Source organism: Varanus komodoensis, unplaced genomic scaffold (assembly GCF_004798865.1).
Source record: "Varanus komodoensis strain SLA01 unplaced genomic scaffold, ASM479886v1 scaffold1, whole genome shotgun sequence".
Taxonomy (NCBI): domain Eukaryota; kingdom Metazoa; phylum Chordata; class Lepidosauria; order Squamata; family Varanidae; genus Varanus; species Varanus komodoensis.
Window position 1 is genome coordinate 108,288,233 of NW_025335268.1, and position 120,353 is coordinate 108,408,585.

Consider the following 120,353-nt stretch of genomic DNA (forward strand, 5'->3'; position numbering starts at 1 on the left):
CCCTTTACGTGCCGTTATCCAATGCTTGGCTGCTGGGGCGATGCTGGGGCGACTTGGCTTGCGTGCCAACCGAGAGGGCTCTGTGTGCCCGCTGTGGCACACGTGCCATAGGTTCGCCACCACTGCTCTGTACAGTTTCTAAGCTAGGCATGAAGTTAATTTACATGATATTGCCGAAACATACAGTGCTTGATCACCTTGAAACATAGAGGTCCTATTGAAGCCTGTGTCCTGGCTAACAATCTTTGATAGTCTGACCCTCAATGAATCTGTTGAATGCTTTTAGGAAATGCCTATCTTGTAGCAGTAAATTCCATAAAGAGGGTCCAAATGTATATGCATCTGAATGGCTCGGCTATGTAGAAGCACATTCCCTGCATTATACATTGATATATTTATTTCTCTGCAAAGCCAAGCTTCTTGGAAGTTAAATCTCTTTTCAGGAGGCCTACTGTGCAGTATCGACTGGACTGTCAAGTACCTACAACATGACAAACCCACTCCTATAGCCCATCTCAAGAGGCTGCTAGATTTCCCTTTTTTAAAACTGGTCATATAATTTTTTAAAAGGGTGGATGGCGCTCCTGAAACTAGGTGGCAGGGGAAGCAGACAATTCAATTATCATTACTGTATACATGACCAGTGTGCCTGACAGTAGTAATGTCAGAAATCCCCAATGAATTCAAAGGTGATGGGATTTCTAAGAACCTGACCTGCAGATCCCTTGGCTGTCCAATTCTTCTGAGCAATGAAAACTTGCAGAGTAGGGGTTGTTTGTTTGTATGTTTGTTTTGGAGGGGGGAGACCTGCACAAGTTTAAGTGCAAATTACTGCTAATTAGCATTAACACAATTGCAACTTGAAAACTCTCAAATACCCTAAAAACTGATTTTTCTCAATGAGAGGATTTCCCAAAAGATTCCTGACATTCCAGGAAACATAGCTTTGAAGTAGCTTCTGCGGCCTTGAAACTTCAGGTTTAACAAACTCCATGAATCCCTGTGTAACAGTCATGAAGGGGAGACAGCACAATGAGTCTTGTTTGAAAGCATGTCTGTACACATCCCTAAATAAATTATGTATTGCATGCTTCTCTGTCTATCCTGACAAAGAAACAAGAGGAAGAAACCAGGGGTATATGAGATGAGAATCTGGCAAGAGATGCAAGAGTATATAGTTAGTCAAGAGCAATAAATATAAGGTGAGGATGTAACATAGGGCAAGGAAGGTTATAAGCATTACCAAAACTGCCCATTCCTAGCCTTACCTGCCTTTGGATGAAATTCATCAGTAGGGAAAGAATTCCCATAATTCAAATTGTAAACTAGTTTTGATCCCCAACACTAGAATCTTCCATACTACTTTTCTACATCCTGGTATACACGCTCTCCTGCTATAAAGATTTTGTCGTGCAGAGCATTTAATTTTGATGGGAAACCAAGTCATGCTAGAAGTTGAACCCTCAAAGCTTACATTTTACTTTAAATGTAACTAAATTCCATAAGAAAGATAAGGTGGCAGATTCCATCTCCTGCCCCATGATTATTTTGTTGTGTGTGTTTGTGGTCACCATGAGACCACTGTGATGCAGAGCTGACCCATCTCTGCAGCCATGCTGGTGCCTTGGCAGGAGGGGCAGGAAAGGAAGGAGGACGGTGAGGAAGGGAGGAAGCAGCTGGGCAGGGCTGGGACCTCTGACATCGACCGCCAAGGGCCTTCTCACAGAGGATGCCACCAGGGTTGGCAGCCTTGAGCAGAAGCTGAAGGGCAGATGCCAAGGGGCATCGCCCATTCAGTACCTGTTTGGGCCAGGACGACTGGCTGGGGATTGGGGTGGGGATTGTTTTTCGGAATAACTGCACAGAGTCAGGAATAGTAGTCTTAATAATGTGTCTGGAAATAGATAGGAGGATGGGGATACAACTATCAGGGTGGTGATGGGTAGGGGGAGATACAGCAATGGGGTAATAACAGGCCTGCATAGGAGACGAGAGATTCCTCTCTTCTGGTTTCCTTCCCAGCCAAATGGTTCCTGGCACCCATACCAGCCAGCCCCCAGACCTGCTGATGCTGTTACTAAATGCCAGGCCTGAGAACTGGGTAAAAGAGGCAGGTGGGGTTTTTCTTTCCCGGCCATGGTCACATGGGTAGTCAGTGTACACCAACATCGCCCAGAGGGCTGGAGAATCGGGGGTAGCCGTAATTGATAAAGATTCACCTTCCCTCTTCAGGCTTTCTATCTGCCTGGAGGTGGATCTTGAGTGTCTGTACCTTGTGTTGGGCTCCAAAGACAGTTTAGGGATTTTGCTGGTATACCACCCACCCAGCTGCCCAGCAGCCTCCCTGCCTGAGCTGACAGAAGTAGTCTTGAACCTGGAGCTGAGGTCCTCCAAAATGTTGGCTGGGAGGGACCTGAACTTCCATGCCAAGGCTGCCTTACCCAGGGTGGCTCAGGACTTCATGGCCACCATGACAGCCATGGAGCTGTCTCAACATGTCATTGGCCCAACACATGCAAATGGACACTCCTGGCCTGGTTTTCTCGAAGGGGCAGGAGGATAGTGATCTTGATGTAGAAGGATTAATATTAACCCTGTTTTCATGGTCAAGTCACTTTGGGGTGAGCTTCAGACAACTGTTCCCCTTTCCCCTCTGCAAGGGTGGGATATCTATTACCATGATCTGCCCTCAGAGACTGATGGATCTGGATGGTTTCTTAAGGGCTCTGGGAGAGAATCTGGCTGATGTGGTTCATGCTCCCGTAGAAGCCCAAGTCGCCCTGTGGAATATGGCGATGTCTTGGGCAGTTCACACAACCATGCCTAAGCTTCCTCTCTGCCCTAGCTGGGCCCAACCAGATCCGTGGTATACAACTGAGCTTAAGGCAATGAAGCAATAGGGGAGATGACTAGAGTGCTGGAGGAGGAGATCCTGCAACAAGTCTAACTGAGCACAGCCTAGAGCCCATTATCAAGCCTAGTCCATAGCAATGAAGCTGGCAAAAGGTTGGTATCTCGCCACATGCATTGTGTCTTCACAGTGATGTCCAGCTGAGCTTTGCCAAGTGGTTTAGGGTCTGTTACAATTTGGATCATCAAATGAGATGACAAAACTCTCAGTGGCCTTCTGTGATAATTTGCTCTTCACTTGAAGATAAAATCAGATCCACCAGGAGATGGACTCCACAGTTGGTTTAGTTCCATTAAGGGATGTGCCCAGAACACCATCTGTTCCAGTTTTGATGAATGAGTTTCAGTTATTGAGGCCTAATGATGTGGAGAGGTTGCTTGGTTCTGCTTATCACACCACGTGTTTGCTGAACCCTTGCCCATCATGGCTTATTATAGATCTAAGAAGCGGGTTTGCACCTGGATCCAGGAGGCTGTCAATGCCTCATTAAGAGAAGGAGGGGTTCCAGCTTCCTTAAAGGAGGCTGTGATAAAACCATTCCTTAAAAAGTTGAATCTGGACCCAGGGGATGTGACCAACTATAGACTGTTAGTGAACATCCCCTTTTTGGGCAAGGTGTTTGGGTGAGTGGTGGCTAAGCATCTCCAGGCACTCCTAGATGAAACAAATTATCCAGATCTATTTCAATCAGGTTTCAGGCCTGGGTTTGGGATGATGACTGACTTGGTCACCATGTGAGATGACTTTTGCCAGAAGAGAGATGAGGGAGTGCAACCCTGTTGATTCTTCTGGACCTCTCAATGGCTGTCAATACCATCAACCATGATGTCCTTATGAACAGGCTGGCCTGGTTGGGAATTGGAGGCACTACCTTGTGGTGGTTCCACTCCTACCTGGCTGGCCATGCCCATAAGATAGTGCTAGGGCATAGTTGCTCTGTGCCATGGCATTTAAGCAATGGGATTCCACGGGGCTCAATATCATGCCCCATGCTTTTCAACATCTTCATAAAACCACTAAAAGAAGTCATTTGGAGGCTTGGGCTGAGATGATAGCAATATGAGATGTCTCTCTCTCCTCCACATCAAATCCAGCTGAAGTGCTGTCTGTTTTGAACGAGTGTCTGAGCTTGGTAATGGACTGGATAAGGGCCAATAAACTGAAACTTAATCCAGACAAGACAGAGGTACTGTTGGTGGGTGCACTATCTGACAGTTTGGAGGACTCAAAACTCAATCAGTCTTGCATCTCAGCTGGACTTGGTGGTCAGGAGCGCCTTCTTTCAGCTGCAGTTGATATACCCTCTATGGCCCAACCTGGACAGACAGAGCCTGGCCACAGTTACCCACACTCTAGTAACATCCTGATTCAACTGTTGCAATGTACTCAGCATGGGGCTACCTTTGAAGACAATCTGGGTACTTAAACTGGTTCAAAATAGAGCTGTGTGGATATTGACAAAAGTTAGTCTGTGTGCCCATATCATGCCAATTTTATACTATCAGCACTGACTACCAGTTGAGGCCTGGACCTAGTTTAAAGTGCTTGTTCTGACATGTAAAGCCCTAAAAAGCTTGGGATCAGGAAACCCAAGGACCACCTTCTTGCATATGTACCTGCCCATCCATTAAGATCTGGGTTAGAAGTCCTTCTTAAAGAACCATCCCTCCAAGAAGTAAGGGGGATGGGCAAATGGAAGGAGGGTCTTTTCATTGTTTGTGCCCCAACTCTGGAATAGGCTCCCCAAAGAAGTTCACCTGGTACCTTCATTACTAGCATTTCTGTGCCAGATGAAGACTGTTCTATTTTCCAGGTATTTTAATAACTGATTGCTAGCAATTTTAAATATATATTAAAAATTAATTCACTATTTTACGATAGTATATCTGTATGATCTTTAACTGAACCTATGCAGATGACTTTATTTTATGGAATTTATCTTTTATTGTTGGTTTCATAGTGGAACTGTACACTGCCCAGAGAGCTTATGCATGGCTATAGGTACAGTCTATAGTTTTCAATCAATCAATCAGGACAGCATAATCCACAAAGGACTCACTAAGGATCAGCTGAAAGATCTGGGGAAAATGCAGGGAATGGAGACCTCAATGGTGCACAGAGATTTGTTTATCTTACAACAGTTCCTCGGGGTAACCAGGGAACTCAGATTATGTGGGTTTGGTTATCCTTTGAACTAAATCAATTGCCTCTGAAAAAGAGTCATGAGACATGAAACATGTTAGAGTCATAAGACTTAAAACACATCATCCCCATGAGCTCTTCTTTTCATTTCTGCATTTGGTGCATCATTCTGTCCATTAGTCCAAGACTGAACCACTATTGGCTTTGATGCCATCACACTTGTCAGGAAAATTTCAGATGGCATAATTGCTCATGGATACGTTCCTCCATGCACGTGGGCTTTTGTACATGAGGCATTTATTCTGCTTCTTTACTAACAGTCATTTGCACGTGCTTTGTGCAATGTCATCACTATTATTATTATTATTATTATTATTATTATTATTATTATTACATTTCTATGCCGCCCCTTGCCGAAGCCTCGGGGCAGCTTACAACACAATAAAATACATTGAAATACAATAGCACATAATAAATTACCATTAAATACAAAAATACAAAAAATACATTGAGTTACAAACATAATAATATAAAATTAAAATTATCAGTATAAAATAAGTAAATAAATAATATAGGAGGAGAAAAGAGAAGGAAGAAGAAGTTGCCCTGGCCAGATCATATGTTTTAACAATTAAAATGATGTTTAAATAAAAAGGTCTTTACCTGGCGCTGAAAAACCAGTAACGACGGTGCCAGGCGGACCTCTTTGGGGAGTGAATTCCATAGGTTGGGCACCACTGCAGAGAAAGCCCTCCTCTGAGTACTTACTCTCCTAATTTCTTTCATGGAGGGTTCCCGGAGAAGGGACTCTCCCGCAGAGCTCAAGGGGCGGTCGGGCATATACGGACGTAAGCGCTCGTTCAGGTAGCCAGGACCCAAGCCGTTTAGGGCTTTGTAGGTCATAATCAACACCTTGAATTGGGCCCGGGCTTCAATGGGCAGCCAGTGAAGCTGACGGAGGACTGGAGTCATGTGAGCATAATGCCCCATCCCCGTCAGCAACCTGGCAGCTCTATTTTGCACCAATTGAAGTGTTCGGACCGTCTTCAGGGGAAGCCCCACGTAAAGCGCGTTACAGAAGTCTAGGCGGGAAGTCACCAGCGCGTGTGTCACCGTCGCCAGGCAGTCGAACTCCAGGTAGGGGCGCAGCTGATTTGCAAACAGTTTATCATTTTTTTCCTAATGAGGAAAGTCTTGTATATCCCTGCATGCCAGCATGAAATGCTTGTCTATTTGTGCAATTCTGCTGTATGCACATCCAGGGGTAGTAAGATAGAATATCTGGTAAGGAGAAAAAAAGACCTTGTGGAAAAACCAGTTGATCTTAATCCTGTAAAGAATCTGGAAGCAGAAGTCTTGATAAAGTTGGCGGTTAAAAATTTCCTACAGGAAAGCCATACGTGAAGCTTTTTACCTTCTACTTTAACAAGGATTCTTTGTGGAGTTAAGATCACATCATTTACACTTTCCTCCACCAGGTTTTTTCTTTCTCTGCCTGTTAGTTCCATCATACAGCCATTAGGTGGTGCAAATAACACCAAGATTTCATGGCATCATTCATATAAATACTAGACTTCTCTGCTTCTCACCTAGCATGGGTGCAAAGAAAAAAGAACAAGGGCATTTTGTAAAGCGCCTTCAAAATACTAGTGAGGAATCATGAGTGCACAATAAATTCCTTGTATAGAAAGGTTCAAAATCAAGTGGGGGAAAGAGGATAGCCAAAATCCCAGTTAGACTTCAGGTTCACAGAAACCATGCTGACAATCTGACAGCAGGATGCATCTGAAAAATAAATTTCTTGAAGGTCCTTGAACAGAACCAGAAAGGCAGCTAGTCATTCCAATATGCTTAGCAAGTTTACGAAGCTAATCATGCAGTGCTCACTTATCCCCACTACTGCCCATTTCATTTGCTGGGAGGAAGAAGCAACAGAAAATTGTAATATTTGTGTGTTACAGCTGCTACTGCTAGACAAGAGGGAGTACTCCCAAACCAGATTTTAAGAGCTGCTGATTCTCTATCCACACTTGAATTCCCTTTCCCACCTCATTTAAAACAGGAAATACCAGTGCAGTTCATGGGAGAAAGCAGATTTGCTCTATTTCTTTTCCTAAAACAATTCTGAAAATTGAGCCCTTGTGCAAAATGTCACTTTATAACCCTTGGTTGCTGTACAGCATCTAACTTAAGGAGAATCTAACAGGGGTTACTTCTGCTGCCAGTCAGACATGAAGACAAATGACAACTGATTTAGTCTTTATGTATGCAGAAAAGCCTTTGTAAAAGTACAAAAGTTATGTGATGTAGTTGTGAAGTATCATGAATATATCTGGATATATTTGCTGAGGAAATCCTTCTTAATGCTGCTCTTTGGCATGGAGGGATCTGGGGAAACAGAACATGGGCACAGGAACTCTTGGCTGGCTCCACCACAGCCCTGTCATGCCTGCATGTAGTAAGAAGAAAGCAGAATACCAAAGCTGTTACCTTTCATACATACCCTCTTGTGGCAATCCAATGTTGTGGCAACAGACTCGTGCACCTCTGCCTTGCAAATTTTACTGTCACAGATTTTAGAAATACTGCCAGGAAGAATAATCTACAGATCCAATTGCCCTTGCAGAAGAACAGAATGTTTAAATATGTAAAAGTTAAATTGTGCAATAAAGCCCACACATTGAAGAAGATAGGGTAAATAATGTGAAAATGTAAGCCAGAATTACACAGCACATGGTAGAACTTGTAAATAAAGTGTGCCAGTCAATCTGCTTTTCTCATGTTTAACAGCAGCACAGTCATTTGGCATCAGACTAATGAGTATAAAAAAGCAAACATACAACAAAATTGTGACAAAAAAACTTTTTTATCCATAAGAAACTCTACCCTAAAAGAGAAGGTACTGGAGGGAAGGATCTCACAGACCCTAGACATATCCAAGGGGCCACAGGGCAGTTAAGATTCAGAAGTTGGAGACATCCCTGACCTTGGAACTGGAAACTGAAGTTCTGCCCCCTCCCCATGGCCCCTCACAGCAGGTGTGGAAAGAACTGGCTACTATCCAACATTAGGAACTTGACCTCAGAGAGGTTTTCAAGGTGGTGTTTGGGGGAAAGTGACTGGAGGGACCAGGATACAAGCTATCCTGAAGCAACTCCAGGTTCTTCCCCTCCACATCTGAGATACCCCAGCAAAACAGGAAAAATTCCACCTAGCAAAAATGGAAAGCAAGAGGATGGAGAAGTGTACTGGATGCTCATGTTCAGGGGCTTATAGGAATCCTGAAATGATTGTACCTGAATTGGATGATGTTCAGAACCAGATTTTTATTTCATTATTTCTTACATTTCACTATTAATGATACTCTCAAATAAAGAAAATAAGTTGAAAAAAATGCTTCCCTCCAAGCCTAGAAATATTTGCTAACATAGCCAAACTCAGAACATTAATATAAGCCGGAACCATTCCAGTGGCATCACCAAAATCTAAAGATTGTGCAAAGAGCTATACCATAACAAAATCAGACACCACATGAAAGCATCAATATAAAAGGACCTAAAAGGAATTTTTCTATAATTGTCTAAAAGTTTTTCTTCTGTCATGTAAGTATTTTACTCCTTACAAGAGCTGCATATCCCATCTGTTCCTTAGTTCTTTCAAAATCTTCATTTTCTAGATTTCATCCATCTTGACAGTTCCAGCACCATTACTATTCCAAAGCTTGTCAAACTGAATATTACCTCTCCATTGTAATCTCTTTTATTGTGTATGCCAAAAGTGGGGCAAGAATAAGGAATTTGTCCATAATGTGTTTTACTCTTTTTTTAATAAGTTTTATTCTTAATATACCTAACTAAAAGAAACTAAAAAGCATCAATCATCGAAAACATCAGACCTACTGGGTCAGCCCCCCACATTTTTTCTTTTTATGTTAAACTATAAACATATTTAAGTCCATGCATGGTTCCATTTCTCTAGCCAATGATAAAAAGAGTCCCAGGTTTGATAGAAGTCTATATATTCTTTCTCCTTCTGAGACAAAGGCAATCTGTCCATTTCCGCACAGTCCAAGATCTTTTTTTAGAATCAGTTCATCGGTAGGTGGCTCTTCACTCTTCCAATGTTGGGCAAATGCAATCCTCGCCGCAGTAGTTACGTGTAGAGTCAAATACATTGCTTGTTTACTAAGATCATCAGGTACCATGCCTAATAAGAAAACTTCAGGTTTAAATGTTAGAGATTTTTGTAACATTTCCTCAAGCCATTTGTGTATTTTAATCCAATACTTTTTTGCCTTATCACAGGTCCACGACATATGATAAAAAGTACCCGATTTGTGTTTACATTTCCAACATCCATTTGACATATTTGGAAACATCTTAGCTAACCTATTTGGCAACGATTACCATCTATAAAACATTTTATACAGGTTTTCTTTGTATGAGGTTGCTAATGTTACTTTAATATTTCTTTCCCACAGCTTTTGCCATTTCTTTAACTCAATATTATATCCAAAGTTTTGTGCCCACGTTATCATAGTTACCTTAACCAGTTCATCTTCCATTCTCCTATTTAATAGGAAATGATACAATCTTTTAATCATTTTCTCATCTGGTTTAAGAATCACATGATCAAATGCTGTTGACTCATTATAAAAGCCCCACATTCTATAGTCTTTAGCGTATCTTGATTGCATTTGAACCCTGTGCCACCAAGAAATATTAATTCCTTCATAATGTGTTTTACTCTTGAGCAGATGTTCATCTGCCATGCCAACATACTTTCAAACGGCAGTGGCTGCAGTTTAAAGCTGTTCCCTTATTTTTAAAAACAGAATTGATGTTTACATTGCTACAAATTCTCCAGGAAGGGAGAAGCCCTTGTGATGCCAAATATTCCTGTATGGTGTTGCTGCTGCTGCTGCAACAAAACTGCAGAACCAGTTTAGGTATTTTCTTGGGCTCCAAGATAACCACAGATGGTGACTGCAACCAAAGTAATTGAAAGACGCTTGCTCCTTGGGAGGAAAGCTATGGTAAATCTAGACAGCATACTAAAAAGCAGAGACTTCACCCTGCCAACAAAATTGCATATAGTCAAGGCTATGGTTTTCCCAGTTGCAATGTACTGCTGTGAAAACTGGACCGTAAGGAAGGCTGAGCACCAAAGAACTGAGGCCTTTGAACTGTGGTGCTAGAGAAGACTCTGCAAGTCCCTTGGACTGCAAGATGATCAAACCAGTCAGTCCTAGAGGAGATCAACCCTGACTGCTCTTTAGAAGGTCAGATCCTGAAGATGAAACTCAAATACTTTGGCCACCTAATGAGAAGGAAGGACTCCCTGGAGAAGACCCTAATGCTGGGAACAATTGATGGCAAAAGAAGAAGGGGACAGCAGAGAATGAGGTGGCTAGATGGAGTCATTGAAGCAGTTGGTGTGAGCTTAAGTGGACTCCAGGGGATGGTGGAGGCCTGGAAGGCCTGGAGGAATGTTGTCCGTGGGGTTGCGATGGGTCAGATGTGAATTCACAACTAGCAACAACAATGACATGAGTGTACTTCCAACCTGCAACAACACCTCATTCTATGTATGTCTGTATGCATGCTGGTTTGCCAATAATTCATCAATTCCCTGCTACAACCACTAATTGAAGACAAATGCCAAATCTTTTGTGAAAAACCTTGGTTCCACAAGAAACTCACAACAAATAGTTATACCCTATAGGGCTGAAGTAAGAAGGGGCTAACAGTTTTTCCATCCAAACTTTGTCATTTTATTTTCTAATTACAGAGAAGCTTGTCACATGAGTTGCAAAATCCAAACCAAGCTCAGGGAGAAATTTTTGTTTAGAAGTAAGCCCTGTGTGAGTCTATCACCTGGTGGTTTGATTGGCAAAAAAGTGTCATGTTGCAGCATAGGAAAGTAATTTTAGCATAAAACCAGGTGAAAATGAATCTTGTCTGTAACATAAAAGAGGAAATTTGGCAACCAAGATGAAATTCCATTGAATGAACAGTGAAGACTTAAATCTTGTTCATACTTGCTATTGAGTTGAAATGCACACACTGGGTGTGGCATTATAGCTGTGTATTTCATTCCACTGGGTAAACTGATGCATGAGACCACACTTAGAAAACTGCAAGTACAGAAAAAAAGAACTTACATAGAACTTACATAGTTCTTTTTAAATAGAACATGCTAGTTGCAAAGTGACCTTGGATGAAAAAGCCTACTGTAGCATGTAAAGGAAGAATTCATTTCTCCAGAAACAAAACTAGTATTGTACTTAAAAGTCAATGATAATAAAGCTCATTTCAAAATAAAAATGGAGAGAAAAGGTGAGAAAACTGAAAAATAATAGTTTCCCAGCCCAAATACATTTAAAACCAAGCAACAAACAAAAGCCATTTTGAGAACAGCTTTTAGAGAGAAAAATCATGTGTTTTATTTTTAAAAAGCATGTTAAAAAATAAGCTTTTGTAATTATTTGGATTAGTTCCTGGGAAAAGGTAGGTATGGTTTAAAAACAGTGACTCAGATGAACATTCCATGCTTTTAAAGCTTTCCTTTCCTCAACTGAGGTTTCTCTATTTTTGCCAGATAGGTAAAAAAATAATAACCAGCTCCTGTTCTGCTTTTTCATCAAGAACACAAAATTCTTCACCACAAAGAATGAAACATTAAAACCTTCTTAGTCAAAACTTGAAAAAATATTTATTTGTGGAGAGTCTGGATCAGGCACTAAAACAGTTTCAGACAGATGTCTTTTCCTTATACCATCTCCATTTTCAAAAGTAGCACAATTTGTATGCTACATTTTACCCGAATGATGCACAAGAAAAGGGATTTAAAATATCAAAAGATAAAATGTCCTAGTCTCTTGTTTGCAGATGACTCATAAGGCTTGGTGCTGCCATCCGGCAAAAACAAATAAGCCATTCAAGCAACTAACATTAAGCATCACCTAGCAGGCGTCTATACTTCCAAGGTTTAAATACAACTGGGTTAACCTCAAAGACTATTCCTGAGAACTCATTTGCTTTTCATTATACTCTCAGTGAGATTTATTGTAAGTTGCCACTTGGATCATGTGTTGTAAATTCTAGAAGCTCTTTTTGCTACAGTTTGAGCATTTGCTGAATTTTCTTCCTGTTCTTCTGTTTGCTTCAGTTTAAGAAACACATCTGACTTCAAGAAGCGGCTGTAGCTGTCATACTTCATGAGATTGAAAATCTGAGTGGAAAGAAGAAAAAAACCCAGCACAACCTCTATGAAATGAAGCCTAAAAACATTCACAGTAACAGCAGGAAAGGTTAAAAAAGAAAGGAGATCTTCCATTGTAATGGAAATATTCCATGGGACCCCAAATTGTTAGACTATAATATATTGCATTAACCAAAATAATAAATCAGTATAAAGTATGCCCTGCATAAAGGAAAATATTTTGTTACTATGGACTATGCTTCTCAATAATCATCCTGAATAAAATATGGTCACTTTAAGACACTGCCAGAATGACCACATATCTTAAAAATGAAATACTTTCAAATAAGGCAAAATAACTACTAGAGAATCCAGAAGAAAAATGCAATGGCAGTTTTCTGGTACATTAAACACAAACACAGAGAGAGGGAGAGAGAGAGGGAGGGAGGGAGGGAGGGAGGGAGAGACTTCGCATTACATACACCTACTAAAGGCACAGTTCTATGGGGTGGTCCCAGCTCCCACCTTGGAAACATGTCCTGAGATTCCAACTGAGGTGCACCCTTTCTCTGCCCTCACAACTGGTATGACTCTTTCCACCCTGTCTGTGGCTCAGAAGCCACAAGTGGGTGGGGAGTGGTGCAGGGCAAGGCAGAAAGCAGGAGGTCCTGTTGGGATACAAGGAATCCTGACAGTGGCTCAGTTCCTGCTCCTTGTAAGCAGGGGCAATAGACTATACAGACGAAATTGTTTGGATGCCTGTAATCATCTGACTGAGTTCCCATAATCCTCAGACTACTGGATTTTTCAGGTGTGCCTTCTGTAGACATTGCTATGAGGTCAAAAGGGGGCCTCTGGCATTTGATCTCTCCTCTTGCCCCACACCCTTCCCTCTGCAGGTCACAAAGGTAGTCTTGGAGAGGTCTGCAAGCAAGAATTCCAGTGCGCAGGGATGGCCAGGATATGCGGAATCCTTAGTAAGAATAAGATAATTAAGACTGTGAGCCCTAATTTATGGAATAGCAAATAATATTAATGATCAGTTCATTTCTACACAAAAGGGTGTAAATACATACTGATGTTTGAACAAGGAACCTTCTTATTAGAAGCTGGTCAAGCCTGTGTGGATGTTCACTGAATAACCAAGTCAAAATTAATTGAGAACTTGGTACTTTGATGAACTCTTTTTAAGTTATTCAAAGTCTCCAAACAAGAAAGGAAATTTTGTTTCCTGTTAAGCTGTTGAGATCTAAGGATCTTTGGCAATGCTTTGTTCAACAACAAGAACTGTTTTCATTTCATATTTTAATGTGATGAAAAATAGATCAGATTTTTTCCTTACTTATTTTTCGTATAGAATCCAAATTGAATACAATATTTGATGCATGCTATGTTGGAAGCTTATTGATCAACAATACATAGCTGTCAGCCAGAGCCTTTCTAAATGCTAATACTATAGTTTGAAAACACTCAACAAAGGCCAGTAACACTTGACACCTAGTAATGTGCTGCCAATGAGCAACTGACAAAATTCTTGCAATCCACTTTTAAGTCTACATGTATAAACTGAAGTACTACTTCAGGTTTAACAAATACAAGTATGAAAAGTAGTTCATCTCTACTGGAATTTACAATTAGCACTGTGTCAATCTAAATTTTATTATTGCTTATCTAAAAATGTAAGATGTATTTCAGACCCCAAGCTATATACATCTTTATTTATGATGATTTTATCATCAGAGAAAAATTGGTCTAAATGTGGAAGACATAATCCATAGCTTTAACCAGAAGGATAATGTCTCAGGGATTGGACCCTGCACTCAAGAAAAATGTTTAGAAATTAGGACACATTGTCTCCAAGCTCATTTATTCACTACATCCTTAGGCTTACCTCTCCTCCCACCTCCACAAGCTAGCTAAATACCTCCTCAAATCATTTCATACTTTTCAGTTATTTCATTATATTTTCCCCATGTCTTTTCTCACAGTTCCAGACAGAGGTTAATCCAAAGTATGTGTATCATGGTGTTTCTGACTTGAATTATCCATTATAGTTATGGGTATTGGCTGAATATAACATCTCAGCATTAACTAGAAGCATTTGATACTGCCCTACATCAAATCTAACTTTAGGGCAGCTTACAAAGTAATTAAAAATAAAAATATATAAAACCACAGAGACAAGATGAACCAGCAGATGAAAGAAAATGACTTTTTGCTATTCCTGTTCATATTTACAGACTTTGTTTCCTCACCACATTCTTTTAAGACTATGTCTCTAAATGCACTTATGTGGGAGTAAACAGTTGGCTTAGTAAAGGTATTACATTCATATGGATTACAGGATTTTCCTTATTACTAGCTTTGTTTTTTGTGTTGCTTATCAAAGATCCATCTGCCAGTGCAGCTTTTGTATTTCTAATGACAGCCTAAATGAACTTTCAAAACCACCCCACCTCGCATTTCAAAACCTGCAGTGCAAGCCTATACATGCCTACTCAGAAGTAAGTCCCGTTGACATATATGAGTGAATAGAGTTTCTTTCCTAAACTGAAGTCATGTGAATAGGATTGTTTTCTAAACTGAAGGATTTGTGCACAATCCAATTGATTACCCACAGCTACACTTTCCATCTCCGTAGTGATCCAGATCTGCATTTTAGCTTCCAGTGGTTTCCTCCCCTTTGCATTCCACCCAAATGCCCCCTTTACCCACTCTAACTGAGGTCTCCTTCCTGAGCACACAGAAGCAGTTGGTGTACTTCCTTCTTCACCAACTGTGAGGGGAGGTGGGACCGTCAGAGCATGGGTCCTTAGTTCCAAGTTCGGAGCTCTGTTTTTAACCTTGGAGCTGGGAATTTAAATCATCCTATGGCCTACAGTTGATGTATAGGAGCCATAGTATGAGTTGCTTGCCCTGCATCAAGAAGTGATTCAAACAAGGGGAGAAATATATACATTATATATAAGCCTTGTATTATGCTTTTCTTTTATTTGTAATTACATGTGCCCTCCAGATGTTGGCTTACAACCAATATTAGTAATTTAACTCCCATTCGGTTCAATACTCTACTACTCCACTACTCTAAATAGTGCTAATATTAGATATACTATTACATTTCTTACAATTTCTGCACATTTGTCAAACCTACTGGGCATATGGAAGTTGTAGTCCCAAATATATGGAGGATACTGGGTTGCCTATTCTGTCAAGTTAGCATCTTGAAACTGACAACACCTGGGCAAGCCTGACCTGCAATTTGATTGCCCTGCCTGCCTTCTAGTCTTCCCTCCCCCCACATTCCTCTTTTTAGTCTGGATTAAAAGTTCTGCTATCTTCTATTAGAAAAGATGTTAACTGATTTCACTGACAGGCCATTTGAGGTGGCCTGTCAGCTTCCTCTATTTCTGCCCTTTTAGAACTGGGGTGATAAGCACAAACAGACTTTAAACCCTGCCTGATTTTCATGTTATTGTTCATTCACTTGAGTCAGAGAAGAGGGAAATGACATTCACCAAAGTAAGAAGGGTGCCCTTGGTGAGCATTTTCATGGATTGTTAGAAAATTAGTTCTCTAAACAGAGATAATTGAGGCTAAAATTTCATTTCTTATTTGACTAAACTCATAAAGCAATCTGACCATTTTGACAGTCTTTTAGTTAGTGTAGCAAAACAAGAAAAAGAGATGGCTACTGAAAGCAATTTCTTTGCTGGTAATCAGCTGTTCATGAGAAATATGCTAACAGTGCACTCCTGTATAATAGCCATAAACTATTCTTAATCTTCAAAGAATACCTGCATCCCAAATGCACTTGCCTTCTCCAATTGCATTCTCAAATAGGTGATTATTTATTACATTTGATAACTTCCTAGCATTTGCCACCAAAAGAAAAAGAAAGAAAGTGGGGTGGGGGAGAGTCATGGGTTTAATTAAAGGGAAGTATGATGGAAGCTACATGATTTAGGGAAAACTGAATAATGCAATCAGAGGAAGATCCATCAAAAGAAGAGTTTGGAGAAACATATTGGATGTGAGTTAACCTATGTTTTGGACTTCCTATTACAAGACATGTGGGAAGTTAGGTTTTTGGTTGCTTCTCACTGAATTGTTGCTGTGATTGTTATTTTCAGAAACTAAGCAGTCATCTTTCACAAGTTAATTAACATTTCAGAACATTACCTGATCTTGAAGCTTCTGAAACATTAGAGGATGAGGTTCTTCCAATATTGACTCATCCAGACGGGACTGCCCTTCAACGTTGACTTGATAAGAAGCTTTACTTGATAAGAAAGTTGTGTAAATTTCATTTGCTTTTGTGTGCATCTGTGATGAAAAGGATATGTTTACTCAGCAAGCATGTCATTTTCCAGCATTACAACAGCAGTATAGATGTGGATTCATTCCATGCCCTTTGAAAAGTCAAAATCATTTCCGCTTGAGCAAGAGGTGACTAATTTTCAGATACACGCCATTCCAGAGGAAAAGATCTGAGAGGAAGAGCTGCATAGGGTAGCAGTTCTATAACAGTAATAGTGGAAAGTCTAAAACATAATCTCTCAAATGCCTCTATTCTCTAAGGCATGCTATTGTAACTGCAGTTTTTAGTGGGGACCTCACTGATTTTCAGTTGCAGATGTTGTTAAAACATACTTAATAGTGTACCAGCTACAATACATACCACCTCAGGCTGCCAAAGTTACCATTGCTTCAGATGTCAAGTGGCAGAATTGAAGGATCAAATCTTGTTTGAGGCATGGTTCATGAGAACCTTTCTGGCAGAGGCTTATCCATTGCCATACCATCCAAAAGGGTCAATTGCACAAATCTTCCACAAAACTTTGTTCATTCCCAAAATGTTTTCACAATAGACATTTAGTCTAATAATATTCAGCTTAAATCTCCTACTTCTTGAACCTGATAGCTCTTGCTTTTCTGCATCTTCTCTTGAGCAGTGTTAAAAAACTGCTCTTTTGTTATTTCTGGCAGTCATGGTTGAAACTCTTGTCCTGTATGTGTCATCCTACCTTAATCTTTTGTTTACCCACTGCCTTAAACTTTTCAGACTACTTATCATGCAACTGAAACACTGTATCACGAAAATGAAAAAGTTTAGTTCATGACTAGTATCATATTTAATAACAGCTGATAACTAAACTTCACTGAAGTCAATAGGATAATCTGAAAAGACAAATTCAAATAGGCAAATATATATGTAACTTTATGCAAACAAAACATATTGATTCTTTACTTTCTTCAAAAACTGAGAATTATTCAGAAAAATACCAACACATCTTGTTATAGCAACTATAGCCACCACATCAGATTGAAGAGCTAAAATGTATAGAAGGTCCTTGATGTATTGGAAAAGATAAAATATCATTTGAAACACCTATTTCATATTCACTGAACCCAATTAAAGTACTTCAGAATAAGAATAGAAATCTCAGCTACTTCAGGAACTCCATGCTGCTGTTCCTGGTATGAATATTGTTTACTCCAGCCCATTTTCACGTCTCAAGCAATCACATATGAAAATGTCATCAGTGTGATTCAGTACCTGCTTTTGCCTTAACAGGTCATCTCACTATAAGCAAAAAAAAAAAAAGTAGGCCTGGTTCACACATAGCAACTAGCCATTAGCTAGTCAAAGCCACAAAACCACAAGGGAGAGAGCATGTTGCCTCTTCCCCGCTTCCCATGTTTACTTTGCCTCAGCTTTTTTAAGCAGCCCAGGAACACCCCCATCTCAGGGCTGCTTGATGCAACATGTGAACCTGAAACTGTTTCTGAGTGACAAACAAACCAGGTTTGAAACCATGGTTGCTGGATCAAATCTCTGGGGTGTGGTCTTTCGACAACCCAGAATTCCAGGTTTACATGTCACATCAAATGAGCCAGTTGCTTGGGCTGCTTATGAGAGCAGTTGAAGAGCAGAAGCAGCAAGTGGGCAAAGGCAGCAGGCAACGTGCTTGCTTGCTTTGGCACAGGATGGCTCTGCCAATTGAGCAATGATTGAATGAATGTGTGACTGGTTTACGTATGGTCCGGGTCATCCTATATGAAGTGGCTATCCATATCTTTAGTATCCTGTTGCGATATGTGTGGGTGATAACTCTCCCTTTGAAGAATTAATGCAGATTTACAAGTAAGAAATGAAAACCTCAATGGGAACCAAAACAGGCATTACTTTAAAGATGCAGCAAGCAGCTACATCTTTCTTTCATGTTTATGCTATGCAGGCCAAACCATAACACTGTGATTTGTGATTACACACACTACCCTATTTTATTCTCTGTATGTCATTTTCATGCTGCCCAAAGGAAAAGCTCTTGGGTGGTCACAAGGATTAAAACCGAGGATACATTGTATTATAAAAATTATAATAATAAAAGGATATTATAAAAAATATATCTTGCCATGCAACATTTTAACAGAATTCAAAACAGTTAAAAACAATTAACAGTTAAATACCTGGACCTAATAAAACAACAGGAATTAAAAGCCATATCATATACTAGTCCTCACTTAGCTCATTCCTGGTTCTTCTCTCTCTGATATCACTGGTCTGACTGTATGCTTCCATTCTCAGGAACAGAATCCTTAGGGAACCCTGCAATCTCTCAGTTCCTTATATAACAAATAAAACATATCTTACACTGGATAATAGGATATAAGAGCGATTTCTTGTGACCACGTTGCCAGAAGTCTGTTTCTAGACAATGAGCTAGTTAACATATCAGATGCAATTTCTGACTTATTAAATCAAGAAATTGCTGAAGATGAGTGAAGTGAAAGCATACTGTTTCCCATGTACTGTCATTTTAACTTTCAATTAACCTAGGAACATCCCATTCTAGGGTTGTTATATGATGTGTGAATTTAGAAAGTCTGGATTGTTGATGGGTTAAATATCACAGAGTGAACTGAACAACAGACCGTGAGAAATCATTAGGTTAATTCATAAACTACCTAGAGCTTCCAGGAGTTTCCAATTCCTTGCTTATTTTATGCCAGAAACTGCAGTGCAATGTGCAATTGTACTCATTTGTGGGGGAGGGAACAGATGTCTTTTCTTGAGTAAATGTTTGCAGGATAAAGATATGGCATTACAGACATTACCTTACTAACATTTACATTTCTAATCATTTTTATTGTTTTCTGTTAACCTAACACAAATAAAGGTAATAATAATTAGGTGGGCTGAGCTTGCCTGGGACCACCCCTGAATTCCACTCACTATATAGAAAGAAACAGATTAGGCTGTATCAGCTGGGATGGTAGCAGTTGAAGGGCACCAGGTTGGGGAAGACTGAGTTGCAGTCATATGTGCAATGGGAAACTACTATTTTAGCCTAAACTTCACTCTAGTACCAAGTTATTCTCAAAGAAAGAGTCCAAAAAATAATGTCCTTCCGTCATTCTTGTTTAAGAGCCTCCATCCTGGCTTTAAGGCAGGGTGGGCAACTTGTTTTGGCCTAGCCAGTGATAAGGTATACTGAGAGTTGTTGGCCAACACATCTGGACAGCAACAAATCGCCCATGGCTGATCTACAACATCAATAACTCTTCTCAAATCTCTTTTCTCCTAACCAGCAACCTAGCTGCTCTGAAACAGTGCTTCATGTTTTCCTTCTAGGAAGCGTTTGGCAGAAGTGAATGCCCAGAGCTGGATGAGGGAAGCTGGCATTCCTATCATCCGAATATCAGTATGTTATTGTTGGTGTTGGAGGGGAAGCATTTTTTCTACAGCTATCATGTCAATTGCAAATGTGATTGGAATATGATTGCATCAGTGTCAGACAGCACTGAATAAACAGCATTAAAATAATAAATCTATTTTAATATGCAATAAAAAGGAATTTTTTTATTTTTAGATGTAAGTAGGAGAATTCAAGGATCGTGGTCTTACTTAAAATCCATCAACCACAGGCATTATCATATATATAATTTCAGGAACTACTGTAATGTTGTATTCTTGATGCCTCAGCCCAAATTACGTGTTATGCTAACAGCATAGAGTATAGCTGAAACTTCTCTTATTTTTACACTGACATAAACTTTGATGGAACCCATTTGGGTTGGTGCCATGACATTCTGAATGGGAGGATCTAATTTTCTCCCTCTACCAAATTTTTCCCTGTGCACCCTCATGTGGGAGATTTGGGGGGAAAACATGGGGAAGGTTTAATCTTGCATGCCAGACCACCACGGTCCCAATTTGATTCAAGGCTGCTAACGTTTACACAAGCATAAAAAGTAAAAGAGGCCTCTGCTACATGCCACACAACTCGTGTAACATGTGGTTTGACCCAATTTGTATTCACATACCTGATGAATATTTCATTAAGCAGATTTGTCTGAAAACTCTATTAGAATCTTTTCAGTCTTTGGTTTTGGATACAGTACCTGTTTCTTATCTTGTATCTTCTTAAACTCTTCACATGCTATCCAGAACAAAACATTTTCTTCACTAAATTCTCTCTTTAAAAACTCCTGAAAGAGAGAGAGAGAGACGTTATAACCTAGCTCCAAAATTCTAGCTTTTTAACTACAGAGAAGGAAAACCCATTTGTTTCAAATTGAAACTTATAAGGCCCCACATGAGGCAGCCATGTTGCTGAAGCTAAGCAAGCCTCAGTCTGGTCAGTGCTTGGAGAGACGACCGCCTAGAAAATGTGTACAGCCATTGGGAGTTCCACAATGGGATAAATACAAATTACAACAAATAAGTAAGATCAGCCTTGGGGAACACCTGAAAGCTTGGTCGATCCATACAGTCATGTCAAAGGTTTTTTATATAGGAAATATATGAGAAGCAAAAGTATTTCTCTAAATAGGATTGTACTTTAAAACAAATTAAATTGAGCCAAAAGGAATGGTTGAACACAATATATTAATATTTAACTGTATATCACCTGTGGGCAACATTTTGCCTGTGGATTATGTGTGGTCCCTGGTTTGTTTTGTGACCACCAACACCCCAAAAGGGCAGCTATGTTACCAATTTCAGTGGCACAGCAGCTGCATGGTGACAAAAAGAATATAGATCTAAGTCAATTGAAAATGTGTGTTCTTCTATGTCTTCTGGGAGTGTAGTTTGCCCTTACAACAAAGCATGTGCTCACCTTCTTGTAAAGCTGAAATGTGGTTTTTTTGCTGCTTTATCACAAAGAAGTAGGGCCCAGGGGGTGAAAATTGCTCCCTGGGCCTTCTGAAGTTGCTCATTCTTGGTATATATAAAGACAAGTTTATATATATACAAGTGAAACTTGAATTTTAGTTTTGCAATGAACTTTATGTAATGTACTTTATGCAAGAGAGAGGTAGCACCATAGTTGTTTTCCACACTCCTAATATCCAGTCTGAACCCTGTGCTTGTGCAGAAAGGAACCCCAGTTGCCTCTTAACACTTACCATATGCTTACAATTGAAAAGGTTTTTCAGTGGCTGTCACTAATACCTTGAATAGGGACTGCAAGGTAAGGCCTTAGACAAAAGCAAAACAAACAGGATTGTCTGACAACCCTACAAGCTTATACTGGTATTGCAGTACCTATCAGTATGGCAAAAAGCAACAGACTGAAGGTCTAAAATGGGATGAGGCTGCTTCATATGCTAAAGCATCCATCTACTCCATAAACATTAAAGTGCTCAGTTCAAGGGCCATAACACTTGTTAGCCTCTTATTATATCTCCATGTCAGTATGTACCACCAACATGCCAAACTGGAAGTCACAGGTGGCTTTTACCAGTCTTCGTGTTCAGTCTGAGAACAGCTAACTAACCATTTACCAGTCTTCGTGCTTCAGTTCTGAATGAGTTAAGTTTCAAGCTCCTTTTCAAATATTTTCATACTTTCTTCAAATACAAACCAATCAAGGAAGACCTATCAACTCAAGTATTTTGGCTGTGATCCTCACATACCCTTTATTCCAAGGAAGTCCCAGTGAATTTGCTCAGGCCAACCTCAGAATAAATTATATGTACAACCTTGATCCTCATAATGTGGTAATACAACACCATTCAATATAGCAGATACAAAACATTATTGGAAAATATAATTAAACATAAGTAGTAAATAGCAGTTAAGATAGCAACCCTAAATCTCTTGACGCCTTCTGGATCTTCCAGTAAATTTTCTAGTGATGTAGCCCATCTTATAGTGCCATTTTGACTTTGCTGGCTGCTGCCTGGCTTGTTGTCATTGTCAGTTATTTCTGCAAAATAAAATTAAAATTATTTTTGTATTATGTTTAATTGATTGATTGATAATTAAAAATTTTGTCCATCCTACCTATAAGCACTGTGGTTTCTTCCTACTCTTAGCAAAACAGTGTAACTGCTCAGCCAAACTGCATTCATGAAAACATTACCTTTCAGTGAGGGCACAAAACTTCAGTGATTGTACTTAACAACTGATTATCTACATGTATAGAACAACCAACTGTGGCAAGCATTCTGAGGAAGGAATGGTCTAAGGGAAGTAGTATTTTATTATTTCAAAGTTTTGACTGATAAGCAAGGTCTAAATTTTCAGAAAGTGAAAGTTATTATTAAAAACGTAGGTTTCCTTTTATGCTAAAGTTTCCATATGGGACCTATTCTCATAACAAACTGCAAAGTGCACATTAAATATAAATATTAAATGTTAACACAAATATGTAAAAGAACACTTTCAGATGGAAGATTACTAGTGCTACCAATCAAGGAATATTGTTTCTTTTCTTCCTTAAAGATTATTTGTGGAAAGACAAACCAATAGGAAAACACAAGAGAATTACAAGTAGAAAACAGTGTTGTCTGGACCTTCTATTAAATTCAGTCTAATTGCCCCCAAAAATCTAGTCTGGATGCATCCAAAGTTTTTGTGCCATCCATACATTTTGGAATTTTAGCATCAAAAAGAAAGAATTCCTAGATGTTGAAAGATAAAATGGCTTTACTGATATTAGTGGGTTCTAATTCCTGGACAGATTCTGGACTGACCTCACCTGGATGGGCTGAGACTAGTAGCCAGACTGATTCAGAGAGACAGATGTCACTGGGATAAAATCCACTGAACACTGTGTTCATTTGTACTTTATGAGAAGTGCAATAAGCCATTTAACAGCTTGACCAATATGACTAGCAAGTAACAAGTACTCTCTCTTTTTGCTCTCAAAGCATTTCTTTTTCCAAGCAGAAAGGGTACTGCGGAGTTACTCTCTGTCCTTTTCCATTCTTTAAAGTGAAAATCTCATCACAAGACTCCATTATGTTGCTCATTTCATGCAAATAATTTAGAGCATAAATGTCCAAGATATTAACGAATGGAATCTCTCATTGTTTCCCTTCTAAATTTAAAGGAGGGGGAATTTGTATCAGATCCACCCCTAGAGAAAGTGGCAGTTAACCCTTTCTCTGTACTGTTTTTCTTGTTTAACAGCACAGTTTAGAATATCAGAGAGCCAACAGCAGGAGGAAATCCACAGTGGGAGCTGGGACAGCTCGAATTCAGCCAAGTGACTGTTTTATCTGAGCATTATTGCTCTACACCTTCTAAAACCACGGCAGGATCTTACAGCCTTCCCCTACTATCAAGAGCAGCAACAGAGTTCCTCCAGATGGGTGACAAGACTGACACTGTAAGGGTTATGCTGCTTATATAAAATAGCAAGGGGCTATATAAAACACTGCTGACTGGAAATACCACTCAGATGATAAACTTTTGATTCTGCAATTTCATCAAATATTACCCACTCACTTTAAAATCTCTACAACACATGAGGTATAAACTTGATTTGTAACAATTCTGGTAGGTCTGCAATTTATACACATGCGCGAGCGCGCGCGCGCACACGCACACACAACTTGCCCTGCTGCTTTGCTTTAAGAGCAATCTGATATTCTGATATTCAAAAACCTCTTAGATATTTCCATGCCAGGAAACATTTCCCATGATAAACTTCTGCATGCTATGCTATTTGGAGAGGCACACGGCCACAGTAATTTAAAAGGGGGCAATTCTATGCGTGCTCTGAGTTTCCAGGATGTTGGCAAATAAAGTACAGGAATTGTAGCAGTAGGGATCTGGGGAAGACTTGCAAGATACATAATGACCTGCATGGATACTTGACAGCTGGTTATGACTCCACATTTATTACAGAATATAAAGACTTTCTTATGTTTGGAGCAGTTAATCCTGACTATTTGGAACTAGCAGCAATAAAAAATTTCTGTCTCCAGATTTGTCTAGAACAGCTTTGATGGGAAGAGGGAAGCTGCCTTCTTTCCCAGCATACACAAATTTATTCCTTTAAACTAACCTCTGTTTTTGGCAGGACATCCCTAATGTGAGCAAACATTTGTTTTGACCTAGCACTGGACACTGCACAAATGGCATTACAGAAAAAACCATGCGCCATGCTGCACCGATGCTTGTCATTCACTAAGGATTGATTCACTCATTACATTTCATCTAGCCATGAACTGAGCAGCAAAATGCAAACACTAGAGAACGGGAACCTGGATTTTCTCAGCTCTTTAAGATGTCTTTTCAAACACCTAGATATTTGCAAACTTTTCTCTAGCGTTTGCATTTTCCTATGAGGAAAATTCTCTACTCTTTGTAGCATTTGATGCGGGTTACTGAATTCAGTTTATTCCCTGCAAGCACAACTGATTTATATGGATTCCACATTGCATTTTTATTTATTCATTTTCTCTCCCTGAAGGAGCTCAAGGCAACATCAATTGATCTTCCCCTTTCATTTTATCCTAAGAATACAGTATGAGGTATGTTTGGCAGAAAGATAATGCCTCACCTAAAGTCTCCTAGGCTGTTTCATGACTGAGGGGGGATTTGTTCGTGGTCCACTTAATCATAGTCAGCTCCTCTAACCACTACTTCATGCTGACTGCAGAATATCACCAGAATGTCACTATCTTTTATGAGCGTCTGTGTATGAGGAGCCTACAATTTTAGGATGTGTGTTCTTTCAGGTCCAGTGGGTTGATTTAAGTCAGGTTTGAGGAAGATGTGGCCTTCCATATATTAGATTGTAAAGCTCAGCATCTTTCACCATTGGCTATGCTGGTTAGGTGTGGTGGGATTCTGACACATTCCATTCCTGTTTTAAGTTCCTGAATTTTAAATATCTATAGAATGCTGCTGCAGACTATGAGTAAATGAATCTGATGCTGTAATCCAATGTATGAAAGACCAGTGAGAGAAAATAAAGAGAGAGTGAAAAGATGTCTGTGGAAAGCATTGTATTTTTGCTTGTTGCATTTTAAAAAAATATGTTTTCTTTTATTGGGGACCATTATCTTCTATTAGATGTATTAGAAAGGCCAGCCTTCACTCTGGGCAAAGAAATAGGTGGGGGCAGTGTTTTTAATACATCTAACAGAAGATTAATGGTCTCCAACAAAGGAAAGCATATTCTCTGAAAATAATAAAAAAAGCTTTCTGTAAGAACTTGAGATTCCTGTTTACTCTCACTGGTTGTTTTTTCCCATATGCATCCCTCCCTCAAGTTCATGCTCATGTTCTCTCCCTCTCTCTCTCTCTCTCACACACACACACACGCCCCAACTTCTCTACTATGTTTGCATTAGGAATTATCTTCCGTGCAGTATCAAATTTCTCCACCCTATGCAGACACATGCAAACAGTGCCTCTGTGTGTGTGCATGTGCATGTGCACACACACACGTGCGAGAGAGAGAGAGAGAGAGAGAGATGAATGGATGCATGGGACGCATGTGGAATATGCTTGTGTGAGAGCAAAAATGATGAATAGATGGATGGGAGTGAGGGGTGGCTACAGATAACTGAATTTGGACTAGATCTTTGCTATATGAAATCTGTACTCTTCTGGCTGGAAAACTGCCCTGCAGACTTTGGCATCCACCAGTGGAAGCTGGCGTTGGCTTCCGCCCCTCAGGCTGAAGAAGGTTTCCCACTTCTACTTTAAGGCATAGGAGCTCTTTCAGGGTTTGATTTGGATAAGTTCTACTCTATGAAAAGCCAATGAGATATATGTTTGTATGGGGGCAGAACGAAATGGCTCATGAAGGATGGTTTGGAGCACCTCTTCCCATGTACTGCCATCCTGTTGAATATTATCACTACTACTCTTCTGTCTTGTTTTAATAAACAGACGTAGTTTCTAGCACTGTATTTGTCATCACATCTAATCTGGCCCTTACTTCTCTCAAGAGTCTGTTTCATTGGAGGGGTTTCATTTTTCCCTTGACAGGTAGCTGAGAAATTGGAAAAAATGTCTCTGCTGCCCCAATTCCTATGAAGCCCCAAACAATTTTTTTTAAATGTTCTGAACTTGTGCTGTGCAATCCTGCACATGTTTATTCAGAACTAAGTATTATGGAAGTCAGTGGGATTTATACTCTATAAAAAATGAAATATCTATAGGATTGTAGCTTCCGGGATACCACATCTGCATTCATCAATAATAACACCAGTTCAGCTAAAATTAGTTAAAACAGCCAGTGAAACAGCAAGACAAGAGGCAGTGGTAAAGCAGGCCTTTGTTAAGCTTTGTTTCTATGGGGTCAGTGTCAATGCAGGTAATAGTCATAATCAAAGGTTTTTAAAATGGTTCAAAAATTTTGTGTGTTTTAAGGACACCAGCTGGTTGATCACTGAAAAACTTGGGGAATGCTGGGGACTGCGGCAATTTTTTTCTGTCTAAACATGCATAGGATTCTGTCCTCAGTGAAACAATAAAAACCTAAGTTTTAGGATAGGAATGTCAAACTGTTAGTTTAATCAGTACAAGTTCATACAAGTGAAATTCATAATTGTTTTCACTTACCTAAAAGGGCCTGTCTTTTACTTTCCCAGATCTAAAAAACTGACAATACAATCTTATGCATATTTACTCAGCAGTAAGTCCTGCTGAGTTCAGTAGGGTTTACTGCCAGTAAGCATGTACAGTGAGATTTAAATATTAAGCATACTTCTTTGAAAGCAAATCGCACTGATATCAGCCAGAGTTTCTTCTCCCAAATAGAATGTTTAGGATCTATTGTAAGAATCATATAACTTTAAAAAGTTCTACCAGCTATTTAAGGAGGGGACTAGGTTGGAGGGGGCTAGCACTTACAGTCCGTGCTCTTCTCTCATTTTTCCTTAACAGATTTTGCATGGCAAGAAAATAGACTGAAGAAGTAACTGAGAAACATGGCAAGATTTCAAGTTGCTAATTCCATTATCTGAACACTCCTGCATAATTTCATGGAAGATGAGGCAAGGTGATTGCAATTCAAAAGCAGGTACAGAGCTCCCAGTGCTATTAGTCCAAAAGGTATTCTGCAGCTATACAGGCTTTTCCATCCTTAACAGATGATTTGTGGTAAGGAAAAAAAAAAAAAAAAGATGGAAGAAACAGTTGGAGGATTACAAATGGAAAACTTCACCATCAGGACACCCTGTCCCCTGTAGAACTCTGTGTTTCAGGCAGGGTGATCACACAATTAAAAATATAATCCAGAACAACCTGTAGATTATTTTCTCTCATTGCTTTCATATTTTCAAACCAAAAAATAAATCAATAAATTAAAAGAAAAAGAAAAACCAATATGTGACCTATTAATGCAAATAGGTTGGGTGCAGACTAAATTGACTGTAGGTTCCACTGAAATTAATGGGATAAATTACTCTTGACTTAAGCCCCATTTATTCTGGTGTTAAGTAATTGCAGCTAATTTGGTATGGATCCAGCACAATGACTATAAGCAGCATTATCCTTCTGATTTGCTTTTCTAAAAAAGCATGTGAGGAAACATTCTTTTCTTTAACACCTCAAAGTCATCCTTGCTCAGGGGCCATGATAATCTTTTCTGTATCATTCCAGTTTTAGTATAAAACCCCATTTAATATATAGTCCTCAAACATAAGATGTGTCAGATACAAAACTGATAAGAACAGATACTACACTTGACCTTAGCCAAAAGGCTGAGAAGCAATTATTAGCATGCCTTTCGTATTGTTTTCCTTCTTCATTCAGTCTTATTTATATTCTGAAGAAAGCTGAGAAAGCAACTCAACATATGATACATATTATCCATCAGCATGGATACATTGCTTATACATTGCCTTGATCACAAGAATACTCTTTCACTTGCAAACTCCAACTCAGAACTGATAACCCATCATGAAAATCATACACAGCGATACAACATAAGAAAGAAATTGCTCTTACTTTCCATGCAGCCAAGAATCACTTCCATTTTCGTGCTTGCTTTTTCTAAAGGAGATTTGGGCTATCATATGTAGCTTATACTTTGAATGTCTGGGTTTACTCAAATTACAAGCCCAAACATCCTCTTTTGAATCACTGGTTTCTACTTTTAACTGTACGGAAGGAAATGTCAATGGCATATGTAGCATGTATGAAAGTATCCCTCTGACACACACTACAAGTTTAAGAACAAAGTTTAAAAACCTGGTTTAAACCACACTCCCCACCCTACCCCCTGTAAACTAGCACTGAAGTACAGTGGCATACATTTCAACTCTCAATCTGCTGTCCTACGAATGTTTAGACACAGAAAAGGCCTAACACTTCCAGCACGACTAGGGCTTTCTGGAAGCTGTAGGGGTTCTATCTGTCTAAATATGCATAGAATTGCACCTTTAATATAATTTGTTTGATATCTGCAGCCCAGCTATTTCATAACCATTGCATTTGTTTTGGTTTTCTGAGCTACTAAAAGTAATATACTGGTGACATTCTACAACCACCCCCTGCCCCTGCAATTACTTCCAAACAGATGCATTTTGTATAAAATGAGGAAAGAATGAAAAAGTCAAGATGGGGAAAATTGAGGAAAGATAAACCATCTTCATATAGCCAAAAATGTTGCAGAAGCTGGAAAATAAGAGGGGCAAGAAAGAATGAATTTAAGATTTCAGTTCTAAAGCTCCAAAAAAAATCTCCTGTTTCAAATCTAGTGCGGCACTGGAATGCTATGGCTTGGAATGAATGCCAATGGCTTGGGACCAGGATATCTGAAGGAAAATCTTTTTCCCTATACACCGTCCAGCCCCCTAAGATCTGCAGCAGAGGCCCTGCTCCGGGAGCCCTCCTTGAAGGAGATTAGGAGAGTGAACACCCAGCGGAGGGCCTTCTCTGCGGTGGTGCCCCGATTGTGGAATGTGCTCCCCAGAGAGGTTCGCCTGGAGCTGACTTTATATTCCTTTTGGTGTCAGGTAAAAAACCTTTGTATTTGCCCAACATTTAAGGTCTAAATAATTTTAAATAATTTCAATCTGGTTTTAATATATTCTCAGTTGCATTTTGTTTTGATATTGATTTTTTTGTTTGATTGGTTGTGTATTTATTGCTATTTATATTGTAAGCCATTCTGGGACAATTGGACTGTATAGGGCAGGATAAAAATACTATAAATAGATAGGTAGGTAGGTAGGTAGGTAGGTAGAGTTAATAGGATTGGTCAGAATATTTGGAAAAACAAGTAAGCTGACTTCATGGCCTTTATGAACTCAAGTGGGAATCCATCAAACAAGAGATTTTCAATAGTGCTGACAAGCATATGCCAGCAATGTATAAGCTGACTGAGATTTCCTGCATGTAGACAAGAAAGTGGTAGATTAGGCACTTATATACTTTCTACATCTACACAGTTGTCCACGGAGTTCAATAAGGTTTACTTTGAAGTAAGTGTGCATAGAATTGCATTGCTCTCTAGTTTATACTATGATTTTGGACCTACTTGTAAATTATTAACTTCTTTCTTCTTTTCAGTCAGCCAACAAATATAAACACCAGAAATAGCTATGGCCCATCTCTAAAAATCCATCCTGTTCCTCTGCTGAAAGCTATTTCAGTGTGATATTGCACTCCTTGTGTGGATCATTCATTTTGTTCTGTCATTTCACCATAAACTTAAACCTTTAAAATACAGTGATTTGTAAACATATTTGAAAAGCAAACATGGAATATTATTAGGAAATGCTAATTATAATTTTTGCATCACAAATTCCTTTTGAAAAGAAATCATATATTAATCTGAGCGTTGCATCTAAACGTGGCCAGAATAAGAAAGCAGATTGCAAAGTATATATATTAAATAGCTGTTAAAACGCCATAAAAGTAGCTTTTCTGATGAGGAGGAAAAGTTGATCTAAATATTTAGCAAGCAGCTGGATTTTTCACTTTCTGATATGCGCATGTTTTCCAGAGGGAGGCGGGCATCGTGCCCAACCAAGCTGCTCTTGAACAAGCATGTGGAGATTTATTTTCGCGAAGTGAGGCAGGGCTTCATCATTCTCACATCCCTAAGCATTCTCTCCGGGCAAAGCTGACTTTCAAATGCTCCGGGGCTCGAACGGGAAGTTCAAGCGAGCGGGACAGTGCTCCGCCCGGCTGGTTTTATTATGACTCGTTATTTCATGCGTTCGCTGGATTTTCCATTCAGAGAGCTGTGCCATGAACGGCAATTGGCACCGCAGTTCTCCCTGATGCGCCGTCTCCTGATGTCCCTTCTGCTAACAAAAGCAGCAGCAGCAGCAGCAGCAGCAGGAGCAGCCCGGCCTGTCTGCCTCCCAGGCAGGAAGGAGAGGGGCTGACAAGAAGCAAGACGGGAACTCCCACCTCCCGCTTGCAGAAGCCCCTTACTGCAAGCACATGCCTCTTAAGCGCGCAGCTCCACAGGACGGGGAGGGGGAATAAAGCGAGCATTGTCGCATTTGCGGGTCCAAAATGTGCCAGTGCGTGTCTCGTTCCCTTTCCTTCCTTATTCCTACTTCGCCTTCTTTTTTAAGGATCTGTCTGGCCACCCTGACTCAGTCAAGTATCAATCGACAAGCCTTCCCCTTTCAGCTAGACACTTCCTCTTGTGTTTTCTTTTTTTGGTGGTTTCGCGGAGCAAATGAGAAGTTGCCTCGACCCGTCTTCTCTTTCAAGCCTGCCTGGAGGCAGCGGCAGCCCTCCAAAGGCGAGCGCGCAAAGGCGACAGCCACCGCGAAGCGGCGCTCCGCCAATCTCCCGCCGAGGAGAGGAGACAGAAACTCCCCTCACTCACAGAAGAGCAAGTCGGTTCTGGCTCCGCGCATCCCACCCGCAACCGCCCGTCATGCGCGGGCTGGGCGCGCGGCGCGACTGCTGCCCCGCCGCGCCACGCCACGCCACGCCACGCCACGCGAGCTCCCCTCGCTGACGGGGCTGCACAGGGACTCCCGCGCCGAGCCTTACCTGACGGGGGCCTCTTTCTGCTGAGCCTGCTCACCGCGCGGGTGAACATCTCTCGCTGGCGCTTGCAGCCCCGCGGCGAGGAGGAGCCGGGGGCTTGCGAGGGGTGGGGAGGAGGAGGTCCCCGGGCCGGGCGCTCTCTCTTCCCGGGGAGGTGCCTCGCGCGGCGCGCGGCGTCCGTCCTTCGGCGTGCGTCATGCAGCGCTCGCCTCCGCGCCCGGGACACCCTCGGCGCGGGTGGCAGCGGAGCGGAGCGCCGCGCTCAGCCCGCCTTTCGCTTGGCGGGAAGGAGGAAAGCGCCCTCGCCGATCGCGCGCCCAGCGCTCCTTCCCGGTGGCGCACAGCGCTCCCTCCCGGGCGACCCGTTCCGGTGGAAGAGGCCCCTGGCGGGCGCCTCCGCCTCCGGGCTCCCAGGGCCTGCCCGAGACTGTTGGGCGGTCGGGAAGGAGCGGCGGCAAAGGGCATCCCACTCGCCCCGCGAACGAGACACTTAGTGCTCGAGGCCGGTTACGTCGTTTTGGCACCTGAAACAGAAAGCCTACCAGCACGATAACAACGGGCTAGCCATTGTTAGCCGTTCATGACACCAAAAAGCGGCTGTGTAAAGTTACAGGGTCCGCAGAGAGGCCCCTTCCGAGGGACAGCATGCGATGGTGTCATTCTGCCAGCGCAAATGAGATTCCAAACTATGCAAGAGGAAGACCCAGCTAAGATTCTGCAAGCGCAAGCAAGAGGCCATGCAAGCTGTGTCAGGAGTGGGCCATCTACTCTGGTAGCTCAACATGCGCACACATAAGAACATACCAACATAAAAGCCATACTGGATCCAACCAAACATCCATCTAGTCCAGCACGCTGTACACATGGTGGTCTCCAGTGTATGCAGGCATGCCATCTTGGGTAAAGGAGGTTGCACATAGCCAAGATTAAAGGCCACCATTAGCCCCCTCCCTCATGAATCTTCCCAATCCCCTTTTAAAGCCCCTTCTAATACAGTGGCCATCACCACTTCCCATGGCAGCAAATTCCATAGTCTAACATACATTGTGTGAAGGAATACTTCCTCTTATCTGTCCAAAATATAACACCAATTGGCTTCATGAGATGACCCCAAATCTGAGTGTCATGGGAGAGGAAGAGAAATGTCTCCCTCTCCATACCTCTATCTCCCCTCGCTTGCCTTTTCTCTAAGCTGAACTGTCCCGGTTCCTCATGGGGAGCTGCTCCAACCCTCTCATCATTTTTGTTGCCCTCACACAAGTGAAAGATTCAGTGGAGCTCCATTAATACTTGGATTCTTCAGAAAGACACCGTTGGATACTGCCCAAGGTATCTGGGATGCCTATTTGTTTTAGGGCCATCCTGCAGTTGAGAGAGAGAGAGAGAGAGAGAGAGAGGGAGGGAGGGAGGGAGGGAGGGAGGGAGATGGGAAGCTCCCTGGATGAAAACTCTTAGCCAACTATCTATACTTTTTGAACATATTCACCTCTGAGATCTTTGGAAGAGGCCTTATCGGTCATTCCACATAGGTGGGCCTTGATAGTGGTTCCCTCCCTCAGGGATGCTTACTCATGTGTGGTTCAAGAGGCTTTAAATATGTGTTGAAGATGCAGCTGTTTACTGAGGGTTTCCTGGCTTGTAGCTGATCATTACACTGCTCTTTTCTATTGTTCTTGCATTGTTTTTAATGTATTTATCATTTTATATTTTTTATGTTTACATTGTTTTGCATTGTGTCTGTCTCAGATAAACCACTAAGCATAGAAATCTTAGCCTATCAAGTGATATAGAAGTAGTTTTATGTGCAGGCTTTTTGTGTCTCTGCAATATTTTCTCAGAAGGTGCATTGCTTTCAATGATACTTTTCCGCAAGTAAGTGTGCACAGGACTGCAGCTTAGGTGGCCCAAATGTGAATATCATAGACCAAAGTCTCTACGTCAATTTTAAGCAGTCCAGTGAAGTTATGAGATCCTATTGCAGCAGAAGTTTGTTAGCTCGAATATATGGATTTCTACATATACAATTCATACAAATAACCAGTACCCATACTGAGAAGTTGGATATATTATACTGTCTTGCAGAAATATTTACCCCTTTTTAACCTGCCCACATTTTGTTGTATAACAACCTGAAAATGAAATAGAGCTCATTGACAATGTTACCACCTGATATATACAAGATACTCAATGCAACAAACTGTAGAAAAGTCCAAACAGGAGGGGGTAAAAACATCTGCAAAACAGTGTAAATAGATGCAGCTGAAAGGAATAAGATTAGTTGATAACTTTCTTGCAATTATTTAAAATTCAGTGCAAATCTAGCAAAATTTGTGGTGTGTAATGGCAAAGAAAACAGGGAGGTAAAGCACTCATACTAGCTTGCCTGTCTTCAGGAAATTAATAGCACTTTGCTTTCCTTCTAGATCAGGGAAGGACATCATGTTAGCAAGATAATGGATTTTAACAGTTATTTAATCATGTTTATAATATGCACTAACAAAATAAAAGCCTATCCTATTCTATGTAGCTTACTATAGAAGTCGGAAACAGAAAATGAGTGGCGAGATGGAGAAAATTAAACGGGAAAATATAACACTATAGTAATGGCTTTGCACATGATACTTCTTGAATTCTCTGGAAATGTCATTCAATTAATTGTATGTACAACAGGAGGGGAGGGAGAGAAAGAGAGCACATCCAACCATTTTGCTTCATTTCCCAGGGATGAACATGCTTTTTAAAAAGTCCAACATGATATTCTTTTAAATGGTTTAAGGAATTAGCAACATCAAAATCCAGTTTTCAGTGTTTGCTGGAGTGGTCATTACATACATTAGCCAAAAACAGGAAGCACACCGCACGCACTCACAAAGGACAACATGATACCCCTCTATTAAAATTACTAAAAGTGCTGCATATAAACAAACTTAGTTTAAGGTTTTGTGGTTAAGTAAAATCCTAAACTGGGGATGGACAACATTTCAATGCTGCAGCCATAACTAGCAGGAGCAAAAAAGGCTGAATATCACAGAGTGATAACTAGGTCATGTATAACTTGTTTCCAAACTAAATTTGACTTAATTACTAAACTAATTAATCTATTAGTTTACTACTCAATTTTGACAGCAGACCACCAATCTATTTTGCCACTGATCCTGGCACCCCATGGTACAGCTTATCAGGGGAAGAGCAGGGTGTGAAAATGGTTCCTGGATCCTCCAGACTTAGGTACTCCTGCTCTAAACAGCTTGGGTTCAATTTTCTTTAGTGAAAGCCTCATCCGTTCCATCCCTGCTGGTCTTTATGATCCTCAGAAAGAGTACTTCCAAGGGTGCCACAGGCATAAATGATTACAGTAGAGTATCAACTGATAAAGCATCCATTCTCTGGACCATGTTCTCCATTAACATTAGACAGACAGCGAGACTATTGATTTTTAGAAGTCTGATATGTTTTTATGTAAGCTTTCCTTGACATGTGACTACAGTATAGTTAAAGTTTCCTTGCTGAGCGTTATTATTGCATTCACTGCTGTGATATTTTTATTGGAAATGTATATGAATGTATGGTAATAAATAAGATGGAGTGATTGAGCTATGTCCTTTCAGTATGTTAGTGAACTCTTGAGCCAGACAACTTCTTGATCTTGGAATGAGGGTATCCCTTTGTTATGGATTATCCCTTTGTTATGGAAAAAAATCAGTATTCTTTAGCACAAATTCAGGTGCTGTCATGCGATTGTTCTGTTTTCTTCCTATCTTTATATCCACACCCTGCTTTTATTAATTCTAGCAATTAATTATATGGATCACCTCACTAAGCCAAATCTCGGAACAAAAAAGGTAGAACCTAAATCCATCTGGTTCACCCCACTGGATATTAAGGCATCTTTTAATGTGAAATGTCAGCACATGAGTAATTTTAAAACTAGCATAACCATTATTTTGCCACATAGGCTTTTCTTCTCTTCTGTGCCATCTTGGGTTGGAACAGATGGATTTAGGCCCACCTTTTTGTCTGGAGCTTTGGAGGTGACTGTGTGTCCACCTTTACAGAGAACCATCTTCTTTTTGACGGGCTGCCAGAGGACAATCCTCTACATGAAGGCATTCCATTTGAGGGGCTGTGCTGTCCAATTCCAGTTCAAAGGTCATTGTGAGACCTGTTACCAACAACAGTTAGCACGTGGGTGGTTGACTGAATCTTCAGGCATACAGGTCACTGCATCAGTCTTTGGCTGTATGCTGGGATGTGCTGTATTTGTATTTTAGTAACAGCAGATATGTCTCTTTTAGCATTTATGCGCATATATATATATATACACACACATATACATACATATATATATATATATTACTATATACAAGTTTGTGTCCCTTTCCTCCTGTTTTTTGTAGTGATGCATACCTTCATGGCTGGAAATTTATAAGTAGCTTCCCTGATCCAGATAGCATTATAAATTTAAAGAGATTGAAATGAGATTAGCATTATGAGAGGGCAAATCTACATAAGGAAAACTTTGTCTTGTTGGTGAATATTAACATGGAAAAGAGCACAAAGGAAGCAACCATAAATTGCAACAGTCATATTCTTCTATTATTTAAAATGATTGCAACATTTCTATTGTGGTTCGTATTTCTAAGCAACTTTCCTGTTTTGCTCTTTCCCATGAATAGGGATAGAATCAAAGGCAGGCACAGTAAAGCACTTGTTGAAGCAGACCATCCAGGAGTTGCAGGCAGACAAGGGCCCTCTGGACTTTCTTCTTCTCCTCATCTCTGCAGTGGTCTGGATCACCTAGCTTTGAATGCCACTAGCTTTCTGCCTGTCCAGCAAGCAAAGGGTAGTAGTGGTGAAAAGAGGAGGAGAAGAAATAGTAGCTGGTGACCACAGTGGTGAGAAGCTAGAGTCATTAAAGGTGGGGCCATTTATGTTGTCTTACCCGAGGGCCCTTAAAATCGGTACTCTGCCTGCATCCACCTCCATATCATTCAAATGATCTCTAGTTAAGGCTTTTATTACATTTCAGTGCTACATATAATAAATAAATAATATTTGCCAAATTTCTTGTTGTTGAAACTTCCCACAGGTCAGTTTACTAAGAATCATTGTGTTTTATTATCTCTAAAACGATCATTTATTAAATGGCAGTAGTGTGAGACAGGATATATGCAAAACACAGTGATGACAATGTGTGATGAGGCAAGTATAGGAGTTCAGGATTCTTTAAAAAATTATATTTGTGTGCCTGTATGGAGAATTTTTTTTTTTTTTTTTTTTTGCTCCCCAAACCAACATCTGACAAGTTAAATAGAAGGATCATTTTGCAAACAGCAAGATCATCAGCAGAGTAGGTTTTCAAAGTCACTAATTATATTGAGTGTTCCAAATAGATGGTTTGGATTAACATCTCCCAAGTGGTTTATACGGAGCTTGTACAGATGTTTTATTTTGCAAGAGATTACAACACAGAAACTTAATGTAGCTTAGTAACTGCAAGGAATACAAAGTTCTTCTATCCACATATACTAGCCAGCATAACAGGGTTCCAGTATTTGCACAGTGGTGCTGGTACAGTTCTTTCCTCAGCCTACTTTTTCCCTTTCCACAAGCTTCAAGTTATGTGTACCATGGTTGTACAGTGTAATTGTCACCCTCCACAAAACAATTCACCTATGTAGTTAAACTAAGACTAACAATGCAACCCTATGCATGTTTACTCAGAAGCAAGTCCCACCGCCTTTAGTGCGGTTAGACCCAGGGCTTAGCACTGCTGTGGCAGATAACATTCTATTTAGATAACATAAAAAGTAACTGTGTATATCACAAATGTATCAAATTGTAGAAAGCAGAGTCAGTAATCTAAAATATCCAAAAAGTTGTAGAGACTTAAAAGTTGAGTATAGAAAAACTCAGTGTCGTAACATAAAACAAATGCATGCAGATATTGTGGAAAAAATTAAAACATGCAGCCGTGGAACTGATCATTTCAACATTCCAGATCCTCTGCAGGTAAGAAATGCTTTCAGTTCTTCTTGTTACTGACTCCAGTGCAGTGTGGAAATAACTCTTGTAAATTTTAGAATATCTCCTGAATGTATTCTGGTAGGGCATTCCTCTATAATAGCCATGTTAGCCTAGGGACCTGGGAGATCCGGGTTCTAGTCCTCACTCAGCCATGAAGCTCATTGGGTGGCTTTGGACCAGTCATGGACTCTCGGCCTAACCTACCTCACAAGGCTGTTGTTATGGGGATTAAAATGGAGTTGAGAACTTACTGATCTCTTATACATATTGCCATTATGTCTGTGGGTCAAACCAACAGTAGATAAAATATGACCTAGAGAAGTCAGTTTTCAACTAATTTCTCCTCTTTCCTTCCTTTTAAAATGTCTACATGTTATTATTAAAAAGCATTTCCTGTGTTTGCATACGAAGCATGATAAAAGAATGCCACCAACAACACTTTTACAAAGCTTCCTTTTGGCTCTTTTGGCTGGAGTTTACTTTGAAGTCTCTAACATACAAGTATGAATCTACCACTGGACAAGAACTATGGGAACATGGACATCAGCTCTGGATACTTGCTGTAGTTGTTATACATCATGCACTTTTAATTTTATTGTAAATCTTCATGTCACAGAAGGTGAGTTGTTCATGGAATAACCCACAGTGTGCCTGACGGACTGGGCTTACCTTGGGTTTTTCTTCTCCCGATTCTTTCCTCCATCCCTCCAGCTGGTAGGCAAGTAGCCCAGGGTGCTGCATAGCAGGATCCATCATGCCTCCCCTCAGTGCTCCAACAGAGGCCCCTTTGCATCTGCAGCGTGCACTCTTTTGCCAGAGCCCCATGCCACGGCCAGCCATTCCTCTGATGCCAAATGGCACTCTGGAGTGATGGTCACTGGCTCCTTACAATGTGGGGACTGCAGTGGCACAAATGAGCATGATTCAGACTGAAATCTTGTTTAAAATTGCACTCTCATGCACACACACACATTAATCTGAATTTATTATGCCAGGTGCCCTGGTATCATCCATTTTGCTAAAGTAGGCCTCTAGGCAAAACTCTTGAAAGGAATGGGGAGGCTGGGAGGATACCCCTAGCCCACCTCTGAAAAAAGGCTAAACAGGCTGCCTAGGCCCTAGAGCAACAAAGAGGAGAGAAGAGGAGAGCAGTTGCTGCCATTTGCATGCTCTAGGGAAGAATCCAGAAAGGTGGAATTATAATAGGATTCCCTGCAATACCCTGAAGCTAGACTGGGAGAGTGAGGCTTGCTTTGCTTCAGTCCCAGCATAATTCAGTCACTAACCTCTCTTCCTCCGATCACCTAGACAGCAAGTGGAATGCTTAAATTGAAACTGCCTGGTCTGAGGAGCCCTGAATGCCCACCAATAGGCCACTAGTAAGCAAACAGCAACAAACCAAGCTACAAGATGAACATGGAACAAGGCAGGAACAGCCCTCATCTGAAGAACCGAGGAAGACCTTTAGAAAGGTAGGATGTGGGCACATGCCATGCATAGGATAGTCCTTCTCATGGGCTGCATACCCAGTACAGTTGTTACCAGCCCTTACAGTGTTAGAGTGCCCTACTTGGCAGTGTAGTTGCCACTGCCAGGTATATGGAGATTTTTACTGAAGGATAGAGTGACTCCCTTTTCTGCTTCCATAGAGGCAGGGCCAAGGCTAGTTTTTAATTCAGATCAAGCCATGAATCCTTTATATCTCTATGGTCCTAACTTGTTCTGGTGGAAAGAACATTAAGTTGTAAGATGTGTGCTAAACAGTCAGCTTCAACATGTTGTTGTAATGGGAATTATGTACAGGTACTCCAGTGAGCTTACAAAACAATTCTTCGGGTTGGTATACTCTTAGAACACACCACAAACAGGTTAGTTGTGAGTTCTCTACACCAGAAGACTGCAATTAAATTTAGCACGACATGATAGGTAACCTTAACCCTAAAATTTACCAGCCATTATATACTTACTCAGTTGTATATGATAAGTTGTGTAATCTCCATTTGGGCTCCAGATTGCCTCCTTGACAAGCACTTATCTGTAAAGATCCACATGAGTATGAAGGTTCACCTAATTCAAAAAGTCCTCAGTTAGTGACTTCAGGAACTCCCCAGATAATGTAAGTAGTTGATTAGCATGAAATATAGCCCAGCCAAAAGCAGGGTTGTTTGGAAGCCAGTCTTGCTGAATTCAGGATTGTGTACCGCTTACTTGATGGCTAGGCAATGTGATTCCACACCATATACTGTGTGAAGGCCATAAGCCAGGAGAAATCCATCACTGCTTCTTTGTATAAACTGAGAATAGCTTCTTACTCTAAATATTTTAAAATCTTTTTGCATCCATGGCCTCTTTATACAGTCCAGCATGAATCTTCCTGGAAAGCTTTTAAAAAAGGAAAGTTTGCCAAAACTGCAATGAATACAAAGATGCTTTTATTGCTTTGCCGCCCTGTAGTAAAACATGATGTTAAGAATTCAAACCCACAAAATATTTCTGTCAAAAAACCTGTGTTTACCAAACTCAAACCTCTCAAAGTATTAGTAATCTTTACATGAGAAAAAGAGAGGATAGTTCAGGTTCTCAGTTCTACAGATTGTATAATCTCTTGGTGTAATATTTTTTCACACAAAACACCCCCCTCTCTCTCTTCATACAGAGTAGCCAAATTTCAATGTCAAGAGTAATTTCAATATCTGGTAACTTTAATGATACAAGCTGGCAAGACCTTAGGCACCAAGCCATTTTTTGAATTTTAACGGACTATTTTTGATGCCATTTTGAGCAACCTTTGCTTAGAGAGGGAATGTCAGACTAGAAGTAATGGCACATAATATAAATACAAATAACTCCATATCTTCAGGAACTACAAATCCATGTCCTTTCTTCACCAACTTGCTGTAGTTTGGGTAGAGACACCCATGCAGCATAGCAGGGAAGTCAATTAACTCCATTTATTTCATCTTGGCTATTTCTCATGTGAGGTACAAGTATTTGGACAGGAAATACTGTAATACTTAAATCTGTAGGTAGAATAGCTAGTATTCAATATGTTCTGACATTGTTACCTAACTGGACTGGCTAAGAGAAATAACCATAAATAGGTAAACCACTTTGCCTATTGCATGCTCTCTGCGCCAGGATTCAAAATGCTGCTTAGGCTGATGCAAGAAGCTTGTACTAGCTTCATTTTTTTCTTTCTTTGAGCACCTGGTTCCAGTGCCATCAAATAAAATACTTTTGAAATCAACCTGATTACCAGGCACACCCTGAGAACTATTCTAGTAAGCTAAATGTAAACCCACTTGGATGAGTTTAACAAGCTTCATGACTCCAAACATTTCCTGTGGCGGCATCCTCTATATGGAATTTCCCTCCTTGGCTAGCTTAGTATCTCCCTGTTTTGGGTTCAAGTCCCTCTTCTAAACTAAGCCTGGTCCTTCCCATCAATGCAGCACCAGCTATTTGTTCCTCAGCAAAACCTGAAGATGGCCTCCCAATGAAGTGATAAATATCTCCATGGAAGGACCAGCTTTCTGCTGCTACATACAAGGACCTGCAAATTGGGGCCTTAACGCAACAGTCATTAAAATATAAAATACTAAAAGAACACCTGTAGCCAATCACACAGGGAATAAAGGAGCATTTCTTCCCAAATCAGAGTGGAATGATGGACAAGTGGGAGAATCAGTCATCTACACAAATCCAAGAATGATCAGGAAGAACAATTTTTTTTGCAGTATTCAATCTGTCTGTCTTGGACTCTGGTTATGGGGCATGTTTCTCAGAACACTTTTACTGGAAATTTGCACCCCTGTTGCAGATATTCCCCACCCAAAGGAAAGATCACCTCTCACTGCTGAGAATTACACTTCAACATTTGTATATGAAATGGGTAAAAACTGTGCAGGGGAATGTTTCTACTTGGCCGAAATTTTTCACTACAGCATGGGTTTAGATTTTTTAAAATATCTTTTGTATTTTGTTTTCATTAATTTATTGCCACCATAAGATCCTGTACGTGGGCTGAGAGGTAGGGAGATGGGTAAACCCATGCACACTCTCAATTCATATTCTGTCTTTCCTCCAAGGAAATGATGCTCAAGATGACAGGAGAAGCCATCATAGGCATCCAGCTATAATGCATTGTTATGTCATGCAAACCTAGTGCAGTTTCTACAGGGAAGCTAAATTTTCATGTAGAAGCTACCCCAAGAACCCAAGGCTTGTTTGGGGGGATGCGTTGCTGATATTCATGAGGACATCATGTGTTCGTGGGAACAGCTGCAGAGGCACCCAGCAACCACAGTGATTCCTTCCTGTCTCACCACACATGTGCACACATTCGAGTCTGACTGTTCTTTCTTTGGGAGGACTGTTACTTGTTCCTCAGCTTTAAAATATTTTCTCATTCTTGAGCAAGTGTGCACTTACAGCTATTCAATTTCTGTAGCCTTTTGCCTGGTCAATTTCCTTGATACTAATTCCCCCAAGTTTATGCAGACTTTTTTGGAGCTGCAACTGGTGTGGTTACTTCAGTTCCCTGTTTAAAGAGTCAGCAGAAATATATTTAAATCTAATGGCTGGGATGTAAGCACAGGGGAAGTTGGAACCAATTTAAATCTTGAAAGTAAATGGAGGATAAATCTGCAAAGTTGCAACAACTCCAAATGCTGTTGGGGGGAGGGGGGAGGAACTTCCCTTTCCAGAGTAGCTGAAGACTGCAAAGTGTTCAAAAGTTGGAGACACTGAGAACTGTCAGTTCAACAGCTGAAGCTGTGGGGTTACTTTGCCAAGGAAATGATAATGTTCCTGCCCCTTTTTGCTGCCCCCCCCCCCCGTTTGACTAGGACATGGTAACTGGCTTGTGGTAACTTTGCAAAAATTAGCCTGTGTGCAGTCTTACATTGTCATCCCTTTGACAATTTAAGTAGACAAAGAAATCAACCATGCAAGACTACACAGTGTATTCAACAGCTGTAAGCTTGCAGTTTTGAAAGACAAAAAGTATTTGTAAAATGTTGTACATTTTTCAAGGGTCAAACAGCTCACAAAACCCAACTGTGTTTTCTGAGGCTCTGAAAAAATTATAATTAAAAAATTGTACAGCTGCAATTGAAAAAAGGGTAATGATCAGAGCAGGGATGGGGGTGAAAAAATGCATTCTGCCATGAAGGAAAACATGCTGGAAAACTTGCTGAAGTGGGAAGGAGGGTGAGGGAGAAGGGCAAGAATAATCTACAGTGAGCCTGGCAGGCACTGTAGGTAGTTTGGCAAGCAAAACACCCTGGCTTATTTGCCAGGTGGCTTAGTGTGGCATGTGAGCCCAGTCTATATTTTCATTGAGAAAGGAAGTCATAGTAGGTTCTATCCAGTACTGATCTAATTTAAGATCCATTCATTCCAATTAGTATACTCAGAGCAGGATGTACCTGCAGTTACAACCTTGTCCACACTTCTGATTGTTATTACATAGGATTAATGTTTTTTTGTCTCAGATTCCCACTTCATAGAACTAATTAACAGCTAACTTAGGCAAAATAACCTATCATCTGCAAGAGCTGTAAGTGCACAGGACAGAGAAAGTAAGGTTGCTTACATGTAACTGAAATTCGAGTTGTCATCTGTGCATTCACACTCATATGGGCTCTGCACCTGAGCAGGGCCTCTTGTTGAGAAGCTTTTCCTAGCTAAGCTTATTTTGGCAGGAGCCCCTCCTCTCCCTTCCCCTAATACATAAAGGTGGCGCTCTCGCCATTTTCCCTAGCTCCTAGGAAACCAACATTTTGGCCTCAGAACTCGGAAGAGCTGGTAATGGTCCAACCTCACCATCCCAGTACAGGTCTGAAAGTAGGAAGGTATAGAAACTGAAAGCTGTCAACACTAACTGCATAGATGACCAAAGGTAAGCAACCTTACTTACTTCTTCATCGCTTTGCATCACACATATGGGTAACTAGCAAGTTTACCCCAAAATGGAGGAGAGGTGTTGCTGTCAGTGGAGGACCGCAAAGCCAAAAGAGCAATCTTGCCTGGTGTGGACATTGTGTTGGTAATGCATAACAAAAGTTGACCAAATTGCTACTCTGCAGAGGTCCTGCAATAGGATGCTGGTATGCAATATCATACGGTAGATGTCATCATCGTCCTGGTAGAATGCACTTTTGGCTATTTGGGAAGGTGAAGTAAAGCCAGTTGGTAGGCCAGTTTAATTCAGTGAGCGAGTCATTGGACACTGATTGGTGCAGGATCATCGCTTGGTCCTGAATGATATCCAGTCTTGTTGGGAGGTGGATGAAGGTGCAATTCAACAGGTACAGGAGGTGGGCAAACCATGCCTGTCTGGGCCGTCATGGAGTCACAAGGATGCAGGAGCTGTTCCCTCTCTGGATCTTGGCTAGCACACTGGTGATTAGCTGGAACAGTGGGAACAGGTTCTCCCAACCAACCCTGAAACAATAGCAGAAAGCCTTTCACAATGCATTGTTCGACATGACAAAAAGGTCCACAGTTGGGGTCCCCAGGTCTTGAAGAGCTGCTTCAGATTGTTGGATGTAGCTGCCATTTGTGGGTCTCCTTGGGTCTCTTGCTCAGAGTGTCTGCCATGACATTGTCAGTCCTGGCCAAACAGATAGCCACAATGGTAAGGTCCCATTTCAGGCACCAGTCCCAGATCTGCACCATGAGACTGGTCAGGGAAGCAGACCATGTGCTGCCTTCTTTGTTCAGGTAGAACACCGCTGCAGTGTTGTCCAAGGCAACCTGAACATGTTTTCCTCTCAGCAGGAACCAAAAAGCCAGAACTGCTTTCTGGATCACAATTCTCTTGAGGTAATTGATGTGATGCACCTGGTCCACAGTCCATGCATTTTTTCTGCTGGCACAGGGCACCTCCCATCCCAGACACATCTGTTGTCAGGGTCAGGTCCAGTTCTCTGGGCATAAAAGCAATCCTGTCTGCCAGGTTGTGTTCAAGGGGTAAGGAGGACAGGTTCGCCCAAATGGAATGCAGGAGTACCAACCACTTCTGCACTGAACAGACTACATCTGCAGCAGCCGCATCTGTAGCCTCACAATGTGGACAACCACAATAGTTGCTGCCATGAAACCCAGCAGTCATTGTACACACCACAGGTCTTGGGCTCGATCAGGATCTGGATGGCCAAACTGACCAGCGTTGCCATTCTGTCCACAGGAAGGCAAGTGCATGCTGTCATGAAATCTAGCCCCACCCCAGTGTAGAGAATCAACTGGGAAGAAAAAAAGCACAGATTTCTTGGTGTTAATACATAGTCATAATGTGTCTAAGAGATCCCTTGTGTCCCAGATGAAGCCCCAGAGATCTTCCAGGGATGGAGACACCAGTAGCCTGTCTTTTAGTTAAGGAGAAACCTGGATTCCTTGTAGCCTGCGATGGGCAGACACCATGGCCATACATTTGGTAAAGATACATGGGCTGTAGAGAAGCATCAGTCCCAATTGAGAACCAGAGAAAATGTTAGTAGTCCAGATGAATGGACACATGAAAATATGCATCCTTCAGATTCATAGAATCATATAGTAGGGTTGGAAGGGCTCATGAAGGCCATCAAGTCCAACCCCCTGCTGTTGCAGGATACCATGTTACACCATTCCACTCAGATGGCTGTCCAGTTTCTTTCTGGATGTCTCCCGAGTGGGAGAGCCTACCACCTCTCTAGGCAGCTGGTTCCACTGTAGTATTGCTCTGACAGTAAGGAAGCTTTTCCTGATGTCCAGCATGAATCTGGGTTGTCACAACTTGAACTGATTATTCTGTGTCCTACACTCTAACATTAGCAAGAAGAGAGCCAGTGTGGTGTAGAGCATGGAACTGGGACTCAAACAATCTGGATTTTAGTCCCCGTTCAGCCATGGTGCCAACAGGGTGACTTTGGGACAGTCACAGACTCTCAGCCCAACCTATCTCACAGGGTTGTTGTGGGGATAAGATGGAGGAGAATGATGTAAGCTGCCTTGAGCCCTTTGTAGGAAGAAGGCAGGATATAAATCGATAGATAGATAGAATAGATAGATCCTGACCTTCCTTTTTGTGACAACCTTTGAGGTACTTATAGAGGGCTATCATGTCCCCCCTCAGGCTTCTCTTCTCAAGGCTGAACATGCCCAGTTCGCTCAGTCTCTTCTCATAGGGCAGCGTTTCCAAACCCTGGATCATTGTTGTCACCCTTCGCTGGACCCTTTCTAATTTGCCTGCATCTTTCTTCAATCTTGGTGCCTAGAACTGGACACAGTATTCCAGGTGAGGTCCGACTAGTGAGGAGTATAGAGGAACTACTACTTCTCGTGATTTGGAAGTAATACATCTGTTATTGCATCCCAAAATAGCATTTGCTATTGATTGAGGAGAACCAGTCACCTTGGTGCAGCAGCAAAAGCAGCAGGGACACCATGCAGAACTTCTTGAGGGAAATGAAAAAGTTCATATTCTGCAAGTCTAAAATGAGATGGAGGCTGCTGTCCTTGGGAATGGTGACATATTGTGAACAGAAAGCATAATGAAGATCAGATGGCGGAATGGGTTGGATCACTCCCTTCAACAGAAGTGTCATAACCTCCACCAGGACAGGATGATGCTGGGTGTATGGTCCCAAGAGGTAGAAGAGTGCTGAATTCTACATGGTATCTGCTCTCCACAATGAACCTACTCATCTTATGTTATGGCTTCCCATTTGGGAAAGTAGATGGTAAGGAGTCCTTTGAACTATATTTGTGCCAATAGAGTGGGGTTGGTCTGTTGCAACAGTCAATGGTGTCACCTCTTGGTATTCAGCTTTTTCCTGTTGGACTGCTGGAAATATGAGATGTCCCATTAGAATGGCTGGGATGGTTGCTGCCAGCATGCAAGCTGGTGGTATTGGCCCTGTCTCTGGAAAGAGGCTGCGCCCAAAGTTCACTTACGTGCCCTTGATGACTGTGAGGGCGTGAAAGCCATCCTCCCTGACATTCTCCTGGCCTTCTGGATGCTGTCCAGCTTTTCATCAGTCAGGGCACTGAAGAGTCCCTCACTGTCAAGAGCAGCTCTTCAAGCAACAACCAAGCCTCTTGTGAAAGGTTCACTGCCTGGAGCCAGTCATGTCGCCGGATCACCACCATGCAGACAAGGGCTCTGGAGTCAGTCGACTTGGTGATGAGCAGTGTTAATCTGCTGCCTAGACAGCCTAAGGGCCTTGGCATGGAACACCTTAGTCAGTTCATCATGTTCTGGAAGGAACTCAGCTAGGGCACCCATTTTCTCCCAATGGAAGACTTGATATCTTGTAGTTTGAAATGTGAAGGCTCAGTGCCATTATCACGTAGACTCTCCTTGCCATGTCATCCAAATGGTGTCCCTCTCAATCCACTAGGGTGGTGTGCTCCCTTTGCACCCGACCCTCTGCCATAAGACGACAAAATTTGTTTGCAGATTGTCTAGTGGGAACAGGATGTCCCTCTCCTGTACCCAGTATAGGCTCTCCAATCAGTGAAACATTGTTTGCAGGTATGCCAGTATGCTTCCACAGTTTCTTCATGGAGTGGAGGAGTGTTGGAAGAAATGGAATGTCTATCGACACCATATCCTCCATCCAGATTATGTTGTAGACTAGTTCATTGAGTTGTTTGGTCCCCAGCCCACACAACATCATCATCATCAGGAGGATCTGTTTGGAGAACCTTCCCAGGACTTCGGAGGAGGATACTGGACCTTGTGCTGAGATGACATCTTCAGGCAATGTTGTCCCTACGTCATTGTAGAGCAGCAGAACATTAGAATCAGATGCATAATCAGGTGGATATGAGGACGAGGATGGATCAGTGAGGAAGGCAGTTGAGATGGGATGGACTGGGCATGGGCAAGTGGCTGGCAGGTAGGAACTAATGGCTGGACTACAGGAACTGGTGATTGAGCTGCAGGCACTGGCAGCACAGCTGTAGGAACTGGCACTCGCAGTTCCTCTCAACAATAAGCTGAAGGGCCCATTTGTACTATCATGGGCTCATGGGCCTCTGCTCCCAAGAATGGCTACGCGTACAACACTACGGGTCCACTATGCAAGGGCCCTGCAGCTGGGCTTGGCAGTAGCATGGAAGACTGCTGTTCCTGGTGTAGGGAATCCAGAAGCCTCAGTGGAGACAGGAGCAGTGGGCTGGCCAGAGTATGGGGAGACAAGTCCTGTTTGAAGAAGTATCACTTAAACCTATGGTTAGTAGCAACAGTAGTTTAATTAGCCTGTAGTAATAAGATTGCAGTAATACGCTCCAGTATACTAGAGGAATACCTGAACAAAGCATCAGCTAAGAACAGTCTTGACAACTCAAACTTCCAGAGTATTTAAAACAGTCCTAAATTCTTGGTTCTGACTATGAATTCTTGGTTCTATGGTTCTCACTATGAAGTTGCAAGTAAAATATTTCCGGTCACTATGGGTGGAACCTTGTGCTTTTCTACTTAACCTTTCTGCCACTTGCCTTTAGCTTTCAATATAGTGAAGATAACTTGTTTTTCTTCATCCTGTTTTCTGCTTTACATGAACTGGATCCTAGTTATGTCTCAAATATATGCAGTTCTGCTTCCTGTTGCTTAGCTCTACAGTGTCACCAAAGAGAAAGGCAGGCATTACCAATTTACTTCTGACATTACCAAAAAACAAATACACACAGAAAATTCTGAACAATTGTTTCCTATATAACTAAGTAATTCTGCAGGTTCTGGTGTTGGTGTTCTTAAAAATAAAGAGAAATTTGAAAAGCTAGGAAAGATGTAGAAACATTAATGCAAAAGAACTTGATACACAGTCTGCATTTCTTGACCTCATTTTCCCACCTAAGCCCAATATTTTGGAGGAGGATACGGGAGCTGCCAGCTTTACAAAAAATTACATGAGCTTTAGCAATGCACATTTATCAATAAAGTATAGAATAACCGTTTGAAATATGATCCTATTTCAGAGCTGGCCACAGGCAGCACCTTTGCACCCAGCAAAGTATACAATGTTTAAGTGTATCAAATTTGTAAAATGTTTCTGGTACTATACACATGCATTATTTGAGAAACATACACAGCATGAGGTAGGGTTCTCTCAAAGAATCCAAACAGAGAGATTATATCAGTTCTACTTCACAACATGCATACAAGGCCTACTCAAAAAGCACAAGAGAGACAAAAGACCCTTTTCCCTTGAGCAAGACCCTTTATCTTGGTTTGAAGGATAGATTGAGAGCTGCCCAGGAGAACCAGATTAAAATAATTCCTTGGTGAATAGACATATACACGGAGCATAAGGATTAATCTTTCTAACAAATAATCCAACAAAATAGATTAATTACTATGATAAGGAATACAAACTTTTAAGAATTTTGCTGGCAATGTATTAGAGTTAGCAACAGTATTTTCATTCCTGTACACTCAATAGCCAAATCTCTCTGGGGGTGGTTCACAATTCAGATATATACATAGATTGACTACAATATGTATCTGAAAATGTGGCAAAAACTCAATGTTTTGTTTATTTAAACAGCTGACTAAAATCTACATGTACGTACTTATAGTACCATGATTTTTTTCATCAGTGTTCCATATCCTGGTAGTATGAGGTGGAGTAGTGGTTGGTCTCTTGAAGTCTTAAAAACAGGTTAATTATAACATAGAGTAAAAAGGAGGTGGGATAAAAGTGGCATCAAAAGCTCTTTGCTGCCAAAAGAAAAAAAATTCCTGACTTTCTTGTTGAAACATTTAAGAAAGCAACCATTTATTTTCAAAGCATTAAATCGTCACACATTAACTCTTGGAAGGATGCTAACATATACACTCATAGTCCTGACTTTCCTACCCCTTTTTGGTCAAAGAACTCCCTAAAAATGCTCCTGTAAGAGTCAGAGGGCATTACTGAATGAAGTAGGTTGTTGTGCAGAAGCAGGAAAATCAGGCAAAGGCCCCTTCTGTTGTACTAATGAAGTATCTTCCCGAACCCTAACATTAACCCCAAACCTTTCAGTCTATTCCCCTCAAGTTATATTGAGGCTTGTATACGGACTTTGAAGAAAGATGCTTATGTATGGAAAAAGAGCAATATACTGACTCCTCCACAGACAATCCAAAGGAGGCACTTTCCAGAATCACAAAAAAACCCTTGCCCATCAGTGTTGTCCAAAAAGCAAGGTGCTATTAGTTTAGCCAAAACAAAATATATGACCTTCTTAACCAGTGAACACATGAAGCCTTTTTCAAATTGTGTTAGAGCTGTAATGTGAAACTTCTGTTATAACAGCCTATTAACATTGATGTTTAAATTAACAAAATAAATATGCAAGTTTCCCATAACTGGAGTCCATAAAAATGCAGGTGTATTTTTATTATTAATGGAATAGACTATTCAGCCCAGTGGATGGCTTCAGCATGTCTAGATTCAGTGATGAAGCATCTGGACCACCTAACTGTCATAGGTAACTCAGTTCTTCTATCTTACATTCATTTTAAACTTTAAATTTAGTGAGGCAATTGTGTCAGTGTATCCAGAAAGTAGATGAAAAATAACCCAAGTATACAATTTGAACATATTCATGATTTATCCCAATAATACTCAGTGCACAAAGACCCCAGCCTCTGTACAGATTCAGCACATGCAAGGCACCCCAAAACACAAAAAACCCAAAACCAACCAAAACAAAAACTAACAATGTAACTAAGAATAAAAAGAATAAACCACAACTCAGTATACTTGTTTCAACTGCATTTTCGATTAACCAAATGGCACATTGAGGAAATTCTAAAATAAGTATTTCAACAATCTTGTTTTTTAAAAAATCTTGAGCTAAGTATTTCTAGGTTTTTAAAAAATCCTAGGATTTTTTAAACACTCAGGTACTATACAACTTATAGAAACCTTCAAGTAGGTATACAAGGTTGTCAACCAAATATTTACATATCGAGTAACAAAACAAAATTCAGATTTATACTGACAACATGAATTAAAGATTTATGAATTTAAAATTAAGGCTCTTTGTGTAGTAATTTTTCATTTTACATAGTAGCCAACTTTGGAAATGTCAGTCTTGCACATTCTTGTCAATCTACTGCAAACAATGCAGTAGATTATATTAAGTATTACTCTGAATAATTACATTGCTACTTTTATGTTTGAACATGCTTTTGTAACATTGCAGTTAGGTACAAACTAGTGTAAAAGTCTAAGTATGACTGCCTAAGCACCATAGTGTAAAAATGCTTCCTAAAATTAAAGGCATTTTTGCACTTCAAGCAAACTAGATTTAAACAATATGCTCCTAGGTATGTGGATAACAAGTGTTGCTCAAGTATTGCAGACAGTACTGCTTTTTACCAAAGACTGAAAACATTTATACCAGGTTTTAGTTTCTTCAAAACGTATAGAAAAATTTTAAAAACTCTATTTCCATGAATAAGTCTTCTGAATGATGGTTTTGTGGTTATTGAAGAAAATACTGTCTTCCTTTGATGTAATGTTTGGTCCACAGCCAAAACGTCAGGATTTAATGTTCAACTAAAAGCATCTTTTATGTCATTTTTCTTAAAGTCTGTGATGTAAAACACTGAAGACAAAAAAATGGAATGGTAATCTAAGAATCAGATTTTTAAACATTTCCTCCTAACATACCAACATTTGAAGTCAGAATTGTCTTTATTGACTTTATTTTAAATTTTGTACATAAAGAAAACATGTTCATATTCATCATGAACACAAAACTTAAAAACGCATAACTAGAAGACATTTGTGTCCTTCAACAAAGCAACTGCTGTGCTAAAGGTTCCAAACATTTTCAATTTTCAAAATAAATATTCTCTTTTCCTCACCCCCACCCCCCCGCCAATGTCTATATTCCAGTCTTCAGAATAATCACTGGAAATTGAAACCTATCTTGAAATCACACTTCTAAATAGAGTCCCAGCTCACTGTGTTTGGTAACTTGCCATACCATATCCAGCCTGATTAGGTATTACAGGAGCAGCTTGTCCCTGCGCAGGCTGGGCACCAAATCCACTCATCCAGGCTGCAGAAGGTGTTTGTCTTTAAGAAAAAACAAGACAAAAGAATGTTATTTATTGGTAGCTAAACAACGTCTGATAACAGTACTCCTCCTGCCACCAAAACATAAGGTATTACAGATAGTGTCTCTATCTGAATATAAAGAATGAAAAAGTGGTGCAGTAGTTAAGAGTGTTGAACTGGGAACCTGGGAAATTCTGGTTCTAGTCTCTACTCAGCCACGAAGCTCACTTGGTGACTTTGGGCCTCTCAGACTCTCAGCCCCCTTCCTCATATGGTTGCTGTTGTGAGGATAAAATGGAGCTACGTAAACTGCCTTGAGTTCCTTTTGCAAGAGAAAAAAAGGCAGGATATAAATGCAATGCAACAATAATATGCAGATTATTCAGTTTAGCCATTTTATTCCCATAGCTATCCTTAACATGTAAGTGCTGTAGCATAGCACCTTGCATGCTGTTCTCAGTCTCAGGTAGCTTCAAGAGTATTAGGAGAAAAACTAATGACTCTCTGGACTCAACAGACATTCTTAATTAAGAAAGAACACTTAAAGACACATTTACTGGTCTCTGTCACAAGCTGCTTTACAGACCTGTATGTCACAATCAGATAACAGAATTCCATAATATTAAAATACTAAAACATAACAGCAGCCTATAAAACAACTTATACGTGTTTAAAATAATGCACTGTGTAGAGAAAGTAGAGAATGAGACATTTTTCTCCCTCTCCCTTAACACTCAAACCCAGGGTCATCCCATGAAGCTGACTGGTGAGAGGATCAGGATAGATCAAAAGAAGTACTTCTTCACACAACATATAGTTAAACTATAGAATTTGCTGCCATGGGATGGCTGGATGGCTTTTAAAAGGGACTGAAAAAAACCATGAGGGAGTAGGCTATCAATGGCTACCAGCCTTGATGGCTGTGTGCCACCTCCTTTACTAGAGATGACATTCCTGAATACACCAGTTGCTGGGAGACTGGGCAGGAGGTGGTCTTGCACCCATTCTGCCTGAGGCATCATGTGGGCAGCTAGTGTGCCACCATGTGTACAGAGTGCTGGACTAGATGGACCTTGGGTCTGATCCAACATGGTTTTTCTCATGTTCTAATTTACTGAAGCACAGCACCAAAAATTTATTCAAATGTGGACCTGAATAACAAAAAATATTTACTGATCTAAAGAAAAGCAAGGACAATACATATTTTTTCTGAGGCCAGCATTCCTGAGATGTAGGGTCAAATAAAGAGCCTGTTGTCATTCACCAGTGGAGCAGAGAACAGGACCTCAGATGCTAATGTTAAAGTCTGAGCAGTGTCATATATGTGTATGTGATTCTTCAGAAAACATGTTCCTATACTGTTCAGTGTTTAAACATCAATACCAGAATTGGGTCCGGAATTAGGCTGCCAAGATTACTGACACAGAACAGCTGTAATGTGATCTAAATGCCTAACATCTACAAGTGTTCCAACAAAGTATACCAACCAAGCTTCCAGAGACTTTATTGGCAGTTCCACACAGAACACATGACAGTAACCTGGTCTGGATGTAACCAAGCCAAAGCATGTCTCAGAGACACAAAGTGTGCTTTTCATAGGTAACACCACAGCTGACAAAACAGTCAAGGCTGGCAGAAAGCACTTCTGGCCACCAACTTCACTTGTGGCTTCACTGAGAATGCAGAGTCCAGGAGTACTCCCAAACTGTACATTGTGCCCTTTAGGGGGTGTGAATCACCATCCAGTGCTACTTGCATGCCTCCATCCTGATCAGATTTCCTGACCTACGCTTCAGTCCGGTCTGAAGACATTTATCTGTCCTCATCTACCTGAACACCATCCTCACACATCTGTTCTTAATTTCACAGCACCTCTGGGATTAGAAGATGGAAAGGAGAGGCATCCCTTATGTTTCATCAGCACCCAAACTTGCTGATATGGCTGAATGATTTTATGCCTGTGTTGAAAAGCTTGTAGGACAGAATATAAGCTTAAGGGCTCCATTATCCTAGGGACCATATAGAACCTCTCACCATCATTTATATAAGACATCTTATTTAGACTATGGCTACATTCAGACCTGATATTTTTTAGTTGTCAGTCTATTGAACAACAGTGAATCTCCTTTTCTGGTTCACAGGCAAGCTACAGTGAAAAGCAAACCAAAGTTTGCTGCCTTGGCATGCAATGGAAGAATAGCTTCCTTAAGCAACATTAATTTTTATAATGAAATTACACAGTTCACCACTACTCACTCCTACAGCATGACAGAAGTTAGCCTTGAATACTAACCACAGCCTCCAAAGAAGAATGAACAAAAGTGTAATTAATACTGCTACCAGATTTAAGACACTATTTACGGGACAAAAGTTATGTTCATCTGAACCATGACTATTGACAACAAATAAGGTACAAAGAATACAGATCACAGTTTAGATTCCTAGAGAAATTATCATCTGAGGGTATGGAACTACTTACTCTACACCAAATCCCTGTTGATTCCATGCTTGTCCGTACATTCCATAAGGTGGTACTTGCCATCCATTGGCCATATATTGTCCATATTGCTGCGGATTTCCATACACCTGGCTCCACTGTCCCCACTGACTATAATCCACCTAGGAAATTAAAATGGATTAAGTTTTAGATAATCTGAAAGTGCTGAGCACTAACTAGAAAAGAGAAGAGAAAGAAAAATGCAAAAGGATGAAATTGTTTATTTCAAAATAATGCATTCGCATCTTTATTCCATATGTAAGCAGCAACTGTAGCAAATGCTACAATATACTATTTAACATGCCAATTACCTGTTGGAAGTTTTTAGTCATATCTGGGGATTCTTTACCCCAATAGCATTTAACAACATGTCCTTCAATTGTTGTTCCATTGACAGAAACAATAGCATGTGCTGCACTTTCATGTGTTGAAAACCTGAGAAACAAAACAAAAAAATATCTAATTTTCTGCTTGCAAAGAAATCAAGGTTGTTTACACAGTTCTCTTCCACTTCATTTTATCCTCACAACCTTGTGGGCTAGTCTGAGAATGACTAGCCTGAAAACACCCTGTAAACATCATGGCTGAGTGATGACTAGAACTCAGATTCCCAAGTCCCCATTTCAAAACTCTAACCACTACAACAGACTGGATGTCGTGAACATGAAAAGAGATGTTATCAAAGACATACTATAGTACTACTCCCAAAGGAAGATGCAAAGTAATACCAATGAATTTTTTTTAACTCATTAAAAACTTCTAACATAGAACCATTAAGCAGCACAGTAAAAGGTTCCACTGGCATAATCCAGTGTTATACAATTTCTTTTTGACTTCTAATTGTATATCCATAGTTTCTTACAAGGGCTCAAATTTTCTTCTTCTTTAAGCACAATACATACAGTACAAGGTTATATATAGTAATTTATTCTGTAAATATTTTATTACATTAAATTCAAAGTAAGGAGAAATAGCAGCCATACCTCACAAATGAATAGCCTTTTCCTGGAAAAGCTCTTGTTTCCATAATTTGTCCGAAAGGTGAGAATGTCTGTCTCATCAACTGATCTATAAGTAGTAATATTTTGTTAGTCATGCTTGTGCTAGATCACTTCAGAAAGAATTTGATGAGCATAAATGTCATCCCCACCTGTTAAACCAGAGGCAATTCCTCCACAATACACTGTACAGTTTTTGGGGCTTGATTGATTTACTACATCTTCAAATCTCAGTTGTTTCGTACTGTCTGCAAGACAAAACATTTTAACTAAAATTGCTTCCATTTTAGAAGATGGTTGAACAGTGTCACATGATCCTAACATATCAGTGCTAATATGGGAATTAGAGACATTTTAGAATGCTAGGTTTTCTTTAAATGCACAGCTGGTCTAGTATAGTAAAGTAAACTGTAGGGCCAGAAATTCCTAGACTCCACTCCTGTTTTAAGCCATGTGGCTTTCAGAAATACAAGTTCAAACCCATGATAGTGAAGTACAGTAAAGGCTTGGTTTGCGAGCATAATTCATTCCGGAAACATGCTTGTAATCCAAAGCACTTGTATATCAAAGTGCATTTCCCCATAAGAAATAATGGAAACTCAGATGATTCATTCCACAACCCAAAAATATTCAAATAAAATGATTACAATACTGCAATATAATACAAAAGAATAAAGAAAATGCAAAATATAAAGAAAAATAAAACAAATTAACCTGCACTTATCTTTGAAAACCTTCATGGCTGGTGTGAGGGAGACAAGAGAGAGGAGGGTTATTGTGTATGACAACTTTCATTATCACTAACGGAATCACAGCTAACTATTGGCTCAATGGAATCTTTTTCTTTTCGTGCAACTTTAACTAGGAACCTTGTTGTTGGACCTCCACATAACATTTAACTGGCTCTTTTGCACCTTTGAAATCCCCATTTGCATTAGCACAAAACATGAGGGTGAGATGGCAGTGAGAGAGAGCAAACCACCATTGGCTCAGTTGTGATCATGTAACATTCAGCTTCACATACTACTCATATCGCAAGATATCACTCATTTATCAAGTTAAAATTTATTAGAAATGTTTGCTCATCTTGTGGAACACTTGCAGAACAAGTTACTCGCAATCCAAGGTTTTACTGTATAATGCCAGGTTACTTACCTGCAATTACCTATGGTTCTTCGAGGGTCATTTGTGAACCTACATATGTGCGTTCTGTGCAGATGCTTAACCTATGTGTGTGAATTACAGACACACAAAGAACTAACCCTTAACAGAGTAATTTCAATCTTTAGAATGGAGGAAAAAATTGTACAACAGCTAGGAAATCATCAAAAATCAGTGGTACGGGGAAAGGCAGAGGGGCTATCTGAGGAACCACAGAGGGCCAGACTGGAATCCCAAGAAGGCCTGATTTTGTCCCTAGGCCTGATGCTCCCCACCCCCAGTTAGTTTTGAAATGTTTAAATGAATCTGCTGGGAGATATCATTCAGAGCGTTGGATTAAAATAGCAGCAATTTTAGATTAAAATTGGTGGTAAAACCTAGCTTGATTTATCTTTGCTCTCTAAGTTGAAGAAAGCCATCAAAACTTTTGAATTCTGTTTGGGCTTGATAAAGGGCTGGATGACAATGAATCACCTGAGGTTAAACCCAAACAAGACATGGGTGGTGTTGGTCAGTAGAAAGCGTGATTTACGTATTGGGATTTCATCTGTTCTGGAAGGGACTGTATTTCTGCTGAAGGATCTAATCCATAGCCTGGGAATACTCCCTGATACTAAACTGGCACTGGATCTTCAGGTGGCAGCAATAGCAAGGATTCTCCTTCTTGAATAGGTCCTGGCTTAGCAACAGTTATTCTTTGGCTACAGAATGTTCCAACTAATGTAATGTAACATAAATAAAACAATAGTTTGTTGGGCTACCCATTAAAAATGCCTGGGAGTTTCAACTGGTAGACAAATATGGAAGCTAGGCTACTAACTAATGTTTCAGGACACCTGTCTTGAAAGTGTAATTGCAACCAGTGCTAACTGCTTTTCAGGCTTAATTAGGATGCTACTCTTAATCTTTACAGCCATTATACATATTAAAACTCGACTATCCAAGGGACCACCTGCCTTCTTATGAACCTGTTCAGTTATTAAGTTTTGCAGGAGAGACTCTCTTGTTGGCATCTTTACCCACAAAGGTCCATGGGTCAAGCACATGTGAAAGAGGCTTATTGTCCTTGAACCCACAGTGCGGTATACACAGCCTTAAAAATTAATATTTGTCCAGCTCTCTCATCTTTTAGAAAGGGTGTAAATTTAAATTTCCTTTAAACTTAGCCTTCTATATTATACAGTTATTTTAATATTTTGAAGTTTTTAAATGCTATTTTATGTAGACAGGGTTGTATTGTTTTAAATTGTTATTCACTGTCTTGATGGCTTTTTAGCAAATAAAGCAAGGAGGACCTGGCTTGTATGTAATGCCAATTAATGAGTTAATTGGCATAATTGGTAGAATTGTGCCAATTCCTTTCTGCAGGGGCACTTGTCCTACTATGAATCAACTTTCATTATCCTGTTCCTGGGGGTTTTTTGATATGACATTTGAATTTTGAGTGCTGGACTGATAGGAGACAGACAAAGTGCCAACTCAACAAACTACAGGTTCAAACTCTGGATTTGTTGACTGTTGACAAGAGTTTGGAGTTCCTGGGTTGTTTATGAAAGTTGATTTGAAGCAGAAACAATGAGTGCATGGGGGAGCATGCTTGCTCACAACCCTGACAATCAATCCATGGGTTTAAAAACACATGGTTAGTCATTTTGTAAGTGCATTCTTTACAAAAGGTGAAGAACCCATCTTTATTCCCCTTTTTTCCTTATTAGGCTATTGACTGGTTGGTTTTGGTTTCCAATCACATTGATTGTGAATGGAAACTGTACATTTCTGAAGTATTTTACAATGACTGATTTGAAGTTAATCCTAACCCTAAACCCAAATTTAACTATCTTCCAGCTGTAAACTTACAAAACTTAATTATACAAACCATAAAATTTACGAGATAAGTAAATGTGTTTGGACAATCAAATGTGTTATACAAATATTACTGAATTTTGGAATACTATTTTTAAAATTATGCAAAGAGCTGTAGACTGTGGCCTGATTCACATGCAATGAGGCAAGGAACCTTGGCATGTTCATCTCCCACCAAGCCAGAGACATAAACCAGGATTTCTTATAGGATTACAAGTCTAGTTTGTGAGAAGCGCAAAAAGTTTGATTTCCCTGTTTGGATGTTATGTTAAACTAACCATAGACAGTATGTGCTCCACTTGTTTTGCCACTCCTGCTTGCAGGGATAGCCAAAATGAAGTAATTGAGCAGTATGCACTAACTTGTACTAAAGAATTCTGGTTTACTGTTATGCCTAAACTGCTCCAAATACACACACACACACATATCTTACAGCATTTCAGATTTACATTAACAGAAAGAAGACTACTATGTCTCCCCAGGTCTACCTTCACTGATATACTTACTTTCTTGTGTACTTTTTGGGGCAGGTGGTTTTCGTGTTGCCCAGTTAGTTCTGATTTGACGACCTCCCAACCACTGCCCTCCCATATGCACAATTGCATTTTCTGCATCCTGATGGAAAAACATAGGTTCAGTTTTCAGTACATATGCATCAAAAAGATAACATTTGAAAATAAGCCATGTCAAAATTGGAAGTGCAAAGCGTATGTTTTGTTTACCCAGCCCCCATTTTCTGTATTTTAATTGCATATAGTTCTATAAAATTTCCCATGATTTTCTAATTTAACTAGTCTCAAAGGAGAAGTAACTTGCTCAACATAATGAATACAAGACAGAAGTAGAATCTGAGCCCCAACACGGAAGACAATTATTTGAACCCACAGTTTTTGACATTAAAGAAAACAAATTTCACAGAAGGGATCCTCGTTTCTTCCCCACTCTCTCTCTCTGCAGCCAATTCATTGGCAAATTAACATTTACATAAACCACTCTGAAAATAAGCTGCCATGGGGTGGTTGTTTGCTCAATAAGCTCCTATAGATGCAGCGGCTTATTTCCCCCCCTAGTCCTCTTGCCAGCGTTCAGCATGTATCATAGGAAACTCTAAAGTCAAAATCTTCATCTCATCATTCTTCACATCAACAATTAATTGGTTTACAATCAGACAACTGGGACCGCCAGCTGATGGGGGGAACTCTCCTTGCCTCCCACATCAGATTGTCAAATATATTTAATGGTCAGGTCCTTTATGAATGCAATTACATGTTTAATAAAGGTTATAAAAATCAAGGTCTTTCACCAAGCCACCACACTGATACTTCCTCTGGTCAATACCATTCTGTCTCAGTGCATGTCTTGCTAGCAAACACCCAAAAAAACTCTGACTCACATACTACCAAAGTAATTATACCCACTCAAAAAGCTCCCTCTCTTGCAACTGCCAGCCACTTTCAGCTTCTCTCACTAACTTGTCAGTTCACTTCACTGGTCAGATATATATGTGGGATACAAAGAAGTAAGACGGATCAGTAAAGATATGCAAATTTCAAGGTAAAGCAGGGAGTTTGGTGATCAATACACATATACAAATTTACAAATTTCAAGGCAGAACAGTGAAACAGAGGAAAAAATTACACATATGTCATAGCAGATTTGCAAATATGCACACTTGTGTAAACCAACTAAACAAAACAAAAGTTTGGATACAATTCAATTTCTTTTTTTCTTAATTTTTACAATGATAGGGCAGAGGGGACTAACAAGAGATGAAGAAGGTTGCCAACAAAACTAGCAAGATCATGAGAAGTGGCAAGGATGTATGTTATTTCTGCCAGGCAACTCTCTACCCTTCCCAACGACCAATGATGAACTCGCCCTGGCAGGTCCAGACCTAACAAGAAACCACTCTTAACAGTCCATCAAAAAGCAATGGGTTCACAGGTTGGACTCATCACATGGAAAACATCTGTAATTGAAAGTCAGAGACATCAGTCTGAACCCCATTGCTGGGCTAAACCTGTGCACTCCCTGCATTCAGCCCCATGGTCTAGACACCAGATTTAGCACAACTGTGATTGGAATCAGATTAAAAACGAGTTTATTAAAGCAGAGAAAAAAGGGGGACTGGGCAAGAGGATTGTGATAATTATGCAGAAGCATCAAGGCTGTGCAGTATCCAAAACCCAGCCAACTGGACTCCTTAATGCACCATATGGGATAAAATAAGTTAGCTCTACTCTCTGAGTTGCCTAACACAGGCCTTCTTGCTGCACAGGTCTCAGAAGCTAGGCAGGGGAAAAACACATCTCACTGGACTGGAATACAGCAGGAGACGAAAACCCTCCAGAATCAAGTTTTTGAGCCTCTTTTCCCTGATGATGGGGCAATGCCAAGCAGCCAATTTGAGGAGACCCCACTCTCTTCTACATAGACAGCTGTCAACAATTCTGATGTTTGCCATCTAGGGTAAAAACTGTAGCCAGATGTCCTTGGCAAGGACCCATCTCCTAGGATAACAGAAACATAGAAAGAAGTTGGCCTGAAACTCAACATCAAGAAAACTAAGATCATGGCATCTGGTCCTATCACTTCCTGGCAAATAGATGTGGAAGAAATGGAGGTAGTGGCAGATTTTATTTTTCTGGGCTCCAAGATCACCGCAGACGGGGACTGCAGCCAAGAAATTAAAAGATGCTTGCTCCTGGGAAGGAAAGCTATGGCAAATCTAGACAGCATACTAAAAAGCAGAGACATCACCCTCCTGACAAAAGTGCGTATAGTCAAGGCTATGGTTTTCCCAGTTGCAATGCATGGCTGTGAAAGCTGGACCATAAGGAAGGCTGAGTGTTGAAGAATTGAGGCCTTTGAAATGTGGTGCTGGAGGAGACTCCTGTGAGTCCCTTGGACTGCAAAGAGATCAAACCAGTCAGTCCTAGAGATCAACCCTGACTGCTCTTTAGAAGGCCAGATACTGAAGATGAAACTCAAATACTTTGGCCACCTAATGAGAAGGAGGACTCCCTGGAGAAGAGCCTAATGCTGGGAACAACTGATGGCAAAAGAAGGGAATGGCAGAGAATGAGGTGGCTAGATGGAGTCTACTTAAGCTCACACCAACTGCTTCAGTGACTCCATCTAAAAAAAAAAAAAGACCCATCGCGACCCCATGGACAACATGGGGTCGCGATGGGTCGGACATGACTTCGTGACTAACACATATTATTTCCAGAGGAGTCACTGCAGATAATTGGAGTGGGGGGGGGGGGCGCACTGGAATGGCAAAGGCTACAACATGAGGAGACACAGAAAGAAGGGATTCCATGAAAATCAGGGATATTCCCCTCAGGCAATCAGAAATGTCTCCCATGCACACAATTATTCTATTAAAAACAATACACTATCCAAGAAGTTTGGGACTATTGAGTATGGTATATAAATTCAATAAAATACATACATACATACATGTCAAGTCTGAAAGTGACACTTTTCATCCAAAAGTCCCATCTCCTTACACTGAGGTCCCCAACCCCCAGGCCACATACTGATACCTGTCTATGGCCTGTTAGTCCACAGAAAGTTAATTGCTGATTAAGTTTCTGATTACTCACCAGTTTATTATAAAATGATACAAAGCCATATCCTTTAGATTTTCCTGTTGCCATATCTTTAACTACTCGTGCATCCCTGGGAAGAGAAGCACAGTTATATGAGGAAAACATTAAAGATTTTCAAAATAAAAACTAAAAGGAACCACACACACTGTATTGTGAGCATAATTTTCCCTATTATAAACTCAATAACCCCTATAACTATAACCATTCTAAACTCTCCCTAATGCTTCTTTACCTGTTAGAAAAAAGCAGTAGGACAAAAAAAATAACATGTAATAAACATGCAACCTATCCATATAACCTACACTTTCTATAACTAAAATGTTTAAATTTGAAATGTTAAAAGGAACAAAGTTTCCTTTTCTAATACTCTATTGGCTAGGGTCCTCTAAGGTTCACTGTTCTATAAATTACTGTAACATTTCTAACTATTTTACCATGCATTTTCTAAATAAATGCCCTCTGCCTAGTGATATAAAATATGAAATATTAAAAAATTGAAAAAGAGGAAAAAAATAGGAATTAAAAGGCATACATGGCCTGTTAACAGATTTCTTTATTTTTCTTGGTCAATTCTCTACCATCATTTTGGAGTTTGGGCAGCTGTAAATTTTGAAAAATTGACATTTTCAGAAATTTAAGAAAGGAGAATAAAACTAACAACAATGCTAAGCACACCAGTACGAAAACAACAAATTTTACACATAAATTTTAGTGAGTAAGTTAAAATGATTGGAAATATAGAACTGCACTGAATATAGAATGTTAAATGTAAATACTAAGATATGTATATATAAATAATGTATAATAAGAATAAATAGAAATGAGAAAAAAAATCTACAACTGAGTTCCAGTGTGCACAGTTCCTTGCAGTTAGCTTCAAGATCCTGTCCATTCTTATGAGCAATTCTGCAAAATAATCAGAATGCTATTACTTTTAATTGTGACTTGGACTTTAGAAAAACTGCAGGTCTCAGGTATAAATAAAGAATGAGAAATAGCAACCTGTATTAAACCTTTTTATATTGGCTCGCAAACAGTACTACTTACCACACTGAGATAAAAAGCAAACAAAATAAGACAAAATAAGATTTATGTTTCACTTGAAAATATGTACAGAATGTATAGAGAAAAGATGTTTTTAGCAGAAATATATTCCTGTAAAGTAACACAAGATGTTGAGGTTTTGCTTTGGTGTTGTTAAAAGGATAAAGGAAACAATAGAAGAAAATCTGTGAAGAAGCTAGATTATGCAACAAGAGAAAGACAGACATGCTATAGCACTTACAAGAACACTTACAATGTTTAAAATATTCAGTTAAAAATCTATAGATATTTGGATATCTAATCCCAAGTTCCTACTGTCTACACAGAAAAGATATTTTGGATTGGCAAACTCTGTGCACCACCACAACAAAAGCTGCTGTACTTAACTTACCAGAAAGTGCTGGTTTAATTTCTAAATTCAAGAACTTTAAATGTAATGCCACTGCTTTTCAAAATAATACATATACACAGCTAGGTTTTATTCCTTGCTACACTACCTTGCATAATATTTTTGCAGTCCAACACTAACTAAACAGTTATCAGATATGGAAGATACCGTGATACACTTCTAATACACAACTCCAAATGAACCCCAAGAACCAACACTATTTTCTTGTTCATTTGCCAACAGCGTAAAACCCCAAACACAAAATGAATGTTAAAAGCATACAGCTTTCAACAGATTTGATACAGAGAATTCATTCATGTTTATGTGGGACATAGAATGCAAACCCCATCAAGATCACGCTAGCCCACCCACTCCCCATGACCAGGAAAACTTTAAACAAACTGAGCGAATGAAGGACACCAATTTTAGAGAACAAACTTGTACCATGACTTGTTCTGTATTCATGATTTAAGGAACGAGCTACGGTACTTACGATATTTTACCAAAAGGAGCAAAAGCTGACTTGATGTCTTCTGTTGTTATTTCTGGACTTAAATCTCCCACAAACACATGGAAGTGATCTGGAGGGAAAGCACACACTATTACACTGTTGTTATCCATTAATTTAGCTCTCTTGCATTGGAAGAAACTGAATTTTGTTACTCTTAGGGACTTGACTAGGATTCACACAATTATCTGTTCAAATTCACATCTGCATTTAACTAGTAAATTAGATCCTTCAGCTAACAAAGTTATTTGGCAACTGAAATGCACCTTTACAGGAAAAACAGCAGGATATACATGTAATAAGTCCATCAAAAGCTGAGTAATTCAGCTACTATATAAAACCAAAATAGAAAAGAAACATGGCAAAGTACATGGGAAGATTAAAACCTAAGTCCTACTTGAAGCAGATCCCCTGCAATGAGAGTTGGACTTAGTATAGTCCAACTTAGTATAGTCATGACTAACTTAAGTCCAATGCATTTCAAAGGGTTTACTTTAATCAAAATCCATGTTGGATTTTAACCTATACATTTGTGAGTACAATTATACTGCTAAGATTACTTCAACATAATTATTTCAGGGCACTAACATTACTTACTTGATGTATCTTTTTTCTGGCTACTCGGTGTTGTTGCCCAGTTAACTTTTACCTCCTGAAATTAAGAAAAAAATTAGTACCAACATAATTCTCAAATGCATGTCAACTCTGACACAGTAAAAGTGTAAATCTAACAAAAAGGCTGTTTTCTCTTTATGAAAACATTAATTAAGATACTTCTAAAAACAGGGTCTAAAATGTTTGCCATGGAACATAATTAGCCTATTCACTTATTTGCACGTCATTCTTTTGATGCAACGTACCTTTCCCAAAATTTTTCTCCCATTCATAGCAGCTAATGCAGCAGCTGCATCCCTGTGTTCATAAAATTCCACAAAGCAATAAGGGTCATTGCTTGTATGCTGCAAAACAGAAAATCCAACAGAAGAGTTGACCCTTCTGCTATCGGGTTGCTGAGAAGAAAATCCAGGAAAATATATTACTTAAAGCTAGAAAAGAAAATACTAATATAAATGTTCACAAAAAAACCCTCTAATTGCTGTGTACTCTGTTACGAATAGCGTAAGTAATAACATTCACATAATTGCAGTTGTGACCTCTTTCTAGACCTGAGCATGTAATAACAGCCTACAGGTTTGGACCTGCACATACAGTTTTCTCCTAATCAACATCACAGCAGAAATATCATGGAGCACCTACTTTGTGGGTAGGCAGGAGGTGTAACTGGACTATTTGCTGAGAGGGAGAAGTGTAACACTCACCAAAAAAACAGATGACTGATTGTTACACCTATCATAACTGCCACTGACAGACCGCTATTTGGTGAACACGAATGTGGCACCGATCCAACAAAACAGCACCAAATGCATTGCAGAGGATGCTGGGGGAGGTTTAAATTTTAAATTTTATTTTTTTACCTTTTGACACATAGGACTGGATCCAGAAGAGACCTATGCACAAAAGCCTGTTTTGGGATGAAGAACACCTTTACTAGTTTGAGTTATGTAATTATAGGTTTTATAATTTATTCATTCCTTCATATAATCTTAATAAAACAATTCTCAACATGAGTTATGAAGAGAGTATATACACATACACTCACTCAGTAGAGCAAAGTCACATGCATACACACAATTTCCCACATGTCCGTAACATGGAGAAAATTCTACATGAACATGAACGACTTTTTCCTTCCCTTGCTAGTAACCTGGTTTTCTGTACATGTAACAGGGTTCTGTTCCAAAAGGACAGTGTCTTGTTGACAACAGATTAAAAATGCCAGACGGGAATTCTTTTGCAGCTAAGATGGGGGGTGGGGGGTAGAGTTCTGGAGAGAGATCAGATATATCCTTGCTTGTATTGGTGCATTATAGCAAAAAATAAAAATACTTGTTAAGATGTATTACTTTCAGGAAAATAGTCGGAAAATAGCTAAACCAAATGGATATAACATATTTCTAAATTCTATAAATACAAGTTTAGGTCATTTTATTTTTATTCTTTACCATCTTGTTTAACACCATACTTAAGAATTTCATAAAGGGCTAACTGGAAAAATGTGCAATCTATCTAAATAGAAATTGAAGCAAAACAAAACATTACAGGATATATATGAAACACAGAACTGTTTGAAAAATATATTCCTGAGTGTTTCTTATGGGAAAATCTGAAATAATCCCTATTCAATATTGGGGGCTATTAATATCCTACCACAGTTGTGGACAACCTGCAGCCCTTCAGATGCTTATCCGTAGATCACTCATTATCTCTCACCTATGTCAGCTAAGGAGGCTCAGAGCTGTACGCCCAAACATATGGAGGGCAACAAGTTGTCCATCCCTGTCTTACAAGTTACAGAAAATAAGCAGAGGGAGGGATATAATAAAAATATGACAACACCCTTTAGAGAAGTTTTGGAAAAGTTATTAATTAAAATCAAATATATGACTGTTATAAGATTAGATATTATATTTAAAATACAAAATGCAGTATAGAATTTACCAGAAGCTTGAGCGCTTTGCAAATTGCCATCACATTTAGCTGCAGCACTGAATGAGGACTGGGAAGAGCTAAAGATGAGGTTGATATAATTTGTCTGAGTTCTAGATAGAAGACAGGCAATAAGAAATGTGTGATTCTTCAACCTCTGCCACTGACTTCTGTACAGACACCAGAAAGTAACTCCATACTGCTTGGGGCATCTCCAACAAATGTAAGGCATACAAATACTCCACAGACACACAAAACTGAAGTAGATTCCTCATCTTGCTCACAGAGTTAAAGCTGACTGACACTGAAGTATCACATAATATGTAAGAGCTAGCAAAAGCTAACTGAGACCAATTCCCATTGTTTGTTTTAATAGAATATAAAGGCAAGTAATGTTTGCTGGATTGTATCCATCAGGCCACATGTTAATATACAATTCAGAAAAGGTTACAATTCAGAAAATAAGGGAATAGTTCATCAGTATACAAGAAATTATGTTGCCCCTTTCTTATGTTATTAAAATCAGAAAGGAGAATATAATAAGGGAACAGCCTGCAACCCCTAAACTGCCAGAATTCTGCTCTCTTGGCACGTCAAAGGAGTCTAACCCTGATCCCTTGTTCCTTTCAAGCATCTTTATGGTGCTACTAGCTCAGCATTTAAAAATGGGGAAAGCAGGAAGGAAAATTCAACATTAAAAACCTGGTGCTTTCTATCATTTATGGAGCTGTTTGTGCCACACGCTTTAAATACTTATCCTATTCAACTTTTCAGCTAGATTTAAGGAGACAGGTCTTTTATGGTCAAAAGTATGGACAAAGAAAGTGCAACTTCTTCAAGCCACTTAATAAATCCGAGAGTCAGGTCAAGCTTAGTATACATTCTATTGGACAGCACTGTCTTTTTCCTTGTGAAGTTCTGCCATCACTGAAAGCAAGGTATTTATGTTTGCCAATAAGGTACAAAGGATACTGGCTGTGTTTGGTTTTACAGTAAGCCATGGTTTATCTGGACAGGAACCAGTCAAGTTTTCCCTAGACTTGCACACTACATTGCCCCTTTCCCAGCACAGCTGAGAGATCAGAAGAGCCTGGTTCCATTTTAGATTAACTTCAGTTTAGTGTGTTGCCTGAACACTGAAATGTTACTGTTCATTGAAACAAGACAGCTTTATAACTCATGGCTGGAAGCTGGTTTGTTACACACAAACATAATTAAGATTAACCAATTTAAAAAGCATGCATGAGCTGACAAACCATTAATTTTTAAAAAGAGTGAATTTTAGCAATCAGGAAAAAGAAATTCCTCATTGGTTCAAATAACAATGTCCAGCAACCATATTTGCAATGGAACTTCTATGACCATCGTTTCCAAGAATCAGACAGTGTCTGAATTTTCATTTTCAGAAAACAAATGTCACCTGATCCAATTAAATATTCCAGCAATTAATCATATTTTAAATATAATTAAAAGTGTACATATTATCGTGTCTATATGATGTGTATATGTCATAAAAGGCAAGGACATTCTCTTTTTTGCGGCACAGAAGGGGAAATGGCATTTGCCACTGGAAGTTCTTATATGGATACTTATAATAAAATAACTTGCTTTCTTAAGATTTATCAACTTTCTTAAAAGGTACCATTTCATGTGGTCAAATGATCTGTGCTTAGATTAACTAATTTACTAGGTCTGCAATGCTAAACACACTTACCTGGAGGGAGCCCCACTGAATTCAAAAGGGCTTTCATTGGAATAGACATATACAGTCAATACTGCAGCTCTACCAGAGATGTTTCAAATACCAGGTTCAATAATTAGTTTAATTTACCAAAAATCAAGCTATATTTGATGTGAATTAGGCTAACATTGTCTTACCTCTGTTATCATTTTACAGCTTTTGCAGGGTCCAATTTGGCTGAATAACTGAAGTATAAGAACTTCAGTTACATCTCGGGAAAGATTTCCTACATAGCTGGAGAAACAAAAGGAAAAATAATGTTAATTCCACCATGTGTTTCATACCAAGGATATTCAATGTTATTTATAAAACAGTCCCCTATAAACAGATATTCTAACACATGCAAAGGAAGATCAAATACATTATTAACTAGCCCACAATATTTTAAGTTCTAAGAAGGCCAATTTGCACAATTATTGCAAGGTGGCTTAAATTAAACCATTATGTGTTACAGTGCTTGCCAGAAACCGTTTTTAATATTAAAATTACAGCAGGTAATTGCTTTTTGTGCACTTGGGGAGGGTAGGTAACTGCTGTGTGCTAACTGGCTGCTACTGTTTTTTATGTGAACCAGGCCAATATTAATTATATATTTATCAACACAAAGGATGAACAGTAGAAAAATCACAAGTGGTTAGTTAGGGTTTAATGATTAAATTAGTTATCCTGGATCACTTATATATTGCTTTTGCCTTATTAGTTAGATAAATCTAAGAGATCAGAAAAATCTAAGACCCAATTCAGAGGCGGGTATATGAGCCATCCATGGATACAAACAATATTTTCTGAAATTTTCTTTTCAAAAGATGCCTCTGAAAAGTCCAAGAAATTGTCCTTTGAAGGCCAAAATGCAAAAAAGCAATCTGAATTAATGGAATTTTTTTTTTACTGTAAGTATAGGTATATATGCATAGCTATGTCATTATTTGTAAGAGCCCTTGCAAGCATCAAATTATAGCACTTTTCTTAATATAGAAGAATTTAAATGCAAACATTTAGTAGTTTTGTGAATCAAGTTTCCAAATGAAAAACAGTCTCTGAAAATTGTATGGATGCCTCAAGAATGCAAGTTTAAGGATTATATGAAGGATGTCCAAGCCCAGTCAAAGAACTAAAGAGCTAGCATTGTAAATAATAATGACTTTACTGAAGACCATCTGGGTTAGAGAGGCATGGATTAAATTGGATGAATCCTCTTCCCCATTCTGGGCCTCATTTCTTAGGGTGGTTCCTAGAGAAAGTGATTTACCACCATCTAATCAATTTTGTGATGGGTAGCTGAAGTTCCCTTCATCATCATCTAGTAAGATGTGATTGAAGCATATGGTAAAATTAGCCTTATCTGTCATACAAAGAGGTTGAGTGTACTTCCCTCCTTTACTACTTCATTCCTGTTAGAAAAGTTGTTTCTACTGATTAGGAAAGATCAAAAAATCATGATCAAGTAGAAGTCTGTATAACAAAAGAGGACAGGTTTAAAAATGAATCCCAAACTGAGAATCAGTATACTATAATGGTTATGTTTCTCATAACCATTTTTGTGCAGAAATGGATAGATTGACTTTATCGTTGAAGGAGAAAGAGGATACTGATTTCTATCGAACTTGAGACTCTTTTTATAATTGGTTGGAGAAACGGGACCTGGCGTAAATTTAGAGATGTTTTTTAAACTATTATAAATTGATTTGAAATTTGACTTTAGAATGTTAAAAAAAATGTACTAGGAGGCTGACCCAGTAAATCCAACGTTTGTCATGTTTGATGTTTTCTAGCGTTAGTTTAAAATGTTTATATATGTGTGTGTGTGTGTGTGTGTGTGTGTGTGTGGATGATCTGGGGAGTGGGAAAAAACTTTATGAAGAGACTGAAAGAACTAAGCATGTTTAAGTCTTGAGAAGGCTGAGGGGAGTTATAACAGCACTCTTTAAGGAACTTGAAAGGTTGTCTCAAAGAAGAGATTAGGATCATTTCTCAGAATGGCTGGACGTCAGGAACAACTCGACTGTTCTTTGATTCTAGAATTTCGAGCCACTTTGACTAAAACTATTTCTACAAAAGGATAAAAATCTTTGGTGGCAATTCAAACAACTCTCCTATACAGACATCAAACCCAGCTCTAGATTAACTTCTAAATGGTTATATAATACAGTGATGCTACTGTCAAAATGACACTAGTAATCACTTAACCTCCTACAACTCACCCGTCCATAGAGCAAATTGCACCCCCTGTGCATATACACACACTTAATTGCCATTCAGGTGTATATGAATACCTACACTGACTACAGTTAATGCTAACTACAAATCTCACTCAAACATAATTTGAAAGCCAGTTTGAATCAGGTTAGTAAATATTACAAAAGCAAAATAGTATTAACCAAAGTCAACACTGATGTTATACCTTTACCTTACTTAAACCAGGAATGGAATATTTCCTCAAGAGGGAATGGAAGCCCACAAACTTTTATCACAAATCAAAAAAATCCCTAGCATGTTTGCCAACATGTCATAATAGCACAATATTTGAATTCATTTTTTTAAAAGTCACTCCATAAAACAGAAGGGATCAGAAGCTATCAGTCCCTTTCTCAGCCATCAAAATGCTTTATTACACACAGAACAAAGGTTTCCAGAAGATCCTTAATCTTGTTTCAATACTATTTCAGTAAGCAAGAAAAAATGTTCAAAATGTTGGGGCAAAAAATCAACAGAAACAATTTTATAGCACATTAAAGACTAATAAATGTATTGCATGTTTCCATAAATTGAAGTCCACTTCATTAGATGATGGGTAAGAAATCTAGTGCCTGTTGTGTTTTTTTTTTGTTTCTGATGGGTTTTTTGATTGTTGTTGTTTTTGCCATAATACATATCTTAGCCTTAAAAGATTGGTTTTGCTGAAAAAGACCAATACACTTATTCTTCTGGACACTGTGCAAATTAGACTGTGTTCTAGTGCAACTGTACCATGATCATGTCCGTCAACAAGTTTTCCTTATTATCTATGCAGAATCAACATTTATTGTGTACTACCTCTATTTGCAGTAGTTGTGCTGTAATTCTTTCTACATTTAAATACACTTGTAATTACCTAGACTTGAAAAGAACCTCAAGCACCTGTTCACCTGCACATGCTGTGTTCTGTTACATCTAGAAACTGGAATTATTTTGTCTAATCTTTCTCTCTTGAGGTTTCACAGCTGCCTGTTCTGGACTCTTGGAATACGGCACAGTGTCTTATATAAAGGTGTCCTGCTTTATTAAGTTTTCAAGCATTTCAAGCCATGACTGCAATTTTATTAGCATCTTCTTTTGCAAATGAATCCTCTAAGATTTTCAATTAAATATACAGGGCTTTTAAACACATTCGGGAAAAATGTATGTTTGAAATTGCTGAGCTGATTGGAGAAATGGATAATCAACATTTGTTACTGTAATAACATGAATATACTCCACTTGTCAGTTGATCGAAATTTTTGAACAGTGACGTGTCCATCCTTATTATAATGAAGTGGCACTATTAGAAAAGGTCAAAATCCTTTTCAAAATCTGGAATTCAGTGAAATGTCCAAGCCATGCTTAATCAACTGTTAATCCTAATACCTAGTCATATTACGTTTTCATAGCCATATGATCATGGACTTTTCAACCAAAGCTTATGAGACTGAGGCTAAGGAGAACCTGCAGGGTTCCCATAGCAGTTGTTTAATTTTTTTAAAAAAAATCTGAACTGAACTTTCATCTTGTGCTAACCATAAAACCTCTATGAGTTGGTGTATTTAGAGAAGAAAGCTGCTCAGTTCCTAGTCTTAACAGAAGAGTTACTCATCTTCTGAAAGGAAATTCAGAAGCCCTGTCTCAGCTATGCACCAATTTATATAATGAGTACCAGTAACTTGCTTGGTTAGAGTGTGGTACAAATAATGCCAAGGTTACAATATTGTTTGCCATACAGATCACACTTTCAGTGTTTTGAGAACCAGTACGGGACAGTGGTTAGAATGCTGGAATCCAGATTCTAGTCATCACATAGATACAGGGTGGATAAAAATCAATGATTTAAAAAAATCAAGAATTTGAAAATTTTAAATTTAAACTGGATTTTTACAATAAAATGCTTTTTGAGGAAAAATGTATCTAAGGATAGTTTTTTATTTAAGATACATTATAATCCAAAAGTTATTCATCATGAAATAAGGATTAGTTTTTAATTATGAAGCTATATATTCATGCAATGTTTAGATATTTTGGTAAATGAATTCCATTAATTCATTCACAATGTCATGTTCTTCCAGAGGTTTAAGATTATTGGGCAATTTTCTGTCTAGAAGGTATTATCACAGGTACGTGGTTTTACAATTCTCAGAACTGTGAATGTGTGTCTGTAGAGATCACGTGCCTCTTCACATCTATGTTACAAAATAAACATACAGAGTTGAGAAAAAAGACCTTAATCCAATAGTACATAGTACATCTATGTACACAGAAACAACCCCTTACCTCTTCTTAAGTGCCAAGTTTCAACAAATTCAATAATTAAGATTTTTGGGAGGGGAATAGATCTGTACAAGAAGCTAAGTATGAGGAGGGAGGGGTAAGTGGTAAAAACAAAAGTGAAGCCTTTTGAGCAGAACACTCCACAAATCTTCAGATCTTTTTGTGTATAGTCTGAGGTTTATCCTATTATTTCATGGAGGAAAAAACCTCTAATGGCAGTAGGCTGTAAAAGAGACCCAGTTTGGGAATATTTTAATGAAGTTCATCCACCCACAGACAAGGCAAACTATGCAAATTCTGTAGAAAACCATGATTTAAATCTAGTTTTATTGACTAATGATTCAAATCGTAATACAAAGCTTAACAACTCACTCATACTCAGCCTAAATTACTTAACAGGGTTGTTGCTGCAAAGATTAAAAGGAGTTGAATCAGTTGCTCTCACATAAAGAAAAAAAAAGCAGGATATAAATACAATGTAATAATCCAAGTATAATAATATGCATCCTTTATAAGGTCAGTAAATATTGCAGAAACTGGGCTCTGGTAATTCTTTGCTTGATAAAGACCTGGGTAAGATGACTGGACTATGAGTTGTAGATCACAATTTTCTGGCAACCAGGAAATCGACCTTCCTTGTGGTAGCACTCACCTGACAGAATGTCCTACTTGGTATTTAGGAAGCACCAAGTGTAGCATGTTTCAGAAACCAGTTATGGAAGCATTCATTTCTTCCCTTATTGATTATTCTGCCTACTTAGTTATAGTGCTTGGAGTATTTGTTTAAACTGCTTAATCAATGTTCTTGATAAATTTTGTTCTATTATGTTAACTTTTGCTTTGTAAAATTAGATATATTTTAAATATGGAAAGTGGTAAATAAAACTATTAAATGAGAAAGATCTACAATAAACTATGCAAACCTCCAACTTACATAGCACTCTTATTTGATGTCAAGTTCAAGAAAATTGTATAAGCTGGAAAGTGGGCAAACAGCTGGCCTCAGGTGAAAGGGGAGAATCTATAAAAGTTGAATGTTTGTTTCAAAGCCAGACAATGAATTTTCTGGGTGGTCTTAACCAAGTCACAATTGGTTCAGTCCAACCTCTCACAACACTTGAGGGATTGTGCCTTCCAACCACAATCTATCCAGACACCACAAGCAACACTTAGGACCCAACTATCACCTTGAGGTGGTGTAAGGAAGAAAGTCACCTCAAGATGGATGTTCTTCCAATTAGGGAACAAACAGCCCACTTGCACCAACTCTATTATCCTTTCCATGCCAGGACAGGGCTATCCTCTATGTCAAGACATTTTACAGTTCTAAAGAAGAGGGTTGTGTCAGCTGTTTAACAAACCTACCTGTATTAATTTATCTTAGTTATTTAAGCTTTTTACATTTGTTTTTAAATGTTTGTAGTTACATTTATTACACTTGAATTGCAATCTGTATTTTATTATATTTTATGTGTTGTTGTAAACTGGCCAAAAAGCTTCAGCACAGAAATTAAATCAATAATAAATACTTGCAATATAGGTACAATTGCACCAGATTACTTTGCACAGTTCTTCCAAACTTACTTTTAAGTATCTGAATTGCTTTGGTTACGTGGGAAAAAACACACAAAAGCTCTAAATGCTATGGCTGCTAGACACTGTTTAAACAGAAATAGGATAGGCTGTAGTCCCAGTTCTGCAGTCATGTTTGGGATTATGACTGTACAGCTTGCTCCCTCTGTGGTTCTTAAATTGGAACTATGACTTTGGAACTGGTGCAAAAGAAGGGAGAGGAATGAGGGTCTGTACCGATAGAATGTGCCTCAGCCCCTCTTCATCATGAACAGGTGCAAAAGACACAGATGGCTTTCTTTTGCAGGGTGGGAGAAGCGCAGAAGCAAACTTTGCCTCTGCTTTTTTCTCAACCTTAACAGAATGCCTGTAATTCTCCAAGTTTGGAGAGTTACAGGGAACTGCACTGGATGCCATCCTCTGTGCCTGGTATATTTGATGACAATGGTTTAAAAAGATCATACATATATTTGGAAGCTACCCAAAAATCAACAGTAAAGTCACAAAGGATAGTTAACACAGAGGATTTTCAAGGCTCACCTGTGAAATCAGGATATTATTGGCTATCAAATTAATTTATTTCAGCAGAGAGATTATTTGGGAATCTGAAGCCACCTATAAAAGCACAAGCTTTATTTCACTTTTTTTTCTTTTTTAAGAATATTGTACCATTTTGGAAACCTGCATTCTGGATTAATTAACTTAATCTAAAGAAAGACTACATTAGAGTATTTGATGCAAATGAAGCATTTGCATGAAGTACTATGATTTTTCAAGCTATTTCCTGACAATGTAGAATTGGAAGAAGCATAAATAATGAAATAAAGGCAAATACTATACCTCTATAGGCTGTCTCCCTAATTCATGAGACATCACTTATGCTGCTTTGACAGGCATAGTATAGAAACCTAGATAGATAACAGAAGTAGTTTATATTCTGACATATATAGGTTCCAATACTAGGTACTGTTTTGCATATATAAAAACACCTTTAAAATACAAGGAGTATAATGATCCAACCTATAAAATCAATGAAGTCAGCAAATCTATGAACATTTAGCTCATGAAAGAGTAAGCTCTGCTGAATTTGGTGATATTTCCATGTACACATTTTAGGATTATGCTGGTAGTTCAGACATTAGGTGGTTTTGGATGCAATGGCAACCCATGTAATATTGGGAGCATGTGAAAATGACTGTGCCTCCTAACCACTCTCTACGTTCCAAAACAATTACAAAACATCTTGCTCCTGAGTAGTGCTCCATTACATATGAACCTGGAACTCTGAATTGTTGCAAATGAAACTATCCAGTGTTTTAACCCAACAGCAACCAATGAGTCAAAACTCTGGCTTAGCTCTCCCTCAACAACCAAGGCCATATACCTCATGGAGAAAAAGTGAAAGCAGTGAACTATCAAAATGCAGTGCTTCTGCTTGGTCCTATATGGCACTGTATCCAAATACAGCAGGACCCTTATATCCATGGGAATAGGTTCCAGTCCCCGCAGCAGATGCCTGAAACCATGGATAGCTGTGAATGCTACATTTGCAGGGGTTAGGGGTACAGGACCACCACAAAGTGGAAAACCTACTAACATCTCAAGGGAAAAACCACAAATATCCCTGCCCACTGAGAGAAAAAACACCTGACTGAGGCTGGCTTGTACTGAGACAAAGAGCATGGCATCCCCAAACAGAGTGCATAGTTCTCTAGAGATATTTGTGGATTTTCCATTTTCATGGGGGGGCCTGTGCCGCTGACCCCAGCAAATACAGAGGGTCAACTGTCAACCTAGGTTAAGTGAATCCACGGTAACTGAGACAGTGGATACAGGGGTCCTGCTATACTTCTATGTAGTTGAAACAATTTCATGCACTGGTATTACATGCCATTATACTCACAACCTGACTTAAAATTTATGGCCCTTGAGATGAAATGTAGTTGCCTTATTTAATATACAATTATTTACATTATAATTCACAGCCAATACACAGAAGTTTCTTAAACAAATAGGAGTGAGAACTTCATAAAAGGCATTTTGTTTGAAGAAAGATCATAATCAATGCTTAATACTTAATGGCTGATAAATTTGATAACTGAGCCTATGCCAGCCTTCCCCAATGTATTACAATCCAGATACTCTGGTCTGTAACTCCCATGCATCCCAGATAACATGACCAGTTATCAGGAATTATGGCAGTTTAGTACAAGCCACTGGGAGGGTAACAGTTTAGGGAAGACTGTTCAACTCTACATTATCCTCTCAAAAGGAAGGCACAGGCATTGCAATTCAGTGATAATCTTGGTTAGGAAACTGCAGGAAAATAACTAGCTTTCCCTCTTTCAGTTACTAGGAGAGCTTTATTAATTCTCCTATAGCTTTACTGTTGTGCAGTGAAGAATTAAACTAATATTACTTAGCACTCTTTGTTTTACTAAATTATTTCTTGTTGTCCAGGTATGTCTAACACAATGTATCTTGGATCCCTCTGCTTTACTTCTTTTGGCAGACAATAAACAAGATGTGCCAAAATACATTAAAACTGTTTTGATAAACTGTATTGTCAGCTGTTCACAGAAGCTGGGGCACTGAAACTTTATAATTTTACATGTAAATATAAGCACAATCATGGCTCCAATTAAAACAAATGTTAGAAGAAAATTTTTTGTCTTTCAAAATAAGTAACAAAATATTTCAAATCAACATGAACTGGGATTTTTTTTTTTTTTTAATGCTAGCTATTTTTCTAGACCGGAGAAATCTCCCTCTACAAGGCAACTAATGATTCTACTAGGAGCACTGCAAAGCACATTATCAGCTGGTGATGACGAACTCCTTTAGCTCCTACTTCCTATATTTTATAAATGAGAATATGATTCCCAAATTGTTAAGACAAGCATGTAAAGAATAATGTTTCAGTATAAGGTTCAAACTACTACAAATAGAATAGAATTCGGAATTAACAGAAATACAAAATATATCCCTTATTCAGATTATACAGTAGAATTCTTGATAAATGTTTACTATAGAACAGTTTAGAGTCTATTGCAGACTTCCTCTATCTGGCTCACGCAAGATGCGGGAGACTTCCACAGCCAGCACGGCAAATGAGTAGAGGTCATGCTATTGGTGCAGTGTCATATGCAATTATCAGAAGAAGATGATTTATGCAATGAGCCATATGTTGGTCTTTAACTCTCAAATAGCCAGACTATTTGTTTTGTCCAAGCTCCATAATGAGTTTTGACACAACTCTACAATGAGTATAGGTCAGTAATGCTTTCAGAGTAATACATCTGAAGTAAAATTTGTTTGCCTGTAGAGTTTTTTTCCTAAGAAAAATTTTCCTTACATCACACAAAACATCCTAGTGCTATAAGTAAATAGAATTTGAACATTTAAAAGGGTCAGCTATGTTGTACCAAAGTACTATCCATCAAGTCTGTTCCACTTCCATCTATTTAAAATCTGGGTTGAACAGTATTACAGAGAAACAGCACAATGATGGCAATACATTTCGTGCTTCATTAGAACAAAAGTCAAGACATAAGCCATAGAACATGTTCTGCTCAGATTTCTGAATAAAAGAATCACTGCAAAACTCTGGCCCAGAAAACAGACTGGAAGCACCACAGTGCTAATTTATTCTTCTAACACACACACCAGCTCAGAATGAGCAGAAGGTAAATTTCCAGGAGTTATGGAGATCAACTACCATTAGCTCCTGCCAGCCTAACCAATGGTCTGAAATACTGAGTGTTCAGAACCTCTGAAGATTTACTTTCAGACTATACTTGCATTACAACACTATGCTAGCCACCTGTGGAACATTCAGCATATGGGCCTGACCCTAATAACATGCAGCTTTACCACTCAGAATAACTCTAATTGAATTTAATCACATACAAATAAATTTGCAGAGGACTTTAATCTCAAGTGATAACACCAAGTTTCAGGGTCATATTCTAGCCTTGATTTTCAGGTATTTCAATCCATCACTAATTATCCTCTACAGCAGAGATGCCACTAAAAGGTCCACAAAGTCAATGAATGATTTGCTAACATTTCAAATGAATTCAGTTTGCTCAACCACCCAGTTGGTCTCACTGACAAAAATACTGCTCTTAATTTGCAGACATAAAACATTTACCAAATATCTGATCATGATTTGTAAGTTTAACCATGCAATGGACATTTGTCAGTCATATGCTAACTCCATTGACCTCTACCATTTGCTGACCCTGTTATTTCTACCATGTCACAAAAGCAACATTCTTAATAGAGTCAGTTAGGATCTTGTGCCACTTAGAATCACTCTTTAAATATTCAAAATAACCAGGATGAGTTAGTTTTAAATATGCAATCAGAATGGAGACAAAGCTGGCTAAGGAAGTCATTTTTTAAAAACTTCTGTAGCCTGGAGGAGGAAAATGGGACATACATCCAAAACTAATGAACCACAAAAGCTGAGTCATCCTTTTGGAAGAAAAAGGTTATATTCCCAACTCATCCTAAATTAAACTAAAAAAAGATGATCTGTTTAATTACAAAGAACATTTTGAAGTTAGCTTCCCTAAAAATGGTCCAAGAACTGCCATATGCAACAAAAACAGTATTTCATTTCCAAGACTGGCAAACATGCACCACCCACCTGCTCTGAGGCAAGCTAATTTGACATTTTTGTCCAATCATTTAACTTTGTTGCAATTTTTTCAGATTTTATTCACTTATATACTTTAATCACAATCCTGAGAACATTTAAGCTTGTTCTTTTTTTAAAAAACCTGTTTCTTAGAAAGGCTTGAAAAAATAGCAAAAAAGCTAAATGACTGGACAAAGATTCCAAATTAGCTTGCTCATTCTCTGTAATTAAGGTATAATCCTAAGCATATTTAGACCAAAAAAGTTGTCTAAATATGTCTAAATATGCCTAAATAAGCAGAGAACTGCATCCAAAGACTACTTACAGCATCACTATTCAACAAGAGCATCTTAACTGGGCCATCCAATGTGGCAGCTCATAATTCTCCAAACTTAGGATTATGGGCATCCACCTGAAGGTGAAAGGAGCACCATTCAAAACATTTAGACAACAGATTTCATCCATCTAAATCTTTTAGTCCTGCTCATGAAATGGAAGGACTAAGGCACCACCAGGATTCCTACAGTCCCAGCAGACTCTCACTTCTCTGCCCCAGTGCAACTTGAAAGCTTCAGCTGGCACAGAAAGAACCACATGGGGTGTAAGGACTGAGGGAAGCTGCTCCAAAATTCAGAGTTCCAGCTCCACCTCCAAAATACTTGGAGATCACAACTGAGGCACCAAATTTTCTTATGGACAGCTACAGTGTCTATGTTCAGGATCATGGGACTGCACCCTAAATGTCTTACATTTGGAGATATGTTTCAGAAGCAGTACAGAATAAATTCAGTGTTCACTATTTTCACACCTGCATTATCAATAAAGTGAGATTTATGTATATTTTGTTACATTATTTTGCATGTTGTAACTGCTTATTTCAGTCTTTATAATATCTCCCACATGGCCCACATAATTGATCAAATTAGCAATTACCTGAGTTTTCTACCTCAAACGTTAAGGCTAAAAATGCAATAAGTACTTCAGCAATATATTCCTGTGAGTGCTTAAGATGTTTGTATTAGAAAAAATCCAGAATGAATGCATTTATGTATGGAAAGCTTAAGAAGCCCTCACTACTAATGTTCTGTGATAGGGCATTTAACCTCTTTCAAAAAGGAGGAATAAAACATGAGTACTTAAAAGAAAATAGTCAGTTAGTTCATGTCAACTGAGAAACACTCATAATTTTGAAAGAAAGCAGATAATTTTTGGTCAGTGCTAGTACGTGCAAACATATGATTCATACACATTGAACATTTTCCTAAGTTTTCAGAACACTGCCAACTATTCCTTCATTTCACAGAACATTTTTTCTCAATAAGGTTCTGAGATCTCTTTAATATATTCACCAAACACTCTCCAATGTCATATTCAGATTGTCTTGTTCTGCAGTCTACTCTAAATCATCTTACTTCTATTTGATGTATTATTCAGTTTTATTCTCCGAATTCAGAATTCTGTCATCTTTTATGCAACACATTGTATCACCCAGTATGTCTCTCCCTCATTATATTTGCTTGCACTGTATCTGTACCCACACATCATCTTTTCTCCCATTCCCCAAGCATACTATTATTACACTACCCATACTTCCTAGAATTTGCACATGTCCCTTATCATAAGGAACCACTACTTACTGAAGTCTTTTCACAAACACCACAGAAATAGAGGCAAAAAACGTATGCCAAACCCTGCCTACCGGCAGAATACACCAACATTAGTAATAATGATCTCACAAAAGAGAGTCACCTCGGGTGACATAAGAAATTGGCCAATCTGATTTGTGCCTTTTTGTAATTCCCATCGCTGAGAATTTGTGGATCTTATCACCCCAAACGCCACGTATATTGACTGTCGCCAGCTCTAATGACACATAAGTATGTATAATTAAAATAATCACAACCCTCCAGAAGTTCAGACTCCCACAAGTCAGCCTTTAGCTCCACTTTTCAGGTCTCTTCAGTTGCATAGCGCACTACAAAGAAAAATGAGGACAGCCAGGCGGTATCAAAAATTATGAACCTCTAGTCCCATGCTTCTTTCAGTACACCTCCCTATTGACCCAATATAACAACCCCCTTTCCATTACCTAAAATGACTTCGTCGTCTCATCGTTGGCTGGACTCCTTCCTCCATGTCCCCCATATCCCAACCCCTAGTTTCTCCCTCAGTCCATACAGTCTTCCACAGACTCCACTCAGTCTCGAGTGAACATTCTTGCCTGTCAGAACCCTTTTTCCCCAGCTGCCCAGGCGCCCGCCCCATGCCCACCGCACTCACAGTGTCTTGGGCTGCCCGTCGTCTTCCATCGCGGTCAAGGAAGGCCGCTCACAGACGAACCCAGGACACCGCACGGAGGGAGAAGGTATAGAGAGGCTCCGACACACGGCGAAGAAAAGCGAGAGGCCCGGGGGTCCCTCGTTCAATCCAGGCCGCGGAAGGAGCAAGACCAGAAGCGAAAGAGAGAAACAGGAAAGGGGAGGGGGAAACCAAGGATCTACAAAATGGCCGCTACCGCCAACCACTCAGAAAACCATGCAATGCGCAAGCGCAGCAAAAACCTCTTCCGCTTTTGCGTAGCACGACCATAGAGGAACCAGTGCAGAGTAATACACGAACTCCGGCTTCCGGTTTGATTTGGGCGGGGCTCCCTACTGTATTTTGCCCCAAGAGAAGCCTGATTAGGAGATACTGACATGCCAGCGAATAGAATGCGGAGGGGTGGGTTACGCTGGCCTGTTTGAGTAGATGAGGAGGGCAGCTATTAATCTAGATCGTAATATAACTCGTGCATTTGTTCGGTGTGGGGTTTCTTGTTGAAATACCGGTTTACAACCTGGCTGCAATGGTTTCTGATGAGGTAGGGGCATTCTCAAGTACTGTGGAAGTGGTCGACCGTGTGTTCACTACATTCTAGCCATTTCTCCTCAAAGGGGGAAATTTGCGATCAAATCACTTTCACCGCGTGAATAGCGGGACCGTATTAGGTTTTTTTCAGAAGCAAGTCTAAGTGTCTGGTTAGCGAGTTTATTGGAACTTTTGGGCACAGTCCCTCGCAAGGTAAATTGCAATATTATTGTTACTGTTACATTTCTGTACTTTCTATAGCCAAAGATTTCTGGGCGGTTCTCCCTCTCTACACACACATCATATACACATATATATGTGTATCATATATACATAAAGAGGATAAAGAGGAAGCGCGCGCGCACACACACACTATATAGAGGAAGCGATGGGGGCGGCATAGAAATGTTTTAAATAAATAATTGTAGTTCTTGACCATTGACATAAGAATCAACTCACCCTACTTTCCCATCAGAAAACTGCAAAGCTCAGCATGCCCTGCAGTGTTCTCTTGCTTCTTGGAATCTATTTCTATGAAATGTGCGGGCTTGATGTTGCAGTTCACATTGGTACTTGTGTTGAAAAAAGTCACTCTACCAGATTCCTATGGAAAGCCTAAGTAAAGGAAGAGGTTAAATTTCCTTGGCACTCTTAATAGTCAGGTAAAAAATATGGAGAGGGAAGAATTTCCATTAAGATTCAATTGACAGAAATACAGAGATGTTTCAGCAAATGTTTGTTTTCCTCAGATCCCACCAGGGGGCTGTATTTACTCCATTAATGTATATGAACCTTCTCAATATCTTGCTGTGTCACTGTACACAGTGAAGCTTTGTTTTTCAGTAAACTTCTGGCTGAAGACATACCTTTTCTAACAAACCAGTCAAATTGTCTATCCTATTATGATAATAGGCAATCTTATGCTGGTTCAAGGAATTTCTTTCTCAGATATTTACAACAGTTGTATTGAGATCAATTATTATGAAATATACTCTGTCAAAAATAAATAATATGCTCAAACTTCAAGCAAGTTTTTAATGTAAAATTTTCTGATGTGTTTACGTTTGCATATGAAGAAATGGATAATGACCATGAAAGCTCATTCCAGAATTGCAATCTTTAAGATGCCACTGGGCTCTGATTTGTTTAGGTCTGTTTACCTCTTCTATACTTTTAGAAAACAATGTATACCTTATTTTTTTTTCTTATATTGTAGTAGTAGGATTAACACAGGTGCACAGTCATATGAAAAAAAAATGTGCCTTGTTTAGAACATGACGGCCTGTTCATCTTCTAGTGCCAGAGATATTTGGTAGACAACTATCTGAGGGCAGAAGGGTAGTTTACCGTGCCAAATGACTTACGCACAAATGGACAAACTCCACAATAAAGTTGGCATCAATGCATCAGTAAAGACTTCGCAGTAGAAGAGTCCATGCAGTTAGGGATACTATAAGATATAAATGTGTGCTGCTGCATGTAATAGAAGTTACACTGAAGTATGGAAAGTCTCAGTTTCTCATAACTTGAAAACAATTTTTCTGTTCCTTACTGTGGAAAATTTGGGCAAATAGTTACCATCACGTTATTCAAATTTGGTGGGATCATTAAGAGCCAGATAAAATTTAATCAGGCAGGATCTGGCTATTCTGCTGTCAGTTTGACATTCCTGCTTTAAGTTAAGGACAGTTTCATGAATTGTGGAAAACCTTGCTTGTTTCAACCTGTTTTTCTATAGAAGAACAAGAGTTATTTTGACTTTGGGAAGAGCAAGAGCTAGGACATAATGAACTGAGAGGAAGCTCAGGTGGAGGAAGAAGAATGATGGGATTATTGTATTTTATCATGACCACTGTCTTACTGCCTTCAGTAGCTATATGGTAGGCAGATGTTCAGTAGGTGCCTCCCTGTGGCATAGCGGGGAAAGTATGGGTTGAAATTCTGCCTATCATGCAATTGTTGAAAACATAGAGGAAAATAGTGGCCCTAGAAACTGGTGAATTTAGATAGAGGAAGCAACCCATTGGATAATGGAGCTTACAATTGCATTTAGCAGATTCCCTGTGTTAATCACCCTGACTTGATTGCTGCTTATTGTCACTATTAGCAATAAAGTAGTGATCTCAGCAATGAACTGCCAGTCTGCTGTTGTGCATGCCAACCATGTATTTTCCAGTGGTGGTGGCACAAGAAATGCAGCCTGCAGGACACAGGTACCAGCTACAAGCCCTGTCTAATAGCTGCCCCAAGGTTCTTAGCTGCTGCCACCACTGGAAAAAAATGCAATGTGTAATGTAGTTATGATCTGATGGATTAAAAGAGATAGAAGTGAATGTCCTTTGCCAAAGCCTACTTTTTAAAGTTGAATAATGAGTATCTATTCTTTTTTTTAGTCTTAGAAGGTAGTTTCTATCCATCACTGCTTAACAAGAGCATTCTGATAACTCTAAGATAAAATACAGGGTACTTCTTTATCCCCTTGTTTAAATACTCAGTTCCCAGAAACCTCCCTCCCAAATCCCATTAAATATTAGAAAAATCTGTTGTTTGAACACTTCTTAAATCACCAAGCTAGTTGTTTCATTAGCCATATAACTTAATTAGGAAACATCTAGAGTCTTTACAAGTAAGAAGGTCACTGGACCATAAATAAACACACTGTTCTTGCCAATTTAAATAAATATCATCCCTGACAATGCTTCAGTTCCCAACCACCTAAAATGCAAAAATAAACTCTTGAATATGTGGGTGATGTCCCTACTTAATCATAGTATGCACTCAAGACACTCATTGGATACAGTCCCATGGAGTTAACAGAATCAAAACAGGATCTGCCAAAAATCAGTCAGAGCAGTATATTAATAGAATATTTGTTGCCTTTACACTAACAAAAAAGAAAACTTCTGGATCTTGTGGACTGAGGGGTATGCATTTAAAAAGAATTTGGGTTTCCTTTTAACTGAAAGTGGTTTTGAATAGCTAAAGAATTACAGTCCCTTTATTTCTTGTTTAGTTAAACTAAACCATAATACTGTGATGGAACATGATTCCACTGAGAAATGACCTAAGCAGACACCTGCCCAGTTCTTAACACTGCTACTGAAATATTATGACTCCGCTTTCAGCAGCTGAACATGGGTTTGAATCCAGAGTTGTATAGTAAGATTCTAAGGACCATTGCTGTAATAATTTTAGCACAATAAACATTATTGTTCAGCTCTGCAGAAAATCAAGATATTTTTCTTCCAAGAAAAGCTGCTGTTACTTACAGGGATGTTCTGCTCTTCTTCCAAAATGGCTGTATGTTGCTGTTGTAAGAATAATTAATCCATCAACTAATATTTGAAGTAGTGGCTTCCTGACCATCTTGTGAACACTATAAAAGTCCCCTGTTTCTTTATAAAACCTTAGTGCTACCTTTGGTATGCCATTTAACTGTGTGGGGGGAGGGGGCATGTGTGCTCTTATAGCTTTTACAGCAAACACTCAAAACACTTCGTAGTCTACACTTGTACCATTTTATGTGTCTTTCACATTTCTGCACTCCCTGTTCGCTTAAAAAAAGTTACTTAAGGTTGTGCTTTTCTTATCTTGAGCACTACAGTGCACATCTACAACCTATTTAAAAAAAGAAGTGGTAAACATGTTATTCCCCTACAGCAATGCTGTTTCCCATATATTGCCCTCCTGATGCTAGATGCTAGAGCAAAACAAGTGCTGCTAAAAGTGCAATCCTATGCAAATTTAGACAGAAAAGAGCCTAGCATGGTGTCTAAATATGCATAGGATTGCACCCTAAGGCACTAAAAATAAAATTAGATTATGTTGTTGTCTGGAAAGGTCTTAAGACAAATATTTATAAAATGTTATTTGATCTGAACCTCCCTGTGCTGAGAACATAAGGACAGTGCTGTCAGATCAGATCAAACATTTATCCAGTCTAGCATTGTGTTTCCCACAGTGGTCAGCCAAAGCCTGAAAGCAAGGCATAAAGGCAATAGTATATATTCCTCGATCTGATTTCCAAACAACCATTTCCAAATATGTCTGGCTTTTTTGTCATTACAAAACATTGCTGCACCCAAAGATTTGGACAGTTTATTCAAATTAATATATGAAATCCATCCCCTCTGTCTTGTTAATATCTCACTAAATTTCAAGGCTCCCTTGCTTGTTTGTCCTGTTCCAACTTCCTTTGTGTTTTAACTAGATTGCATGGGATTTTCCTTCCGCTTTCATTTCTCCTCAGCTCAAGGGTGTTTCTAACTCTCTTTCTCTTAAGCTTCCACTGTTTTATCCAGTCCTCCCTGAAGTCCTGGTTTTTAGATCTTTCCTCTGGACTGTACTGCTTCCTGAATTCACTGGCCTTCTTCAACTCCTCATCCATTCTATCTCTTATCACTTTTTTCTGCCAAAAAATATACAACTGTTCCTGTCTGCAGACCTTGTACAAGGTACTTCTTCAGATGCTTTTAACCTTTTCCATTCCCTTCCTGTTGTTCTCTTCTGCCCTTCTTTCTCTCAGGTGTTCATCTTCTGCATACTGTTAGGTTTGTGTTTTTCAGTGCTTAGCACTTTTCTTGAGTCACCTTGTCAATAGCCTTTCTGTTCCTTTACTTCCCTACTTCCTGAAATGTTTCCCAGTTTCCAGCCTGCTAGAGAGAGCAGGAGAGTGCACGCACACACTCAAACTTACTTCCCCTTCCCTTTCAGAAGCCCGTTTATCAGCTTTTTATTGTTGGCATTTTCACTTTGTAGAATTGGAATGATCATGAACATTCCACAATTTCACTACAACTCAGTCTGTGGCATTAGGGTATGAAGGGAGACAAGGTAAGCATCTATTTCTAGCTTGCTTATTGCAGTATCCTATGCTGAGTTAGACATTTCCTGAGATACCCCAACCCTGCATAGTGCTGGCTTGTTACATATAATTAGAAAAATAATGTATAGATGGTATGATGTCACCCTGAATACTAACAGTCCAAATACATATCACGTTCTCTCATAACATGAAATATATCACCATGGTTTTGTGTTTTTGACTGTACACAATAAGACATTTTATTAATCCCAGGAGTGTTTTGTCAGAGTCAGGTTTTCATAATGAGTTGATTCAGTCTTGCTCATTATTTCCTGCTTTGGGGTAATAAAAAGAAATTAATAATATAAAAGCTAGAAGAATAACATTACCTAAATCAAGACAGATTTTTTCCCTTTTATTCTGCTGTTTTAAAGCTGCCATTGTGTCTTAGCTGAATGATAAGACTACTTCAGAATCAGATAAACTAAAACATATTCCAACATATGTTTACTTGGAAATAAGTCTAACGGAAGTCCAATCAAGACATTGTTAGGCCACATTCACTTCTCAACTTCATCCCATTCATGTATTTAGTGAGAGTGGGGATTTTACTGCAAAAATGGGGCATAAAATCTTTTCTTACTTTCTTGGATCCTGTACCAGAAGCAAGCTGGAAATATAGATGTGTCTGCAGCAGCAACCTGAGAGGAATGGAGAAGGTTCTATGCAAAAGAAACAGGTGCCTGGCACCACTCTGTCTAGTTTGTCTTGTGTTCAGTAGGACTGCATCCCGAGAGCTCCTATGACTCCTGCATAGATATTGGTCCTTTAATTGACAAGTACAGCCAGTGGTAGCTTTCTGTGCAAATAATCTAGGATAAAGAAGATTTATTAGCCCACAGATCTATTAGCAGTGAGCCTGCCCACATGCCCTTTCAAGAATAGGTGATCTAAGTGAACTAGCTTTTGTAAAGCTCCAAGTCCTGATCTCTCATGAAGGCCATTCTTAGAAGAAATGACCAGATAAATGATTACTTCAAATTTTATTTATTAACTATGGTAAGTGACCATATCAGGATGATTTTCCATTTTCTTGTTCCTCCTTTGTGTAAGCACCTGATCCTGTCCCATCTTCCTTCTCTATGCCTTGCTTTTCTAAGGAAATACAGCCCGCTTTTGAAGTAAGGGGTTGCAAAGGAGGCATCTCTAAACTTAACACAAGCATTTCAGAATAAAGAAAGCAGTCATTGCCTCTTTACATTACTTTGCTTATAGCAGAAGACTGCATTAAACTTAAATGCTCAGTTTTCTCTGGTCCTTTACATGGTATGTTTGTGCTAGAGATTTTCAGTGAAATTCTTGACAGAACTACAGGAAGGAGGGACTCCAAAAAACACAATGTGTGAACTTTGTTCATCAAGGGATTTAGGTTATATGATTAAATTATTACTATCACTAGAAAATGTTACTTCCCAAAACAGTCTTGGTCCCAAAACCAGGGCTGAAAACCAATTGAAATGGCTCAAGATAATTTCTTTCCTCCATGAAAGCCTGGGGTTGCCCAACTACCACCCACTTGATCATCTTGCCCAGAAGGGGACATTGGCTCTTGGTCTATAGTTATTCACAATACCTATTTATTTATTTATTTATTTATTTATTTTATTTTATTTGGAGCAGTGTGGCCACAGCCATTTTTAATGTGGCTGGCACCACTCTTCTCTCAGGGAGGCATTTCTGATCTCCGGGAATCAGATGTGGATCCCCTCCCTTGATCTTCTCATAAGCCAAGATGGGCAAGAATCAAATAAACAAGTGGTAGGCTGGACTTGACCTAGTAATTTGTCCACATCATTGGTCTGCAAAGACATCAACTCATTCAGCAAGGCTAGACCAGATGGCGCACTGGACACCTACAAAGGCAGTACTGCAGTAATTGTGGTGTCAAAGTTCGAGTAGACACAAAAAATTTTATCCTCAGAATGCCAAGCAAACTCATCATAGCAGGCTGCCAGGTACTCAACAGGACCTTTTTTGGGGCCACCATATAAAAGGCTGTGAACCACCCAGAAAAGCTCCACTGGTCGGCAATCCAAGGATATGATGCAAGTGGTATAAAAGCACTTCTTGGTCACCTTGATGACCACGGAATAGGATCACTAATGAGCTGTAAACCATGTTCAGTCAGATTTATCCCAAGTTTTCCCCCACCTATGCCCTAGTTATCTCCTAACTTGTTTCACCATCCTCAGCTCAACCATATAACAAGGAGCCAAATGGGCTCTGCAAGGAAGGACAGGACACTTGGCAGCAACTGTGTCAACCACCTGGGTCATCCCTGTGTTCCCCATGGCGACCTGGGCTTTGATAGGAATGCCAGCCATGTCAGCTGGATAATCCCCCAGAATTCTCAGGAATCCATCTGGGTCCATCAGTCTCTGGGGGTGGACCAATTTAACTGGTCCCCCAACCCTGCAGAGGGGAAAGGGGACTGAAAGTTCAAACCTCAAAAGGAAGTGATCTGACCATAACAAGGGGGTTAAAGAAAGACTTCTAACCAGCAAATCACCATCTTCCCATCCCGTTGAGAAAGCCAGATCAAGAGTGTGTCCCTTTTCATGTGTTGGGCTGCTGACATGTTGAGACAGCACCAACATGTCACCAGCCCAAGGTGGCTACTCACTGTTTAAGAGTATTGGGAAGCTTCAACTGGTTTAGATTGCAGCAGTCAGAGACCACCAAAGGCAGGGTGGAAGAAGCACTCCAAACATATCTCCCCAACATATCTGCTGGTTGCTAATTCATGTATAGGCACAGTTCAAAATGCTGGACTTAACCTTTAAGTTCAAAATAGACCGGGACTAGGATACTTCACAAGCTTGCCTGAATGCATCATTCAACAATCAAGGCCCTGCTGACTTTGAGAAGTATGACTGATGAAGAGAGCACCTTTTCAACTGCAGCACCTCACTGTGGAATACCTTTCCTAAAGAAGTTCACATGGTACTTCACTGCTGACCTTTTGGCTTTTAGACCAAACTTTAGAATTTTATAACATACTTTGTGCTGATTAAAATAGCCTAAAAGATTTATTTTGGTAGCTGTGACTCAGTTATTATTAAAATATTGCTATCCTTTTCTGCTTTTATTGATTACATAGTTTTATGTAATTTATGTTATTGTAAACCATCTTGGCAATTTTCCAGAAACTATATTATATGCACAATTAATATATAGGTCCTGGATTGTTCTCTGCCCTGTGGTTGACATCATTCTGTACATAAAACCAGCATCCCTATGGGCTATAGGGCAGCATACAAATGTAATAATAAATCAATCTTTTTGTTCTCTCTGGTTTGCAATTGACTGCTCAGTTGTGAAACTTATTGCCATTTTGTAGGTTCATCCCCTGCTCCACTAATTATCTATTCTACAGCCAGATAAATAGTTCTGTCTAGCTAGATCTCAAATGCATCTGGCCAGGTAAATAAGGGTGATTTTTAGGGCATTGTAAGAAGATGCCTTGCAGATACCCTGTGCTTTGATCTAGATGTTATTAGGTAACATGTATCTAAAGGAATTGTTCTATTTAAATTGGTTAAAATATAAGGGCCAAGGTTGCCCAGATTTGAAAAATGCCTCAGTTCTAATGGGCAAACACAGCCATTATTGTCTGTAACCTGCCAAGAGATCCATGTGGCTAACAGGGTAGGATAATCCAATAAATAAATAGTTAACTGGATTAATGTCAAACTGCTAGCTAGTCTGACGTGTAGGTGTAGATTCCAGAGATAGAACCAAATATGTCTTCTCACTAAAGCATAGTCTTGAGTAAGGTGCTGCAGCTGTTTTCCTGAGTCAGAGCCTTTTGCCTGAAATCAGGACTACGCAGTATAGCCAGTGACAAGGATGTATTAACTTTCGCAGTGTAAGAACATAAACATTGCCTTGCTGGGTAAGGCCAATGTAATATTCATCTGATCTAACAGTTCCTTCGCCTACCGGTTGCTGCCAGGGTAACTGAGATGAAGAGCCATAGAATAAGAATAAAAAGGTGGGTCGTCGAAAGTGGTCCCAATTTTACTTGCTCCCAAGAAAATGTTTAGCAAATATTCAGACTGCAACGTAATTAGCCTATAGGCATATACGCAGGATCAATGGTTAGAATTAGCTTATCACCCTCCAAATCCTATAGATATGCTGGCAGCAGACCGAGTTTTAACAAGCAGCAAAGGGAAAAAATCTCTCTCGCTGCAACTATCTTTCTCCGTATAGTTTATCATGGTGAGCAAGTGCGTGGATATTATTCCGGACCAGTAAGTAGCTCGAAGTTCAAGCGTATGGCGTCGACGACTTGATCATAGGTTTAGACGCTGCTGACCCCTCTCTCACCCAAGAAAGAACTCCATTCTATGAATAAACATTGTAAAGCGAGCGTTGCTCGTAAGCACCTCCCAGCAGGCGGAGCGAAAGCGACCGCTCGTCTCAATCAGTATATACGGATGAAGAATGATGACAACGAGCGAGAAAGTGACTCAAGGAGGAGCTCTCGGCCCGGCTACCCAAGGGCGCTAGAGGCGCCCAGAAGTTTCCAGCCGGGCAGCTGCCCTGTGTCTCTCCTCCTCCTTCTCCTCCCCCTTCCCCTCCTCTTGGCGGGGACTGCTATTTCCAGACACTTCCACCCTCTTCTGTGTCCCCTCCCTCTCTTCATTGAGCGATAAAGGTGCCCGGCCGGCTGGGGCTGCCTCGCTTGTTTCTCCAGTGGATGGCCCAGCAAGGCGGTTGTAAATCTCTCCTGCGCTTCCTAGCTCTCTAACTGGTGCGCTTTGCTTCCCTTTCTGGTGCGCAGAATGAGCGCGGCAGCTCAGACTCCAACCATGGTGCAGCCGGAGGCAGGAGGAGGCGAACGGGAACCCCTGCCTCCGGGCTGGGAGGTGAAGATAGACCCGCAGACCGGCTGGCCTTTTTTTGTTGATCATAACAACCGCACCACCACTTGGAACGATCCGCGCACGCAAGGGGACCATCTGAAGGTACTGCCACAGACGGCGTGGGCTGGCGTTCTCTCTTTTGCGCGGGAAGCCTGGCGTTGTTGGGACTTGGGAGCCGCTGAGTTGAGGAACTCCCTTCCCTTCCTTAACTTCTGTATCACGTAGGCAAATCTGAGGCGCGAAGATGAAGGTTGCGCGCATTTGCGTCTGTTTCCGCTGTCTCCGCGCCCTAGGGTTGGGGAGAGGCAAGGAGACGTTTCTCGGGGCTTAGCCGTAGCGGCAGTAGAGGGTGGCTGGAAACAGAGTAACTTTTCTTCCTCACCATGACGGGAGATGAGCAGAAAACCGGCTTTTTCGCTGCCATGGCCGTGTCTTTTCAGACCTGAGTGCATATGTGAGAGAAGGGAAAGTCCTTTTCCCAGCACGGGTCGTGTAGCGTGCGAGACTTTCTTCCTCAGTACATGGCAATGTTGTGGTGACTCAGGAATAATGCTGAAGAGAGGCCTTCAGCTCTTGGCAATGGGAGGGGGGTGGGGGAAGAGAGGCCGACAGGAGGAGGCCGAAATCTCTGAAGGGCAGTTTCCAAGGAGCTCTGCTTAGTCTTGCAACTCATGGTGGCACCGCTTGAAGGACAGCGGCCCAGCACTTCCCTGAGGCGCTATAGCAATGTGATGCGGGGGGGGGGTAGTGCCAGGAAAAGCCTCCCCCCGCGTGCTCAGTACATGGCAATGCAGTGAGGCTAGGAGCTGGCTTTTGTCTCTGACGCACTGCAGTTCTTTTTGTGAGAGTGTGTGTGTGTGCGCGCGCGCGCGCGCGCTCAATCATTTGATACCTCAGTCCTTGCGGTGTTTATATCTAAAGTTGGTTGGGTCCAACTCAGCCTGTGAAGAGTCAAACTTTTGATTTACTGAGGCGGGCTGTGCATCTCAAGCAGCGGATAGCATTAAAAAAAATTCTAGCGAGTCTAAATGGGTTTGCTTTTACTTTTAAAGTTTTAGTAAAAAACAAGAAAAAGGCTTGGTTATGGGCGAGTTCCCGGATACGCCGGTGCAAAAAAAGGACTCCCGGCTGCCACATAAGAATGCTTTAAAGACTCTCGTTGACGTTAAGTCCTATTAGGCCTGAAATATGTAAATATATAAAAACAAACGCGTTTGTCCTGTTTCTATTGGCCTATATTGCTGGTTATGCAATGACCAGATTTGTCTGAACTAGGAAGTTAACAATACAGTGGAAAATACTTGTTGGTTTTTCCTCCTATCCACTTGTAGGATTTTTAGAAATTGTATTTGCTTTAGAGATTAATCCAGTATTTTGTACAACTGGTATAAAAACCGTGCCTCTGGGGAAGACATGTACGTGATGATTAGAAGTAAGACTTGTATGGTTTGGGGAATCTTGTTGGGTTCCAAAGTCTAGTTAAAGGCATTTAAGTGGTCTTATCCAAACAATGCACTTGGCTTTCAACCTGACAGCCTCATAGCTTCAGCTGCCAGGAAAACATGATGTTCTGGAAAGCAGCTTCCAGTGTTACTATTAAAAAATGATCCAGTGCTGGTTGTCTGAGGCTGTAAAACTAGTAGCTGTAAAGCAGCTAATATTATTCTACTACTTTTAATCTAACTTTGGAGACTATCACTTTATAAATGCTCTAGGACTCAATATTTATAAATGAAGCTAGAATTCCATTAAGCACACAAAAGCACTGTTTGTTGGTATGCTCCCTTTTTAGAAATTAATTTCAAAGAGATTTGTGCTGTTCCTTTAACCTTGTATGGACATTTTGCCCTAGGAAACACTCCAGTGCATTATGCTAGTGCTAAGGTGAAAGACTGCATTGACACTTTATAAAGTGTTAGTAGTAAATGATGTTGTGTCCTCTCTCCATGATGCTTGCACCTAGCAGTTAGCAGGAGTACCACATCCTCCAAATCATAGGCTGGTTGAATCTTGCAGAGAAGCAGTGGAACCCTTATGGTTTACCTTGTCCTATACTTAAATATTGACTTTTGACTACTAGATGTAAAAATACTCTATTTTCAAACTTTCCTTGCAATCATTTTCCTTGGGTTCTATGCATAACTGATTTTGCCTTTATGGATGGCTTGGAGGGAACTTGACGATGCTGGGATAAACTTTCTGTTTGTGCTAGGCAGAAACTTACAAATCACTCCATCCACAGTTTACTAACCAGAAAATCTTGAACAACGTATGCCAATTTCAGTTTTCTAGGTAGCCTTCAAGCAGTGAAATAGGGTATTTTTTTCCCTCTTACATTTTCCTTCAGGAAATTCATTTCTTTTTTTTTTTTTAAAGCATTGTAAATGGGAAATGGAAAGTATATACAATCCAAACATGATAAACCTAGTTGGTTTAGGGCCTTGAAAATTGTTCCAATTTAAACCTTTCAAAACATAAAATGATAATATCTTAATGATATCTTAGTCAGTTGGGCATATATGTTGAGATTAGTGATGTATATTTGTTCTTCCCCATCTTCAGAATTTTCTGTGTTTCTTGGACTACGTGTAAACTAAAGTCTAAGGCTCTAGGTCAAACTTCCCCAATCTGGTACCTTCCAGATGTTTCTCATTAAGACTCCTATCTTCCCTGACTATTGGCTATGCTGACTGGGCCTGATGTGAGTTGGAATCCAAATAATCAGAATGATAGGAAATGTAGGAAAAAGGCAGGATATAAATAAATAAATACCCCCCCCACACACACACACACATCAGGGAAGGTTGCTGGGTTGTTAGGCAATACCGGAGCAATTTTGATATCGGTAAGCCATTCTGTGAGGCTCAAATGCCTGTTAAAGTGGAGGCAGTTCTATGAAGCTTACTGAGAAAAGTTTGTAAGCTATATTAAATTTGCAGACTTTATATAGTTATGTAATTATTGAATGCAAATTAATATGTTAGGCTGTGGAAGAATAACATGCACTTTTTTCTCCTTCAGATATACTATAGGAAAACAAATATAATGCATGTGAAACCTGGAACAATAAGGTCCATGTCTACTTAGGAACTTTGCATACAGTTGGTTTGGCACTTTGCCACTTGGTAAGCGGTACCCTCAAAAAGAATTGTAGTTGAGGTCTTTATGAAGGTTATATGGTTCTAAGATTTTTGTGTCTGCTGTGGGGATCGGTGCAGCTGCCATATATGACATGTAGGATTTGGATACTCTAAATCCATATGTTCTTTGGGAATGGGGGATTTGAATAAAAACTACATAGGTGGCCATGCCTTTGCTCAGGCGGCCTGATGCCTTCCAGTTATTTTGGATGTCAACTCTTGTAATACCTAATCATTGGCTGCTCCAGCTGGAGTTTATGGGAGCTGGAGTACAAAACATCAGGAAGGTATTGCTCTGGATGTAATGGCCAATGAATATCTTTAATTTGTAAAGGAAAACTCAAAATAGATGCACCAGTAAGTATGCTTTTTTCATTGGTGTACATTAAGGTTTATCTTTAATAGTAGAATTTATATCACTTAAGTTACAGATAGAATATCTTTAACAAGGGGAGATATGATGCTTCACTTACTGGGTCAGTTCACATGATCACCTCAGCGGGTTGTGGTACATGCTGGCAGCCATTTTGAATATCCAACCCCTAGCAGGGGCGTGCCAAGGTTTGCCATGTTGTCTGAACCCAGGCAGCATGGCTTGTTTGAGGGGGAAACAAGCAACAAATGACATAGTTCACATAGGGTTGTTTCTCCTCCAGAAAAGCTACCCTGCTAATCTTCCATTGGGGGTTGAATATTCAAATAGGCAATGGCAAATGCCAGAACCCATTATGGCTTAGATGATCTGATGATCATTATGAAAAGCTGGTCATTAAGAACCAATGAATTGCTGCCATGTGAAAATGCCTCCCTATAGTGGCAGTCCCACATGGCTTATGTAATGAGAAAGAAGGAAGGAACAGCTCACCAACTGGGGTGATCCTAACATGGAAAGAGTTTCCAAGGCAGTGCTTCCTTTTCCTTTTGGTGGTTACTGCTTGTGTGCAGATTATTTGTGCAGATTATTTGCTTGTGTGGAGCCAACCCATCTCATACTGAGGTTTCTCACACACATCACAGAAGTTGCGTACAGCCACTGCTTTAGGGAATCATTCAGTAGCCTTCTTGTGGCCATTGTAATGTTCAAATAGATCCTGATTTAGTGAATAGAAGTTTCCCAGCACTCTGTCTTAGATGCTTGTAACAGTGCCTTCAGAGATTCCTTCCTTTTCCAGGGTATGCTCTGGAAAATCAGGAATGGGAATCTCCCATTTCCACAGTGTGATTTGCAAAGCTAGTGTATTGACTTTAAGTGCATAGTCATTTAGGGCACAATTTTATGCAAGTTTAGACAGGAAAAAGGCCTACAACTCCCAGCATGTTCAAACCAGCTATTCTTTGTACTTAACTGACACTGGCAGGCATTGGCTGTCCAAGGATTCAGGCAGGATTTCTTCCTTGCCCTTTATGGAGATGTCAGGGTTTGATCCTGGGATTTTCTGTATGCAAAGCATTTGCTCTGCTGCTGAGTTATCACAGCTTCCACTTAAAATTTTTAACTTGCAAATAGAAATAGTTTCTGATTGTTAAACTGATTTCACAATTCCTCTGTAACAGTACTTTGATTACAAATACAAATGTAGTCCCTAGGTAGAAAAGTAGAATGGAAATTTAAAAAGTTAATACTTAATCTGAGAGATCCAAGTTCTTGTCCCCATTGGGCCATGAACTGCATTGGATGACTGTGCCACTCATACACTCTCAGCCTAACCTACTTCAGAGGGTTGTTGTTGAGAGAATAAAATGGACCTATGGGAATATAAATGCAATATGAAGATGGGAACATGAGTAATAGACAGAAATATCAGCATGTACTTAGTTGTGCTCTAGGGGGCATTGGATAGGGAAGGTGCTTGCTGGACTTTATCAATATCCCCCGCCCTGCATAATAGCCACCCCAGGATCCCCCTTTCCTGCTTTTGTATAACCGCAGTTGCACACAGATGTTTTTTTTTAATGGCAGTTCTTTGTAATCATTTGAGTAAGTTATTTTAAATTATTTAGCAACCCTTGGCAGGCTCTTTAAGATACCTCTGGTGCACCCTGGAGATGGGCAAACTGGAATCACAAAAGCAGGTTGACAAGCAGCTTTCATGATTACTAAACAAATAAAGCAGGATGGAGGGGTACAACAGCAAGCTGGAAATGACTTGTGTTCATAGTGGAGAAAGAAGGAAACTCCAGTTCTTTCTGGGATTCCTGTGCCGGGGAAGATCAGCATGGACCCACAGTGTTCTCGATGGTCTTTTGGGCATGTAGGTCCTGAGGCAATCAACACAAACTGTGGCTTATGTTGCATTGTGGGTAGTCATGCTGTGCAAGTCTCCCATTCAATTTCCCATCATGATTTTGTTCTTAACCTGAGTCAGTCCAGGGACTTTTAACTGATCTTCCTTTCAGTTGTCTTAGTTGTTCCACAAGTCTATAAGACTATGTTTGTCTCCTTTCTGGGAAGAGATCACTTCTGGTTATTGATTTTGCACTGTGGCATTGTAAGATCCTGATTATGGCTCAGTGAACATTAAAATGTACAGGTCCACTGCTCTGACCTGAGACCCATTCATGAGGTATAAACTAATAGCTTGCTAGACCTAGTGTGTCTTTCTCATTTTCAACAAGGAAAGCCCTTTGTAGAGTTATTTTAATCCTTGCTCTTAATTCTGGTGGGCTGAAGCTCTGATGCAAGGTCTCTTTATCCAGCATTTATTTCAGTTCTTTCTAACGCAGTCTTTGAGTCCAGCTTCCATCTACAGGCATGCAGGGGGCATATCTTTTAAACCCTAGGACATTGTTATCAATGGGGACACACCTAATTTTTGGAAGAAAATGGTTTGGTTCTGATTATTAAAGATGGATGTAAATGGAAGGAGAGCATAGGTAGAATCAGGCAGTTTCTGAATTGCTTTCTGAATCTGGGCCCTGCTTGCCAGCATGCTATTACTGCAACTAGTTCAGGAAATGATCACAGACTCCCAGTTAATTTGCATATGTATGGAGCAAGATAAAATTCATTGATTAAAATACAAAGGTTAGACTGTTACATAAATATATGATATGATGAACCCAGTGAGATAATAAACTAATGAACTAGATGAGAAATGAGTCAACTTGGCATGTTTAAAATATTTTTGGCAAACACTAATGAGTCCTACATTCAGTATATCCAGGCACTGACATAGCAAATGAGATGATACAAATCAAAAACACCCACTGTTTTGTTCCACATATGTGTTCTATGGTTATTACAGAGCTCATGAAAACAGAAGCATTTTGGTCACATTAGACATTTAAAAGCAAATAATACTTTGTCATGTGTGCAATGTTCTATACATGAAAAGTTCTTTTATGTGTAAGATAAATAAAAATCATAGTAAAATGACAGCAAGGCATAAAGAGAATGGGAAACACCAGAACAAAATGTGGTGGAGGTGGCTATTACTATTATGAGAGGGAAACAGGTTGTGATTGCATCTTTACACCAGCTATTCCTGGATCAACTGGGAGTCCACTTTCTTCCCTTCTTAGCCCTGTTCTAGTTATCTAATACTTTGTTTTAATAAACTAAACACTAGTCAGGAAAAATGCATGTGTTGAAGCAAGAGGTATTCAGATGAGACAAACAGGTCTGGAGACTGTTGGTTTATTGGGAAGGAACAGTGAAAAAGACCTCTGAGGAGCTATGTTTGCCCAAGCTGTTTTTTCCATAAATTGTTTTTGTTATGTTCTTTTTGTCCATTTTTAATATGAATACCCTGCTTAGTTTGCACACATCTTGTTCTTGTTAGCACTCTGCTTTTCTGCTGAAACTTAAGCAGTAATCTTGAAATAATTTGTCTTATCCTGACCCATCCCTCCCAACCTTATTAGCTTAATACAGGTTGCAATCTTGTGCTAGGAGTAAGCTCCATTGAATACAAAGGGAATGCCATCAACAGAAAAGTGCAGTTTTATGATGCTTAAGAACAATCTACAATTCCAAGAGACAGAAACATATATAAATACAATATATAACAAGAGCTGTAGACTATTCGAACAAACAAAAACATAAATACCTGCAAAGGAGAGATGCTAGTGAAGATATTCTCAAATTCATGTTGTGCATAGGTCAACACTGCTCTTTTTGTGAATACACTCAAAATTCATGACACTGACATGCCATTGAATTTGCTACAATATTCCTATGCATTTCAAGATGCTCCTAGATCAGGCAAGTGCTAGTCTACATTAGGAGTTCATGAAAACTTAGCAACTAGATTTGCCTTGTCAGTGGAAATAAGGTTTTGCTCTGCTATGCAAAAATGCTTGGAGAAATCACTGAAATATAACACCATCCTCCAACATGGACAAATCATGCAGGTGTGTAAAGCTTTTGCCTTCTGTATTGTTTCTGAAGGGACCGGCTCAGATGTGGCAAGCAGGGTTCAGAGATTTTCTTTCATACTGGATTATGCCTTCTTCCCTGAAGTCATATGAAGGATACTGTATGGAACATTTTTCTTTCTCAGTTGTACAATTTGTGCTGGCCACACCTCTGTTTATCCTACTGATAACATCAGAAAGCAACCATATCCTCTTTAACAAGACTATTCTTGTAATTCCTCTCCAGCAAGTCTTATAACATGCTTTGTTTCTCTAGTGTGTGTTTCCCTGTTTCATAACTAATCCTACCAGCAGGCCTCTGCAGTTTAGGGACAAGTCTGAATAGCCTTCCAGTCTTCCCTCTCTCTTTGTGTAATGGGGTAGGAGGGGGAGAAGTTTATTTTTCAATTTATATCCTGCCTTTTTCCTACAAAGGGCTCAAGGCAGCTTACATCTCCTCCTCCATCTTCTCCCCACAACGACCCTGTGAGGTAGGTTGGGCTGAGAGTCTGTGACTGGCCCAAAGTCACTCAGCTGGCTCCATGGCTGAGCGGGGACTAGAACCCAGATCATCTGAGTCCTAGTCCCATGCTCTTAACCACTACACCACACTGGCTTTCTACACTGGCTCTAACCACAAGTTACATGTGCACACACATGTGAGAAAGGGAGAGGGGAGAAAGATGATGTGTGGAGTTCACAATTTTACACCCCCTCCTCTGCCAGCTTGGAAAGGCAAAAATACACATGTGCATTTGAGGAGTAAATCACAAAAGAACATGAAAGATTCTTCATTGCATTCATCTGTTTTTTTCCCCTTCTTTTGCTTTCCCACACATTTCAACTCAGGAAAAGCAAAGGGGAGCAGGCAATGTAGGCAAAAGTTTATAATTCTACCAAATGGCTTGCAAAGCAAGGAGGAAGAAATATATTTAAGCAATGGAATTATCTTTACATATCCCTCTGTCTTCCATCTTAAAGTGAGGGAGAGGGGCGGACTGGATCTATAGGCCAACTATTTTCCAAACCATATTATGACCTGGTTTGCATGTAACAACCCAGAGTTCAGTATGGGTCATTGCATCTGATTACTACATGATTAAACTATGGTTGTTTATCATGAACCACACAGAATTCATGACCCAACAGTAAACCATAGACTGTCTTCCTGAATTGTAAGCTGTAGTGCAGCATTCCTATGAAATGACAACCCACAATCCAAGCAAGGCCTATTATTCAACCCATATTCTGGGTTGTCATTACATGTGAATCTGGCCCATATCTTATTTGTATTGCTTTGATAGTGTTATTGATTTTAAGCATGTTTGATCATGCAATACTTTGAGACATTTATACAGAGTGGAAAATAAACTGTTATTTAATACTTTTTAATGCTTTAAGTTTTAAGTTAGGAATATTTGGGCACTGAAATTGATTAACATGGCCTTCCCCACCCACATTCTCCCTAGAACTCCCAGCATTCCTGCCCATTGCCCAGTGTGGCTGAGGCTGATAGGAATCAAAGTCCCAAACATCTGGAGGGCACTAGGTTGGGGAAGATTGGTAAATGATGTGACTGCATTCTTCACACACATGATTTAATTATCTTACTTAGCCTGTGGTACTGCTGAGGTAAAGCAGATTTAACATACATGGCTTGGGTCCTTTGTTCTAATTTTAGATCAAGTTTAGATTACAGTAGATGCTCCATTAACCAGAACTCAAGCAACTGGCAAAATAAATAAATACATAAATAAATAAAAGAAATAATACCTTAATTAAAAATTAAAATAAAATCATTTTCTGGTGGAAATGTAAGTTTAAGCCCATGCTTTGCGCACCACATGTTTGTCTCCCAGTTTGACCAACTCACTGTGTGTAAACATAACGGTTGGGATCTATTGTTATTCAAATTTTGTTCTCACCCAAAGTATGCAGAAACAAGTCCCAAGTAAGGCTTTTGCAAAGGACTGCATACAAATGTCATTCATTCATTCATTCACAATAAATAAATGGTGCTTACCTCAAGCAGAAGATGCAAATATGCAAGAGGCTTGAGAAAGGAGAGTCATGGAGAAATTTAATGTTGGTTCATCAACAATCTATGACATTAAGGATCAGTCTCAGAAGGCAGATTTGTATTTGTCTTAATTTGCTTTTAATTGCTGTATTTCAGTATTAATATCAAGTCAACCCAGAGGTTATGGTATGGTATAGCATGGGGTATAGTATTAGTTAGGACTATTTTTAATAGTGACTCTCAAGCATCCAGAAACTACATTTATCTGGCATCTACCAATTCCCATGGGTTCCAGTTAACTGAGAGTCTACTGTATTTTGATATTTATTTTTTATGTAATGTATTTTTATAGTGCTCTTTAGGGGGGAAAACCCTCCCCTTGGGCACTTGACCTGAAAAGAAAATACACAAACAATTAAGACATAAGTAAAATGGATCCAAACAGTTGTAAGAATAATAACCTTAAAAGGCAACAATATTTTTAAAACAACAACAAAGAGTCACTGTGACAAAAATATGACTAAAAGACTGTGGATAATATCAGGATCTTTGTCTGGTACCAAAAGGAAACAAGGTAGATGCCTGGTGAACAGCTTTAGGAAAAGCATTCCAAATCAGAGGTACTATCAGAGAGAAGGCCTGGTCACAGATCACCATTCACCTGACCTTGGACAAGATCTTAACATGCAGTTAAATGTTAACATGTGTACATGCACTGAAGAAGTGTTTACTGGGAAGTCCATACTGAAACTCACGTTGCTACATAATTTAAAGACGATGCACATAAAAATTATCACTTTTCCAATATAATGGGACATTCTGAGAGACCAAGGCTATGAGCCATGTTTTTACTGGTAAACTGTAAACTCTATGCTTATGAATTTAGCTATTTTTATTAAAAGTACTAAGGGTTTACTCTTAAATTGTCTGCCCTTGGTGAAGGTGCTTCTGCTGTTTACTCCCATATTGCTTATTCTAAAATCAGTTTCTCTCTCAACACAAAAATAAGGTGGTTTTTGTCTTTCCCTTGTTCCTATCCTGCCATAACGTAATTCAAATGCTAGTTTTCTTATTCAAAATCAATAATCTTGAAATACTCAGTCTTTACACTATTCTTTTTTAAACAGATCTAGGCTCTTTGGTTTTGAATGTTCAAAAATGTGGGCTGTATAACTCTCCTTGTAAAAGAACAAAGTTTATATACTCAGTTCTTTCTGTAATGCTTGTGTAACCATTCCTATCTTTTCAGAAATTTCTACAATCTTATGAAGAAGGTGGTAGAACTTATCTGGCAATAATCTTTTAATCTGACATGTCACTTTTTTGTCACCTACTCTTTGCGTTAGGGTACATAGGGACATAGTATATGTAAACCACCAAGGACTACTAAATAATTAAATTAATAGAGTTTGGAAGACAAAGGAATCAAAGAAACTTAATATTATTTTTACTGTATTGCAACAGTTATACTCATCAAAATGTTTGACTGTTATTGATATTGAGAATGACATAATGAAATTATGGTTCATTTTGTGTATTTGAACAGAGCAAATATAGGCACTAGGTTTGAATTCTAAATTCTCCAATATGATGTGATTGTACCTCTCAGTAGCAATAATAATAATAATAATAATAATAATAATAATAATAGAATATGTATTCATGCTATTCTTTTAAATGGTGTCACCACTACCAATATAAAACATCTATCTGATATTTCAGTATGCAATAAAACTTCACCCTAGGCAGAAACTTAGTACAAGCAGTCTTGCTTGTTGTATCATGTTTTCAGTTTTTTTCTAAGTTTGATAGCATATACACAAGAGCTCCAGAGAGAGAGGGCGAGAGAGAGCGCACGTGATCCTGCAGTTGGCTTTGACTCCTTCCAAATGTCATAATGCAGGAGAAAATTCAAAGGATTCACTAACAGGAAAGAAGACTTTCTAAGGGACTGTTTGTTTACTGACAAACATAAACAAAAGTTTGCTTTTTAAAGAAGTCATGGGAATTTATTTTAAAATAAAACTATACATTTCAAAATTAACTTGTCATTAAAATTAAATCTTAATTTAATAAAAGCATGCTAAAGCAAGTCTACACTTTTAATATCTCCAAACCAAAGTACTAGCATTCTGACAATTCCGAGTCAGCTCTTCATTGTAGTGATATAAGAATCTTCCCTTTTGAGGTCAAGAATTAGAAATATGGCAAATGTTTGATGGTTGTTATGCTGTCTTCGAAAAAGCTAGTTTGATCTGAGGGCAATTGTAAGTTTTCATCTAGGAGGGCTCAGTCACAGACTTACTGAATAACACAGGAAATAACCATAGTTTCCACTGTAAAGAAGGGGGGTGAGTGGAAGATCTCTTGATCATTGTACTGAGAATAATGGTTGTGAAACACTTCAGTACTATCAGTACCTTTTGCAAACTGTTTGCTTGGAAACAATTTGTCAGTGATCTGGGGTGGATTTTTTTCCAGTAATTATTTTTTTCCCCACAGAAGTTAGTCTGTTCCTAAATGTTACATAAAATTCATTGAGTGGGCAACGATGGCATATCATGCACAGTCCATTGGTGTGCTAAAATTAGTGTGTCAACAGATTTCAGTGATTTTGTTATTTTTCTTTAAGTTTAAACTTACAATATAGGAGGAAGTGCATAATATGGACTGGTTTGGAGGTAATACTTCATCATAATTTAGCATTATTATTTCAAAGCAAGCATCTGCCTTTGCAAAGTGGTAGGCTCAAATACTTTCCCAGCTCCCAGAATAAGCCAGAAATTAGTTTCACGGAGGTAGAATTGTGGTTTGTCATTTTCATGCTAAATAAATAAATAAATAAATATCCAGATTTGAGATTGGTTTGGCTAAAGTTTCTATTAAATCAAGGTTCCTAGTTCACATGAAAAAACAAGCCATGAATTGAAGTGAATTAGTGAACCCTAATTTAAGTGAAGTTGAATTCAGGCTTATTTCTCCTTCCACTTGTATGGGAAAAAGAGAGGGGAGGGAGTGGTTGAACCTGGGCACATTCTTGCTCATGATGCAACACCACAAACTGGCCCATTTCATTTTTATAAGTATGCCAATAAAAATAATTTGTGTAAAACTAATATTTAGGCCATGTTTAATCAAATACATGATTTCAGATACTTATGGCTAATGGGAAATGGGGTAATTTTAAAGTTTTGTTTATTAATTATGTCAAGTAGACATGCTAACTCTGTTAGGGACATTAGAAAATTTTCCAACTTATTTTTCCCTGGAAATTACATTTTGCTTGTTTTCTGTCTAATAAATTGGGCTCTTAGGTTGTACTTAAGACCTTTGCATGGTAGCTAGAAGAAAGGAAGAATTGCTTCCATATTCTTGACCAGGCAAGGAAAGTTTTATCAGTTCAAAGAGCTGATCCTTGGACTTTTCAAATTGTTGTTGTCCCACCAATAAGGCACATTATTTGTGTTGGGGTAATTTGTAGTTTAGTAGTAGATCAAACGTTTTGCATGTAGAAGGTCCCAAGTTCAACTCCTGGCATCTCCATTTATCCCATAGCCACCTTTTTCCCAATAAAAATGATTTCTTGTATAAAAGCCTGATTGGGATGGGGGATGAGACCATCCTGTGTAGTTCGGCTCCTATTGGATGATATTTATCCTGTGAGCAAAAGCAGTATTTGATATCTGATCTCCCTTGGAAATTCATCTAGAATGTGGTCTCAAAATAGAAAGGCCACTTCAGGAAGAGCTTCATTAGTGGACTTAAGGGAGGGGGGGATCTCTTGTACAAAGTTATGTTTCCATCCTATGTAGAAGTGTAGTCTCATATTACAAGCATACCTAAGCTCAAGAGTCTTTATTTTTTATTTTCTGAATAGATTTTCTTTTGATCTTCCTACTCATCCTTCCTTTCTCCCACACTTTCACTCTCACATTATTGCAGTGAATAAATATGTACTTGGTCTTAGGTAGATCCATTTGAATCTACTTTCAAGAAGATTCTGTAAGCAGCAGTGAAAAAACAATGCTAACATGGTCTCCTTATCACTAGGGCAGGTAACTTGATGTCCAATAGATGTTTTGGACTATAACTCCTATAATCCCTGACTATTGGCCATGCTAGATGGGGTTGATGGGAACTGCAATCCAGAAACATTCCAGGGGAGTAGAATGCCTTATCAAATTCTCTTCACTTAGGTGTTTTAAATCTTTATGAGCTGTCAACTTTGTTATGGAGATCAGCCAACTTGTATGTTTTTTATGGAAATAATGTGTGGAAATGTGAACCCTGGGAAACCACTACCTAAAGGGAAAAAAACCTGTTGTCCCCTATTTCACATACCTAAATTGATGTATGAGGGCATTATGAGGATATATATCAGGTAGTACAAAGATGGCTTGGGGTTTAAATAGAACTACAAAAGATTATGCAATTGTGTCTAGCTGATCAGGATTGACTCTTCACTTACCTTCTTGGGCTTTAGAAGCCCTAATCATTCTTCTATCCTATTTGGTCTGTCTCTTCCAGCACAGTACTTCACTTATGTCTCAGCCCTTTGGAGACATTTGCCCCCAAGCCAATTGAAATTTCACTACCTCGTCAGTATGGACTTTCACTGTCCATCCACATTTTAATAGAGGGCAGTTTGCCTTTGGAATAGTTGTGAAATTTCCATGAAATGCAGAATCAGTTTCTCCTGAATTAAAACATGTGTCATCTTTGCAAAATGTCTGGTGAAGAGTTCTTATGTAACTGAATATTGTATTGAACCAGTACATGTTTGTCGAATAAAATCTAATCCTACCTGTTTTTCCTGTGCATTGTCTGAGCTTTCCTTCACTATGCTGTGTGTACTCTGCAAATCATTAGATTGAACACAGAGTCCTCAGCACTGATACAGGAGAATACCTATACCCAGGTACAGGGCCCACAGTATTTCTATTCTTGGTTGCCAAGTCAAAACTTGTGCTTTCTAGGGCCTAGTTGTGCTTCTTGTCATTGACCCTCTATTGTGTGTTTGCATCCAATCAGAGACAAACTCCTGTTCTTTTTAACACCTTATTTTTCATGGAAGATAGGGAGGTGGGGATTGCTGTTGTTTTGGGCTTCAAAGGCCTAAAACAACTGCAAAAACCATCTGCACTCCTCCAACACTTCGAACTTGGGAGCTGAGGGGGGAAACAAGGGGTCAGTTTTGGGTCACTGCAGCCCCTAGCTGCCTTTCTCAGAGCCAGAAGAGCCATCTACAACTTAGCACGCTCCAGATATGCTGAACTATAATGTCCATCATTGCCATATAATGCATGAACTATATTTGCCATCTAGGCTGAGGATAATGGGAATTGTAACTCAACAATTAAGGAGGGTGCCAGGTTGGAGAGGGCTGATCCAAACCTCCTGTGCCAGCTTCTTGTGCTGTATCAGCCAAAGGTATTTGAACTTCAGCATAGGGTAATGGTTACTTTTAATTCATTTAATGGCTACTTCAGCATTTAATGTTGAACAGAAACACTGTACAATATATGTATATTTCTGGGAGAGCAACTAGAACTTTGAGATTTAATGTAGGAACTCAAAAAGCTGTCTAGGTACTAAATCAGACCATTGGTCCATGCTGACGGGTGGCAACTGTTTTTGACAGGAGGCCTTCCCAGCTCTACTTAGAGATGCAAAGAAATGGATCTGGAACCTTTTGCATGCAAAACATCTGCTCTACCCTACTGAGCTCCATCTTTTGGCATAATTCCAGTTCCTAACACCAGTGGTGCCTGACACCAGCTGGAAGGCACATGGAATGGGGATGAATCTGGCCAGCTCTCCACGTCTTGCATCAAGTAGTACACTGTGGTAGCTGATCCAGTACAATTCTTTGCATGGCCCTATAAAGGTAAAGGATTAGAATGTAAGTCACACCAATATGTTATCTTTTAAAATATCTTCACCAAACATAAATTTAGGGCATAGTCCTTTGGATGTTTAGACAGAAAAACATCCTAGCAGAACTTTATCTAACTGTGCACATTACACCCTAGCATACTGTAACAGATAGTGTAATCTGTTAAACAGCTAAATAAGACAACAGTGTAAAAGTATAGTTTACAATATATGATTGACTATCCCAGTGTTAATTGTGAAATACGTTTGAAAATACTTCTCCAAACTATTGGGAAATCAATGAGAGTGTGAAATTTATATTGGCTTAATAACCAACTTCATTTCCCAGCTTATGTAATTGTATTATATCAGTGTCAGGTTAGAATGTGACCTGTTGTTGTTGGAATGTTGTTAAATCAAAGGCATCCCAGTGGAAACATGAGGAATGAGTTTTGATGTCTAGATTGGGATTATTTGGTGGCTATTTGTACTGAATGGTAAAGAGCTTAATTTCTAAATCTATACTGTGGTATCTGTTTATTTGTCTAGGAAGGCCAATCAGCAAATGGTCCATCTCGAAATAGTCCAAACCAGTCCCAAGTCAGAGATGGAAGCATAGTATACCCAAAGCTTCGTGCTGGCTACATCCCCATTCCAGTCATACATGAAGGTGCAGAAAACAGACAGCAGCCCTCGTTCTATTCTGGCTACCTGCCTGGCAAGCAACAAGTGAAGGCAGAAACCATTCCTACCACAGTGTGGGCCCCGTCACCTGGAAGGGGAAATTTTGTCCGTTCACAGTCCCCTGCTAGAGGACTTGCAGAAGCTGCACAGACAGATAAACAATGCGGACAGACAACAACAGCTGCACCAGCCCAAGTAACCCCCTCTCATGGATCTGAGGTAAGTTGACAGAATTGCTGTGGTATGTTTTGCATTGGAATCTTTGCATGGCTTAGGATCTAAATGATGGTGTACAGCTGAGATTCTATTCACTGCTCTCAAAATATTACAAATTATATTCATATACTTCGCATATATTTTGAAATGATCGTCAAAAGCCTTTTTTTTACCTCTAGCAACATGTATAAAAACAACTTTAAATGAGTTTACAATTGTAAATGCTTTCGGTTAAATTTATAAGCATGCAGAATATCATTCTTTTCTTGGATAATGACCTGTTTTGAAGGAGATGTGTTCCAAATTTCTGAGAACACTAGAGAAGAACCTACTCTGTAATATGTGTGCCTTGGATTTACTGCTTTTACACATATATGGAGCTAAACAGTGTTGAAAATGATGCTAATTGGAGTTGAATTTCTCTTGTAACTAAATTGCCTCAGTACGTAGACTCCTTGAATCACTCTGAAAAAGATATAATGAAACTACAGGCATGTTTCTTTTGCCAACGTAGATCAAACAGCACAAATCTGTAGTAATAAGGAGGACTGTACCTGCTGTATAAAGTGTCAGAATTGCTATTTTATGCCAGATTGCATCTGATTCTGGCTGCAATACAGACAGTATGCAAAGCAATGCCAGAAGGTGGATGTTGGCTATGTATTCATCTGGCAGGAAACAGAATAGACATTGGACGACATTAGTAGTCTTATGCTGCATTCGTTTTATAGACAAGTAGGAATAGATAAAACCACTAAAAGAGTTAAGGTATAATTTTTTCTCAGTTTATTTGACTATCTAATATAATATCAGTATCTCTGTAGCTGGCTTGGTGTCCAATTAGCTGCAAAAATATTACTATAAATAAGAGGGCATTAGTGCAGTACATGGACAAGTGCAGTATATTCATATCCCACTAGCTTTATATATGCGACAGTTAATTTTTTAATTTTTTTTATTTAACTCCATTCACAACTACTTCCTGCAAATAATTTAAAGTAATAACAGAAACTAATATAGAACAAAGTGAAAACAACAAGTTCTTTAGTGTTGAGTTCTCTAGAGTTTCCAGATTGGGGCAGTGGAAGGACTCATAATGAGCTTTATTAAGATGAAAACTTGCTTCCAAGTACATTTTCTTAGACCTGTTACTTTGATCCTTGGTAGCCCTTTAATCCCCAACTAAGAAATACTGCCAAACATGACAGTGGACATTAATCACTTTTTTCTCCCCTCAGCAGCCTCCATCACCTGCACGTTCTGAATCACCAACAGTTTCCCCTCAGCCATCAAGCAGGCCCAGTTCGGGAAGCCACCAACTCCCTCGTGGATATATTCCTATCCCTGTGATCCATGAGGGAAATGTTCCGAGACAACCATCGCAAGCCTATCAGACTCAGAAGAAACATTACCCAGCCCAGCAGAGTGATTACCAAGCTCATCAACCAGTTTACCATAAAATTCAAGTTGATGACCGGGATCAGAAGCCTCAGCGTGCACAATCCCCACTCAGAGTGTCACAGAGAGGTTCAGCAAGTCGTGAAAATTCACCAGGACGAGTCCAGTCTCCAATTCCCATCAGAGTACAGTCAGTCAAACCTCAGGTAGATATGGTAAGCCTATACAAGTCCCATTTTCATTAGCAAATATTCTTCAATTTTGTGGGGGAGAGGTCGTATTCAGAAAAAGTTTTCAATCTGAACACTATAATCCATTAATTGACATGTACAGCCAACTAATGGTTTCACCACTGATTTAGAATAATATTTATTTATTTGTTATTTCTAAATTCTGCCTTTTTTCCTTTCAAAGAACTCAAGCTAGCTTACATAATTCTCCTCCTCTCAGACTTTATCCTCACAACAATCCTGTGAGGAGGGTTGGGCTAAGAGTCTGTGACTGGCCCAAAGTACCCAGTTGGCTCCATGGTTGAGTGGGGACTAGAATTCTGCATTCTTAACCACTACACCACACTTGCTAGAATTATAGCTCTAGTTTATAACTGAAAAGGGTGACAACCTGGGCTCTGTCTTAGCTATCAGATGGATCTTAACTTTCTTTTCTTTTGTACACTGTGAGAGGAGGGAAACAATAATTATAATAATGGAATATTGTGGAGTTGAACGAACATCCTGGGATCTTAGTGATAATGCCAACTTACTGGAAATGTTTCAATTTTATATACTATTCAGATAAATGAGCTCAGTAACTATACATTTACTCTGCAGGTCAGGAGTAGACAATCTTTTGAGGGTCCAGGGTCAGCAAGCATTGCCAGGTCAGGGGCTGTGTACATGTGTGGACCCATACATCTCAATAGGTACAGATAAGTAGATTTAAGCCCTACCTTCTTTGCTCACCTAGATAGAGCACTGGGGTTTAAAGCTTCTCCCACACCAAGCAGTGCCATCTGAGATTGCTGTATCAGTAGCTCCATTCGAGGTGAAAGAGACTTTAAGCTCCTGTCCCTCAGTGATTCCCTCTGAGATAGCTCTTTTCCCACCACTAAAGCCTTTTCTTTCACTATAGCACTGGAAGAGGGGTAATTTCCCTGAAGCTGGTGAGCTGTGGGGGGAAAAGTAGTTGAGGCTCCCCTGGGTTTGCGGGGCTGTATTTACCCATGGAATGTCTATGCCTTCTGTAGAACATGTTTCCCTACAATTGCTCTATTGCAGTTTCATTCTTCATTCTTCACATTTGCAGATACACATTTTTTCCTGTTTATTTTTATATTTCTTTTTTCCTTTCATATTCATAGATGGCTTTTTATCAGAACTGTGGCCTGTTGGGTCAATATTTTAAGAAGTGCTTGTTTGAAGAGATGGTAGAAAACCCTAACACACACACACACACACACACACACACACACACACACACACAGAATGATCTCCAAAAGTTCATGTAGCTGGAAGTACTGACTTCAGTTTTGTCTTTGTATCTTAAATTCCTGTGCTTGTGTTTTTGGTTGATGTAGATTACTAATTAGTATGGTGTTCTCCTTCATCAGGCACCACAGCAACAAATGCCAACTCAAGGATCATCACCAACTCTACCATCTGATGCAAAGTTTGAAAACAAGATAGGCCCTTCTGGAACCGAGTTTCCTGCTCCATCCATCCCAATTCAAATCATTCGTGGAGACAGAGAAGCAGATACTAAGCCATCTCCACAGAAACCACCTATCGTATGTAAAGATGTTGATAGAAAGATTCCTTGCCCTGATAAAGCTGCTCCTGTAGAAGAAAAATCTGCCCCACGAGAACACGAACTACAGAAGACTTCAGAAGTTGAGGAGCCTCAGAAGCACCCAGGAGTCTTGAAAGTTGAAATTATACTAAACAGAGTACAAGATCTGGAGCAGGCAGTTGATTCCTTTCAAGGTAAGAAAAATGACAAAAATTATTTAATGATAGAAGAGTATTTGACCAAAGAGCTGCTAGCCTTGGACTCTGTGGACCCTGAAGGCCGTGCAGACGTTCGGCAGGCCAGGAGAGATGGGGTACGAAAAGTCCAGAATATATTGGAAAGACTTGAACAGAAAGCAGAAGATGTTCCAGAGCCCATTCAAGGGGATGGATGTCAGCCACCATTGTCTGACAGTAATCCACTGCCACAGGAAAAAATGGATGTCGACCCTAAGGTGGAGAACGTTTCTAAGGATATAAGCAATGAAAATGGCAGACAGCAAATAAAAATGGAAATGGATCAGCCTGAATGTAAGGAAGGAGTAGTCGCCAATCTTGCTAAAGAAACAAACACATCTGAAAATGTGACTGAACCATAGCCATAGGCAAAAAGTAAAGTCCTTGGACTCTTAAGTTAAAGTGTGTGTTAAGTGAATTTTAACTTGCATGCATTTCAGCAGCTTTGCACCAATTGGTTTTTAATAAACATAGCAGCTTGGAACACTGTAAACACTCAGGTGGGGCAGATGTGGGGGACATAAGGAAAATACATTTAGCCTATATTCTGTATATTGCTCGGAGGATTTGCTCAAAGAATATCTTATAAAATGGCTGCTTTCAAGCCTACCAGTGGGGGGAAATGTATTGGGTTAATATCTGCAAGTAGTGTGACTTATGTAAAATCATTACCTAACCACATCAGAACAACAAATCCATTTTTAAAAGGACACTCCTAAGGGAAAAAAGCAAAACATTTCACTATTAGGCACTTTATATTATGATGCCTGGAGAGTGTGTTAAGAAACCATAGGGGTATTTATATGTGTTGAGAACTTAGCTCTATATTTTAAATGGGAAAAGAAATAAAACAATACTGCAGAAGCCCAATGAACCTGTGTGATTTATAAACTGGAAAGCTGCCTCCATTTGTAAACCATTGTTTGTTTTTAAAAATAGATTTCTCATCATACTCCATTCATATTTTAGCAAATGCCTAGTTAGAGATGTTTTCTAGTCAGTCCATGACTTGTCAGGCTTACATGGTAACCCTGGGGGGCGGGGGGGGCGGGCGGGGGGGGAGGTGAGAGAGAGATATTCAGAGTTGGACAACCAGGCAATCAAGTGTGTAAAAAACACAGAAATAGTTCATCTGAGCATCCAGGTTTTTCATTTGGCTCAGGGTAAAGATATAAACCATCATTTAAACTAAACCACAATTTAGCCAAAGTATACAGCTCTTGGAAAGGAGAATAGGACATGATGTACAGAAGGGATTGAAGCTGCAGTATGATAAAGTTTAGGAATGTAAACCCTTTTATCTAACAACTGGATAAATAAGCCCCCTGTAAAGTATCAAACCCTGAAAGATAAAACTTAAGTCCTGAGCCAATCTGACAGCTTGTGAGATAATTAGTGAAAAGATGCAGTGACCTCTGGGTGGGGTTTGAAATTTTCCTTGAATAGTAGTGTTCCAGGTTGCTTATACTGTATTCCTAGCTAGAGTCTTTCATTCCATAGACCAGTGTCATTTTAGTTTCACTTTGAGAATCAACAAGGTTATATTCAGAACACTACACTTTCATTGGCAATATAGCCTTCATTCCAATATAAATGGCCCTACATAGTTTTAGTATGAGCTCACCAGGCACAAGCTCTCCTGAAGATTCCATTTTGGTTGAGCATACCCAGCTGACATCAAGCAACAAGAATACCTGTTAAAAAAGAAGAGTCAGCCTTTATGTATGTGAGATACATACAGGCGCTCCCTTACTTTCTGTCTCTTTCATTTACATTACTTTTTAAATGTCATGCTAAAATAATTTGTCCTTTTCAGGTTATCTGAAAAGCTTTGTCACTGTTGAACCTTTTTTATTTAAACAGCTTGCATCTGGAAGATTGCCACTGACTCCATTAGCGAACAGCAAAGAGGGCATAATTATTGCAGATTATTTCATAGCTTTGTTTATATTGCTCTTGAAGTTTATTCCCAAGGTGGTTTACAAGAAAGAATAAAACAGTTAAAATGTAACCAAACAAACAACCAAAACAAAATCCCTGAACAAGTTTATGGGAGCAGCCAGATTTCCACTCAGTGATGCTATGCTTAATAATTTTCCTGCAAGTAATAGAGTGCCATGTCTTCATAAGAGAGAGAACTACTAGCTCACTCACTAATTCTTTGTACGTGCCTTGATGCAAGTGTAGTTTGACTAGGTTAAAGAATATCAGTGCTATTGATGAGTTAGTTATTGGTTTTGCATTTTTACTTAATCTAACTTTCTGTCAGGCCAGCAAATTATTAACTTGTGGTCATACTACTAATATTAATGGGTTATATCCAGTGCTGTCAGTGGAGCAGAAGCTGCTGGTGAAACAGATATTCTCCCCCACCCTACAACTTTTGTATCTGCAAGCACTGCTCAGATTTAGGAGGGAATATGTAGGATGCTTGTGTGAGGAGCTTAAGGGAATATCCTATTGCATGGGTCGAAGTCCATTCACTTAATATTGGGTGTAGCCCTTTGTGCTACATGGTTTAGATGGTATATTAGTAGAGTCTGAAGTTTCTTGCATCTGTGTTGTGCTTGATTGAGAGAGACAAAGTTCTTGCCTAGCCTACTGATTGGGGTGTTATTAAGCCTTCCATGACATAATGTCAGAAATCTTTTAAAAACTCATAAAATACAACAAGGCAAGGAAAATGGCATCAGAAGCCTTTATTATTTCTGCAAGCATGGCTACAATGCAGGCAAATAATGTTTAATTTTGTTTAGCTATAATGCTTCACAAGGAGAGAGGGGTAGTGGAAATAAACCCTCTCTTTGTGCTAAAAGGAAAGAAGACACCAATGTTTACACATTTGTTACTGCGCTGAAGAGGGCCAAAAGCTCAACAGTGAGAGTGTCCTGTCCCATCTCAGCTTCAACAGGAATGTGTTTTAGGGGAAGGTCTAAGCCCAGTGACTTTAAAAGCACTTTGCATCAAAAGGCCTACTCTTTCACAAAGCATCCAAACGTAGTGGAAAAGCTCATAGCTTAGTCCAGCCAGACAAACACAGTGGTGGAAGTGTTTTAAACCAGGGGTTTTTCTATCACATGTGATGCACAAATGGTGTAAGAATGACCACAGTGAGCCACCACTTTTCTTAGGCATCACATTTTGTATAGACACTCTCCCTCCCTAAAGGATACATATAATTATTTGTGAAATGACTTAATTTCAAGATAAATTCTGGAGCCAATGTTAATTATTTCAGAAAAGACCTGCATAGGAGGAGAGCATGTTACACAGTCCAGGGAGCATGATGTATGCTTTACCATGCATGCTACAAAAAGAAGCAGTTTGTGTTCATATATTTCAGCTATGGGCAGTCTGTAACCCTCCAAAATGTTTTGGCCTAAAACTCTGATGATTTCTCAGCATTGGCTGTGAAAGTTAGGGCTAATGGCAATTGTGAGCTCCAGATATTTCGGCATACAAGTTGTCTTCTCCTAATGTTTGCCATCAAGTCCAACCCCCTGCTATTGCAGGTCACCAATTAATACAATCCTACTCAGATAACAATCCAGTTTCTTTTTGAATGTCTCTAGTGTGGGAGAGCCCACAACCTCCCTAGGCACCTGATTCCACTGTCATATTGCTCTGACAGTGAGGAAACTTACTGACATCTAGCCTCAACCAGGGTTGTCACAACTTGCGTTGATTATACCATGTCATACCCTGGTTAAAATAGCTTTCATTTCTGCAGTCAGAGAAATCAATTTGATGCAAGGCCAAATTCAGATTTTCTGATCTATTCCACAACCTTTTTGCAGTTTTCCTGAATGGCATTCATGCAACATCAATCACCCACAAACTGAAGTTAGTGAATATCGTAGATTCACAGAAGTCATTAGATAGGTTTGCACAAAAGGATAAGCCACGGTGGTTTCTGTGTGTGTGTGTGTGTGTGTAGGTCAGCTGGTCTGTGTCATCCAAACCCTGGCATATTTCAGCATGGTATGATCTTAGAAACAATAAGAAACAACAATCTAATATGGTTTCAAAACTTTGCAATGGTTTTGTCCAGTTTTTTGAGACTACCACTATGGTTTTGGCAGTCCCACAGGAGCTGCTCCAGCTATCTAGCATGGGATTTAATTTCAGGCCTGGTGGCTGATGGGATATGTGCCAAAAGTAGGAGGACTGAGCAAGGAGGGTGGAAACCACATTAGCATAGAAACTACTTGACTGTCAGGCACATCCAATCAAAAAAAGTACACTGTGGAAACCATGCAGGGTTGCTTCTTGTTATGTGTGAATCCAGCCATTGTGTCAAACCTGGGTCATGGACTAGTGAGAAGAGAGATAGGAGCTGAGGAGCAAGAGCCATGGACACAGCAGCAGTCAGGACAAAGAACAAGTGAAAATGAACGGCACAGCAGGAGGCACGACTGAAGACCAAGGCAAAAATCAGGATTGAAGAACAACCAACGAAATAGGAATACATCCAAACTTAGGTAGACCTTGGTGTTCAGACATGGCTAAAATACAACAAAAGGTTCTCTTGTCCAGAAGGATCCAATGGCCAGCCTGTGGGGATGGAGTCATTCCAAAGCCTGAAGATGTTTGCCTAAGAAGTTGTCACCTAAGCCCAGTAGTTCACCACATGGAACAACTGCACACTGACCTAGCACCTTACGACACATTGTTTTAATGGAGGACATCTAATAGAGTCTTCTGTAACCCATATCCTTCAGATATATTGGAGTACAACTTCCATTGTCCCCAAGCAGCATGGGTATTTTCTGTGCTGGCTAGGGATTATGAGGGGTGTTGTCCAACACATCTGGAGCACACTATGTTGGGAAAAGTTGTCCTAATACATGGTATATTAGTGGAAGGTCATGATAATAGGAGATCCTATTCACACTGTGAATAAACTCTATGAAAATAAACTCAGGAGGAACAATGAGCAATGTATTTTTCAGCAAGGTGGAGCAGAGTTCTTGTGACAAGTAATCCCACATACCAAGATAAGGTAAATGCCGAAAGCACAGACTAACATTGCAAAACTGAGATGCTTTCTAGAAATGGTCTTCTACTTTCAGACACTTCACGAACCATACAAGGAAAGATTTGCCATGCCAATATCTTCTAATAAGTATGAATATTCAGGAAACGAATATAATTAAAGACTAAATACTGTTCATAGCAGACTCAGAAGGTCCTAGACCACAAGTAGATATTTACAGTTAGAGAAGATGTTAAAGCGTCTATTCATGCTGTCACATTTTAAAACTGGCTTCTATAGTTCCAAATAGCTATTCATGCAGATATGAAACTTTTAGGACTGGATTCAAACAATATGATAATCTGCACTCAAGGTGTAAGTATGGGTTCAAGCTTGGGTTGTTGAAATGTAGGTCATTGTGTTGTGTGAACCCAACTCTGCCAGTAAACCATGGTTTGTTAACCACAATGCATAGTTCAAACCCCAACAATAAGCCATGGGTTCTCTTCATGGGTCATTCATGTAAACAAACCATGATTTGTTAGCATGGCTAGCATGCTAACATGATTTGTTAGCATGATTTGTTAGCACAGCATGATACCCTTTTTTCAATGACAATTCATACTCACCCCTTGAGAATTGGTTATTGGTTATAACAAGAATTGTTATCTTAACACATCTCAGATTGAATCAGAATAACCTAAATACTATAGTAGTGCTTTGGAGATCACTCAGCAAAGTATTTTTTAGTTAAGTGGGAAGTCCAATAACAAAAAGGAACCAAAGGACTCATTGGTCCACAATATATGAGGAAAGCTATCCTAGAACTTACTCACCAAGGACATCTATGTCTAACCAAATGCTGCAGTATGCCAAGCAGATAGTATAAAGGTTTGGTATTAAAAATAACAAAATCTTACTCTGTGACTACTCTGTGCAGAAGAAACGGATCAACAGAATGAAAGGAACTTTTAAGCCCTGCATGCTCATCTATCCTTCCCCATTCTAGTGCCCTCCAGCAAGACCTCAACTCCCATCAACTCCAGGAAGCATGGTCAATGGTCAGGAATGTTGGAAGTTGTTGGCCAAAAGGTCTAGCAGGCACAAAATTGGTGAGGGCTGTCCTCATCCAACACACCTTGCAAAGGACAGCAGCTGACCTATGCAAATTGGGGCTATTTCATTGCTATTTCATTGTTGTGAACTAATATTCAATTTATTAAGATACTTCCTTTGCCTGGCATCACTGCCGCAGTCTTTTTGCACACTAAAGAATACTTTTATTCATTTGATCCTCAGTGCAAACAAGTCTATGGCAGCAGAATTGCAGCCATTCCAGGCTAATTAAAATGTTTGCCATGTGATACTAGATCTCACTATCCTCAAGCAAATGGTGAACTCTGGATGGAGCAGTGCAGTCTGCAAAGATAACGTTGAGACAGAATGACCCACACGTTATTCTTTTAAGCTGCGGATCAAAACCACTGATACCTACTATATATAGATCAGCAGAATTGCTAATAGAAACACCCATTGCATCCCTAGAGAAGAAAAGTGGCTCGACATGGAAGAGGTTGTCCTGAGCATTCTATGACGGCCATGGCAGGGTGATGCCACAAGGCAGGTCAGGGTGGCATTAAAAAAGCCTGTGCAGATGTGATTAGAAAAAATGTTTAATAGAGGTGGGTAATGAGCTTGTCCAAACCCTGTCTTCTGCATGACACATTGACAACCTATGGAGTGTCTGGTAACTAAGAAGTTCTGTTACTTCCTTTGTTCAAAAAAATCCCAAATAAAAATTACCATGTTTGCCTAGCATTTAGTAGGCAAGTATTTCAAGCATGTTCTATTTTTATTTGGAAGACAAACTTGAGTCATAAACACACTCCTTTCCCACCAGTTCTTTCTGATACCATGAAATCAGCTGTAGAGGATTGTAAGTTTGAGTGGACAGAGCCAAGCCTGAGCTATTTTTTAAGGTGCGCTGTTTGTGTTTTGGCAAGCATGCGTCTCAGAATTTGGGTGGCTTGTATGATGCCCTACTGGGATATGTGATGGCTCTTGCTACACCTTAAGGCAATACATGACTGTCCAGCTTCAGAGGTAGATAAATAAAAGAGTGTGAAAACCATTCCTGTATGATGGGATTACTTTTAATTCATATTAACAAATAACATTTAATAAAATTTTCCAGCAATACTATGTTGTCTGCCAGTTTCTGTCTTCTTGGGTAACACAGTGTCAGTCCCTGATACTGAATAAATTAAAGCAGAGGCTCACTTTCTGAACTGCCTAATTTGGAGGGCCTGAGGCAGGGGTCAGGTGGAACCCAGACAGCTGCAGAAGGATGCCAGGTATGATTATAAAGCTGACCTTCATGAGTAAGGACTTGAGGTTATGGACCAAATGGCTTTCAGGTGTATGAAGTCATTTGTCAGGGGATGCACCTTAGAAACAGTGCTTCTAGGAATATGATGGTCCTTGCCCTATCTGGATGTGTACTGCCCTAGTAGCTTTTGTTAGGGGCACTGCATGCCAATCCAATTATTTAAATTGTGTGTATGAGAGAGACTCTACAATAGTGAACCATTTTCTTTACCACTGAAACTGGGAGGAAAAAAATTTACGATTTGATTCAAACCAAGATTTGGTTTTTATCTTATTTTTAAAGATTATATACAACTCATCAGTGATAATTGACTCACACCCTTCAGTAAATCATGAATGAATAAAGTGAAACAAGAACAATCAAAGAGTAGGATAAAAGCAGCACTAAGATAACAAAAATTCATTAGATGTTAAAAGCCTAGGAAAATGAGGTTCTGTTGCCAGAGGCCTAATCCAGTATCCTGACCACTAGCTGCCAAGGAAAAGAGCTCCACACAAGATTATCAGGATTATATTGGTGAAAGAATGAATAATCCTGTGATGCCAGAAAGATAAAATGTATTCTTTGATCTGTTGACTTGAATGCCTGGACTAGTGGCCCAAACAAGCTTATTTGGTTAAGCATTTACCATATTTATTGCTTTTGCATATTTTTTGGTGATGAGTGAATCAGCATTCAACAAGCAGCTTCAGATAACCAGTGGGTGTGCAACCTACCTTCACCTGGAAGTGATTCAGTCTTGTATAGCTCTTATTTTCCTGTACTTGATCTGAACAACTTCAGCTGTGTTTATATAAGCAGCAACATTCAGAAGGCTATACTTTGCATACTTCCACTTCTACAATAGAGAAAAGATTGCTAGATTCTGTACTGGCATCTCCTCCCTTTAAAAGTTGTAGGGAGAAATCTTGGGTGCTGGGTGAGTGGCTTCTTGCATGATTCAGCACATACATAAATAAGCAGATATCATTGTAAGATACATTCTCTATAAGGTTTCCTTGAATGCCATTTTTAAATCAGTGTGGCACAGGTGAAATTAATAGAAATCAATGGAGAAATCTAGGATTTTACTAATTTCAGAGGGATAGTTGTTAGTCTGTTGGAGAAGAACAACAGAGAGTCTAGTGGAATCTAGATTTATTATGGTATATACTCCTCTCATGCCAAAACACAGCCAATTTGGTCTGTCTTAAAAATAAAAAAGAGGAAGGGGTAGCTCTGAAATGCTTACACATGTAATACATAGACATGCAAGTCAATGGAGTATAAAGTTTCTGCATTTGGTGTGGGAAGAGCTCTGAGAGGGTATTTTATGTAGAGTAACCTTTGCTGTGACATCATCACCATCATTATGATTGTTATTGATGTCATTTCTATACTGACCCTTAAGTGAATCTCTCTGAGTGGTTTACAACAATCCATAAAACAAGATAATAATTATAAAAATCAAAATCAGATTAACATTAAGAAGTTTAAAACAGCTAAAAATGAGCATCAACAAAGAATGACTCAGTGCAAATACCTGGGATAGGTAATCTCAAGTTCCTGGGTATTCAAGTATTACCTCACATTTACTCAGGTTGAGCAGCACGTGCCATTTTGGTGCCCTTTCCCCCACCTTGGTGAGCTCTCTTTGGAGCAATCCCTTTTAACTATAAATAGTTTGGTGTCATCAGCAAACTTGGCCACTTCACTGCTTACTCCTAATTCCAGATCTTTCTGAAGAGGATGAAAAAGCATTGATGCTAATACAGAATCATGTGGGACCCCACAGTTTACATCCCTCTATGAGAAGAAATCACCATGTATTCCTACTCTGCTTTCCATTCTTTAACAAGGTACTGATCCAGAAGAGGACCCTCCCCCGCCCACCTCCATGAAGATCAAGTTTGCTCAGGTTTCTTGTTCCCTTGGTCTATTACACCTGCCATGCAGAAAGTTTATCCCACTGAAATCAGGCAAGCTCCAGCTTTGGAGTGATTCTGCCAGTAACTGAAGACTAATTTGCCTACCTACCTAATTTGCCTTGTTACCTGACTACTGTCACCCTGGGTTTTTTTACTGAGATAACTG

The 120,353-nt window shown here is 39.5% G+C and overlaps 3 protein-coding genes, 1 long non-coding RNA gene and 1 pseudogene across 15 annotated transcripts; 1 reads left to right on the forward strand and 4 right to left on the reverse strand.

The window, feature by feature from the left end:
- Window positions 1-10,508: 10,508 nt before the first annotated feature.
- On the reverse strand, window positions 10,509-45,106 carry RGS10 (regulator of G protein signaling 10). Of its 2 annotated transcripts, XM_044439893.1 has the most exons (7): window positions 43,423-45,106; window positions 39,470-39,569; window positions 38,172-38,401; window positions 22,355-22,473; window positions 20,663-20,749; window positions 16,436-16,579; window positions 10,509-12,286 (listed from the first exon to the last, which is right to left on the reverse strand). In XM_044439893.1, exons 3-7 carry the CDS (start codon window positions 38,293-38,295, stop codon window positions 12,140-12,142), a joined length of 621 nt encoding a protein of 206 aa, XP_044295828.1. In that variant the 5' UTR covers window positions 38,296-38,401; window positions 39,470-39,569; window positions 43,423-45,106; the 3' UTR covers window positions 10,509-12,139. The 2 variants fall into 2 exon arrangements, with proteins under 2 accessions (XP_044295828.1, XP_044295838.1); XM_044439903.1 differs by lacking the exons at window positions 38,172-38,401; window positions 39,470-39,569; window positions 43,423-45,106 and adding an exon at window positions 31,479-31,558.
- On the reverse strand, window positions 28,116-28,228 carry LOC123034347 (annotated as a pseudogene).
- A 4,959-nt stretch (window positions 45,107-50,065) lies between the features above and the next one.
- On the reverse strand, window positions 50,066-81,141 carry TIAL1 (TIA1 cytotoxic granule associated RNA binding protein like 1). 9 transcript variants are annotated; one of them, XM_044439979.1, is made up of 16 exons: window positions 80,903-81,141; window positions 74,818-74,885; window positions 68,046-68,142; window positions 66,180-66,280; window positions 65,096-65,142; window positions 64,481-64,630; window positions 64,218-64,272; window positions 63,606-63,693; window positions 61,675-61,750; window positions 58,570-58,678; window positions 55,192-55,287; window positions 55,025-55,109; window positions 54,353-54,476; window positions 54,024-54,163; window positions 51,471-51,562; window positions 50,066-51,086 (listed from the first exon to the last, which is right to left on the reverse strand). In XM_044439979.1, exons 5-16 carry the CDS (start codon window positions 65,105-65,107, stop codon window positions 51,034-51,036), a joined length of 1,080 nt encoding a protein of 359 aa, XP_044295914.1. In that variant the 5' UTR covers window positions 65,108-65,142; window positions 66,180-66,280; window positions 68,046-68,142; window positions 74,818-74,885; window positions 80,903-81,141; the 3' UTR covers window positions 50,066-51,033. The 9 variants fall into 9 exon arrangements, with proteins under 9 accessions (XP_044295914.1, XP_044295937.1, XP_044295919.1 ...); XM_044440002.1 differs by having other exon boundaries at window positions 64,481-64,579; window positions 80,903-81,140; XM_044439984.1 differs by lacking the exon at window positions 66,180-66,280.
- Window positions 81,142-90,933: 9,792 nt separating this feature from the next.
- BAG3 (BAG cochaperone 3) lies at window positions 90,934-111,786 on the forward strand. Of its 3 annotated transcripts, none has more exons than XM_044439934.1 (4): window positions 90,934-91,306; window positions 107,144-107,497; window positions 108,733-109,098; window positions 110,502-111,786. In XM_044439934.1, exons 1-4 carry the CDS (start codon window positions 91,124-91,126, stop codon window positions 111,276-111,278), a joined length of 1,680 nt encoding a protein of 559 aa, XP_044295869.1. In that variant the 5' UTR covers window positions 90,934-91,123; the 3' UTR covers window positions 111,279-111,786. The 3 variants fall into 3 exon arrangements, with proteins under 3 accessions (XP_044295869.1, XP_044295859.1, XP_044295850.1); XM_044439924.1 differs by having other exon boundaries at window positions 90,937-91,306; window positions 108,736-109,107; XM_044439915.1 differs by having other exon boundaries at window positions 90,941-91,306; window positions 108,733-109,107.
- LOC123028322 lies at window positions 97,318-107,148 on the reverse strand. The gene is made up of 2 exons (XR_006415662.1): window positions 100,724-107,148; window positions 97,318-98,800 (listed from the first exon to the last, which is right to left on the reverse strand). It is a non-coding gene; the product is annotated as an uncharacterized LOC123028322 (long non-coding RNA).
- Window positions 111,787-120,353: the final 8,567 nt, after the last annotated feature.

Bases quoted from the DNA above. Each gene is read 5' to 3' on its own strand.
- RGS10 (XM_044439893.1), bottom strand. From the start codon at position 38,295: ATGCAAAGGGGCCTCTGTTGGAGCACTGAGGGGAGGCATGATGGATCC. The intron at 22,474-38,171 runs GTAAGCCCAGTC...TTTATTTTGCAG, and splicing joins CGGGAGAAGAAAAACCCAAG to AAATAACTGACAATGACAAC. The intron at 12,287-16,435 runs GTAATGTTCTGA...CTTTCCACTCAG, and splicing joins TTCAGAAGCTTCAAGATCAG to ATTTTCAATCTCATGAAGTA.
- TIAL1 (XM_044439948.1), bottom strand. From the start codon at position 80,931: ATGGAAGACGACGGGCAGCCCAAGACACT. The intron at 64,631-68,045 runs GTAAGACAATGT...TTTTCTTCTCAG, and splicing joins GCTGTAAAATGATAACAGAG to CAACCCGATAGCAGAAGGGT. The intron at 61,751-63,605 runs GTAAGTACCGTA...TTCTCTTCCCAG, and splicing joins GCTCCTTTTGGTAAAATATC to GGATGCACGAGTAGTTAAAG.
- BAG3 (XM_044439915.1), top strand. From the start codon at position 91,124: ATGAGCGCGGCAGCTCAGACTCCAACCATGGTGCAGCCGGAGGCAGGA. The intron at 91,307-107,143 runs GTACTGCCACAG...TTATTTGTCTAG, and splicing joins CGCAAGGGGACCATCTGAAG to GAAGGCCAATCAGCAAATGG. The intron at 109,108-110,501 runs GTAAGCCTATAC...CTCCTTCATCAG, and splicing joins TCAAACCTCAGGTAGATATG to GCACCACAGCAACAAATGCC.